At 38.8% G+C, this 116,795-nt stretch overlaps 2 protein-coding genes across 3 annotated transcripts; one reads left to right on the top strand and one right to left on the bottom strand.

Moving 5' to 3' along the window:
• Window positions 1–3,440: 3,440 nt before the first annotated feature.
• Window positions 3,441–39,764, bottom strand: ENPP3 (ectonucleotide pyrophosphatase/phosphodiesterase 3). Its single transcript, XM_063390025.1, has 25 exons — window positions 39,294–39,764; window positions 36,185–36,269; window positions 34,000–34,122; window positions 32,601–32,726; window positions 31,520–31,580; window positions 30,166–30,263; window positions 27,565–27,644; window positions 26,896–27,015; window positions 25,409–25,518; window positions 23,885–23,950; window positions 22,912–22,984; window positions 22,345–22,453; window positions 22,063–22,191; window positions 20,658–20,689; window positions 17,804–17,931; window positions 16,837–16,903; window positions 15,233–15,320; window positions 14,303–14,472; window positions 14,134–14,191; window positions 13,193–13,347; window positions 10,015–10,150; window positions 9,394–9,471; window positions 7,910–8,042; window positions 6,208–6,364; window positions 3,441–4,684 (listed from the first exon to the last, which is right to left on the bottom strand). The coding sequence occupies exons 1-25, from the start codon at window positions 39,408–39,410 to the stop codon at window positions 4,511–4,513; spliced, it is 2,673 nt and encodes an 890-aa protein (XP_063246095.1). The 5' UTR covers window positions 39,411–39,764; the 3' UTR covers window positions 3,441–4,510.
• A 7,052-nt stretch (window positions 39,765–46,816) lies between these two features.
• MED23 (mediator complex subunit 23) lies at window positions 46,817–85,910 on the top strand. 2 transcript variants are annotated; one of them, XM_063390021.1, is made up of 30 exons: window positions 46,817–46,996; window positions 49,800–49,831; window positions 49,935–50,022; window positions 50,814–50,938; window positions 51,076–51,187; window positions 51,972–52,070; window positions 52,622–52,723; window positions 53,685–53,754; window positions 55,281–55,393; window positions 56,543–56,638; window positions 57,174–57,191; window positions 63,648–63,848; window positions 65,261–65,404; window positions 66,849–66,994; window positions 67,573–67,818; window positions 67,992–68,134; window positions 68,655–68,829; window positions 70,582–70,745; window positions 71,879–72,003; window positions 72,485–72,690; window positions 73,833–74,013; window positions 76,331–76,501; window positions 77,719–77,935; window positions 78,757–78,993; window positions 80,092–80,257; window positions 81,205–81,277; window positions 82,447–82,661; window positions 83,183–83,303; window positions 83,998–84,129; window positions 84,801–85,910. In XM_063390021.1, exons 1-30 carry the CDS (start codon window positions 46,937–46,939, stop codon window positions 84,972–84,974), a joined length of 4,152 nt encoding a protein of 1,383 aa, XP_063246091.1. In that variant the 5' UTR covers window positions 46,817–46,936; the 3' UTR covers window positions 84,975–85,910. The 2 variants fall into 2 exon arrangements, with proteins under 2 accessions (XP_063246091.1, XP_063246093.1); XM_063390023.1 differs by lacking the exon at window positions 57,174–57,191 and having other exon boundaries at window positions 46,818–46,996.
• Window positions 85,911–116,795: the final 30,885 nt, after the last annotated feature.

Below are 116,795 nucleotides of genomic sequence, written 5' to 3'. Positions count from 1 at the left end.
ACTTTAATGACTAAATTCGTCACTTCTACATTAAACGTCCTGATAATCTTGAGTTGCAGAAACAGTATGATTTCCGGTCTGAGAAAGCATGGGTGGCAGTGATCACAGTCCCAAAGACTGAGTATGAAATTAGTTGGCGTAGTGGCTTTATTCCAAATTAGTTGTTTATGAAGTGTGGTTGGCACTTGAGCAGTGGAGCCATATGCGAAGGGCCAAGTTGGAGAAAGGAGCTGAGACTTCTTTCCTTGCAAGTGCCAACAGCTGGAGAAGATAAAGATCACTTTGAGACACAGATGATGGGGAGAAACACAACCAGGGCTGGGAAGAGACAAAGAAGCACACTGGAGCAAGAGAAATGATGAGCAGGAACCATGGGAAAGATGTTTAACAGCAGACACAGCCAGTAAAATGCCACACAAAAAAACCCAGGAACTTACATGGTTTCTTCTTCTACCCAATACTGTAGGTCAGCTACAAAGAGAAGTCACTGACCAGTCCTTATGCCCTCCACAGCCCATAATTTTCCTAAGGAAACATTACCAGTCCTTTTAGAAACAGGCCTCCCTGCCATCTCCCTTCCCATCAGACAGCATCCTGTTTGCTGTCACTCTGTCTTGCACCACCTTTAGGAATCAAGATTATAGGGAATTATTTGCTGCCAAACCACCATAAGCAAGTTTGATATACCAAACAGCACCTGAAAATTATTGAAAATGTTCACAAATTAAAATTTTCTCATACAAAATTAAAATTTACGGAAACAAATATGAGCTCGTATCATGTGTTTCCTCAGCCTATGCAGCTAAACTGTTTCCAAAACTTTGTACTGCTTATAAGATTGAGTTGCATACCACATAAAATGTGATCTAACTCATAACTGAGAAAAGGAAATGAGGCAAGATTTCTCATTCTGTGGAAAGAATTAGAGTAAGCAACAGCTTGAACACACCTTTCCCATGGGTCTGCAGTTAAGCTTTTAAAAACACAAAGGAACAAAATTTCAATATTCTGAGTTTTTCTGCATTCAGATAGTGCTTTTTTTTCTGACCTTCCTCCTCTTTGTAACTGAAGACACATTTGAAATGCTTAAAGGTTTTAGGGAGATATCCAGCATCTGTAATCTCAACAAAAAATTAAAAAGAATATAAACTAATGAGATTAAAAGATGCAGAAAATGTCCCTTGGGGAAGAGTGGAAAGGAGGGCTGCAAACTAACCTCTTCGGAATATGCTGCTTCTTGAAAATGTGTTTGCAGGTGCAGAAAAGGCATCCTTTTGGCTATAACGGAGAAATTCATAACGAGAAATTAAAACTTACTATCATTTTTGAATCATGTTTTGCATTCTTGGCTGATGGGGATATCTTTCAAATGTTCTAGAGATCATAGAAATGGTATTCACAGATGTAGTTTTGGTAGCTAGGCACAATTCCATCAGCTTTTCCCCTGACAACAAATAGGAATGAGGAAAAAGGTCAAAAGCACAGCTGAATAGATGGAAATTACATTCACTAGCTTGCCTGAAAAGCAAATAGATCTTTCTTTTTCAAAATGCTTTTTCTAAGCAATTCCCCATAAATCCTCCTTCTTCCCAGGAAGAGCTGGTTACTCCTGAGATTTGAGAGAGAATTCTGTGGTATGACCTGTATATGATGTGCACATAAGGATAGAAAGATTGTTAGTTCCCATGGTTGTTATAGATTTTTTTTTGGTTGATCAAATTGATTCTTTTATGTTTACAGCTGACTGACACAGCTTTCATCTGTTTTGATGAGCGTTAAGTGGCTCATACTAAAAAGTCTGACATATCTGAACTGCAGAACTACAGGAAAACTTTTATCCTGCCTACAGAATAACAGGCTTGTATTCTGCCACTAACAAAAAAATCTGAGCAAGATACAAAATGCTTCAAAAAGCATTCCTGAAAAAGCAAAAACCTTTCCCTTGGACCTTTGAGACATTCCCACTCCTGAGAGGTCACTAGAGGTCTGTACTCCCTCCACCAGTGTCCAACATATCCCATGGGTCAGAGTGTACCCTCAGCAAGCTTGGGTGGGTTTTATCAAGGTGTACAAGTACCTGAAGGGAGGGTGCAAAGAGGATGGAGTCAGGCTATTTTCGGTGGTACCCAGTGACATGACAAGAGGCAATGGACACAATGTGAAACAGGAGATTCAACTTAAATGTAAGAGAAGAGCTTTGGTGTATTAAGATCCAGTATGTTTGCAGTGGTCTATAAAATGCATCTAGACTAACCTTCAGGTTACACACGGGTCTTTTTAGGTTTTGCCTCCGTCTTACTCTATGCCTTGTAGGCATTCAGAGATCCTCCTGAATTAATGTGGATATCCTTTCTGGAGCAGGCATAGAAGAACACAGGTTACTGAAGGACAGAATGAGGGAGAAAAAAATGGGGGTTTTGATTTAAGGAATTTACAGAACTTAATTTTGGCTCATGCCCCCATCAAAATGTGGAGCCAGACCTAGAGCTCATTTTTATTTCAGACAGTCATGCAATTTTTTAATTCAGTTGCCTTTTCTGTACAAACACAATTGCACATGTTGCATGTGAAAATTCCCACCATTCTTTGTACAAACATTGCAAGACCAGTGCAGGAGGCAATTTTTAAAAACAGTCCTTTCTATATATATCCATTGACACAAATTCCCTTAAGGGAGGATATCCAAGGTAAAGGGTGTTTTCTGTGCCACTTCAAGGTCTGCACTCAGCTTTGAAGGTACTTCAGGGAGGTACTGACAAAAAGCCAGCAGTTTCTACAATAAATATTAAGTGAACAAAAAGGGTTTGTTTTATATGGTGACAGTCTCACAGAGCCAGGGTGTGGTGTTAGGGAAACAGGAGCACTTACCAAAAAAACATCAGTTAAGCTTTTCCTTGCTCTGCCTTTTCTGGAGCAGGGTAGGCTGTTTTCCTTCTTTCTTTCATTATTACTCTGCCTTGCTACAGAGAAGACTAGATATAGGTAGTGCCAAATTTGCGTAGAGGTTTGGTTCTAATACTCTAAAACTTAAAAGGACTCAAGCATAAGAGAGGGAAGCAGCAAGGTCCTCCACAGTTCAGATTTTCAATGTCTACAGGAGCACTCATTTTCTTAGCTTCAATAATGGTCTATTATGGAAAATGGAAAATCGTGTTTTACAGAATTTACATTTGTAAGTCTCACATGGAAGGTGGCTCTGAGAGCTGAGACTTGGCAACATCTGCTTTTAGAGTCAGCAGATTAATTTGTGGCTATACCACTTCAGCTTTGGGAGTTTCAGAACTGGCTGAAAAACACAGAAACAAAGGGCTTACCAGTTTGGGAAAGCTATACTCACATCCCCTAGAAAACAGAAGTCTGAAATATTCAGAAACAGCATAATTTCTTAGATCTCAGGACAAAGCAGAATGACTGAGAAAGGAGGATTATGTTTTTAAACTAAATATGGTGTTTGTTTTGTGTTGCCTATTTGTTGTTACTTTAACTTTTGAATTTCTCAGCATTTCAGAGTAAAATAAACCCAATCTATTTTATACTTTTAGTCGCTGTTCTTTTGTCTGGCTCTTCTACAGTAGATTTTCATTCCCAGCATAATCTGGGAATTTCCACTGTCTTGTCTTGCTTACCTGTCCTCAGTAATAATCTGTGCACAGCATTACAGAGTATCTGTCTACTAAGTCTCTACAGAAAGAGTGACTATTTATTTTGGATGTTACTACTATTTTGTGCACTAATCTGAAATTTAACTATTTAAAAATAGATACAAACATTTTGTTATCACCAGGCATTTGGAAACCATTGCAAATACAGGTAAATATTGAGACAAAACTCTTCCGTATAGAGCAGAGAATTCTTCCTCTTCATGTTCAGAATGTATTAAGATTTCTGAAGGGTACAAGAATATAGCTCATTCACTTCACATGTTACTAGCATAATGAATTTTTCAAGTAGAAAACACAGGAGATGATCATTTGCACTACATACAAACATTTTGTGAGTCTGAATATGTTTCCATATGAATTAAAGGGTGAGAAAGAGAAATTCAAAACATTTCAGGACACGCTTGAGTTAGAGAACCATAACCTCTCTGATAAACATGAAGGAAAAGACACACACACTCCTCCCAAACGCTTTCATTTTTCAATTCCATTGTACAAGTATTTTATATACAATTTACAATTCTGGTGTCTCTAGTATAAAGTATGTTCCTTCTGCATTTTTTTAATCATTACTACTACTATTATATATATAATATCACATATGTTATGTATTTTTATAGTAATATCATATATTCGTTTTTACATAATAAAAAATATATTCTGTATTTTGAAAGCCTGGCTCAACATGATGATTTAATTCACTTTAGATAATTTTATGTATAATTTTTATTCAAATTTTATTGGGACTTGACTGAAAAACAAAAATTTGAAAAATACTCCCACATACTTAAGCAAGGAAATAAGTGAGATCACTTAAATTTTCTTTCTTCCAGGCAATTCCTCAAAGATAATCAGTTACTTTCAGTATCAAATGTTGGCAAAAATGTCTTTAGCCTCAAGATCTCAGAGACGGATTCTTTTCTTTCCTGGTAAAAGTCAAGCCCAGTTAGCAACTCCACATCCCGAACACGCGCAGAATGAGCCTGAACTCTCTCTTCAACCCATTCAGAAAGTGTCTTATTTTCCTGTCAAAACAAACAAGAACAATGTTCAAACACATAAAAGGCCCTCTGTTATTTGGTGGCAGTGTTAGGCAATGACCAGTGTTTGACCTGGTTTGACAGACTAAAAGCCTCAGTTTGTACAACTCCTTTCAGGCTTTCCTAAGCATCTTTACAGCCTTGCTTTTAAGGATCTCATTTAAACAGAGTCAAGTGGATGTCTCTTCCACCCACCTTTCCACTTCCAAAGTGACAGAGAAGAAGAATTAGGCTGAAATGGCAATTGCGACTTTTAAGTACAAAATGCTTGAGTCACGTTTCAAGCACACACGTAAGGATAGTTTTAGTTACAGCACAAATTAGCTGCACTGCTCAGGCCAGTCAAGCAACAGGCAACTGACAACTCACAAAAAGTCCTTACAGCAGCTCAGTTTTGATTGCTGGACAGCAACAATAGTTTCTGATTAGATGGGGAAAACAATGGAATTGTAATCACTAATCAATCAAAAACGTCATTTTCTGCTCTTTTACTACAAGGGGTTTTTTTGCAAATAGATGGTAGTTTGCTTTTTCATTAACAATATCTGCTTCTGATGCAAATGACCCATTAAATTCATGTTACTGCCAAACATTATGAATATAAAGTGCGAAAATATTTGGAGTTTATTGCTAAACTGTAGAAATTATAGTCAATTTCTAAAGTATAATGACTAATTCATTCTAAGAATTAGTCAACCCTCAACAACTAAAGAAGATCTCCCTGGGAAGTTGTGGATTATCCACACTCTGCAAATGGAGAGACACAGAAGTTGTTTCCAAGTAGGGCAAGCTTGCACCTGTCTTGAGTTATGAGTTCAAAGCTATAAATAAACTAAAAACTGTCTGCGAGAACCAGTTCAAGTCTGTGCAGCTGTACTTGTGCAATATATATACACTGATTTTAGGAACCTTCTGCAACCCAGAGTTTGTGGAACAGACATTCAGCTGCCTCAACAATATATATTACACGCAGATAATGTATTTTGTTTACTCCAAGGCATAAGATTTACACTGTTAGTGGTAAGCTGAGATTTTATTTGATTCAAGTATGAATTTTAACTGCAGGACCATCCACCCAAATGCCTGCTGTCTAATTTCTCATAGAGATGGAATAAGCAACTGAAGGAATTTTCTAGCAACTGAAGGGAATAACATTCAAAGTTCTCTGGTACCTCTGGAGTAAGTCTATCCTGCAGTCTTCCATAAAGATATCTCATCTCCCTGTTGCCTGTGCTGCTGTTCTCAGCCCTTCTCAGATGACAACATTTTCCAGTCCTCATATCTTACCTTCCTATCTTATTCTTTGCTTCCTTTCGTCTCATTAGTTTCTAGCTACCTCTCCTGGAGCTCCTTGCTCTTCTGGTGATTGTTTCAACTCTCAGCTCATTCCCAGCCCATGGGGAATGAGTTAATTTCATAGACTGATAAAGATTCTCTGGATGACTAGATTCCAGTGGGAATCAGTTCACAAAGTTCATTGGCACACAGGAACCTAGAACTATACTTACAGCACAGCTTTCAGTGTTGTCAGGTCGATGGGGAATGATAAAAGACAAAACATCCAAGGACCCTGAACAGTTCAGTGGAGTATAGGATGTGTTCTTGCAGCTTGTGAGAATCACATAGTAATGGGTTGGGATAGGGATTTTTGTATTGTTTACATACCTACAAAACAAACATTAATTAAGACATTTATTGTGATATCAAATATTAACACCACTGATGCAATTAGAAATTTATAGAATTTATCTCAGCATTTATCTTTCAACACTATGACTTAAATTTCTTTTGTAAGTGAAAAAAATACCTGATGGGATAGACAGCCTCACCATTTATTTCATGAACAGCCAAACATATATGGATTACTCTGTGTGCTACAAGCAGTCCCACTGAAACAGGACTGCTTAACATGGTCAATACTCTGTTTTGCCAAAGCCAGAGATCTCTACGTCTGGGAGAGTCAGAATAGAACTTCATATATGCCCTTCATTATACCAAGAATTTCAACCACATGAATTGGAGGAGAGTGATGAGAAGATTAACTTCTGACTCCCTGCCATTGAGAAATGCCAGCACAGTGATTTGTGTCTATGTGCTGTGGAAACCAGTTTAGGACACACAGTTGAAAATGTCTTTCCTGCCCTTGTCTCACTATTCTGCAAACATGGTCACTTGTATGTATAAGGAGATGAATGTTTCCCAAGCTTTTTTGATCCGTATTGAACAAAACACTATCACGGAAATCATTATACTGCTTTGTGTGACTGCCTAACCATGCTGACTAAAACATTCTTACTCCAAACTGGAGGCAGCATTATGTGGTCAGCTGGGTATTACAGCATTCTGCTTGGAAGGAAGTTGTAGTCTCTCCTCCCTTCCACCCTCTTACTACGTGGCAGACTGATTTTCCCATTTCCAAACCATTTTTAACAGATGTGGTCAAGTCTAGCCTGAATAAAACATCTCCAGTAACAGATTCAGCTCTACAAATTTCCCAGCACCTTTCTACTCCATAAATGCTCTTACTCTCACAAGGTATTTCCCCTAATCTAAGTTGTTCTAATTCTGTTTTTATTTCCTTCTATCCTTATTCACTGACATAAATATTTGGTCTTCATAATTTATGTATAAACACGTCAGATGTTGCAGTGAGCTATGTAAGCCATAGTTATGCAAAGGTACCTCTCAGGAATGTTACATTTTACATTTCCGGTTACATTATCAGTGAAGGCAAACACACAAATCTGACCTTTGAGGAAATACATCAGTTTGAGACAATAGGAAGAAATAACAAACAGGTGAGTGAGCACAACATAAACGTCAGAAAACTATGCTTAAGCATGTCTTCTGCACATTTAAATGTCATGTATTCTCCCAGCATTTCTGATGCAGAGGCCTAAAATCTAAAATCTAGGCATAATCTCAGGAAATTAATTACTAGACTGTACCTGTGCATGTGTATATAGATACACATGTATCTGTACAGTTTTTCACTCTTTACTTGAGCTTCAACTTCTGTGGTACTGTATCTGTTTGCAAGAGCATTTCCTGTTGTATGAGTAATAGTGGATGCAGAGAGTGGATGCAATAAAGAGGATATTGCATTCGCCATGATACTTGTTTCTTGGTCTTTTTAAATAATAGTTTGCTTGTGTGGAAACCCAGTGGAAGTCACACAGAGTTTGACTTCTGACTTTTCCATGTACTTACTTCTTAATTTCATCAGGGCTATCAAAATGGCCATCATAATTGTAATCGAACACTGGTCCACTGATAACATTTACCCCATTCCTTTCTCTAGCGTACTTCTGAAGAAGCACCTCATGGAAATAGTCCCATATGTCTGTCATAACAAGAAAACAAAAGCAAAATTGATATAAATTTAAAGTAATTTCACCACTGAAGAAAAAGAGATTATTTGTGTTTTCACTGTAGATTAATAAAAAACAGGTCAGAACTAAACTGGCCATAAAATCAGCTCTTTGTTACACAGAATTTGGATTTCATCAGAAGGGACATTCTCCCACTTGCCATTGAAAGAGGTGCTGTAAATGCTATTATAGTTCTGCAAGGCATATTGCACTACTGGAGTGTATAACAATTTGATCTAAAGATAAAGCTACAAACCTACAGCTGAGAGGTCATTGATTTCTGGCTGATCTGCCTGTACCTGCAGTGTGACAAATAGTAGGAACTCATCATGGTTTTGTGAGAGGCACACGCACCACCTGAGGGCTTGTTTAGCAGTACAGAACTCATACCCAACATCACTAGACAATTTGGCTTATTTCACAGATGTCATTCGAGAAAATACATTTTGTAGGATATAAACTAGTAAGATTATTCAAATAGTTACAACTGGCATGGCAAAAAAACCCTGATGGATTTGGGGCGTTGAGGGCATCTCCTATTGATTTACCTGTTGTTATGGTCTATAGAAACTTCTTGTTGTTTTCCTTGAAAAATTGGATTTTTCACAGTCTGTGATTTACTTGGAAGATTAAAGACACTTAGGTCTTCTGGATCTCTATTTTTTTATATGAGTGAGTGAATAAATAAGGTCTGAATGTTTTAGAAAGGTAGCTACATAATCAGCTTTTTTCCAACTTTTTCTTTGCACAATTTCTCTTTTTATGCATTTCCAAGAAAATGAGCCTAGGCCTTAGAGTAAAACAGGATCGTAAGTAGTTATGGAAAATTTCTTATCAATGATTACACAAAAATGTGTGTCAGGCTGGACAAGAAGAGCTTACCACACTTGCATAATGAAAACATCTATAACAGAAATAGTATTGCAAGATTAATCTTGTTGAGATCTTCTCTTCAGATTTTGAAAAACAAAAGTGTCATTTTCATTCACCTTGAGCATTTTCCCAAGGGAATATTTTTGAGAGTTTTGTAGCTAGCATTTCATGTTAGGACAGCACAGAGGAGATGAAGAGTAAATTCAAAAGCAAGCAGATAAGCAGAGATAAGCAGAAGTCAGATGGGACTATACAAAGAAAAAAAACCCCATATAACTGTGTTATAAATTTTCAAACATCTACTTTTAAGATGTTTTAAGTATATTTTCACAACATCTGCATATAGGGCAGGCCATGCATTAATGTTTCAAATTTTTGTGATAGCTTTATCAAATCCAGAACAATAATTATAGAAAACTAATCATAAATAATCAAAATTTTGCAACCTACCTTTGAAAGCTTTATACATGGGAACAATATTGCTGGTGAGTAAGGCATCATACTGTTCAAGATCAGATGAATTGTAGTCTATATAAAAAGACCAAAATATAAGTGAATGTATATACACTATATACATTCAATACAATATACAATACTATACAAAGATCAATTGGTTCATATGTCAATATAAATAGTAGGTACATGTAATTCAATTACATTTTACATTTGAGCATGAGTGCATGATCCTACTGCAAACATATCTCCAAATTTGCTCAAAAAACCTACTCAATAAATAATAATTATCAAATTTGAAAATAGGAAATGAATATTTGTGCAGAGGAAGAGAAACAGCCTTTCCTTCCAACCCTTTACATCATACCAACCAGTTTTCATCACATTCAAGTTGTTCCATTTAAAAAAAACCCTTTAAGTGTTCTAAACCAAAAATATTCAGATACAAGTTGCAGCTGCCCTGCTTTTGGTCAGTCTGTGAACACTGGAAACCTTTTTCTGCCCAACATGCTGATCCAAAGAAGTTTGTTTTGGTGTTTGGGTGTATGTTTAAACATAAACCCACATCCAGCTGATTAAGACTTTCTAAGGTCTCTCTATAAAAAGAACCATGCTCACTGGGAGGATAGAGGAAACTGTGGGTCAAGGTCAGCCCTTCTGGGTAGTCGGAACAATTTTGGCTCCAAGCAACAGGGATTCTAACATCAGGCCGCAGACAGTCTGAAATAGTGGGAGGAAGAGGAGATGTGTTTTCCTGTGAAAAGGAAAAAAAAAGTCTTACACCCACGGCTGTGGCTAAGCCAATGCTTTGTATGGCTTTAACTTGCTAGAATGGACTTCATTGAATCTTCTCTTATTTTCATAGTGAATCAGGTCAATGCAAGTAATGGACACTAATGTTTTCTGGGTAGTGTTTTCCTTCTACTTCTGTTTTTAGGTAATTCAGGGAAATCCGTATGCACCAGGCAAAACTGTAGCAGCAAAATAAGGTTATACCTTAGGCAAAAGCAGATTTCACATTTGACTCATTCGTCACTTTTACGTATTTTTGGAAACACAAACTTGATGTCACATCCTCCTGGAAAGCAGCAGTATATAAAAATGACACTATCACCTCATCTAGGCATCTGAGGATGCAGCCTCCCTGAGAATCTGTGCTGTGGAAGAGTCACAGATAAAGAAACCCATGGTAAATTTAGCACATTTTACTGGCTTTACTGACTTCTCCAAAACAGGTTAACATGCTAAGATCTGGCCAAAAATTATTCTGATGACTAGAATTCTTTATATAGCCTTCACTTTTTTTTTCTATAATATTTTCTACACAGTTTTTCATAATTTTACAATAAAATTAAATCATCTGAATATGCTTTTTTGTGTTTAACTTTTTTTTCATCCTCATTTGCATTTAATTTATTTTTTTTTGGTAAGACTGGAATATATTTTGCATTATACCTTTATAAGCAGAAGTTAAATATCTAATTTGATTTTCATTATTTGTTTCGATCAATCAAAACCAAGCAAAAATAAAGAATTGGAATGTTCTTCTTGTGCATCTTTGCACTCCTTGACTTAATTTCTTTAGTTACTTTTATCAGAATTCAAGTACATGCCATATTATGGTCAGGTTTTATATTAATGGAAAACATATATACCACATGGAATGAACTATAAAAGACAAAAGTCTTCCTTTGACTCCTGAGCAGATCATGTGTCAAAAAAAGAACCAAAAAAATCCCAACCATTCATCACCAATTTGGCCCCTTCTATTTCAGGTCAAAGAACCATAAAAAGCAAAAACACAGCCTGTATTACCTAGTTTAATATTTAAGCCCTTCTTTATAGCTACATAATGATGAGATATACTCAGTCTTACAAATTGTGTAAAGCACTGCACAGGCTACACCCAAACACAGTTAACCTAGGGTGCAATAAAAATTCTGTAGAAAGGGCAACTTTCTGTCATTCCAAAGTATTGCAGCCAAATCTCACAATAATGGTGTTGGCTCTAACCCTCTGTCCTTCCACTGGTGTTATAATTTACAAAGCCTGTTTCCCTCGATTAGCTCACGTAATAAAAAATCATCATGTCAGCTTACTGTGCAAGGTAAGTGTGTGAGCTCTTACACTCAGAGCCTTTCACTCTTGTGTCTCTGACACTATTACAGAAGGAATTTATTATTTCTTATTCTTTCTATAGTAAACATACATCATTGGATTAGAATCTGCTGTGACCTATATCCTCCAGTACTTCAGTCTCAGTCATTCACTGCTTCCCACAATGTTGCATAAACTGTTAGAAGAAACTCCTGCAAAATATGTATTTCTCTTAATTTAGATGTTAAATTGAGCACAAACTTTCTTTATACACTTCTGATATCTGAAGGGGACCTACAGGAAAGCCAGAGAGGGTCTCTTTGTCAAGAACTGTAGTGATAAGACAAGGAGTAGTGGGTACAAATTGAAAGAGGGGAAATTTAGTTAGATGTTAGGAAGAAATTCTTTATGTGAGGGTTGTGAGACACTGGAACAGGTTGCCCAGGGAGGTCATGGATGCCCCAACCCTGGCAATATTCAAAGCCAGGTTGGATAAGGCCTTGAGCAATCTGGTCTAGTGGGAGATGTCCCTGCCCATGGGATTAAATGATCTTTAAGGTCCATTCCAACCCCCTAACCTTCCATGATTCTAATTCTCTAACTGAGAAAATTGTTTTTCAACAAAGGAAAAAATCTGAAAAGTTATTTGGGTTTTTGAGCTATCTTTAAGCTCAATATTAAGAAGACTGCAGCTCTGGTGGGACTTTTTAATCTTTTTAAAGCAAAATCAGACAAAAATATGCCCACAGTTAACTAGTTTTTATTTGGGTAATGCACTTTCATAGCAAGGTTCAAGGGCAGATTTTCAAATATGAAGTATAAACAGTCCTTGTTGAAATGGACATTTGTTTAAATGATTTTTAGCCTTCTTAGGATTGGATTGATGATCTTTCAGCTAAGGCAGTGAAGAATCAGTAAAAAGTATGGAGTGAAATTTTCTGAAATACTATCATTTTACCAGCATATATTTGAGGAAAATAATTTCCTCATATTTGTACTGATGAAATAAGGAATCACATAGACATCAATAACAGTCCTCTTCAGATAGAAGAATCAATATAGAAACTATTTCCTCAAGGCAACTTAGAAAAAGGGTCAAATTATAAGGGCAAGTAAGCTCATGAATGTCCATTAGTTTACTGACCCTAAAAACTCAAACAACTTATTCCGGATCCACATACCCTTGAACACTCAGAGGTTCATTCAACTATAATTACATTTTTCAGAAATTATATCATGTAGCAGGGAACAAAGAACATACAGAAATGTGCATCAGTGCAAATTGTCTTATAGAGTTGCATAAAGGATATTTAATAGGAAAAAGATCGTGGTGCTCTTAGGAAAGCTTAAAGCTTCTGATTTGAGAAATCACAGCCTGCTTTTTCACAGGAACTGACAGGCAAGATAGAGAACTGTCTTGACATCATATCCCTTTTACAGAACAGGCTTAATAGAACCAGTTTGCCAGCAGCTCTACTCTCCTATATCTTTTGTGTCCCTAACAAATGGCGATTCCCACTTTTCAAAACTATATTTTAAGATAGCTGAAATTTAAATGATATCAAAGACACTTTTTCAGACACAAAAGGCTTAGTCACATGACATCCACCAGCCCTTAAAGAGGGTTCCCAATGAATGGAGCACATTCTTAATCCATTAAATCCCATATTAAGAGTAGCACAGATCTTTGATAACCTACAGGCTTATTCACAGTGTATGCAGTCCACAGTGGCATCCGGATGTCGTAGCTGTATCCACTCACATATGGATGATGGGAAAGGAGGCAGTAGACCTTTTCCTTCTGAAGAACTTTGGGTCTCCCATATGGCAAATGAGATGAGTTTACCTTCTTTACTAAAATTTAAATAATAATTATTGATTTATTCTTCTATAACAATTTGGATGGTGCAGGGGGTTAGGAGAGCAGACAGAAATTTTTAATTAAAACTTTAGCAAGTACAAATAGATCCAAGAGTAAACCTGATCCTGTGGTTCTTTAGGCTTATATGTAGAATAAAAAAATGTAGAAAACAGTTTTCATATTATGTTTAATGTACAAAAGTCAATATAATATATCAGGTTTGCAAATTTGTGTTTCTTTGAAATTTCATACCAGTGCAAATATTTTGAATTTATCTTGACAGTGGAGTGAAATTTACATCTCATTTGACTAGGAGGCATTACAATGTTTCCCAAAGTTTCCAGAAACCCCATTAAAAAAAGCAGAAAGAAGTATCTATGGGAATTTTTGATCAGAGAAAGATAAAGTTATGGATACAGGGATATGGATATGGATATTGATAATACAGGGATATGGATAATAGTGTCAGAACAAGAGTTATGTCACATAGCCTGACAGTGCTCAGATTTTCTTCAAGACCATTGAAATATGTATGTTTTTTTCCCAAAATTTTAATGGGGTTCAGATTCTATTCCTATATATACATGTTGCTACAACAGAATTTTTTTTAAGAAATGCAAAGGAAAAGTAAAAAAAAAAAAAAGCTTCTGACCTGATTTTCCTACTTCACTTTCAATTTTATTAACACTGCAAAAATTCCCACTGAAAACAGTGACATAAAATATAAATCAGGTGTAGATTTAGAAATACTTCTGCCCTTTTTATTTTTTGTTACTTACTTTCTTCTGTGGTAAGATTTAACCTCTGGTTTAGCTCTTCTTGTGGCTTATCTGAAGTCTGTAAAAAATAAGAGAATCATTCAAAATGAATCCATTGTTTAGAAAGAAACAACGAAAGCAGAACACACTTGACAAAGATGATTAAAAGATGCCAGAAACCCCTATTTACTTGTGTGCAGTTGCATCCCAGGTCATCTGCAGCAGTCAGATTGGAAACTGGACATGAAGAGGGAGATGAGACTTCCTTTGGATGTAAAGGATTGTAAAAAGGTTTTTTTAGGAGGTGATTCAAGCTGCCATGTGTTCCATTGTTTTCTGCTGGTACTATATGCAGCAAATCTGTTGAAACATTTGAAATTTGTAAACATACTTTAAGACTAAAACAGGATTTTAAAAAGTTATAGTTATTCTCTTTCCAAGTATGTTAATTTCCTAGTCATTTTTAAAGGCAGAAGAAATAGTTTATGACATTATTTAAACTATTACAGTAACTACTCCCACCAACTTGCAGTTTTCTAAATCTGAAGGTTCTTTGCTATCTTCCACTGCATCAAGATTTAGTAACTATGGATTTGAGCACTGTAGGTACAGTTTTATATGTTGTCATAACACTCACAAGATTAGACAGTTTAATGCAAAGTATAAATGCTATTGCAAGAGCATCACATTGTGAAACCTAGTAACCTGTTGCATTTTTGTGTGATGCTTTAATCCATATTTTCTGAGGCACATGCTTCAATTGCACACTGCTGGGACTGCAATGGTCCATCCTAAGTTATAAGCAAGAGCAGTCACTCTCTACAAGATTCTTATCCACAAGTCCACAGACGTCAGTTTGACAGCAAACCCACGTGGCAGGTGTGGTTCCCTCTGATTCTATAGTGGAATTCTTCTACAATCAGAAAAATCCTTCAAAGCAGAGCAACTTCTGGAAGTCAATTTCTTGGCAATGTAAAGAAGGCCTGAGAGCATAGCTTCAGTGATTTGGTTTTGAATTAATTCACTCAATTTTTAGCTACGCTTCTTTTAGCTCTTTCAACACTGGTATCTGAAAATGCTAGAACTTTTTCATCTACAGTACTGGATTGTTTCTACTCACCACACATAAGGTTGTAAACCTCAATGTTTTCAAAAGCATCCACTTCTGTTTTCTCTTTAAAGCTTGGGCCATATGCTAAGAATATAGCCTAGATTGTAATGGTACAAAAAATGGGTTATCCAAAGTCAAACCAATTCAGTTGCACTTTATGAAATCTGAGACAATGGAACAAAAATAGTCTTTTCACAGTCACAGAAGTGAAAAATACAGGATTGTTCTGATATGGAAGGCAAATTTCTGCCATTGCACATAATTTGAAGAAAAATGGAAAGCAAAAATTCATTTGTAAGGATATTTTAAACTATATAATGAATCTTATTTGGTTTTGGGGTGTTCTCTTAGTACCTGTTGCACTCTGACATCTTTGGGTCACTTAAGAGTCTATGGCCATGGTTAAAGCAAGGACCAGGGAACTGCAGAGGCCATTCCAAGCTGAGCAGAGACCTGCATCTGAACCACCAATGGCACAATGCAGGGCTGGGCAGCCCTTCTGGAGCCTGCAAGCCTTGTTGCAGAACACTGATAGTATGTACAGTCTCACAGGAGTTTCTATTGCTTTATGAGCTTCCTGAGCTGCTTGCCAGGAGATACAGGAAACGTGACTAACAGGACAATGATCTGTTCTAAAATAATATTATGTGTCCATAACAGAAAAGAAATTTTCAATTTATTATAGAAAGATGACATTTTGCTCCTTTCTTAAAAAAAAAAAAAAAAAAGAAAACAAAAGGCGTCAGTTGTGGCACTTGTGTAAGGTTATCTATTATTAAGGTTTCCATGGTAACCAGAATTTACCTCTTCTTTCCTTACAAACATTCAGCATAATTCTGATCACTGACATTTGGTTTTAACGTTGTTGTAAAGATCTGGAAGGATCCAATTCTTAGGCACAGAATATGTGACTTAAAGTGGCATGATCGACCTTTGTTAAAGGTTCATCAAAGAAAGTACATAAAAACCAAAAGCTCAAGACATCAATATATTTTCACTGTAACCACAAGTGAAAGTGAAATGAAACTGCAACACAGGCTATACTAACATACAGCATAGCTAATCACGTTTTTGTTCTGGTGATATGATTAACTCCTGTAAGTTCATACAATATACAGGCTTTCAGACACCCAGGTGAACTCCCAGAACCTGTGGAGATTTTTCAGTCATTGCCTCAGGGGAAGAATGAAAGAACAAAAGAATTCAGTGTCCTGTAGCTAAACATAGCAGGCTTGGTTTACTGTAGTCTACCTGTCTCCAAGCAAGTCAGGTAAGCCCAGCCTGTTTTTCCACATCGATGAAAGGCAATACAAATATTTCGACCTGGTATGTGTTAACAGTTTACATGTCTTGTGGCCAGAAAAGAAAAAGCACACTGCAAAAACTATCACTGTTCTGTATTCTGGTGATTTACCCAGCACATCATGATTTTGAATATAAGAAAGGGCAAGAATAGAATAGAATAGAATAGAATAGAATAGAATAGAATAGAATAGAATAGAATAGAATAGAATAGAATAGAATAGAATAGAATAGAATAGAATAGAATAGAATAGAATAGAATAGAATAGAATAGAATAGAATAGAATAGAATAGAATAGAAGTCACCTTACCTCCATACTTTTAAATTCATTGTTATAGCCATGGTTACCTCCATCACAAGATGTGAAACCTTTTTCCCTAAGGAGAAACCATTACAGAGCATAAATAAAAATGGCACAAATAGAAGCACTTAATAACAGTCATGGTGGCTCACAGACTAGATTATTCCTTGAGAACTGACTCTGCCATCATATTGCAGTACTTATGATTCATCACAGTGTTCATTTCTATGAAGACCTCTTTCTCCTTTAACAGAAATTTCTATGGAGAGTAATAAATTATCCTAGCTATGCTAGTGCACAGTGAAAAATATTGTCAGAGCAAATTGAAAAAATGTCTATTTTTGAACCAAAGCCTTTACTTAGCTACAGGTTGTAGAACAAGTGTAATCTGTTGGAAGAATTCCTAGTTAAATTCTTTGGCATTTTAACAGAAAACTTGCAATGGGAGAACTCTGCTGTTGGCCTCTGTGGAATAATATAAATAAGACTGCAAGGGATTTTGCCTTACAAGACAGTGCAATTCTGAAAGGTGAAGAGACACGTAGATAATGTGGGGATGGGTTATAGAATTAACAACACAACAGAATACTCGGACATAGTGACTAACAATTATTTTTATCTACCCATTGCTAAGACACATGGAAAAATAAAGAGATAGTCTTTACCCCATACCAATTCAATACACAGTTGTCAAGTGCAGGTATCCTGTTTTCAGAGGCCCAAGAACATTTGAACACAGTTTAAAATAGGGTGATTATAAGATCTTTTTCAGTGCACATGTCTTTTTGTATGTCCTGTACAATTATTTGCTTACACCAAAACAACCATGTTTCCTTTTTACTATGGCTTTAAGTGTAACAAACATGGCAATGTAACAAGTCTAAAGCAAAACAGGAAATGAAGCATCTGTGAAGGAAATTAAAGGGATGAGTGTGGGATGAAAAAAATAGCATAACAATCACACAAATTTTGTTACCTTGCAGCCAGCCACTGTCGATCCACCAAAAGATGAACTTTGTCAATACGAATGTTGTTAGCATAGTGGAACCGCTTGGGCAGGTCAGGGGTCAGGTAGGGCTTGAAGTGCTGAGGGGATCTTCTGCACTGTTCAAGAAGAAAGAGTCCAGTCACGGGTTTTGCTCAGTTTCAAAGAACTGCCCATCATTCAGAATTGTCAGGAATATCTTAGCGATAGGAACACAAGCACAAATCCCATTATTCACAGACAGCTTCTCAGATGACCTGGAGATGTCACTTTTGGCCCCAGAAGCAATGCAAGGAAAAGCAACACTTTTTTGGAACTCTTTGAAAGTCAACTACATACAGTTTGTATATCAAGTCCACAAATACTGTGGTGAAAGTACATCTAAGTCTTAAAGACACTCAGGAGAGTTGTTTAGTCTACATCTCTGTACTAATGCCATTGGCATCTAGTTGGTAAGATTACACTTCACAAGAGAAAGTTCCCTGACCATTTATTTCTGCCACCTTCTGTCACTTTACCATGCAATAAATAACAAAGCAAGCCAAGTACACACAATAGAGCACAGTCTAGGGTTTTAGCTGCAAGCCTGAACATGTAAATGTCCATTGCTCACCTGCTAGCTAAAGGTCTTAGCTTTTATACCCACATTTAATGTGTTCTTATAACTGCTGCATTAGCAGGCGTGCCATGGAAGAGCTTGGAATTATGAGCCTAATGATAAACATATGACATACTGCAAAGTCTTAACTAAATATGGCCATTAGAAACCATTCCAGCTGGCTGCAAGCATCATGGCAAAGTTTCAGACGTGTTTTGCTTCTGATCAGGAATCCAGCACTGGGATAACCCAGAATATTTAAAATGTAAAGGGAAGAGCTGGTAGGAAGCTGGGTAGGCCACAGAAGTAGACCTGTTTTACCACACAGGCTGTGCAAGCTATGCTTGGAGTCTGACATCCCTTCTAAATACTAGAATTGTATGCTCTGCACGGGATACAGACTTTAACAAGTGGCATGCGAGTAACTGTGCTTCAGTAGTCACCAAAGAACAGAGGAATCCAGGAACGTGAAAAATAAGGATTCAATGTGTTTGCCAGCCCATAAGAAGAGGTCTAATTAAAAGGAAAAATAGAGGAAATCAGCATATGACTTATATCTATTCACTGGCAATTAATACACAACACACAACTCCCTTCTCTGCAAAAACCCCTCATTCTAATAACTTGACAGGGACAAAATACACCAACCATTTATGAAGAGAAAAGGAAAAAGGACACGTCCTGATACCAGGCTATTTCCACAAGACACAAGATGTCACATCTCTGTAACTATTAGCAGTAGCAGTTTCAGCTGAGGTTGAGAACATGTAAATTGTGATATTGCCCTCATACCAATGCTCTGTGATGTGCCAGACTCCACATCATACAGCAAGGTAGGGGATGTACCACTAAGAAAGCTCCTTCAGCTGTTTCCAGCCACTGATCCCACTCCCACATGTTCAACAGGCTATGGGGAGACCTCTGGTGGTGATTTATTGGAAACATAGCCATTTGGGAGCCCTGGAGTTTTACAAACTGAGAGTATTTCTCCTAAATGTACCACAACACCTGTCTACTGCTTAGCCCAGGACAGGCCACAGAAAACAAACTGGCAGTGAAGAAAAGAAGGGAAAGTTCTTACAGCACACTGTAAGAACAGAGAGAGCAAGCAGTCTAAGTATTTCACTCACTTTAAATTGTAAAAGGAAAGAAATACAAAAAGACAACTGTCCTACAAGTTTTTTGGTTTGTCCAGCACATTCATCCTACATGTATTTATGTATATCTTGAACACACACACACACAGAAAAAAAAAAAAAAAGGTATAAGGAAAGAACCATGTACTGTCACATCACCTTTCAGTAAAAGAAATAGGTTTGGTCTTCCTTTGGTTTGCACTCTGTTCTGCATTTCTTTCTTTGTATCCTTTAGAACTCAGCTGTCAAAATGTACCCAAAATGTACCCGGGGAGACACAGGCAAGCTCGGACCTGCCCTCAAGTGCTACATCCATTCAGCATGGCTCAGTTCCAAGCAGAACTACCAGTAAGGGGCCCTCTCATGGTGCAGCATATTTAAAAGTACTGCAACTATTTCAGTGATATGTCAAGAGATCCTAAGAGAGTCATATTGCCTGATGCCAAAGGCCCATCCTGCCTAGTACTTTGTTTCAAATCAGACCTCCAAAATTTCCAGAATCAGAAACTTAAGAGAAAGTGTGTAAGAACAAGCCAAGTATTGAACGAAGTTACTTTTCTTACCTGCTTAGTTTCGTCTAGTCTTCAGGGACTTTTTAAGTCAGATGTTCCTTGTGGATCAGGTCTAAAAGCCCTCACAGGGCTGTCCTGCATTAATGTGTCTAAAATCCCCCCCTCCTACTTATATTTCCAGCCTTTACAACCCTTTGTGGCTATGTGCTCTACAATGTCACTATCTATTGTGTGGAAAAATTACTTTAGCCTAGACTGAGTGCAACACTTGTGTTCCAGTGCTAACAGATGCCACTGTCTAAAGCACCTCTGTGCTGTATTCTCTTCTATCATGAAGATATACCCTAGTTTCTGCCCCTGAAGTCAGCCACTTCTCTTTCAAAGTGAAGCACAGAAAAATTTTCTCTGAACAGAGATCCCCTATGGCAAACCTTTGTGCATCATCTTTGAACAATGCATGCAACTGCCTCCCCTGGTGCACTGGAGTCAGTACACTATTTAAACTGGCACCATAGTCTCAGGTTTTTACAAACTGTGGTTTTTCTTCAGATTCCTATTAAGAGTAGCTATGAGTAAAAGTTATGAGAATATTTACTCACTGTGAGGTTTTTAACGATTCCTTCTGAGTCAACTGTTAAAAAGGAAAGATGAATTAATACACATTTGAACGACTGAAGGACAAAGCCTCATGAGAAAAACTTAAAACATGCGTTTTGCCAATAAAGTTGATTTTCTTTATTAGCTTGTGAAGACTGTGGCAACTATAGCCTTCCACAGGTAAGAATGTTATGTTTCCAATGGCAACTGCCAGTAGGTGTGCCTGTGGAAGTATCTAGAACACCAGAACTTTGGGTACCTCAGGACAGACTGTAGGAAACTGCCACGGTGATGACTGCCTACACCTAAAGCTAACAGATCATCAGACTCGAGGTTTTTTTCTCTTATCTAATCCCTGTTTGAAGTATAACCTTTTCACATTGAACAGGAGCTGGAGCACCTGTCTTGTATTTTGCTTCCAGCAACAGTCACAGAGGAAATTTCAGTCTATCTTGGTGTTTTCACCTTGTACATTTTGGAAGAGTGATTTAACCATTTGACATTAACTTTCTAAAAAGCAAATCTGAGCACTTCATGAAAGAAAAATTCCTATAGAAAATCTAAGACTATTAGAGGAAATGAGTCAACCATTTTATTGAGACTGAGACACAGAAAAACCATGAGTATTTTATCCTCAGCTCACTACTCTGCTTTTGTTTGACTTAAATCAATGAAAGTCTGCTTTATGTCATATAAATATCGTGCCTTTAAATATAAGTACAATTATAAAACATTAATAAAAAGTAGAATGGGATCCCAGCTCTTATTTGCGACCTGCAATAACCATGTCTTTAACAATACTTTACAAATTCTTTGAAGTCAATACATAGAGCATTTCCATGATTTTATCTCCATTCTTTTCCATGATACAGACGGTTCTGGGAATTTTTTTTTCCCCAGTCTGGTAGCATGGTATCTATTTCAAGTCAGATTTAGTTCACATGGTTTCAATTTTCTGTTCTTTTGAGATACTAGCTGAAAGGCTTAACCAAGGCTCAGATGCCACTGTGCTAAGGTTCAGATTCTGTAACTTTGTAAACATAGAAATATTCATTGCTTCAAACACACTGACTGTCATTGTTGCACAAGAAATCTGGTAAGAGCAATGCACTTAGGAAAGACCTGAATTCCAGTTAAAAAAAAGAAATTATTACCTTTACTTCATTTTTCCATGTGAAGAAAGTACAAATTAGAGTCTGCAACAATCTTTTCTAACCTTCAATTCCATCTAAAGCTATTCTTGGAAAAAAATACCCCAAAAAACATCCATGGATGTTGAAACCAAGTTAAGAGAAACAGAAAGGTGCTCACACTGCTGATTACGACTGATTATCCATTTCGTTGTTTGTTTGTTTGTTTGTTTCCCGCTATATTGATTGTTCAATCCCAGGACTGGTCCATACTTACATTTAAAATAGTCTTCTGGAACATTCTGTGCTCGAATGCGAGCTGCAGGCCCACCATACATGTAGAAATCCACCTTTTTGAAGTAATCAGTCATATATTCTAACTGCTTGCAGTAGGTCTGCTCCATCCCTAAAGGGCAACATAGAAGCAGTTCTTTTTCATACAATAAGGAAGATAATGTGGTTTATAAAATGGATTAACACTACTAAATTCACACATTTCACAGAGGAATCAAACAGTGACTTGGTAAAATTAAATTGAAAAAAGAAGTATATACATTACCATGATCAGCTAAAACAATGAGGTTTACACACTTGTGCAGGCTTCTTTGTTTAAGTCCATCCATGAGCATCCCCAGAGCTTGATCTGCTGCCTGTAAGGCTTTGATTACCTGTGAGATAAACCAGTTACATCTAAGGTCCTTAAAGGTTGAACTTTTTGCCTTCATGCAAGTAAAAATGTAGTACTTCTGGGTTACAAATTAGCAAACATTGAAATACAGTGTAGGAATAAATAAAAGACAGCTCTGAGGATTTGCCAGGCTTCTAAATATTGCATATTAATGTAATTAAAGTTCAATCTAAATATAAATATTAAATTTTTTTCTAATAGTAGGATCTGAAATTATTTTCTGCCAGTCTGTTTGGTTATGGTTCTTTTGATTCACACACAATGTGGGAATCATAACAATGGGCTCAACCACAAGCAAAAGTTCTTAATAAAAAGTCATGAAATGGTTATGGCAATTTTTCATCTACTGTCTTTTTCAGGCTTATAAATTGGTTAAGTTCATTGTGCAACACCATTTTTAGTGCAATTAAGTAGAAGAAAAATATAGAAACTACTTACACCAGCACTAACTGGTCCAAACGAATGTCCAGAAGAATCTGGTTGTTCAATATATAAAGTATATATATCAGGCCTTGAGTCAGAAATAAAAAAGAATGGAACATTGTGAGAATTTAGAGGCAGCATCTAAAAAGAACATTTTGATTAAAAAAAAAAAAAAAAAAAAAGCAATCTTAAATGACATTTTAAAAGGAATGATAAATAACCTCTGTAAACCTTGATAACAGTCCATACATATAATCATTCAACTTCCTCTGAGTTTTGTAATTAATCAACACAGGCTTTTTGAAGTTACAATTTCAGAAACAATATCTTTAACAATATATGTTAAAGACATAGGTAATCAGAAATCACTCTGGAAAAATTCAAGATCTCAGACACCAGGGCAAACAATCCGTTTCGAGATGTAAATGAAACTATCATCTGAAAGATCTTTTCCTGACTAAACAGTGAGACTCTAGAGAGAATCTTCTAACTGCAAATATATTAGGATTTTGTTAGCAAATCGTCATATAAAATATTTAATTTCTTTACACATCACAAAGTTAACACCTCGATCAGCACTGACATTTACTTTTCATCCTGAATTATTTACTGCAATTACTGGCATGTATTTAACCTTTCTTGTGCAATAACCTTCATATAAAATCTTTCATCCGTACACTTAGACTAGAAACTGAATGTTCAGTGTTTCCTACAGGCCACGCACCAAGAAAAAAGACACAACAATCAAATAAAACTCATAAAACAGTACATCCTGTTCAGATATGTGTTCACTTTTTAATCTTTTGTACCCACAGTCTTATCATAGCTATGATAAGATACAGAACAGGCTTAAGTTCAGCAAATAACCATTTGAAATGGGGAGGAAGATTCCATATTTCACAAATACCCACAGAAATTTCAATTGGTAGGCATTAAAATCTTTCTAAGCTATAGTCTCACAAAGCAGGTACATACTACAAAGTGTTACCTCTCAGGTTGGGCATTATCAAGCCATTTCAGTATTCCTGAAATTCTCTCTTCATATGGAATCGAACTGAAAAGAAAAAAAATAATAAAAAAGATATGATATTAACAAGACTTTCTGACTAGCACTTCTATTTCCTAGATACAGAGAAAGTGTCCATACTCTAGTCATATATTAAAGTCTGGAGCTAAGAATGATGCATTTTAACAAGGTATTGCAATTAATTTGATTACTCTCATTTTTAATTGAATGTAAGTCACTTTAAGTGACGAATTAGACAGACTCTGATTTTGCAAACACAAACTTGTGTTGGTGGGACTACTCATTGATTTATAAATACATGCAAAAAAATTCTGGAAATAAACCTGAAATACAAGGTAGAATAATTTTTATTCTTTCCAGCATATATAAGCTTTAGATTTTCATATTTTAAAAGTAAGTAATTATCCCATCAAAGTCTTTGTGAGATCATGCTTTGTTTCCTATGAAAGAATTCACCTATTAAATAGCTCTGCTTTCCCTCAAAGTCATGCATGAGCTGTATGTTAGTCACTTACAGTACTCAGGTGTTTTCTGAGTACCAAGCCTACACATCACTGCAAAGTCTGTTCTCTATAAAGATAGATAAAGATAGATTTGGTTCTCTGCTTGCTTTAGATTATCTTTCTAAATGTGAAGAATCATGGGAAGTACATGGGAATGCAATCATTACAATTATCAAAATCTAGAAATAATTTACTAATATTACATATATTTACACATATATTTATTTATATTTATATTTTTATTAATATGTTTACTAATTTGCCTTATATAGCAAAACAAACAAACTGCAAGAAACACAAACAGAAAAAAAAGCACAACAAAAATATTGCCACAAAAAACTGTGAAGGCAATTGGTACTTCACATGTGTAACCTTTGAATGAACTAGAAAAATCCACACAAGAACTATGATTCAACAGCTGTTTGCACATTATCAAACATGCAAGCAAGACCAGAGGAAATCTAGAGCCCCTCTTCCTTCAGTACCTTCCCTATCCAGTGGTCTCTCTTCAATGATTTGTCTCCCATAGCCTCTTGCCATGGCTGCCTAGTCTGTGTTTGTTGTCTTAGGGCATAGGTTATCTGGAAGCTTACTCTCAAGTGCAAGTATTTTTTAAGTGCTATATAATATCTGCTGATTTTATGCTTGGAAGTATGGCAATCATTGGTGCAGCTTAGCAGTGGCTACTAATCATCTCCAGGATGCTCTCCTTGTGTTTTGCAGTTGGCTAAGACTTCCAAACTGTCTAGGAGAGCAGAATATACAGCACCCTTTGATTTTTCTCATTGTGAATCCCCTGAATGGTTTTGAAAATTTCAAATATTTTTGATTATTCCATGATACAACCAGGACAATGTGACATGGCACTTATCTGTCAGTCTTGTTTAAAAATCTTGTATTTCATTTCCTTCAACGGTCAAATAGCAGTTTGGATTTTTGGAGTAACCTGAAGGAATTTAGGACAAGCCCTACCAAATCTTACCCGTTGTATATGGTGTACAAGGTGGGGTATTTTCCTCCAATTGGAACATCAGAGCCTGGCCAAAAGAAAGTGCCTGCTTTCAAATTTTGGTCCATTGCTGTCAGCCAGACCTTTGGGCAAAGACACAAACAAATGATTTTTTGTCACCACTGGAGGTTTTCAGATCACAAAAGTAGAAATATGTGCTGCAAGCATGCATTTTTCCTTCTCCTTTCACACATCACAAATCTGATCTGAAGTTTTGTTTCCTACACGCACATTCCAAAGAAAAATTAGTAGCATGAAAATCATGATGTCATTTCTTGGATATTCTCAGCATAGGAAAAAAATACAGGTATTTCCATAAATGGCAATGGGCAGTGATCCTTTTTTCCTGTGGCAAACCCCAGGATCATGAAGATGGAAGAAGCTGCCTTAAGGATATTCAGACTTGACGTTAGGAAACATTTTATTATACATACAGTGTCAAACACTGGAACAAGCTTCCTAAAAAGGTTGTTGCTGCCCTGTGCCTGTCAGTGTTTATGAGGCATTTGGAAAACACCTTTAAAAATGTGATCTAACATTTGGCCAGCCCTGAGTTGGTCAGGCAGCTGGACTAGATGATAACTGTAAGTCCCTTCCACATGAAATATTCTATTCTATTAGTTTCATTTTATTTTGTATCTATTTCTATTTCAGATATAGATTCTAATTATATGATTTTATTATAAGAGAGCATATTTCTATTAATCCTAAAAAGTGCAGCTCTGGTTGTGTTAAAAACCTGATGGAATCCTTCAGGAAAAAAACATCACCAAAATCTGGGTATTTCAGTATATTATAAACATTACTACACAGACACACAGACACACATATATAAATGTATGTTAAGTAAGTATACTACATATTTGGGGCATATATTTGGGGTTTTCTCAGCACCATTACTAGAGTTTGATATTTCTAGGAGATTAATAATATTAATCATAACCATAGGTACAATTCAGGTTTTTTATGAAGCATGCTATATATTATATACAATTGACTTTTTTTTCAGAAATTAAGCTATTTGCCACTTCTTTCCTTGCTTTTAAATGCCTGGACATTTGCAAGTAGATATGTGTAAACACCTGTAATTTGGAAACCAATTTCATTTTGTAGCAAGTTATCAAAAGACAAGAAAAAAAATACCCCAAAATAAAACCCTACTGAAAATTTACTGTGGCTCCCTGTGGCAAGAAATACATTCCAGTACTAGATGAAATATTTCAGTCTTTTTTTTTTTTTTTTACTAACTGCCACATTAAGTGAACATTTTAAGTCTCAGGATTAACTGTTTAAGAGTTTTTTACTTTCATAACAAGCGAACTATTTTGTAGGCAGCCTATAATACAAAGCCAACGGGTTATCTAGTACTTTCTGCAAATATATTGGACAGTTTTTAATTTTATTCCCTTTTTGCTTTCTTTTATGATATGACACAAACCACTCTGGACATAAATACCTACTGGTTGCCCTTTCCACCATGCAGGTTTGAATTTTTCCTCCCCTGAAAGTGAGAAATGCTTATTCAAGTGTACATCATACATGTTGTTATCAATGATACCATGAGATTCTGGATACAAGCCCTGTAAAATGAGAATAAACAAAATAAAATGCTTAGTCCTGAAATCAAATGTACCCTAAACTATGTTTCAATGCAGACTGATACATTCTTAAAGAACTGTTTTATCTTAGAACGCTCTCCTAATTCACGCAGATCATCTTCTTGCCAATGAATTCAGTGTGCCCATCAAATTCCCTGTTCCATATTTCCTTCCCAGCCCAATTAAAACATTGTGTGCTATAGATTTAGTGCCCTGTATGTCATGTGGCTGTATGTCAGCTGCCAAACCCACCCTAACAAACGCTATCATCAAAAGGCTGTGTCCTCACCCATGCTCACCCATGCCCAATTAAACTGACAAGGATCAGGAATACCTGGCTCACAGGCCAGGGACAGGCAGCACAACATGTATAGCCACAAAGGTCGTGCCTGTATGCACCATCTCAGCATCTCTAGCTCTCTCCTATATCTATAGTGTGAGCTCCCATGTCCCAGAAAAAGACAGGCACACCACAAAATCTTTTCTGTGTTATCCAGATAATGAAAAGGAAAAACAAAAATTCTCACTTACTGTGACAATAGTGTAGTGGTTTGGGAAGGTTTTTGTGGGGTAAACAGCTCTCATGTATTTTGAATGTGTGCCACATGTTTCTGCAACAGACCAGGGTATTAATAAACATTTTCTCTTTCTTTTTTTTAATTGAAAACTAACAATTTTAAAAACAAACAAAAATCGCCACAATAAGTTGCTGAGGTTTTAGATGGAGAAATGTGACTTCAAAACAAGATCCATACAATTCTGATGTCTCCTTGTGAGCTAAGCCTACTGTCCCACTGCAGTCAGTGGACCTGGATGCCCAATTCAGCTGCCTAAAGCATAGAGGTCTGAGGTCCTTTGAGAAATCTTTAATGATCCTGTCTGGTCTTCAGATGCTCCTCCTCCATCCTGTCTGCCAATCCAAGTAAATTTCTCAGATGCTTCTGAGATCCAAAATGGCCTAGTTATACATGTTTATGCAATGAGACTGAAGCCTGAGGTCAGACCAAACAAGATATTCTGCAGAGCTGATTGGTGACAAGCAGGGCAGGACTCAGTTGCTTAAGCACTGGAGCCAGGTGCCATTTGAGAAACCCTGATGTCCAAGACATCTGCATGAAAGTTGACAGTTTTGATGCAAATCACTTTGAGATCTGTGTTCTCCTGACACAACTGCTGAAGACCATGGCACTCTGAAGTATATCAAACCCACAGATTTTAGGGTAACTATTTGTCCTGTGGCATCCTCTGTCTGTTGATTGAGCTGACTTGTCCTCTAGGCTCTTGCACTGTGCCGTGCAAACTATATTAAACATAAAGGCACTCACTTCAATGAGCATATAGTCATCTCACATGCACACATCTCCAGGAATATGTCTAAATGCCTAAGGTGATCTGCCCTGGAGTGAATCCCAACCCAAGTGTCCTACCTGTATCTCCAAACATTGCATTAGTTTTCATCAATCAAAGATACTCAGCACACAATCATGTGTAATGTCTAATTCGACTGTAAAATTCAACTTTTTTACCCACAAAACAAATATATGAAGACTGGAAGATTCCTTAAAGATGTTTTTACATCTAACTCGCATGGACAAAGTTCTATATTAAGCTGCAACCAGATGATTATTTCATTCATGCTCAAACATACTTTATTAATTGATGTAGAGCATTTCAAAGAACAGAAGCTGATTTTAACTAAACAACTGAAACAACGAAAGTGTGAAATTTTTCAGCAGAACTGTTCCAATGTGATACAGAAAAAGAAAAAAAAAGCTTAAAGAGTGTTTGAAGAATGGCTGAATAATTGAACAACTGAATAATTGAAAGACATGAGGAAATCAGCAAAATTTTCTATGGATTCCTCTTGCACAATAAAGGATCTATATTCATAGTCTACATATTCTATAAGCTTGATTACCTGTACTGAAAGCTCTAGGTTAAAGGAGTTAATGGAGAGGAAAGATTTTATGCTATAAATAATATTACATTTTTTCTTCTTGCAAAGAAAGAAATTTCCCTTTCCTGTAGATTTCTGAGAAATATAAGCATGAATGTGCATAAACAATTGCTCAAACTGACCACAAATATGAGCAATGCTGAATTTGTTCAGGTCTTGTTTCAAAGGCTTTCTTGGAAACATAGACGTAGAATGGTATTCGTTGCTTTTGCCAGTTTGGCATTTCCTTTTCACCTTGTTTCGAAAGACTGGAACTGATTCCAGCATTCATGCATGACTCCTTCCCTGATTCAAGTTCCTTCCAGTCAGAATGACATCAGAGACTAAAGAATTAGCCCGAGAAGTCAGGTTTGCACCTTAGCTCAAGCTCAGGTTTCCAGATACTCTCATTATCCACAAACAAGATTGTTAACTATTCAGTAAAATACAGTACTTCATAAAATAAATGTGAAATTTTCAAATGAGCACAATAGAAATGTAATGTAATATACTCAGAACTAATACAAATACTGTCAATTTAGCCTAATGCTGCTGAGAAAAAAATACTAAATATGGAGACATTTTGTCCAGGTACACAGTGTCTGCAGATCTGAGTTCTAAAATATTCAGGAATTTTAACCAAGTGTGCACTAATGGTCTCATTTTTTTACAGCACTTTAAAGCACAAGCTAAAGATCTTCAACTTATTCTTCCTCACAATATTCAGAAATACTGGAAAATGGTTACTTGAGCAATAATATCAACTTACCAACATCTTAGATGTATCTGACTTGTAAAAAAAGAAAACTTTCCAAATAACTCAATGTATTATACTTTAATGTTCAACTCCTTATCAGCTATTTATTTCTTAAGTCAGTACTGAGAATGCAGGAAATCCTTATCTGGAACTTTTTCTCAGTTTTAAACTGTTTTAATGTATAGTTCAAATTGTGTATTTAATAAAAAGCTGCTGACCCATTTTAGAGGCCTCATTAAAAAAAAAAAGTCATGTTTGCTGTGCAAATACAAGAAGTAATGCAGAACATATAACAGTGAAAATATACAACTGATTAGAGAGACCTGATTTGTGATTTTTGATTGCTGAGCAACACATATGCATGACAGTAGCAAAAGGGTGCAGAGAGGTTGCATGCAGACTTTTAAAGGAAACAGTCAAAGCACTCTTGGTAACTTACTGAATTTTTCAATATTTGGCAGCAAAGAACTCCAAGTTTCCAAATATTCTGCTCTAAACCCATCCATTGAAAAAAGGATAACTGGTGGGAGAGTAAATCTACAAGAAAATACAAGTTTATCATCATAAAAAAATTGGGAAAGTTGGTGACTTATTAAGATTTCTAACAATATAAATTCAGCTTTCATAAGTAGGATCTAGAACATTTATGTGTGTCCCAGAATTAATAACACAGTGTGAGATAAAGAAATAGTTCAATAGTGAGAGCAAATGTACAATCCTTCTGGTAAGAAACACTGGAGGAATAAAATACAAGTAATCCTTTCAGTCGTAATATTAAAAAAAAAAAAAAAAAGTTACATATTAACATCAGGCAGTAATCACTATCCCAATTTGTTTCTTATTAACAATGATCTTTCCAAAACACAGAAGCACACTAGCATCAATAGTTTGTATAAAAACAGTCCACATAAAACAGCTTACTGATTTGAATCTGAAATTAAATGGCTCTTTATATTGCAATGCTGTTTATAGCACCTAAAGAAGCCCCCCTCCACTACTTTCCAAGCTTTAGCCTATGAAACCCTATTAACTCAGCAAGTTGTTAACCTAAAAAGTGAACTTTTATATCTATGTTGGGAGGTGCATGCAGGAACCCACAAAGAAAGTCACAATGCTAATGGTCTTACTGTTATAATAAACTACACTGGCAGTAAAATAAAATGAAATAATGGATAACACCACACATAACTGAACCAGAAATTAATTCATCTTTCTTCAAGGACAATTTTTAAATGGTGTTTCTGCCTAGCCTCTACCTATGATTCTGAAATAGTGCACAAATAGCAATTTTTTCAGCATTTGTAAATATACAGCTACTTCATATCTTTCTTTTAAATACATCTTTCTTTCTGCAAATAATTGGAGCAAAAAAACCCTCTGTTGCCTAAAGAATTGCAATCAGAGATTCTAACTGTTATTACAGACTGCGTAAGGTGACTTATCTGAATGGTCAAAGATACAGTATGGTAACATAAAATGGACTATGAACAATTTGTGATAAATGAACCTCGAGATAACTCTAACAATTTTTCCAGGTACTTGCAATCTGAATTTCAATCTGAATTTTAACTCCTGTACCCTGCTCTAAACTGTAAATGATCAATGAATGTGCAACAAGATGACAAAGGTTTTAAAAAGAACAAACATTCCTAGCCACAAACCATTTCTACAGAATATTCCTCAGGGCAGGGACTTTACTCTCTGTAAATATGAAAATCTGTTTCAGAACACCAGAGTATTTCTGACCATTACAAAGATTTTATTTGCTAAGAAGACAAATTCCTTTATCCTACCCCACTGGACACTGGGGGGTTTCAACTGGCACACAGGGTTCTTCTACCCAAGATGTTTCACCTAAAAGGAAAAAAAATATAAACTGAGTTAGCACTGAACTCTCCCTACTAGCAAAAAAACCAGCTACTTGGATGATCTTTTTAAAGCTCTTCCTGTAACATTTTCTGCTTCAACAGAAATGGAGGGCTAAAGACACCTTTACTTTAGAAACAATTTGGTGCGACCTATTAGGCCCTCAAACCTTGAAAGGACTCGTGCTCACAAATGTAAGGTAAAAACAAAGCACATATACTACACAGAATAGCAAACAAACAAAATTAAGAAGAAAACACTAAGAAAGCTTAGCCCTTTATTGGGATTTAAATTAAAAATATTCAAACTGTATCCTGTCCACACTGGGCTACTTATTCCTTTTTTTCTTTTCTGGGTACCACTGACACACTTGGAGACAAGCCCAGGGATCCCTTTAGCACTTCTTTCTGTATGTTGTTGTTTAACATCTTTTAGCTTTGATTTGAGTTTAGGTAACAAATATAATTTTGCAGGAGTTGCCCTCCACAACATAAAGGAAATTCTGATAATAGATACCATGTCACCAGCACACTCCTCAAGTGTCATTCCTGAAACTGAATTATACTTGTGCTATTCTTTATGTGTTTAGCTGGAGCCAGTATGAAACAATTAGCCATGAACAAAGATATTAAAAAATAAATAAAACATTAAAAATCCTATCTAAAACCAGATTTGTAATAAAAAGGATGGGAAATTTTAAATAAGGGATGACTACTTCAACGTATACTTCAAATTGTCTCTGTCTATTTTGGGGGGGAAAAATGTACACTTCTGCAATATCCAAATCATTGTCTTTCTCATGAATGACACAATTCACAGTGTTTTGCAGAAATAGTCTTTTTCACAGTCAAAAATACCAAAAGCTTCACCTCAACACATACTAATTTTTAAAAATGTCAGTCAGACTCTGGTACTGAGAAACAAATTCACCTACTTTTATATTTTCAATGTTTGCCCATCTATTTCATGGAATATTTTATAGATAAAACTTTTTGACTTTTGATTTACCTTTGCAAGAGCTGTAGTAATTTACACAGCAGTCTTTTTTCTGCAAGCAGTCATCAGAACAAGAACAGTGACTTCCAGGTATTCTCATCTCACCACAACGGAAATTAGTGCATTTCCAAGATCGGGCTGAAAATTCAAAGAAAAAATTATGATTCAGTTCACAGAACCTCATGTGAACTTCTTTGCATGGAAATCCTCCAAACAGGTAAAGAAAAAAAAAAAAAAAAAGATATTTATATGTTCTGTTTGAGTTGCTTTAGAAGTTTACTGTGGAAAGAAAACTCAAGATTTCATTTAACACAAAAAGCCCATTTCTTTGGCCATTGAACGGTAATACAGAGTCATAAATAACTTATTTTACAAAAGTGTCCCCAAAGTCATCTCCCTCAATGCCTTCCATCTTTCCAAAACGATCTAGGAAAAAAAAAAAAAAAAACAAAACCAACAACAACAACAAAAAAAACCACTCCATATTTTTATATTTCTTTTACAGAGGAGAAAGAGAAGCAAACTGATCTTTTTCACACTCTTGCACATGAGTTCCAGTAGTGCAAAAAAAAAAAAGAGAAGTAAGGGCTGAAGTGGGCATAAAAAGCAATAAGGACGATGAAATCTCTGAGCAGCTACTGGCAAAGCAGAGACAGTAACTGGAGAGGAGCCTGGCCTCAGTGCAGAACCAGGCTACTCCCCTGGAAGCCAAGTGGACTCTTCCAGTCCCAGGCACCCACCAAGATCTGCATGAGGCTGGAGAGCACCACTGACTGGGAAACACACCCTTATTTTTAAATGTGCAAGAGGTGCCAGCACTACAGGGTTGCTTCAAGAGCCTTGCTTAAAGATAACCCATTATTTCTGCTCATACTCATCTTCAGCTTTATATGAAATATGCATGGCAAATGCTTTGGTTATCCATAAGGGACAAAAATGCAGGGATCTGATTTGAGAAAGATGCAGGAAGATTTTGTGTCCTGCCAGGCCACCAAGTTACAGCTCTCTAGCCACCTGAATACAGAGGCAGCTTGACTGTGCCACATCCACCTGAACAGGAAGAATAACTTTACTGTGAGGGTGAGGGAGCAGTGGAAAGGTTGCCCAGAGAGGTTGTGGCATCTTCTTTCCTGGAGACATTCAAGAGCCATCTGGACACAAGCCCCAGCAGTGTGCTCTAGAATCTTGCCTGAGCAGGGAGGTTGGACTACATGACCACCTGTGGTCCATTCCAGCCTTTACTGTTCTGTGACTTTGTGATTTTTGTCACGTTTCCCTCCCTAGGAAATGTGACATGACTTCTCTGTATCTGCATAAACATGAGAATTACCCATTTTCTATTACAGTCATGTGAAGGAACAAATCCAAACTAAAATGGACACCAGTGAGCAGTGCCTGGAGGGGAACTTACTTGGCTCCACACAGGTGTCCTGATAGTCCCAGCAGCAGTCCTGACGCTCCTTGCAGCCGCTGTCGCACTGGCAGCCGGGCACACCTTTCCTGTGTGGCTCATTGCACTTGTGTCTGCAGCTGACTGTAGGGAGAAGGCAGCGAGGCTGAGTGCTCACATAACCCTGTCCCAGACAGGTCACTTAAACAGACCATGGATATGGGCTGCAGGGAGAGATGTGCTGAATAATTTCCCAAATCTGATTCCCTAGCCATTTTCCAATATGGTCACTAGCACATGGACCACCAACACGGTGGAAGCAAGGCTGTAGGGATCCCTCTGGAGCTGAAGGTCTGACAGCTTTGGGGACCATGCTGGACCACAGCCTGGAGCAGGGCTGTTTCTGCAACAGGTCTCTGCAGGACCACTGGCACACGAGGCAATGCCAGGATGTCCCACACTGCCAGCATGAGGAAGGGGAGACTGTCATCTCCCCTGCTCATTTCTCAGACTAGAATAAAAGAGGAAGAGTGATTCCCACTTTGGATGTCCTGTAATATACCTGCATGGGATGGGAGCTCCCCAGGGGCAGCTGGGCAGGGATCAGCAATCAGAACCCATCCCACCACTCCAGCCTGGAGCAGGGCAGCTGAGGCAGCTCCAGGGCAGCCCCACACCAGGCACTGGGCACTTCCCTGACAGCAGGGGCAGGTCAAGGCCAGGCTGTTGTCCTGTGGCTGGGGCTGGCTCAGCAGGATTCATGGCCGGGCAGGGCAAGGCTGTGGGGAGCTGGAGGCCATCCCTGCTGAGTCAGTGCTGGGACAGCGGCAGGATGGGGACAGCCCAGGGGAATACCCTTTCCTTCAGACATTCAAAAGCCCTCTGGACACAATCCACAAAGCTTGTTGGTGTGCTCAGAACTCTGGCAATATCTCTGCTGCCTTATAATTACAATGTCACTTAAAGATCTGTAGGTTTGGCTGTTTTTGTTAAAACAAAGAAAAGGGTCCAAATGAGGGTCCTGGCATTGGAAATTGGCTGTGCTATTCCTCAGCACAGCTCTGACACCTTCGAACAGGGTGAAGGGACAGCTCTGGGTCTCCTGATGACACTTGAAAACAACCTCAGATCTCCAAAGGTCACTCACAGTTCCACACCAGCCTCCACATGGATAAGCCTTGTATCCACATTCACTGCCCTCCAGAAATACTGTTTGAACCCTGCTGAGCTCCTGCATTTCCAGCTTTCTTCTCCAGTCACACAGTTAAACAGGAATAGGTATAACTATCTACTTAGGTTTGATAGGGCAATTCTATTGTAATTACCACAAGTTCATGCTTTTGCAGGATGCACTGCCTACAAACTCGGGCTTTAGTATCCACTTTGTAGAGCCTATGCAGAGCTAAAAATATTTTCAAATTATCAAAACCCAAGTATGGTTCCACTTCATCTTCTTTGCCAGGGCTCATGCTATTGAAAGTCTTCAGAAGGGTCTAAGACTTGATGAGCTACCAGGTAAACAAGTACAATATGTATTGATTAGCTATGAGGAAGAGACTGTGCTTCCCTGAACTCCTTCAGTGTGGGATTACTATTGTTTTGATGCTAAAGGCAGTATTTTATTTAATTCACAGTGTGTCACATTTGTTTGTTCTCACCTAGATTGACCCCCTGACATCAAACATTATTTTGTCTTTCTAACTGAAAAATACCATTGCACCAAATCAAGCCACTACCCCCTTTTTACTGTAGCTTTATAGAAACTCAGGTTTTCAAAGAATATTCATAATCAGTTTTAGCATCAGCTACCTGAACTATGCCAAATATACCCAAAGCACGAGCCCTGAAGATGATCTAATGATTTTTTTTTTCCACAAAATATTGTTCAAGTAATTGCAATAATTATATGTAATAACACATATCTCAAATTTTCTGGAAGTGTTAATGTCATAAAACATGCTGTGAACTAGGTTTCACACTTTTGAAAAGATTCAGCAGGGCATTTGGTGGTTTAGGATAGGTTTTTCAAGTACAGATTGTGAGTGTTCACTTTTTATACAATCGAAACCGAAAAATGCAAGAACTTTATTTTCACAGGTGGTGACTTTTCAGAGATCATTTACATTACACTATAAAAGGGCCTTTGCTGAAAGCCTTTACCAGATCCAGATTGTTGGCAATTATGCTGAAAGTATCCTAAACATACCTTGCTCCTGGTTTCCTGGTTTCTCCTGGAGTCCTAGTCCTAAACCTAGTCCCAGGGACACAACCACTAAAGCACACAGCAGAACCTGTCACATAAACACAGGGAAACCAATGTTTACAACGGTGATAAATTGTTATATTTATTAGAAATTAATTCTATTATTAATATTTCTATGAATGCATGATTTCTTAGGAACTAATCATTTCTCTGAAGTTCTTCATCAAAATATTGAGCCTGAAGATATGAGAGGCACAATAATTATAACCTTAGAAGCTGAGGTCCTAATGCTGCACTTTTAACCTATGGCCAGTTGTAATGTTGTAACTGGGGAAATCTTTGCTGGGGAAAAGATAGTAGGAAGTAATCGGTGTATTTATCTGTTTTGCACATGCTTTATCTGTACAAATAAAGGTAATTACTTTTATTTATCTTCTGTATTTACCTGATATGATCATAAGGATTTCTTAAGAGATTTAGCTGGATTGAAACTGGCACGTGGCTGCAAGTATTAAATTTTCAGCCACGTGCCAGTTTCTGGCACCCTGTTAGTAAGGTTAGAGGAAATTGAGAGACTAACAGCCCAAGGAAGCTCTGTAACAGACAGCAGCATAACTTTTGGGAGACTGAGACAGAGCTGAGGAAGCCTCTATCAGCTCAACAGACACCAAAGACAAATGGCAACTCATACCAGCTGAAAAGTGCAGTGAAAAGTGAGAACCCTCTCAGAGTGATGTATGCACTTTCCTCTTCGCTAAGATAATCATGGGAAAGGAAATGCATATCACAGAAAAAATCACCATGAACCAGCCCAGTTTATGCCCCACTTTGGCCTCAGAGCTTTCTTTTGTCTTTTGTTATTTACAGGAATAAGCTGACTGATTCCTGGAAATACTAAGGTTGAAAATAGAGTAGAATGAAAGAGGGATGCTCTCAAGCTCAGTGTTATTGTAATGGAGCCTCTTATCTGAAACTACAGCAATTTTAAGGAACTGAGAACTGCACGTGCATCCCCTGATCTTTAGTGCTGCCTATCCTGCCTTGCAGGTGACTGGGCAGAAGTGTGGCAGCAGGGAGGGCTGTTCTCAGGTGTGGGAATACAACTGATTTATTTCTCAGGCAACACCAAACACTAGCAACGTCATAGTTACTTCCTTCACACTTTCTCCTTCTCACCTTTATTTTCTTCCTGCTACTTAGTCACAGGTTTCTGTACAGATGTACCTCAAAAGGAGTGGAAATGGAATTGGTGAGAGAACTGGATGAGAGAGACAAGGTGGAGTGAGGATGTGTGGAAAGATTGCCCAAACAGGAAGAAATTCTTGAATAAAGACCTCAGGTGTGAAGGCAGCAGTTTAATCCTACATCCAGCCAGCAGGGTCTGAGAATAAGGGTGTTGGGGTGTTCTTTTGGGCTAGACCAGCAGCCATGCTTTCTGGGCAGGGAGGATATCACTGCCAAGTTCACCTAACAGGTAATATTTCACTGAGCACCGATAAGCCTAATCACCAGGCATGTACTTTTCACCTTAAAGACACTGTGGTTTTACCCTTCATTTTGATTAAAACCCACATTTGTAATTGAAATAAACAGATGATACTAAATTGAAGTACAAATTAAAGTACAGCTATTATAGCAAAAAACATTCCCACTTCTTCAGATAATGAGACAGATGAAGTAAACCGCAAAATCTCCTTTGAGGTATACAGATAAGATGCTGCATTTATTGTAACATTTACACAAACACCCTTGACTTTGGGACACTCATTCTTAAGGTGAAATAACATTGGTAGCAGCTTTTCAAATCCGCTGTCTTTCTACAGCCAACTTCTATGACTAAATTCAGGATTACAAGTACTTATTCATAGAAAAGTTGTTCCCAGCACATATGCTCTGTTCGCTGGAGGATTTACTGGACAGTGTGACTCCTATTTGTGAGTATACAATTCTCTTCCAGCTTTCAGGAAAAGGTTGCCAAGAAAGTATTTCATGCACTGGATTTATAAAAAACACGAATTGGGTGGAATATTAACAGTTTACACCTCCAATATGTAGATTTTGGGTTTTGTACAGGCAGGCATTTGAAAACTAGTGCATCTGAAAGAATGAATATGTTTTAGGATACTTACATTTCTCACTTTACTCTTCCAAGTGCCTCTTAAAGGTATAATTTACTTTCCTTTATAGTTATGCAATTTTTTCACATTGTTTCTCATGATGACTTTTGGAAAAATCTGCTACTTCATCTTCTTTTTTTCACCATTTCCAGTATTTCCATCATATTTTATGCAATCCTTGCACAATGCAGCATCAAATACGAAACTGTACTATGTGAAATTGTTCTGATGACATAGAGCTGGTAAGTATAATACTTGACTCTCTTTTTCATAGGACTGACTTCAAAATTAAGTTGTAAGCCTTTCTAAAATCAGTATCTGTAGTTTTCTCTAAATTTCAATTTACAAATGCAAGAGTTTGTGCAAACGTATACACATATTTAATGTTTGTTTCTATTATGATCAAAAACAGAAGACACAAAAAATATTTTAATACTTAACAGAAAGCCTACACTTTATTTTACAAGGCAGCTGCATAGCTCTTAAAGCCTCATGGAAGACGTAAAGGGTTGACACAATATCTGAGACATGGGACTGACAATACTGTACAAAATGTTACATTAGGCTTTTCCCATGCCTTGCTTCCTGAGTGCTTTTTGCCAACGACTTGCCTATAGGTTATGTTTTGTTAATGACAACTGTAAAGATACAGAAGTAAGCATAAAGAAAGTGTGGTTGCTTTGGCCACAAACACCTGTTTTAAGACAATATTTAAAATAAAATATCGAAGCAATATCTTCACTATGCAAAAGAACTGTCAGGTTAATGAAGTACAACAAAAACTGCTAGGAAAAAAAATTGCTTCATAGGTACCAGAACTTTAGAAATGTGCCAGTGAAGCTGGTGCAGTTTCGGTGACACACTCATGCAGTAAAATATTAACTACCAATTACTAAGCTACCCTGAATGATTATACTGATACAATGAAACTTCAAAAAATCCTGCAGATTTGAGAATTGTTAAACTAGCAGCCCTGAAGAGCAGCACCTACTTACAGCACAGATGACTTTGTATTTCAAGATGGTTTTTTTCTTCACATACTCTTGTGGCTGTAAAGCTATCTCCTCTGAATATCCTCTGTAATGCTTGGTTATATCATCCTCAAGCTCCATTTTATCGAGATCTGCCTCTCTTCTGCGTCTTCTGCCTTCCTCAGCGTCCCCAGCTGTGTTAGCTGTGAGTTAGATGCTGCTCCTCCTTCAAGAGTTCTAGTACTTTGCTCATAGAACTTTTTATGAGTTGCTTTCGTGTTAGGTTTGCAAGAAGCCAAAGCAAGCAGGAAAACTGCTCTGAGAGGTCAAAGGCTGAAAAACATTATCAGCTTCAGGGAATCTGACTGTTCAAGATAAGAATGGCATTAGGCAAACACTTAAGTGGAGATTAGAATTAAAATGTTGCTAAGTGATAAAATGCAAAAATACTCAAGTACTCAACTATTTGGTTAAAAGCTTGTGATCCTCCTTTGAGAATTTATCCTCAAAGAAAGTGTTAAGTATATGAAACCCATACGGAAGGAGAGGGTTTTTTACTTCTGTTCTGTGTCACGCCTATATTTTCAGATCAGTTTCCTTATTTAGCGCTAGAGGATTCCTCGCTGTTAGTTTCAATCCATCTTAGTCTCAACTTTTTTCTGCTTCTTACACGGGTTTTTTTTTCAGTAGTTATAACTGATAATTAGATACGAATTTTATACAGCCAAATCAAATTCAATTAAAAAAATGTTTTAGGTAAAATTTAAAATCTATTTGTTTTTCAGCTTGGTGGTTACTGGAACGAGTGGCTGTTATGAAAATGTACCTTCATAGCTTACTAGGACTATGAATGCGTAACCATTCAGATGTTGACCTGATTCTAAATTTGAGCATTGCATGAGCTGCAACTTATAATAACTAAACTTATAATATTTATAATTATATTTTTTAAAAAAAATCCAAACCATGATACTATACAAGCTGATATGAAGAAATTTAATTTCACTGCAACCCAAATTAGTACAATCCTTTTATTCTATACAGTTTGTGTCATGCTCAAGTCCCACATCAGCTAGTACATCCCCATTAATCAAACACACACAAACACACACACAGAAACACACACACACACTTCATCATCCTCATCCTTAAATTTCCAGATAGATATCACCCCCTTACTCTACGGGAAACCTCCGTAAAATATCCATTAAATGGCCATTGAGTTCCCTTCTTCCTTGACTGGGGTTCCATCTCTTGTGGTGATTGCTTCCCAGACAGTAACACACAACTCGAGCAATGAGTTACAGCACTTAAACGTTGTACCAATTGTACCCATTTCAATTTCCACACCTGGGCCCCTTCAACCAGACTGTAAGGTTCTTTAATTAACTCCTCTTACCATACTGGTATGGACTCTCAGGTTGCAGGCTTTCCCTTGGTTGGAAAGCTGCTCTGCAGAAAAGGACCTTAGGGTGTTGGTCAACAGCAGCTGGACATGAGCCAGCTGTGCCCAGGTGGCCAAGAAAGCCAGTGGCATCCTGGCCAGGATCAGCTATAGAGTGGCCAGCAGGAGCAGGGCAGTGATCATTGCTCTGTACCCAGCACTGCTGAGGCCACACCTCAAGTGCCATGTCCAGTTCTGGGCCCCTCACTACAAGAAAGACATGGAGGTGCCGGAGCGTGTCCAGAGAAGGGCAAGGCTCTTGTCTGGAGCACAAGTCCTATGAGAAATGGCTGAGGGAGCTGGGAGTGTTTAACCTGGAGAAAAGGAGGCTTAAGAAGGAATTTTATCACCCTCTGCAGCTGTTGATGGGAGGTTGTAGCCAGGTGGGCCTCTTCTTCCAGGTAACAAGTACCAGAACAGGAGGAAAAGGCCTCAAGTTGCTCTTAGGAAAACTTTCTTCCTCAAAAGTATTGTCAAGCATCGGAGCATGGCTGAATCACCATCCTTGCAGGTATTTAAAAGACATGTAGGTGTGGTGCTTAGGGACATGATTTAGTGGTGGACATAGCAGTCTTTTCCAACCTAAATGATTCTAGGATTCTATTATTCAGGAGTGCAACTGCTCCACTCTGGACATATCCACAGACACTTTGGGGTATTCCTGCTCCAGCCTGGTGTTATTCAGAGCTCCCAGCCCCTTCAACCTGAGTTCAGACTATGGTTGCAACATGCCTAGACAGTACAGGAACAGCAGCAATGACCAGGCCATCTGTCAGCCTGGGCACATGGTTGGTGCTGTTATCAAAATGTTCCCAAGCACAGGAAAGTGGGATAATAAACAATACAGCACATGGCAACAACGAACAATCCCTGCATTCTAATATAGAGCAAAGCAAGCAGGTCCTCAGGTGAAAGCAGCAGCCTGCCAATTAATAGCTCAAAGAGCTGCAACAACTGTAAACCCAGTGGAGTGCATTCCTATCAAATCTGTCATTATCTTCACACCCTCTGGCCCCACACTGGGTGCCAAAAAGCACACTTGCGGGTTCATATGAGCTAGCAGCTCAGCCTCACACAGCCACTCCTCTGTCCCCTGCTGCAGGAAGCAAGAAAGTACAGGAAGGGTAAACATGAGAAAACTTGTGAGTTGAGATAAAGACAGTTTAATAGGTAAAGCAAAGCCACTCACACAAACAAAGCAAAAATCACTTAACGGACACCTCACATCAGCAGGCAGGTGCTCAGCCACTTCCAGGAAGGCAGAGTTCCACCACATGTCATGATTGCTTGGAAAGACAAACACCGTCACTCTGACCGTTCCCTACGCCTTCCTTTTTTCTTCCCAAAACTTCCCTAAGTTTTATTGCTGAGTATAGCATCATATGGTGTGTGGTATCCATTTGGTCTGCTGGGGTGTGATGTCCTAGCTGTGCCCCCTCCCAGCCTCTTGTGCACCCCACGCTACTCAGAGAGAAGGTTCTTAGTCTGTTTAAGCACTGCTCAGCAACAGTTAAAATGAACAGGATGTGATCTCATATACCTGATTTTGTTACTTTTAATCACTGCTCTAACTTGACATACTTTACTGTCCACATGATGAATTATGACATTCTAGAACATTTCCCACCAATAAAATTCGATTATAAAACTTAATAAATATTGACCAAGAACCCAAACTTTTCTGTTTCAAGATCTAGTGCCTCATATGTTAGAAACACTTATTTTCATCCCTACTGGAAGGAAAATCACATTTAAAAAATCTATATGATCAAAAGATGACTAAAAATAACAACAAGGAAGAAGGAAATAATCATCCTTTCTGCTCTCAGTTACTAAATCATAACTTTGAGTGACCATTCTGCATGCAGACTGACACTATACAAATGCAGGGTGAGGGCACAAAGAAAAAAATTCCCCCATATTCTCCCACTGCAGTCCTCAGTTCATCTGACACTTTCAGGAAGAAGATGTTTTCAAAGAACACAGGCAGGACATCTCTGCCATATACCTGTTAACAAGCATGTCAGGAAAATGGGAAGAATAATTTCTGAATAGCACTGTGTTGTAGACACTTTCAATTTTCACTACTAAGAAGCCACAGGTCCCCTAAGGCCATGAAGAGGTAGACAGACCCTACAGACCATGACCTCTAAGATGCCTTTGTACTCATTTGTTATCTATCTTTTAAAATGAATGGCACTCACTCAAGAAAAAAACATTTTAAAGTTTAACCATTTTTCTCATAAATGTTTCTTGTCACACACAAACATTAAAATGGCCATTTTGATGAAGGTGGTTTTGCTAGAGTAATACGATATTTACAACAATTTTGAAAAGTGCATTGCTTTTTCTGTGTCTGGGTGAAGAGGGTCATTTCACCCTCAGGCAAATGCTGCTTTTCTGCCTTGTTTGGTGAGGTGTGTGGCTCTGTTACTCAGTACAGAGTCTTGTGGTGCATGCCTTGGCAGACACACCCGGCTGCAGTCCCTCCAGCGTTAATAGCAGTCCTGTTTCTCCTCCTGGATACATGGCTCCCTGAGGCAAAGCAGCATGACCTTTGCTTAGGCCTGACCTGCTGCTCCTAGCTCCATCCCAATAACGAGATTCTACATCAAAGTGTGACTGAGATAAGTTAGTCAGGTCCTCAAGTGTGTGTTTTCCCATACACACACCCTTCTCCTTTACAAGAGTGTCTGATGAGAAATAGGATTTGTCCTAAGATAAGAAACCAAGTGAGAATGGTGCTAAGATAAGAACACCCAGTGAACATTCCAGAAGGAACTGTCTGGATGTTCCCAATAATGACGCATTTGCATTTCAGAGACAGGGAACTGTAATGATTTTGACTGACTCTGCCACACATCAGCCTGCAAGAGTGTTTAAAATACTGGCTGGAGACTGGGCCAACAGGGCCAACTGGTCTCCCAGGCTGCAGGCAGCTTCCAGGCAGATCCCTGTGTCCTGGAAGGGGTGCCTGCAGGGTACAATGAGCCCAAAGATAAGGAACACTCACTTTTGTGCAGGTGAGTAAAAGCACCAAAATCCAGTTATACAAAGAGATAAAATCTAAAGCAGTTCCACAGGTACTTTGATGCTTTGCCATTGTGCATTCTGTAAGGCCAAAACCAGTAAACTTCTACATTTCTAGCTTATTTTAATACAAGCTGGTTATAATATGTTTATATTTAGATACTGTATTAGCAATCATTCTAATCATAATCATCTACATAATGTCTCATACTTCTTGTGCCTGACCAAGAGCCTTCTTTCTACTACTCTTCTACACAAAGGTAGGACCATAGGTAGTTCAGTTTTGTTAAAATGAGATCTGGTTAGACAAGGTGTTAATTCAGGATAGAAATCACCATTTGAACCTCTTTGGAGTTCAAGGCTATTACATGGTTGAGGGGTTCAGTTTTAAAATTCAAACTTTGGTGTAGTATTTGGGACAAGTTGTGAACCAGGACCCTAACTAGGATTAGACCAAGTCTGTCTATTAAATATGACCAGGTAGGTTTAGGCTTGCATGCTAAGTTCTGTTTAGAATGTATGTTGGCTAACGACTTAAAATCAAGGTAAAGTTGCATTAGGCACAAAGTAGTGGGCAGATTGTATGTTGGTATTTATTAGGGTTCGATAGGAATGGCTGTATAAGCCTAGGATTATGATAGAGCAGTAAGGCAGAAAACAAGTAAGAATGGTAGACTGGTCCTCAAAATAATGATAAAATTTGTGATGAGTAGAACAACTTATTTTGGGTTCAGTTTCCAGTCCTCTTATGGGGCACTGTGGGAATGGATTAGGAGCTTGGCAGAGAATTTGAGTTGACACTTACCCTCTGTATTATCATTTTAATAAAATATGAGGTGGTCTGTTCAGGATGGACAAGCACTGACACTGGATGTTGATGGGACACGCATGGGCATGTCAGACTGTTGTGCAACACTCTTTAAATAAGCATACCATGAAGAGTATAAAGAACAATTCTTACACCATAAATAACTTCATGCTAAGACTGAGGGCAACCCAATTGTAAGAGCAAGACAAGCAACCCAATTCTAAGAGCAAGACAAGCAAGCACAAGCAGACCTTCAGTTGCACCCCCTCTGTTTTCAATGGTTATCAGGTATATGTGTATGTGTATGTGTATGTATATGTATATGTATATGTGTATGTATATGTATATGTATATGTATATGTATATGTATATGTATATGTATATGTATATGTATATGTATATGTATGTAAATAACACACATGTAAGCATTATTTGTTTCCTAACCAGGTATTTGCCATTGCTGAAAGCAAGCACTGGTTTCAAAGAATCCTGTGCCTGTTGCCTACAACACACACCTCTGGTGGCTGTGCAGGCACTAATGCCCCATGTATCACTGTCTTCTCTGGTACTTCTTAAATTTACTTATAACGTTTCTCATTGCTTACGTTATGTATTCTTACAGGCCTATTTACACAAAAGCTGTTTACATTTAAAACAAGTAATTGTCTATCCAATTCCATGTGAGCATTTCCCCCATGAGTACACTCTGCTATTTTGTGCTCAACTCCTTGCCTGATGATGTTGATTTTTCACTGCTCTGAGGCCTCTAGTTATCAGCTTGATAGTTGATCAGACAGGGAGGTGATCAGCTTTATTTTTCTGCTGAAGATATGAGTTTGTACCTGTTTACCAGCACTAGCTGGATGTTTGCAGGCAAACATCCACAGAGAGCTCAGAAAACACAGTGTTAGCATCAAACACACACAAAATTTTAGAACTGTCTTGATTTGGCATTTTACATTTCTTTTTAGTATAAAAACCTCTGCGCATGTATATATACACATATATATACACATATATATACGTATAATGCTTTCTGCCAGATAGGAGGTTGTGGACAGGTGGAGGTCAGCCACATCTCCCAAGGTAGCAAGTTATAGGACAAAAGGAAATGGCCTCAAGTAGCACCAGGGGAGGTTTAGATTGGATATTGGGAAAAAATTCTGCACTGAAAGGGTGGTTAGGCATTGAAACAGACTGTTCAGGGAAGTGGTGGAATAATTATCCCTGGAAGTGTTCAAAAAATGTGTAGATGTAGCCCTTGAAGACATGGTTTGGTGATGGGCTTGGCAGTTGGACTCAATGTTCTTAGAGGTATTTTCCCACCTTAATGATTCCATTATTTGTATTACATTCCTTGTAATGCTATTGTATATAATTTTTAAATGTAATACTATTGCATTTTACTGTGTCCAGTTCTGGCAAGAGCAACATGGAGCTCCTAGAGGGTCCAGTGGAGGCCTAAGAGGATGACTGTGGGAGTGGAGCACCTTACGAGGAAAGGATGAGGGAGCCTTTCCAGCTTCAAGAAGAGATGACTGAGAAGGGACCTCACCAATGTCTGTCAGTGTCTGAGGGGAGGGTGCCAAGAAGATGGAGCCAGGCTCTTCTCAGTGGTGCCAAGCAATAGGACAAGAGGCAACAGGCAGAAACCAAAGCACAGGGAATTCCAGCTGAACATGAGGAAGAACTTTGTCACTGTGCAGGTGACCAAGTACCAGAATAGACTGTCCAGAAAGGTTGTGGAGTCGCCCTCACTGGAGACACTCAAGACCTGTCTGGATACAATCCTGTGCCATGTGCTCTGGGATGACCCTGCTTGAGCAGGGAGGCTGCAGCACATGATCCACTGTGGTTCCTCCCAACCTGACCCATTCTGCAATTCTGTGATTCTGTATTCCTGGATGTCTTCGGATAAACGCATTTTCAGATTGTTCTACGATTTATTACAGGAATTAATAACTCCACAGTAATTGCACCAACAGGCAGAATTTGGGAGAGTGGTGGCTGGCGATCAGCCCTGCAGAGAGGGATCTCGTAACAACCTAAGGGATCCTTGCCCTAAGAACCAGAACCAGCACTTCGTCAAAATAGCCCCGGCTAGGAAAAGATTATTCAAATAAAAGATTATTCAAAAGCCAAAGAAGGCTAAGCGAATATTTTCGTAAAAGAATAACAAAACCGAGTCACTGCAAGGTTTTAGGGCGCTGTTGCCTTCCCCCCGTTGCGGGCAGGCGGGGCCGGGCGCCGCCCGGAACGGCCGTGCCGAGCAGGCGCTTCCCGAGGAGCGGGATCCGGCACGGAGCTTCCGGCGCGGCGGGGAAGGAGGCGCGGGCGCCGCCGCCTGCGCCTGACGAAGGGCCCGGCGGGGCCCGGCCCGGCGCCATGGCGATCCCCATGGTGCCCATGGAGACGCAGCTGCAGAGCATCTTCGAGGAGGTGGTGGTGAGTCCGTCCCCGGAGCGCCGCCGCTGCCGGGGCAGCGTTGTGGGCAGGGCCGCCGCACGTCCGGGTCCCTGCGGCCCGCCGTGCTCCCTCGGGGAGGGGGGAGCGGGGGTTGGGGCCGCCCTGGAGGAGATGGGAAGCTGCTGGGAGAGGGGCTTTTGGCTTTCGTGGCGCAGTTGGTGCGGTGGAGCCCCGCCCCGTCCCCGGCCGTGTTTGCCGCGGTTCCCGGCGGCGGGGGAGCCATGAGGGAAGGTGATTCTTCAGGGCTGCCATTTACCTCCGCTGGGCTTCCTAGGAAAGCTGGGACAGAGTAGGACGGGGCGTGCAACAGCTTGCTTAGCCAATGCCGACTTACAGAGCGCCGAGTTTGCTGTAAAATAAGCAGTTTAAGGAGTTTTGAAGGAGACCAGGAGAAGATGGATACCCCGAGTAGGCGAGCCAGCATAATGGCACGATCACATTGTGGAAATACACACGCTTCATGCTGCCTGCAAAACGAAGCGTTTAGCTCAAGGGCTCCTCCATTTTCCTTTGGACATTCCTTCCAACACTTTACCCAGCTTTGCTGCCTATCCATGGATGCATTCAAGGCCCCAGAACTGCTCACAGTACTCGAGGTGTGGCCATACCAAAGCTGAGTGCAGCAGGATAATCACCTCTTTTGTCCGGATGGTTGAACACAGGGTTTGCTGCACCCCAGGATGGGATTTGCCCTCCTGGCTGCCTGGGCTCTCCCTGCTGGCTCACACTGAGCTGCTGCTGACCAGCACCCACAGATCCATTTCGGCAGGGCTGGTCTCCAGCCACTCCTCTCCCAGTTTATACTTGTGCCCAGCATTACTCTGTCTCGGGTACAGAATCTGGCATTTGCTAAATTTCATGGCACTGATGGCTCAGTGCTCCAGTCTATCCACATCCTTTTGTAACGCCTCTCATCCCTCAAGAGAGTTGACAGCACCTGTGAGTTTAGTATCATACAGATTTGCTAATGGTGCATTCAACTCCTGCGCCATTATATAAATATATTGAACTCTAGAACTGAGCCCAGAGGAACACCACTGGTGACCCATTATCTTTCCCTTATATAGAAACACCTGTTTGGGTGTAAGAATGCACTGCTATAACCCATCACCAGCTAGATGCAGCCCCACTGACTGCACCCCTTTGAGCTCTGCCCTCCAGCCAGTTCTTCACCCAGCACAAACCTGCTTATCCCACAGTTCAACAACTTGGCCAGAAGGATGCTGTGAGGGATAGTGTTAAAAGTATTATCCAGGAAAAGTATTTTGACTGCCTTCTCTTTGTCTTCTCTAGGTGGGTGACCTTATGATAGAAAGGTAGTAAGTTAGTTCAGCAGGACTTCCTCTTGGTGAATCCAAGTCATTGGGTCATTAGTCACTTGTTGGAGCACAGATGAATGAGCTTCTTGGTAGATCTGAGACGTTCACAGCTGGAAACACTGGGTGACAGGAGCTGATCCTGAACAGGAGCCTGACTGACATGTCAAACAAAAAGAAGCTGACTGACATGTCAGAAGCTGATTGACATATGTAGGTCTCAGAGCAATTGAGATTATTTCCATATCATGAATTTCAGTAGAGGAAAAAAAAAGCCCAACCTTTCTGTTTAAGCTGGCATTTTAAAATGTACTTTTCTTTGTGTGGTGTTAAGTTGCTTGTAGCATATTAATTGCCTAAATGTGACTGATTCCTCATTTTGCCACTGCCATTCAGATTGTTTTTGCATTTTTAACTTTGTCATTTGGCTGTGTTGTCACACTACTTGTTTTTATTCACTGTTATTTGCCTAAGATTGATAAGAAACAACAACAAAATAGTTCCTGAGAAAATGTGTCTGTATTTTTGGAGTCATAACTGATAAAATAGCAATTTACTGCTTTCCCTGCTGCTGGTACCAGCTCTGTGGACAGCAGCAAACCTTACGTTGCTTTCTGTGCAGAGCAGATGAGTGTCAGCTTCTCCTTTACTTCTTGAATAGCAGTGTCAGGCAATTCCGGGCCAAATGACGGAAAAGGAGCACCAGAAAGTTAATTTTGTTACATGCTCTTGTGTCTGTAATATAAAAATGAAAATAGATAGTGGTCAGTGATAGATCACACCTAAGTATAATACAAAATTTTTACAAAAGGTAGGAAAAGCTTTAGGATACTATTTCCCAGAACCTATTTGCTGAAGTTTTAGAATACTGATGTAGGAGCCTTTGGGCAAAAATGGAGTTGAAAAAGAAAAGGGGGAGTGGTGGTGGGGCGGGGCAAAGAAAGGTCTTAGAGGAAATAAATTTGATGTACATATTTAGTTTTTTACCTAGTACAAGACTAGTACATCATTCAATCAAATTTCAAAAGCAATGGATCTAAAATTGGATGAGAAAGTAATTGTATTTAATTGATTTGTGTAACTGAGTGTCATGGTACATAAGAGGGGTAAAACCGTAATGGATTCAAACATACTAATTTTTCAAATTATGAGGAGAGAGCTGTGATAATACAATCAAACAATTTCTCCAGCGTTGGGAAGTGAATTAATCTCTAGGTGTTTAGAAGACAAAAAAGTAACAACCCAAACAAAGAAACAGAGTGTTAATCTGGTTCTACAACCTTTATATGTCTATATGAAACCAAAGCAATCTCATTGTTGCAATAGTGTGATTTAGCAGAACACACCTATCGTTCTCTGCTACAGTCCTATAGCAATGTGACGTTACTTTTTGTCCTTCATCCTGGGGCCCTGATAGTCATAGAAAACCTTCTAGCAGTAGCTCACCTGGGATTTTTCTCTTACAGAAAACAGAAGTAATTGAAGAAGCTTTTCCTGGGTAAGTGTAATACTGCTTTATTTGTGCAAGGTTTTATGTATAAGTGCATTTTCTACTTGATTCATTGGGTACTGCTAATAATTAATGTTCTTATTTGCATTAGGATGTTTATGGACACTCCTGAGGATGAGAGAACCAAACTGATCAGCTGCCTGGGGGCTTTTAGACAGTTCTGGAGCAGTCTTTCCCAGGTTGACATTTGATTTGTTGGTTACATCTTTGTACTTTATGTATTTTTATATACTTTTATATAATATAAAGATACATTTTCTAGTAGACAAACACTTAAGCAGTTAGGGCTGTGTCCAGTCATTCAGAATCTGATTTCAGACATGGCATAGTAAAGAATATAGGAAGACTTTGCAAGAAAAAAAGGTAATTTGGAGATTTGCAAGGTTGTATAGTTGTTCAGCAGAGGTTGGTGTGCAGTGCAAATAAAGACAAGCAGATAGAAGCGTAACAGTAAACACAGAAACAATAAAAGGTAGTTTGTTGCAGAATTTTTGGTAGAACTGAAAAAGTCGGTAAAGGAGAAAAAGTAAGATGGTTAAGTTAAAAAATCACCTTTCAAAAGCTAGATACCTCCAGACACTGCTCCATAATTTGGGGCCTGTTCATCTTTATTTTCACTGAATTTTATTATAATTGTGAAAGGGAAAAAATAATGTAGAACAGTTCTATTTTACTTAAGTCTTTGCAAACTTGTGAAAACCAAAGTTGACTGTAGAAATCAGTGGTTAAGCTAGGAAATGTTTCCTGTACTGGACAACCAACCAATTTCTGCTGGACAAGTGAGCTTCTTCAAAATAAGATCAAAAGACTTGTAGGAAAAACTATAGGTTGGGCAACTGGATCCCTTCTATAGATTTATAGTCCTGTCCTTTTGTTAGTTTCATTTTTTCATAGTAGGATACTATGTGAACTTTATAGTTCGTTTTACTACCTGTAAATACATTCTTTCTTCTCTCTATTTTTTTTTCAGGACTCCCATGAGCAGTGTGTCCAGTGGATTGTAAGATTCATCCATAGCCAACATAGTCCCAAAAGAATTTCTTTTCTTTATGACTGCCTAGCAATGGCAGTAGAAACTGGACTTTTGCCACCCAGGTGAGCCATGTTGGAATAATTGATTAGATACATGGAAGATGTTATATTGGAGGTATTTTTGCAATGACATTGTAGAGTTACTGCTGGAAAACATGTGCTTATTATTTGACATTCATTCTTACATTGTCTTCTGCTAGGATGGTTTGTGAATCTCTGATAAATTCCGATACACTGGAGTGGGAAAGGACTCAGCTGTGGGCATTAACGTTTAAATTGGTTCGGAAGATTATTGGAGGTGTAGACTACAAGGTATCTTCCACTCATTCCTTTCTCTTTGCAAAGACCTTTATTTGTTACCTTTGTTTTTATGATTTTATCTCAGAGACATCCAATTTTTCATAGTCTGCTTTTCTTAGAAAATAAAATTCGGTGAGCACATTTAATGCTTTTTGAACTTTACCCTAACAGATAATTTTGTATTTACAATGTAACTCTTCATAGTCTTTTTTCTGTTACAGTCCCTTTCCTGTATTTTCATTTACAAGCTAAATACTCCTAATGCAGTTGCAGAAGTGGTAAATACTGGAAAATAAAAACTGTCAAGCATTAAGGCTGGAATTCTGTCATCTGCTTTAACCTCTGTTGCCAGATAGCAAAAAAGCTCCTAAAAGCTGAGCCTTTGGCTTGGTACAGCTCCAACAGAAGGAGTAGGAAACCATGCATGTCTTGCAGAGAATCACCTTGCTGCACTGTTGATCATGTTAGAGCAGAAAACAAAGTACAGCACTGTGCTCTGGTCAGGCTGCAAAAGGCTTTGTAGGTTGGATGTCTCTGGATGCACATCAAAGTACCAACAGTTACTTTCTCTTCTGGAACATCTTAAGACTAAGAAGTTCCATAAGGAATTTAATGTAATTACTGTTGAATTTTAATGTAATCACTATTAACATTCTCAGGAGCAGTTTGTCTTCTGGTACTTAGCAGCCAGAACAAATCTTTCTGTCAAAATATTGTCTGACCATATTGATTGTGTAATCTTTCTGCCAGAAATAAGGACTATCTAGGAATGTTAATTTCATGTGCTTGCTTTCAGGGTGTGCGTGATCTGCTGAAAGTGATCCTAGAGAAAATCCTAACAATCCCAAACACCGTGAGCTCAGCTGTTGTACAGCAGCTTTTGGCAGCAAGAGAGGTAACTGTATGGATTTTATACCACTGTAGAGGAAGACAGGCCTCATTGTCTTGTTACTAGTGAGTTTCTGATGGTTGGGATAGCTCTGATTGTTGGTATAGTTCAACAGGAAAGTCTTACTCTTTGTGTTTTAATTGTTTACTGTAATTACAGTCTGTGCAGTAAACAAAGTGCTTTTGTGGCATATTGTAAGTAAGTGTTAAAATCTCTGGTAAGAGAATCAGGCCCGGTACTTGACATGCCTAGGGTAAGACGTGTAGGATGTAATAACAGTTAGTAGTTGTTTCCTAGTGTATAAAAATAGTAATTGTTTGCAGTACTTTGTGGGTAGACATGGAGACGTGCTCTTAATTAGGCTCAAACAGTCTAACTTACGATTGCACAATTAAAAACAGATTTGAGAATGAAGTATTACTATCAGAATACAACTTACGAAAAAGTATTTTAATTCTTGTATCTGTTTTAGTGGGCTATCTCAGACTAGGAGACAGATTACACATTCATTTACCCTATTCAGGGTCTTTTACACTGATGTATTTTTTTATTTACAGGTGGTAGCCTACATCTTGGAAAGAAATGCTTGTTTGCTGCCTGCCTACTTTGCAGTTACAGAAATCAGAAAACTGTATCCTGAAGGAAAACTTCCCCACTGGGTAAGTATCTGATATAAAATTTTGGAATTTTGAAAATTTTGGAATTTTGTTGCATGCAACACCTATGTTTTAAAACAAAGTGTATGTGAAAATTTAAAATCGGCTCACCCGTAGGCTCTATGTTTAGTCACATAAATGAAGATACAGTTCTGATGTGATTGGAGCAGCAGCTCCATGTCTTCTTTTATGAAACTGATGACATAATTTTGATCTATGGTCTGATGTTCAAAACTCTTGAAGCACTGAGTTGATTTTGTTGAAAATGTTTGGAAATGCAGGTCGTGCTTGCCTGCCACTTTGTGCTTTCTCTATGGCTTCAGGATAAGAAAAATCACTTAAAATAGCTGACTAGTGTTTTCTGTGTTTAAATTCAGTTATGCAAAGATATCTGGGGCTCTGGTGGGATGAAAATTGTTATTGTTTCCAAAAAATAACATATTATTGGTTCAGTTTTTAATTTTGCATTCTGTTAAAATAACTAGGTGTTAGTAAAAGGGTAAAGTCCCACCTCTCTTGTATTAATGGGAAAACTGTTACTGTCTTTTGAGAGAAAATTTAAGATACATTGTACTAATGTGGGTAATTTTTCTATGTGGAATTGTTTTTCAGCAGCAGAGATTTGTCATGAACAGAAATTACAGCTTATTTTAAATAATCTGTTTCGAAGTGTTAGGCATTCAAATAACATTGTTTGCATGGGTAACAGTTCTTATATAAACTCCTACTTGAGTGCAAATGGGGAAGAGTGCTTCCTGCACATCTTTTCTAATGCCACATTTTTCATTTTGTGGTTTTATATTCCAGATGATTTTTCCAACTTTTTGAAATAGGAAGCTAGTTATTTTAGTAGATTTCTGCATATTCTATTAAAATGCATACACGTATATATTTTTAAGTCTTAAATATTCCTTGTCAATGTCTGGAACTTAAACCCTAATTTTTTTCTCCTCTTCTCGCCCAGTTACTAGGTAATTTAGTATCAGATTTTGTGGATACATTCAGACCTACAGCAAGAATAAATTCTATTTGTGGTAAGAGAATGACTTAATGAATGGCATTAAAATAAATTTATTTATTTTGAGCTATTTTTTTCTTAGAACCTTTTGGGATCTGTATCATCTAAGCAAAATAATTCAGATGTTATGCTTCATCTAGGACCTCTGCCTTTGTCAGTTTGTTCTCAGAGTTGCTTCCCTTCAGGTTTTGTTCTGAAGGGGAAAATTCATTGCTGAGATCAAAATAATTTTTTGCTGCCTGCTGGTAGTGGAAGTGTGCTAGTTGTTATATGGTCATAGGATTTGTAACTACAGGTCACTTAGAAGAGTAGGGAAACTGTAGGTTTTCTGTGCCCAAGGATTATGAGTTAATAAATATCCACTGGGATGTTAGTCTTGGAGTGTTTTGACTTCAGTTTCCATTGGAGCTTTTGTAGCTGCTCAGCCTCTTCGTTGTTGCAGGCTTCTGGGTGAACATTTCCTAGCTCAGATGGATACTCATTCTACTTTTTGTAAAGAAAATGTTCTTTACAGAAAGAAATGATCATCTTCATTTATTGTTAGAAATATGATGATCAAAATTTTGCTGTTTTAATGTGATGCCTGCTGCGATTTTCTTCAGAAGATAAAATGTCTTCTATTTGCTTTGAGTAGTTTAATAAAAGCTGCATTCACTCTGAGCAAGGTGTATTGTGGCAGAGCTTCTTTAGTGCAGAGACTAAAAAATGTAAATTCAGCTGTAATGCTCCCAAAGCATTTTGTTTCAGAAGCATCTAGTTATTCTTCTATTGCAAGTGTGGCATAGCTCTTATTTATATGACTGACAGGGATCACATTTTATTTTTTCCAAGTGTTGTATGTATAAATGACCTGTATAGATATGATTGAAGGGAAGGAATAAATATTTATTTACTTCTTGTTTTATCTGATAATGATATGGATCCAGTTTGGATAATAGTCATGGAATTTGAACTGAGAGAGATCAAAATTGAGGCACCTAAATTTACGTGCTGATCTACAGGTTTGCTTGGGCCTCAGTTCAGATGCTTATGTTTAAGCAACTAAAACAAAGGTTAGTTGTCTAATCTGCACTGACTAACAAATGTAAATTGAGCCTACCAAACACACTTCATGTGTTTTGGTCTCACTGGGCTACGCTGACTGAATTGACTGGATCTTCATTGACTTTAATTGGAATACACATGCTTGCATTTGACCACTTTACTGAACACAATCTTGCCCACAGGGTCAATGAAAGGAAATTGGAAGACAGTATTCTGGTAATCTGTAAGGGTACTTTTAGACTTTTAGACTGACAGTTGCAAATACTTTCGTTTTTGGGGTACCCAGTATGAATAAATGGTGATTTTATTGCTTAGATATTTTATTAGCTGAAAATTGTTTAGAAAAATAAAATCAATTTGAAGGAATCCTGTGGTAAAAAACCTTTAAACAGTGGAAATTTAAGGAGAGTATGAAAGTGCCTGAGGCCAGTTTTTGCATCAAAATGATTAGGCAATGGGCCAGTTTCACTGTTTGAGAATTTGTTTCATTGCATGTAGGTCGCTGTAGTCTCCTTCCTGTGGTAAATAACTCGGGTGCCATGTGTAACTCATGGAAGCTGGATCCCACAACCCTTCGTTTTCCTTTGAAAGGTCTCTTACCATATGATAAGGTATGCCTTATTAAACTTCTTAAACCTGTTATATTCAGTAAAACAAAAGCTTTTATATCATTAAAGCAGGGAAGAAATGAATATCCATCTGTTGCAGTTAGGCTAACTTCGAAGGTGTAGATGTTTTGTATTTCAGTGATTTCAAGCTATATACAGAGGACCTGGAAAGTAGTGTTCGGTATAACTGCTGTCCAGGATGCTGAAGAACATGAGATGTAATTCAATGTGTTTAGTGGTTGTGTGCATGGGAGAGAGCAAGTGAGAGCAGAGAATTGATTGGAAAATCGGCCAGATGGAAAAGGATGGGAAAGTAATTTCTTTTCTGTGCTCTTCATTATTCCACAGGAAGGATAGTTTACAATTCAAACTTAAAGTTTGTGTATTTAGACTTAAAACTCTGAATGTGAAGTAGTGGTGTACTGAAAGAGTTTAAAGGATAAGGACAAAAATCCATGTTGTCCTGCATCCCCACCCTAGATGTGTAAGAAAGGAAATACAGTATGTCTAGTGACAAGTACAGTCCTCACTATGTACAGCCATTTTAATTTTGTGTTTCCTGACACAGATGTGGTTTCTTTGTATTTAGTAAACCTTCATCTCCCAAGTACTTGTTTAGACTCTTCTTGAGTCCCTGTAATCTTTTAGTATTCTCAACATTCCTTTGACATGGAGTGCCACATTTTAGCTTCATGTTGCATGAGGAAACAGCTCCTTCAGTTTGTTTTGCACCCAGCTCCTGATAACATTTTTATTTGAAGTGATTCAGGCTGTTGGAAGATGCAGTGAACAGTTGTTTCATGTCTGATTTCTTCACATCAGTCCTGATTTTTATGCATTTTGGTGCATTTCCTCAGTTGTCTTACCTTGTTTCCTTTGAGTTCAAGGCTGTTCCAAGAAGTGTACCATCCTTTTATTGGATGAAAAATGTTCTTCTACTTGGGCCTCATAAAATCTGCCACTTCTTAAGAGCTATGATTATCTCCTCATTTCTTTTAGTTACCAGAGAGCAAGAGGATTTCCCAGATAGTGCATACCTGCATAAATTAGACATTCATTCTTACATTGTTTATTCAATTAAATGTAAGCTCAGTATTAAACATAATCCTGAGCAATATATGTTTGTGTGTGATTGCTTGTTTCTTTTTCAAGGATCTCTTTGAGCCACAGACTGCTTTGTTGAGATATGTGCTGGAGCAACCGTATTCAAGGGATATGGTCTGCAATATGCTAGGTCTGAATAAGCAGGTACTGTACTGTGCTGTAACACGTGATTTAATTCTGCATAGAATCTGCACTATTCTTTTTCTCTTTTCTTTGCTATAGCTAACTAAGCAAAACAGTTTAGGTACAGAGTGATTTTTTTTTTTATGAGATCATATTAGGTTAATTGGACACTGTTATTCCTATCATTTATATATTGCTTTACGAATGTTAAATTGAAAAGTAGAGATTTAAAATATGATTTTTTTTTTGCATTGCTTTTTTTTCCTATAAGGCCAGCCTCAAGTACACCTTTGACAGACAGTAGGAGACTGGTTATTGTTCGTTGGTTTTTCAAGCATTGTTGTACTCTGTTATATTGGAATGTTACAGTACTAGAATAGTTGAAAGCTGGGGTTTGTTTTGTTACATTTTTTCTTTTGAAACTTTAGAATGGGGGGCTTAGTCTGACTTGGGGATCCTTGAGGCTGGCCTCATAGTCACTGTTTTGTCTTTTCTTTTTTTCTTCCTTTATTTTTGTTCTGTCCTGTCTTGTCCTGCCCATCCTCCAATGCTCTAGACCTTGAACATTGCTCAGGTATGTTCACAACCTTACTGTTGTATTGTGACTAACGATACGCTGGCCGCTTTGTAGCCACTGATTCCAGGTAGAGAATACATGTACAGTCAGGGCTTGAAATTGGCAGGACCATTAGTCAGGGGAAAATTCTCACCACAATTCTCTAGACATATGAGAGAAATATATAAGAGCATATAAAGCTGACAGTCAGTGGTCCTTTAATACTAATTTTTTTGCCGGAATGGACTGCTACCATTTCTGCTACCAGTCATAACTTTTACTTTGCTGGAATTTTCAGATGAGGAGAGATTTTTAGTTCAACATTTCTGTCCTTAAGCTGATGGAAGAAGCATCCACTGGACTTAATTGTAAAAATATAAGGCTGTAAATATATAATTTTAAAAAAGAAAGGTTTACTAGTGGAATATTCTTATCATTAGAATGCCTCTGTAAAGAACTTCCCAACAGGCAATTATAATATTCTCCAATGAGAGAAGAGTAATGCAGAATACCACACAAAAAGTAGTTCCTTAAAATTTTGACTGCTTGTTGAAGTAAATAAACAATTGAGCAAGTCAACCAAGTGAACTTCGGCTTGAAATTTGAAATTATGGGTGTTATATTTATAGTTTATCCCTCACTACATTAATAATTGCCACACCTACTTTAAAAAAACAGTGTTTAAGATTTATAAAATAGCGTTGCTGTTTGCAATACTATAGTGAAGGTTGTGTCAGTGTTTCCATTTAAGAAACTTTTTTTAGGTTTGTAACTTGACTATAAAATTTACATGATCCTGAAACCTTGTGTACATTTCCCAATGTAACGGAATACACCAGTGCATTTTCTGAACTGGGATAATGTTTTTGAATGCACAGATTCCTACATCTTGGCTGACAGTACTCTGTGTTGTATATGATGATCTTTTGTACCTAAGACTTAAAGCAGCTGAAATGTTAAACCTTGGAATTGAGCTGCTAGGTTTACTGTTTAAATGAGTAGTTTTTGTGTGTCTTTCTGTGTCTGCATTGAGTTGACAAACTGAACTATTCCTTTATCCATCTTGTAGCTGGTAAATAAAACAAGATACAGACAAAAAATACGTTGAACCCATTTTATTCTTCTAACTGTGGATGGTCTGTCCTTTCATGTAAAAAAAAAAGTTATGTTAAAAATGCTGGGTTTTAACTCCTACTTCACCATCCTCTAAAAGTAATTGACGAAATAAAATGTTTTAAATTATAGTTTTTAAAATTTGTTTGCTAGTATAGGAATTCCTACACAAAGTTTCATCCTGATGTGAACTTTTATGGCCAAGGAACAAACGTGAAGAATGTGGCTTATAAAGGAAATGCTGACAGAACATGAACTATAGCTGTGCTACTACAGTTACACCAGTATAAAGATGTTGAAAATTTGTGAGTTGAAAATATGTGAGTTGAAAATACAGATATCGGGGCGGGTGTTACAGTGGTATAGAAAAGGAAATACGTTCCATTTAAACATTAATATACTCTGCATAAAACTGTGGAAAACATTAAAATTTTACTTGTTTTCAGGTACAAATTGCCGTTATGTTATATTTCAATTTGTTAATGTAGTCACCTGAAAAAAATAGTAGCATGCTTTTCAGAAGTTGTGTAACTGTATCAATGCTTTCAGTAAAATGGCTGATAATCTTGTATTTTATTATTAGAGAAATAACCTGCAAAATTGAACAGTTACTTTAATAAAAGACACTTAGAAATGCAAATAGTGCCGAGTTTGTTTCAGAATAAATACAGAAACACCTCAATGCAATGATCATTACTTATTTATGATCATTTATTATTTATGTGGAGTTGCTTGTATGCCCTGTCAACTATTTACACAGATCCAGTTGCAGGATTGGAGCCTTCATTTGAATCTTTTGGCATCACAATCTAGGTATGGTTCAGCCAGATTTGTCCTAGTTCTCAAATATTCTTGAAGATGAACAACGAATTTTGTGGTTCAGTCTTAACTAAGCCAGATCTGTGTTAGAAAACCATGCACTCAAGCCATCTCTGAGTTGTGTAAAAATAAACAAATCCAGCTGTCCTGTTAACCTTGCAGGGAGAAAAATCAAGGTAAAATTTCATGTGTTTATAGATTCATATGTTCCTTTCAGGATTCTAAGTTTCCTTGTGGGATGAGGTTTTTCAATACCCTTATCAAGTATATGATTTTAAGTCCAGATGTAATGTATGGACTTTGAAATATTTCTTTTGTATGTGTCTGGGGACTCTGAGATTTTGCTATGGTGTATTTCTGTGTGGAACAGTACATACTCTTGCATATTTGTTTGAATTGGTCTATAGGAAGCAGAGATTTAAATTGTATTTTGTTCTGTATATTACCATGAAGCAATTGAGATCTTACCTTAAGGGTGTTTTCCAACCTAAATGACTGAAGAATTCTATGTCAATTTACATTCTTCTGCTAACTGAGATGTCAATTTCAATTCTTAGTTATTTTTTAAAATAATTTTTTGAACTATATAACAATCTGGTTTTTTGAAAATGATAAACTTTTCGGAGTGTCTTAGTACACTGATTAAGATTTGGTTTAGGGGGTCTCACAGTTGTTTCTTAAAACACAACTAAAGTAATGTCTTAAGGACATGAACTCACTTTGGAGGTTTGGGTTTATATCTTTACCTTCTCTGTATGTGCCATTTTTGCTTGCATAGTTGCAGTTAGGATTTGTTGCAGTCAAATCAAAAATGGTTATTTTGAGTACTCTGCTTTGGGGAGTATTCGAGACAGGTGGTAATTTTCAGGTGTCTTGTTTCTGTAATGTAAAAATGTTTAATTAGCAGCTATTGTATTAATGATTTTGCTCTTTAAATACTGTATTTGGCTGGTCACCTTTTAAACTAGCAGTGGTGATCTGCAGCTTATCTTGTTAGTTATGCCTTTCTCTGTGCAGGTGAATGTGTGGTTGTGTTCTCTGCTAGCTGCAAACCAGGATAGTTAGTATGGGGAAGCTGTTGTAAGCAGAACAGTTAAGTGAAAGGAATGACAATGCAATATTTAAAAATTGACTTCCACTTTCATTTTTAAAATTTCAGTTGATGCTGGGATCTTACTATCCAATTTTACTGGTGATAAGGTGGCAAAGTACTCTGTTTAAGGGGTGTCATTATATTTTTATGTTTCTGATTGTAAGGGCGTGTGTTGAGAACACTCAAGTATATGTTCCTTGTTGAAACTTACTCATTTTTTTAATGGGGGAAACTTGAGAATGGCCAACCTTGGAAGAGATGATAGAATCAGGTATAATACAAGCAATAGGCTTTATGGTTTTGTGTCCTCGTAGCAGACAGTTTTGAAAAATGGAAGTGTGGGAGTAGGTCTGTAATGTTTTAACTACTTCAGGCATTTTGAATCGGACTTTTGGAGACACCACTTACTCATGTAGGGATCTTGGCCTCTGTGATTTGGTCTTCTGAGTCCATTCCTTAAGAGTAGATATTTACTAAATGTTGTTTGTTTAAAATACTCAAAAGCTGTCATAGCCATCAGCCAGCTTTACTGACTTCTTGAAATATTTTTCTTTTAGGAAATTTTAATGCTAGCCATGCCCCTGCCTCACCCTTTGATACTCACCCTGTTTCGACAGCTCAAAAAAAGAAGGAATTAAAAATTCAAACCCAAATAAGAAAAACAAGCTACCATTCAACTGAAGCTCTGATCCCTTTAAAGAAATACCACTAGTCCATTAGAGGCCTGGTCTTGAGAAATTTAATGTCAAGTTGTCATGGAAGCAATTTTTTCCCCCGGTATTTCTTCTTGATTTAATAATGTTTTTGATGAAATTATGTATTTTCAGATCTTTAAATGTTATTTTCAGAACAAAATGGAGAATGTGTTTGTACAACCAAATTGTAAAAATTAGTCATGTTTACTTTAGGGGAAAAGCACAGTGATTTTCACTGCTACATTTTTTCATACATAATCCAGAACAGCATTTGGAGTTTTTTTGTTGCTCATTTTTGTTTTACTTAAGCTATGCCAAAACACAAATTCCTACTTATTTGTGAGGGTAATCAGCTGTCACCTATAATTTTATTCATCTCAGTTTATACTGAGATTTTCTTTCACTTTTGAGCAATTAATAAAACAAGAGCCCAATCCTGCAAATTCCTGTGCAGCACAGTATTTTATTTCTAAGAGTTCCAAAACGATACATACAAAATCTTTGCAAAAATACATATTCACTGAAAAGACAGAAAAAAAAACGTTGCCAGAAAATTAAATTAATTAGGATAGAATGTGGTGTAGTGCTATTTTTCTGATGGAAAATTGTTTTTAAAGCAATGAAAGTGTGGTTTCCAGAATAAAAGCTTGAATTAATTTTTTTAATTTCCTGGCTCTTAAACTTTTCCCAGTCTTAGAGTTTTTCAGAATAGCAAAAATTCCTGCTGGAAATTCTGGCTCTCTTTTTAACAGTAATATTTTTCCTGTTGTGTTCTTTAAATAACTTCACTCCAAATTAATATAGCCTCACATGATCAGCCTTTTGGACATTAACCCAGTGCTTAGCAAACTATTAAATTTCAAGCCCTGTACATAATAGTTTTGCATGCTGGATTATAAACTAGTCTGTAGTGTTGTCTGTTGCACCCTGCTCTGCTTCATAATTAGTTGCTTTGGGAGGGGGAGAAAAACGAGCCACGAAAAACCCAGATTGTTCTGAACTGATGGTGCCAATACTGCTCTCTGTAAACCTGTACCGTGGTTGCTCTGTGATAATGACATTGCGTACTGGGAGAAAAGGTATCATGCTTTCTGTCTTAGCCAGAGGTTTGTGTTAAGCATGCTTCAAGAAAGCACAGCTGGAATTGTAGCTTTCTGCAGTTTTGAGCTGGCAAAGAGCATGCAACAGGGGATGCTGTTCACTGTATTTTGTCAACTTTTCCAATTCTTGCATTCTGTTTTTAATTGAAGAGAATCTCTTTTCTTTTCGTAGCAAAAGACTACCATCAATGAAGGTAGAACAAGCATCTCCTTTCAGCATCTCTCTTTACTTTTATTATATCTTTATATTAGCCTTTTTGTAGGCTGCCTGGCTAGTAAGTCAAAGAATTCATCTAAGGCATCCCTAAAATGTTTTATGAGTATTGGGGTGATCTTTTAAAACTTTTTTACATACACCTTTTTGCCTCTAGAAAGGGATAATGCATTTTCATGATTAGTGTTTGGGCAGCTCAGTTCCTTTTCTTTTGTATCATAAAATAATAATTTTTTCTTTAAGGCTGCATTATGTTACAGGCATCAGGCCAAATAAAAAATTAATAAATGTGACCATTCCTGACTATAGATTACATTGAAACAAACAGGTTAGATTATTTCCAAAGTGCTAGCACTTTCTGAGATAAGGTAAATTCTCTGTGTTTTTCTTCTTTAGTTATAGTACATTATATGAGTGTAACAATACAAATGCAGGATAATAACAAAAAGTTGTTGCACTGAAGATCTTGTAACATGTGACATTATACTTAGTAGTCTTGAACTGTATACTTATGAGTTCTAAATTAGTGGTAGTGGACCTATTTTTCATAAATCTGTACTAACAGAATGTATCTGAATATATAATGTATTCCTCACTTGATCATTATTAAAAATCATTAGAGGTGGTGTGTATTTTAAATGATTTCTGGGTTTGCATAGCTCACTGTGAAGACTGTTGCAGTCTAACATCCGAGGGGCTCCTCACTGATCTGTAATTTCTGTTCTATTTACAGTATGTAGAGCACACCACTGATTAATTTTCAGGTCTTTTTGATGTTGTAACCTGTGGTGCTGTGTCAGTAGGACAGCATCTAATTATAGGGGTATTAATCAGGTGTTAATTATGCTTCTAGTTGCAGGTGGTGGGTGAAGCCAATATAAGAGTGAAAAAGAGAATATATATCAAATATCTTCATCATGTATTTGGATGTTTCCTCTGAATCTGATAGTATTATTGGTATAATTTTCTTTATGGTGATCCCTACTTCTGAAAAGGACTTAACGGAGAAAAAAAACCAGCAAAAAAACCCCAAACCAAATAAAAGAACCCCCACCTGTGTGTTTAAAGCATGGGCTTTGTTTTCTGCGAGTGTGAGACTAGAGAAATAACATTTTGCCTGAATTTGCTATAAAACAGCAACCCCCTCCCCCCTCCAGATGTTATCTCTGTGTTCATGAGCTGATGTTTGGAATGATGATAGCTGATGAGCTGTTGATGTTTTGGAACTGAGTAGGGATAACTACATGAAAAAATGTAAAAATCATTGTGACCTGTAACATAGTGCAGCTTTAATATACTGGCTTATCCTTAACTTAAGTTCAGACTTCATCTCATGCTTCCCAGCCTTCTGTCAAAGTACTGTACTGTAACTGCAACTGTGCAAGTTCTGGAGTTAATGGCAAGGCTTTTGGAATACTGTATCTGATCTCTGCCTTACAGCACAAGCAACGTTGCCCTGTGCTGGAGGACCAGCTGGTGGACCTTGTGGTGTATGCCATGGAACGGTCTGAGACTGAAGAGAAGTTTGATGATGGTGGAACCAGTCAGCTTCTGTGGCAGCATCTCTCCAGCCAGCTCATTTTCTTTGTGCTCTTTCAGTTTGCAAGTTTTCCTCATATGGTCCTGTCACTCCATCAAAAGGTAAATTGTTTGTATCGCTCCCACACGGTAAGAGGGATTTAAAAAACAAAACCAGTATTTTTTTAAAAAAAGTGTTACTTACCCCTGCAAGAAGTACTTTATATGTAAAAATTAAGTAGTTTTTTAATCACTGTTCTCTTTAGAAGTCAAATTCTCAAGTTAGGGTGCTGTGAGCTAGGTGTGTTTTTAGTGTATTCAGTTACAGGATGTTGCTTTTTATTTGGAGGCAAAGTGTGCTAATAACTAGAATAAAGAGAGAAATTGCCATAATTCAGAAGATCTAAGTACTGTGCTGTTGCATCCAGTTTACAAATGAGTTTTTAACAGAGTGAATGCCCTGTTCTGTTTGTGGACTAAAAAAAACATGCCATGCAAATGGATGTAGGAACTTGCTGGTTGTGTAATCAATCTACTCAAGCAATCAAAGGTAATTTGCTCAATTATGGTGATACTGGCAATCACAGTCTCAAGTTATTATTACTTCCTAGTAATAATTCCATTAAAACTGATGCTAGTATTTGCCCTTTTCTCTGGTGCTCAGGGTTATAGTTCTAAGGGTGGTGATGCCAGTCCTCCATAAGAAGGGAAAGGAAGGGTTGTAGCCAGCAGCATCCTGAGCTCTTTGCTGAGAGAGCTGTATGCTGTTGATGGTAGGGTAGGAATGTTCTTTCTCCTCGCTGTAGGATCAGCTTGTGGCTATTTAGATGCAGTTTCCAACGTTGTTCCATCTTCATTTGTCCACAGTTCCATGTTACATAAAAATTTACTATGTATGTTGTGTTCCACTTGTGATGGATTGTAGTTCTCTGCTCTCTTTGTTTTCACTGAAATTAGTTTTAGCAGGCCTGTATTCCTGTAATAAACATTTGAACCAGTTGGCATTCTACAACACAATTGCACAAATCTAGTATAAAACTACAGCAAGCAAGATAAGAGTAGAGTATTCATTATTAGCGAGTAGCTGTTGCAGATAAAGAAGTTAATTAACGAAAAAACAAACCCAGGTGAGTCCAGATGAAGCAAACTGAAGTTGTTCTGGCTCAGGGACTTCCTTTGTAGGAGTTTATAAAGCCTGTGGTCTGATGCTAGCAATGGAAATACTACAGGGCTACAATATGACAATTTAAGACAAATATTTAAGTGTTGCTAGTTTTTCAAAGCAGTGATCCTCAGGAGTTAAATGCATTTTAAATCTTACCGTTAATTGTTGTGGCCATCACAGAGTCCATTCATGTGTTACAACAATGTACCTATTTCCCTTCTTTCTGAAAACAATGTATGTTTCTGCCTAAGTCCTGCTATAAAATTGTCTGCTAAAACTGTTTTAGTCTATCCTTCTACTTTTATAAGAATCTTTGCAGTCGTTTTTCTTCTGCATGTGGTATTTGTCTGTTACTGAGTGTTCTTGACAGTTGGCAGGCCGTGGTCTCATTAAGGGGAGAGACCACCTGATGTGGGTGCTACTCCAGTTCATCTCTGGCAGCATCCAGAAGAATGCACTGGCTGACTTCCTCCCAGTTATGAAGCTGTTTGATCTCCTGTATCCTGAGAAAGAAGTAAGTCTCTGATATTAAAAGTTTTATTTTTAATTCAACTTGGGACCTTCATGTGTCGCTATTACTATCCTTCTCAAGTCACTCTTGGAACAGTGTGCTGCATAGTTGGAGGGAGATGTTTCATAAGTTTCTTCAAAGATTTCATATCTATGTAAACACATTTGTTTTTAGGGACAAGAAAGGCTTGTGTTAACTCCTCGCTTCCTTAGCTTTGGTTTGATTAAGGCTTTGAGGAGTTCATAAAAACACGGAGGAAACTCTAAAGGAATAATGTGTAATTCTGTTGTTATATCTGGGCTGTAACTTTAAATCATACTTAAAATTCATTCTGCAGGGGCAAATCAAATATCCATGTTTTGTACATTCTCTAGGGTTAAGGTTGCTGAGGAAGGGACACTTAGCCGAAGTTCTTAAACTTTAATTCTGGCAGCACTGTCAGTGTGAAGTCCTGATTGCTTACTCTTTCTGTGGTGCTTTTTACAGTACAAGTGTGTGATGTCTCAAGTTCATGTAACGGTTTTCCCCCCTGCTACATTACTTTTGAAATTCTTCAGTGCAGTTTGTGTCAGGAGATTTCAATTGCTTTTGCCAGCATCAAATATGGGAAGAACAGTAGGACTGTTTACTTCAGCTGTAATGATGGCTCGAAGTTACACTTACTGAAAGTCTTTGTTTGACTGGTGCTTTTTAAGTGCTACATCTTAAGTGTTTGTGAAACTGAATCCTAGGAAGAATTTTTTTTAAGATTCAATTTCACAAGCACTTAAAATGTTATCTTTGGCTGTTGCTCTTAAGAGGATCTGCCTTGCTATCCTGTTGAAGTATTGGTGCTGTCTCACTTGCATTGTCAGTGGTGTTTGTGCAGGGGTAACTGTATCAAAGGGAAAGAAATGTGGATGTTGGTAAAAGGGGAGAGACAGAGTTCCTTTTCCAATGGCAGTACTGTAGCTAAGTCTGGAGTCAAAACTTTTTATTTTTTGATTTTTATAAGTGTATTAATGTTTAGGGATTAGCTGTGACACTGAACAATTGAGTTTTCAGAAGGTACTGTTGAACCACTGAATACCTACTATGGAAGCAGATACCATAACTAGTTTCTGAGTAATGTGTAAGTGTGAGGCTGAGAGAAAAAAGCATATGCTTTGTAACTCTGTATGTCTGGAAACTGTATACTCTTAAGCATGAATTTCCTTTTGCCAAGGTCTTAGATCATTTATTTGCTTTGGGTGTTTTTCAGAATAATTACTGAGGTGAGGGTCTCTTCCATAGCTATTGATTTAAAATTACAAACACTGATGAGGGTAGAATCTATTCTTTTAAAATGTTCCTTATGGTGTAGCAAGTCAGAAAAAAGAAAAACCTGATTTTGTGATACTGGCTATCTAAGTTGTTTTTCTGCACATTAATCTGTGTGGTATGTCACATTCATGTGTTTTTCCCTTAGTATATTCCTGTACCTGATATTAACAAACCACAGTCAACTCACGCTTTTGCAATGACCTGCATTTGGATTCACCTGAACCGGAAGGCCCATAGTGACAACTCCAAGTTGCAGATTCCCATTCCTCATTCTCTTAAACTTCACCATGAGTGAGTGTGGAGGTTTTGTTTATGTTTAGGTGTAATGAAATCAGCCTAAATGAATACAAGTCTGTATTCAGAATGTATTGCGTGATGGGATGCTGTATAAAGGTTATCAATAGTGACTTCAAAGTCATTCAAAAAGACAGAGTTCAAACTCAAAATATTTCATAAAAAGTGAAATGCTGTTATCCAGCTAGTGAAAATGATATATTTTATCTCTGAATACTGTCTTTATTACTGATAAAGAATCTGAAAATAAATGGACAATTTTGTTTTGTTACTCTCTGATTTGGAAAATGTGGGTAAGCAGTACAAAGGGTTAAGTTTTTGTCTGGAAAGGTGATTTTTAGCTGTGTTTTTTTTCCTGAGGTGTTTCTCCAATGTAGAAAAACTGTAACACAGTGAAACTGTGGCATAAGAAGTAGTTGTTTTGATACGGTGCAATTAATAACTATTTTGATTTTTTCTACTATTTTATAATAATATAATTTTATAGTGGGTTTTTTGACTGAGATTGTTGTAGCTGTATTCCTGGAATGCATGTGTATTCTTTCTGCTTAATGTTTAATCTTTTTGGCACACAGGTTTTTGCAACAGAGCTTAAGGAATAAAAGCTTACCGATGAATGACTACAAAATTGCCTTGTTGTGCAATGCTTACTCAACCAATTCAGAGTGTTTCACTTTGCCAATGGGTGTTCTAGTAGAGACTATTTATGGAAATGGCAACATGAGGACACCTCTTCCAGGGACTAATTGCATGGCATCAGGGTCTATCACCCCACTGCCAATGAACCTCTTGGACTCGCTCACAGTTCATGCCAAAATGAGGTACAGTATATGCTGCTTTTTTTTTAACCTGTAAACCTGTGTGTAGCTAGTTATCATCAGAAAGGCTTATTGTGGCCAGACATGTCATATGTAGATCTATTCATTTACTTTAAAAATGTGTTAAATTTCAAGTTCATGTTTTTGTTTCAAAAACACTTTCTCTCTTTCCTCAGTCTGATTCACAGCATAGCTACAAGAGTAATTAAGCTGGCTCATGCAAAATCTAGTGTGGCCTTGGCTCCTGCTCTGGTGGAAACCTATAGTCGCCTGTTGGTTTATATGGAAATAGAATCCTTGGGCATCAAAGGCTTTATCAGTAAGGAAAAAAACCGTTTTTATTTTTCCCTCTTTCTTTCTGTTAAGCAGTATTTTTGTTTAATAGCAACTGGAGACCATAGTAAAACTGAAAATATAATGATGCAGTATATATAAATTAGTTTAATGTAAAATAAATTGTGAAAGTTGTTCTAGTGCTGCAGTAAATTCCAGATGAGTTATTATCCCTTTATGCCATCATTTGTATGGCCAGGACCTTTCCAGTTGTGCTGTGTTGTGTAAAAACATGCAAAATGTTACAAAAAATGTTACATTACAAAAACAAACAGAAAAGTGTAAGCAAAGTTACTTTGAGATATACAGGATACTTAATTGCTCTTGTTAAAATAATTTACATGTCTGCTGTATTCAGATAGCACTTGCACATAGGCTTTTTTGGAGGTAATACACTTTTCCAATGAAATGTCTGACATACAGCCTAACAAAACGTGTGTACTCTGTAGTTGTATTTCAAGGTGTGATCAGTTGTAAAATTTATTTTACAAACTCTTTTTCATAAGGTCAGCTCCTGCCAACAGTGTTCAAATCTCATGCGTGGGGAATTTTGCATACTCTGCTGGAGATGTTTAGCTATCGGATGCATCACATCCAGCCCCATTACAGAGTCCAGCTCCTCAGCCATCTTCATTCCTTGGCTGCTGTGCCACAGACTAATCAGAACCAGCTTCATCTCTGGTGAGTGACGTTTGCCATATTCGTCCACAATCTCAGATTCCTTCTTGTTGAAAGTTGTGTGAGAAGTGGCTAAAGGGCACTTGCAGTCTTGCTTCTGTGACTAACTTGTTTTGGGGTGTCTCAGCAGGGTGTGTTTCAGCAGTACAGTTGGATGTTAGCAGTAGTGCTGTGCAGAGGTGCATGAGGCAGTGTCCTGCACACACATGGCAGCAGTATCATGAGTCAGCTGCACAGGATGTGCAGCAGAACTGCCATGGCCAGAACTGCTTCTTGTATGGTAGATAAAGGGCAGTGCCTGCTACTTGTAATCAGTGCTTGGCTTGTCTGCCAGTGAGGCTGTGCTTGCGTCCTTCTGTAGAGGATGTTTAATTCTGTTACAAGAGTTATGTTGGTTCCACTTCATTCTTATGTGAGGTTAATTTTCTGTCAGATCAGAGAATTCAGTCAGAGAATTAATCTGGTCAGAGAATTATTCTGGTTCACCCTGCAGCTGAAAAGGAGTTTGTGCAAAGCTGCAGTGACTGTACGTGAACCTGAGTGGAGTCCCTCATAGGGTGTGTGTCATGACAGCCTAAACATTAGCCTGGTGGCTAATTTAAATACAAGAAAGGTGACAAAGCTGGATAGAGAAGGTCTAGAGAGGCTATGCAGGTAATTCCAGGCAAAAGCTTTGAGTTTACCTCACTGTTACCGAAGTTGAAAAGCGTGAGATTCGGTTTCTGTAAAGAATCTGGGGCTTGTTGTCAGAAAGTTGGGGAAAATAGTGTCCACTCTTAGAGCACAATAAATCTTGTGGGAGTATGTGAGACAGAGTAACTTCATTATTACCAGTTTATATAGACAAAGTCTAATAATACAGTAAATTCATAGATTCATAGAATGGTTTGGTTTGGAAGGGACCTTAAAAGTCATCTAGTTCCAACTCTTTTGCCGTGGGCAGGGAAACCTTTCCACTGAGTCAGGCTTCTCAGTTTCATAGTCCAAATTCAAATTGCCTAGTTGCTTATCCTTTACAAAACATAAAGAAAACAGGTTAAGACAAGTTTCTCCTTAAATTCAAGGCCTTGATCTCTTTATTGACCTCAGTCTTGTTTTGTCATTTTAGTCTGTAAAATACAGATGTTAGTCAATTTAAATGAGCATTGACATGCAACTAGAATAAACTGAACTATGACTCTGGCATTTCAAAGACACAATGTTATAAAAATCTTTCCAATTATTTCAAACTACATGGTGTGAAAAGTGCTTCCAACTAAAGCACTGGAAATTGAAGTGCTTTTAATCAAAAGTTATACTTCCTGAGCTTCCTAATTTCTTTAATAAGGGCAATTTGGTGCTCTCTCCTTGAAGATGGTAGTTAGCATTGAAGCTTCCTATGTATTATTCATGCCTTTTTATTTTTGTTTTGCATATATTTATTTATATTATCTTTTTTAGATGCAGATGTACAAAAAATAATAATGAGGGGCTCTAATTTAGAGAGACTTGAGGCTCTTCAGGGTCTTTGCACTTGAAATTTTTGCTAAACCTACTTATGAGTGTTTTATTTGAAAATAAGATACTGAAAGAGTTGATAAATTTATTAAACAGTAGAAAAAGTAAACTTTCTCAAAAGGTTAAGACCATAATTTTTAAAACAAAATATTTCTGTATTATTTGAAGTAGTAAATGGAGGAAAAAATAGGTATTTTTGGAATCTTATAAGCATCAGCATAAGTACTGCTTGCTAACTGGACTGTTTCCCTCTTTCAGTGTTGAGAGTACTGCTCTAAGGCTAATCACAGCTTTGGGCAGCTCGGAAGTCCAGCCGCAGTTCACACGGTTCCTCAATGATCCCAAAACAGTTCTTTCAGCAGAATCAGAAGAACTCAACAGGGCTTTGATCTTAACTCTGGCAAGGGCAACACATGTGACAGGTAATAGCAGTGTATCCCAGGAAAAGCTGTGGTCAAACCATTTCTATAAAGTACTGTTCAAAAGAGTGTCACAGACATGACCTAGTCATAAAGCATATCCCATGCACTTCTGGTTTTGAAAAAAGTGTGATTTTAATTTCCAACTACTTGTATTTAGGCAAAGACCTATTATTGAAGCAGTAGTAAAATGAGTAAAATGAGATAGTCTTTAAAATTTTATTCAGAGGTACACTGTGACTAGAGTTTAGAGTTTTTTAGCGTCTTATTTTGCGTTTCATTATTTTAAATCTAAATATTTGGATTGATTACTGATACATGCTATTTAAATAGCATGAAATACTCACAACAACTGTGCTGTTCATGTGGAAGCCACCCCCTCTATAGCTTGCATTTAAGAAAAAGTAGTCTGACTTTTGGGTGGGTTTTTTTTGGGAAGGAAAAAAAGGAAGCTTTCATTGTGTCTTTTAATGTTTTAACAGTGTGTAGTGACATGGATCAGGTTTTTGTTAGCTTTGAGGGAGATGTTTTCTCTCTCCTTTTTATGGTTCTAGTCTGCAGACTCACTGGAGAGTTAGAACAGCTGATTCACAAAGACTGGTGGAGCTGATTTGAAAGAGAAAGGACTTTTATGTGTTCATTTCTTTTTTATTTTTTAACCATTTCTCAACCTTTGATGAAATCAGCCCAGGGGCTGGGAGAATGAGGCATTCATTGCTACAGCTTAATTGGGGTGGGTTCTTCTGAACAGCCTTTTTGAAGCAATATAAAATGGCATCTGGCAATTTTATCATCACTTTCTTCCTCAGGATTTTTTTCTAAAAGTCTAATCAGTTAATCAGCAGAAGCTTGTTTTAGTGACATTACGGGAAATTAAATATAAAATGTTAAAATCATGATTGCTTTATTTCTAGCTCAAACCTTATAAATAATCTTCTTATTGTTAAAAGCATAAAAAAGGTAATATCCAGCATCTTCTATAGAGCAAATAAAGTCAAAGAAAGGGGCTGGGAGAAGTCGGACAAAAAACGGAAACTGTGCTGGACTAGAAAAGCCTAGATGTGTATGATGAGAAAAGGAGTACCAATAAGAAATGGTTTTGTGTGAAATTGTAATACCATCAATCCATTTTCTAGACTTTTTCACAGGCTCAGATTCAATTCAGGGAACTTGGTGCAAGGACATACTGCAGACTATCATGAGTTTCACTCCACATAACTGGGCATCTCATACACTAAGCTGTTTTCCAGCTCCTCTGCAGGTAATAGTTTAAACATGAGTACTTTACAGTTGGAAATATGGTGAATTTATTCTCTTAACAAGATCCTTTGCCTTTTGTGGGTTGGTGAGATTCTTCCCCTGTCTAGACTGCATTAATCTCAAGTCCCTAAAGAATGCTGCATGATTGTAAAATTGCTGTTTCTTCAGAAATGTGTTCGCCACATTCCTCTCGAGTATTCTAAGGTCACATTTGGTCAACTGATATTTGTGGTGCAAGGTTGATCAGATGGTTTAAAAATTAAAAAATAGAATCAAAAGTTGGAAAAAACTTTTTTTCTTGTGGCAGTTTGTCATATAGCTTTGCTAGTGACAAAGCAGTCACTGTGGTGAAATAACAACCCTCCTAGTAGGCTGTGTGGTACAAGGAAGTAGGAACCCATACAGTGCAAAATCAGGCAAAATTATCTTGTTTAAATGTTTCATTGTAGACTCTCAATCACAGCAAAGCCTACTTCTTTCAGGTGTTCTTCAAGCAGAACAACGTGCCTCAGGAGAGCCGTTTTAATCTGAAGAAGAATGTGGAAGAGGAATACCGGAAGTGGAAGTCGATGACCAGTGAGAATGAAATAATCACACACTTCTCTGCTCAAGGTTCATCCCCGCTTTTCCTTTGTCTCCTGTGGAAGATGTTGTTAGACACTGATCACATTAATCAAATTGGTTACAGGTGAGCTTTAAAAGGTGCTATTTCAAAGTTATTAAGCAACATTCGCAGTTCTGAGGACATAGGCCTTGTGCATTAACAGCTTGTTCTTGAAATTAATTTGGAGCATGCATAGCATGGAAAAAGAGAGTGGAGCTAGGCAGTAGCCAGCATGCCATAATAATTGTGCAGTGTTTAAGATTGGTTCCACTGTGGAGTGGTCTGCAATGCACATTTTTCCTGGTGAGAAACAGGGATGTGAGGTGTTCAAATTAAGCAGTTTAATTGTAATAGCAGTGTTTCAGGCAATCTGAAAGAATAAACAGAAAATCTAAAGCATTCATTTGCTTAGCCTTTTATACATGAATAAAGGCCAAATATTTCTTAAAAAAACAAATGTTGGATTAAGATGAAAATTCATTACAGGAGTAATAATCAGCTGGGTTTTTTAAATTTGTTTCTGGTAGATATAGCATCAATTCCAGCTGTGAAAAGTAGATTTTTTTTTCAGTCCTTCCTAGGTATGCTGAAACAGTATTTATAATAGCATGTGTTACTCTTGTATGCAATGAGGAAATTGTTTATAATGCTGAGGCTGTATTAAAGTGCATGGTGTAGGAAAATAAAATTGAGTTGCAGAAGGTTGTCCTCAGAGCTAAAATTGCAGAAGTAAAGCATGGGTTCTGGGCAGAATACTGCAAATTAAATTGGTGAACCTGAAGCGTTTCTCCTGATTGGTATTTGGATTGTGGAATTCTCTTGCTCTTAAGTTGGGGTGTTTTGCTTTGCTTTGGCATTTCCTTCAGTTGATAAGAGGGAGGGAAATGTGTTGTTGTTGTGGTTGTGGTTTTTTGGGTGGGTGTTTTTTTGTGGGTTTGTTTTTTTGTTTTTTTGTTTTTTGGGGGTTTTTTTTGTGGGTTTTTGTGTGTGTGGGTTATTTTGGTTTTGTTTGTTTGTTTTGGTTTTTGGTTTTTTGGTGGTTTTGTTTGTTTGTGGGTTTTTTGTGGGGTTTTTTTGTTTGTTTGGTGGTTGTTGTTGTTGTTGTTGTTGTTTTCCCAAGACAATTGTGTTAAAACCTGCTTACTCATATCAAATAGATATGCACTAGAAATGCATTAGGAACTGTAACAATTTCTTGTTGCTTTTTTTTTTTCCTTCCGTGCTAGAGTGTTAGAAAGAATTGGAGCCAGAGCTCTGGTGGCACATGTCAGGACATTTGCAGATTTCTTGGTGTATGAATTCTCTACATCTGCAGGAGGACAGCAGCTCAATAAATGTATTGAGATTCTCAATGACATGGTGTGGAAATACAATATTGTAACACTGGATAGGTTGATACTCTGTTTGGTAAGTGTATCTTCAGAAGATAAGATGACAATTCATGCAGTGTTGCTTTCTTTTAAAAGCGATCTTTTAAAAATGGATTGGTCTTAAATAGTGACTATTTGCTAAGTCAATAACAAGTAAATTACTTCTTTAAGCAACATAAAATCCCAACTCTTAAGAGTTATGAGTCTTCAGGGAGGCATTTGGCTATTTATTGGCAACCACCATTGAGCTGGTGTTATTAAATGTTGTGATTGGTGGTTTGGGTCTCTGCCCTCAGAGCCGTGCAGTTGTTTAGGCTCTGCAGAGGTCTCAGGGTTATTGATTCCCTGAGATTCTCCTTGGGGTTGCTGTTCCCCAAGGTACTAAGGGTTCCCCCAGGGTTGCTGTTCCCTGGGAGTTTCCTCTGGGTTGCTGTTCCCAGAGGTACTAAGGTTTTTCGTCTTCTCTTTGCCCTAAGTGTTTCACACCAGAGGTAGAGATGACAAGCTGAGTCCGCCAGTGCACATTTCCAAGGTTGTTTATTCTTCATTATCTCAGTCCTTTCTCAGCTCTGCCAGGCCTCCCTGGCAGGGTACCTTATCTTAGTTCTTTCTCAGCTCTGTGAGGCATCCCCAGCAGAGCAGGACACGCAGCGGACTGGGCGGATCAGAGAGCCCCACACCTTATGTACAGTACCCCTGACCCAACCACCGTCCACAATGTACCTTTTATTTACAAAATTGTACCAATACCTACTACCTATGCTAACATGTCTGTTCTACTCTAAACCAAGCTCTAAAATCCAACTCAGCAGAAAATGGGGGACGAGAGCAAAAACAAGGAGCACAGGGGCCACTCCCCAATTCCTCCATCTTGCCTCTTCACCCCCATATACTGAGAATCCTAGATTCTACATTTACATTCTATGATAAACTAACTACTACTTATTTTGAATTTTCTCAGCTTGTGATTCTTCATACAATGTGGGCATTCACTGCCATGGCCAGGGATCAGAGGCAGTGTCCTCCTTGTACAGATCCCAGACCCCCCTGTCCTGTCTCCAGACCCTCCAGGGTGGCCAGAGGGATGTTCTAGACTCCAACACAGAGGGACCTGGCCAGGCCGGATCGGTGGCTGAGGCCAGTTGTCTGAAGTTCAGCAAGGCCAGGTGCTGGGTCCTGCGCTTGGGTCACAGCCCCATGCAGTGCTACAGGCTGGGCAGTTCTGGGCCCCTCACTGCAAGACAGACATTGAGCATGTCCAGAGAGGGGCAGCAGAGCTGGTGAAGGGTCTGGAGCACAAATCTTGATGAGCAGCTGAGGGAGCTGGGGGTGTTTAACCTGGAAAAAAGGAGGCTCAGGAAAGACCTTATTGCTCTCTACAACTGCCTGAAAGGAGGATGTAGCCAGGTGGGGGTTGGCCTCTTCTCCTGTAGAATTGAAAGGCAATAGGACAATAGGAAACAGCATCAAGTTGTGCTGGATTAGATATTAAGAAAAATATTTCCACTGAACAAGTTGTCAAGAGTTGGGACAGGCTGCCCAGGGATGTGGTTGAGTCACCATCCCTGGAGATAGTTAAAAGATGTGTAGATGTGGCACTTCAGGACATGGTTTAGTGGCACTGCTCAATTAATGGTTGGACTCCATGATCTTCAAGGTCTTTACAATGATCTTAAAGGTCTTTTCTACCCTAAAAGATTCTATGGTTGTGTGATTCCTGCAGCCTTAAAAGGTAGGTAGGATATGGCATGCTATTGATTCATTCACAAGCATATGGAAAATCTTGTACTCATTAAAGTATCCTTTCTTTCCTTAGAAATCAGCCTCTTTCATCATAATAGAAAGACAGAAATGGCATTCTCTTGCTTTTCATGTTATCCTATAAAATAAAGCAGTATTCTCCTAGAGAGAACTACATTTGCATTCAGTAATTGTCCTTTATATTTAGTTTTGAATCTCATCTTAATGTGAAGCTGGTTGTTTGAATTCTAATTTGGTTTTCAGACTAAAGTCTAATCATGGCAGAGTTGCCAGAGGTTAAAAGCAATCTTAACTTCATTGTCACTTAATTGGTTATTTTCAATAAGACAACTGACAGATAAAAGAGAATTCTTGGAGAAGGTGCTATCACTGGGGAGTTTATAAGACCTTTTGCCCATGCAACGAAAAATGGGATAGGGATTGAACATGCCTCTTTTATGTCTTCACTTGAAAAATAGAGTTGAAAAGACCATATATTCAGTGTGAATTTGTGTGCAGATGTAGCAAATTTAGTTGCTACAGTTGTTTTGGGGCTTTAGAGCAGACAGCAATGCCAACTGTAATTTCATGTTATCTGATCTGTTTCATTTAAGGCTATGCGTAGTCATGAAGGAAATGAAGCTCAAGTTTGCTACTTCATAATCCAATTACTCTTACTGAAGCCTAATGATTTCAGGAACAGAGTGAGTGATTTTGTGAAGGAGAATTCTCCTGAACACTGGCTGCAGAATGACTGGCATACAAAGCATATGAGTTACCACAAGGTATCACAGATAATAATATTCTTTCATTGTAATAATTTCTGCGGAAATAATATCAGCCATCATTTACAGGACAGCTTTATCATTTTTGGACTTGCCTAATAAGCCATAATTTGTTTAGGCTAGTATGAAAATAATAAATCCCTGTATGTAATGACTTTAAAATTATATTGCAATAATATTCAAAGATGGAAGTACCTTAAGAATTGGCTGGATGTTCATTCTTGCTCATCTAAATCAAATAACTTTAAAATCTTGGTTATATTGAAATTCACTTAGAACAGAGCTGTTGTGCATCAGGGAGAAGGTATTTTGTCTGGTGTTTTATGACTATACCAATAGTTAAACCTACATTTTCTTCTAATTATTAAAACTTCTTCCATCCTCTGTGTGACAAAAACATGCTAGCCTGGTATGTTAGGGAAGAAAATTGCTGAGATTTTAATGCTCTTGTAAACATACTGGTTTCTACTGGCTAGAGAAGGATGTGCCAATGTTCTGTTCTGTCAAAAGATAAACACTGAGATGGAACAGATACACACAAACTGTTATGTAGCTCAGTACATGCCATCTAGTTTGATGCAGGAGCTGTTTGGTCTATATTAGCCCATTGGCTTAGCTGTACAGTGTTTTGACAGTGCCCAGAAGTGTAAGAGTAGCAGGGAAGCAAATGAGCCTGGGAAATGCTCTGACATGGCTGCACAGTCACTGCACCCAACCTGGCATGTAGAAATTTTTAGTCACAGGTAAAACATGAGTTCAGCCCTTAGCAGTACCCATCTGTTATTTCAGCACACTGTAGTTCTTTCCCAGGGCATTATTTCATTCATGCTGTTTCTAGTGTTCTAATTCAGTATATGATGCAGAAACTTCCAGCAGTGCTGATTTCCCCTAGGTTTTCTCTTCAAGTACACGACAAAGGACACTTTAGTGCTGACTGCTTTCAGCTTTGCTTTGGGATTGTTGAATGTTCTTTTATGCTCATTTTGAGTGGTGGTGAAACTTTGTTCTGGGGTTTTTTTTTGAAGATACTATCCACTATTCTAATAGACAGTTTAAGTCAGAGTTCAGTTTTCTTCAGTAAGCTTACAGTAAGCTGCACTGAATTCAAATGTGGCAAAAAGGGTTCTGAAGTGCCTTTTTAAAGCAATGTAGATGGTGAAAGTTTAATCCATCACAAAGAAAGAGATTTTGATTTTGGTGGATTTCTTTCCTTGCAGAAATACCCTGAAAAGCTGTATTTTGAAGGCTTGGCAGAGCAAGTGAATCCACCAGTTCAGATCCAGCCCCAGTACTTACCGATTTATTTTGGAAATGTATGCCTGCGCTTTCTGCCAGTGTTTGACATTGTAATTCATAGATTTCTGGAATTGCTTCCAGTGTCCAAATCACTAGAAACTTTATTGGATCATTTGGGAGGTTTATACAAATTCCATGGTAAGTTATCCATGAATGCAGTTGGATATATTCCTGTTGTGATCGTTATGTCCACCTCTTTCATTCATAATGTTCATGTGTTAGCACAGCATTGCCTTATTCCTTTCCTGTTCTCTACAGCCTGTGTACATTTACACAGAGAAGTGCATTTCCTATTTAGTGAATTTCAGCTTACTAACAGTGAACTTGTTTTAAATCTCTTGCTGATTCATGCTGCCTTCACAACTTTCCCTTCGATTCCCTTCTAGTAGTAAATACTTGGACCTGTGTCCTAACAAACTTCCTCTTACCAAGACTGAAATAGTTGGAAAGGAGTTCCTTTCTCTACCCCAACTTAAGAGTGAAATAACTTGACCTGATACTTGAATACTTTTAGAAATGCACTTCTTTAATAATTTTTTATAGGTGTCATTGCTATGTTATGCTCAGACAATTTACAATACTTGTTTATTTACTGTCATTTCATACCTGGATTCTTCTTACCTAATGCCTTACCTAATATCTCAGTTAATCAGTTTGTCAGTTAATCAGTTTACTTACAAATATATTAATATTACCATTAAGTTATGAACTGTTTAGTAATACTGACCTTCTTTGTTCCACTTCTTTTGTTCTGCACAAACACTGAGGTATGTACAAAACAAAGGAAAACTGGGTTTGTAGAGTATATTGAAATAAAGAACACAAATCAATTCCTGATATGCTGTTTTTAAATAACGCAACTTAGTCTTGCAGAGCTCTTAATTTTAGTTTCATTTGCCACAAATAGTGATGCTGGAAGTAATTTCTGGCTTTTATTGTTTTCCCTTTCTCCTTGGCAGACCGACCAGTGACCTACCTGTACAACACTCTTCATTATTACGAGGGGCATCTGAGAGAGCGCACAAACCTCAAGAGAAAACTCGTTCATGCCATAATTGGCTCTCTCAAAGATAATCGTCCACTGGGCTGGTGTCTGAGTGATACTTACCTCAAATGTGCCATGAACCCCCGAGAAGAGAACCCATGGGTTCCTGATGATGCTTACTATTGCAAGCTCATTGGAAGACTAGTAGACAATATCCTTCTAAAAGTTTGCTTTAAGTAAGCTGTGACAGTGTCTTACAGCTTCATTTCATCAAAATACAGGGTTCAATTTCTTTATTATTCTAAACAGGGATGTGCTGCCCTAGTAGACATCTTAAAAGATATGGTGAAAGTGAAGTGCAGTATGGCTGTACAAATATTTCACTGTTTAAGCATCACTGACAAATACAATTATGCTTATTCAAAAATGCTTTCTGGATTGAATTTTGATTGTCAAAAAAATAAGCTTGATGCAAAGTGTGAGTATTTAAAGAATTTTTCAAAAATGAGATTACTATTACTGTTTTCTAATGCTATTTATTAGTATTATGGAGTATAAAATATTGAGAGCATTGCCACATTTAAGATGTGGAAATAGCTGGCAAATTAGAGAATAGGAATCTTCTTGGACCTTGGTTTCTTTCTGGAGCAGCTTTACAAGACTTGACCAATTTTCAGGATGTTACAAGTTCTTTCCCTCCTTCTCCTGAACTTCCCTTTCTTAAATGTGTAACTTAAAAGAATTCTCTTTGGTGTCTCCAAAGAAAGCTAAAATTGTATAAACCACTGCTTTTATGCAAATGTTAACTCTGGAGAACTTTTCTGTATGTATTTCAAGTAAGTAAGTCTTGTTTGGGAAAGTGGAATATTTTTGGAGACGAAGCCAGGTGCACCTTTTGCATAAACTATCGCCCTAGAAGTCTGCTAGAAGATCTTACAGAGAAGCAAATTAATGGTTTCTGAATATGGGAGTAGAAAATTCCTCTTATTTATATTTTCTCCTCTTGGAAGCAGGCAGTGAGTGAGATGGCTGGTGTTACTTTTTCCACCTCTTAATCAGTGAAGTTTATCCTTTGCGTGGCTTTGTGTGTCTAATATATTTATAGCTGTGTATTCATGCAGTCCTTCAATGATTATCAGCATCTTATATTCATACATCTGTATGTCTCTTTTTTAATGAAATGTTGTTCTACTTGTTTTCAGTGATTTTCAGTTCAGTTTAGTATGTGGTATGTGCATCAGTTTTTAATCACTGTGTTGCTTATACTTGTCTCTGTTGGGGCAGCATTTTTTTCCTTAACCATTGCCACCTATGGCAGGCAAGTCGCCTGGCCCATTTCCAAATTGTGACTGGAGATTCAATGAGTTTCCTAACCCAGCTGCCCATGCTCTGCATGTTACCTGTGTTGAGCTCATGGCTCTGGCTGTTCCAGGGAAGGAGGTGGGCAATGCTCTGCTGAATGTTGTGCTCAAGAGGTATGCTGGCTTTCTGAAATGGTTTTCTGCAATATATCGTAATTAGAGATTGCTAAGGTAGTGGGTGATACTAATTTTCTTTTAAAAAAAAATTTAGGTGTACATAGATAACATTTTATATATAAAGTATTTTTGGATGACAAACAAGGTGACAGGGATCAAACAGAAAAAGCACGTGTAAGATTCCTGTGGTATAGTGATTGTGTGCTTCAGAAATGGTTGATGTGGCATGATGCCCATAGGAGTTTGAGGTAAAACCTCACACAGACAGAAATCTTACCCATGGGGTTCAGCAAGAAAGCCTGGAGAAAGTCTGTTCTATCAGCTAGGCTGAGAAGAGGACATCTCATCAGCTGATATCACAGCTTTTTTGAGTGCACAGAAGGGGACTGGAATCATTGGCAGGACTCTGAATCTTCCTGATGCTGATGTAGATCCAGAGGTACTTTGAAACAATAGTGTGCCAAGGCTGACCTTTTGTCATGATGCATTAAATTTGACCCATAGCTGCTTCTTGGGAACCACTGAAATAAACAGCAGTGAGAGACGGGACCTGGTATTCTTGTAGCTATTCACTGAGCAGTGACAAACTGAAATCATTCAGCTTAGTAATATATTATTGTTAGCTCTGTGTGGGGCATATGGAAGGAAGGAGTCAATAAAGGGTCAAACAACCCTTAGGCACTAAAGCTTAAGGAAAAAAGTTTGAAGCTTTTGAAGGAAACCTGCTACTAATGCAAAACACACCCAAATAAAGTTTTGCACACAACATCCCAATATTATTTATACCATCTTTTGGCTCTTGTAAATACCTGAGTGTATTTCTGTAGTTCTCTCAACTTGACAAACGTTCTTGGTGTAAGTACACATGGTCTCTTAGATTCACAAGAAGCATGAATTGCAGTTGTGTACTTGGGAGCTTTAGTTTTCTTTTTCTTTGTCTCTAGTCAGCCCCTGGTGCCAAGAGAGAACATAACAGCTTGGATGAATGCGATTGGACTGATCATCACAGCCTTACCAGTGAGTCAATATGTTGTATTTTAAAATAAAAAAAATTATTCTTCCGTGAAACATTTATTATCTTTCTCGAGTACATTGTAAGCACTTACAGCCAACATCTGTAGATTCCACAGCAAGCTATTCAGAAGGCTGTGTGCATGTTTGAGGAAAATCTACTTCTCCAGCATAGAAAAATTGACCAGGTGTCTTGTGTTTCTATTATGTTTTGAGGCTAGGATGAAAAGAAGTAAATCACCCCAGTTTAAATGCATTGTTAAACGCCATGTGTGTGTTATTGAGAACTGGAGCTATGTAATAGGCAGATCTATAAAGATTTTCATGTGAAGTTATTTTTTGATTAATGCTTGCATTTTCACATCCTGTAGTTCTTAAACCATGTAAATGAGATGCGGCTAAGATTGCAGAAGAAAATGTCTGCAGTACTGCAGTTTGTGTATCAGTAGAAACTTTGATCTTGTGAATATTGACAAATATTGACAAAAATATGACTCTTGGTACTTGACAAAGACTGCCTGAGTAATTTTGATCTTGCCATGTGTGTTGTTTGTATGTGTCACAGCTGTCCTTCCCTTGTGACCTCTCTTCCCCAATAAAATAGTTCCTCTTCTTGGAGGGAAGCCAACATGAATTTAATCCTTATTATTTTTGTAATGCTTCTTATTCTTCCTGTTCCCTCTCCTTGCATTTTCGTCTGTATTCTGTTGTCTTTTGTACTGCGTTTTATTTCCCGTTTCCATTTTCATTTTTTGATCTGTTTGTGCCTGCACTCAGAAGACTAGAAAATTCTCAGACCTCTTCCACTAAGGCTTTTTGCCTTGTCTTGGCTTCTTTTAGAGATCTTTATATCAGGTGATTATATAATTAAATTCATGGGATATGTCTTGCAAATGCCACACCCTTGAGTGTGCCATACCCCATTAACACGGATGCTTTCTGTATCTCACGTCTTAAATTTTCATCTTCATCAGACGTGGTTATCAACTACCATTTATATACCATATGTCATTTAAAACTGCCTTGTATATACATAGACATATATATTTATACATGCACATTTTAGAAATGCAATAATAGTAGAAGGAGCTGAGCAAGCATTGTCTTAGGTGATGTTCCTTCTATAATTCTGAAATTTTGGGTTTGTTCTGTTGTTTTGATTTTTTTTTCCCCAGGAGCCATACTGGATTGTTCTCCATGACTGCATTGTGAATGTCATCAACAGTCCCAGTTTGACATCGGAGACAGAGTGGGTTGGTTACCCATTCCAGCTGTTTGACTTCACAGCATGTCACCAGTCTTACTCTGAGATGAGTTGTAGCTACACTTTGGCTTTGGCACATGCAGTTTGGCACCATTCCAGCATTGGACAACTTTCTCTCATTCCTAAGTAGGTGTAGTGATATTTGATAATGTAATTAATCTTTTAAATTCCACACATAATGTAGATATCAAAGCTCCATCTGTAGCACTTACACTGGCATAGTAGTATGTACATCGGAGCTCCAAGACTTGCCAGATGGATCACAAGTCTTCCATTGACATAACTCTGGTTGTCTGTAGGCTTTAGGGCTGTCCTGTGGTGTGACTGCCTTTAATAAGCCCTTTTAAATCTAATTAGCTTTTATGCTTTTACTAATTTAAATTTTTCTTAAAGCATGGACGGTAGCACGTTCCTAAAGCATCAACTGAAACAGTAAATATTATTCTTAATTCTAGAGCTGCCCTGAAATAATATTTGGAATAGCTCATATTTGCAGAGGCACACTGTTTTTTCTAAAATAAAGGTCTAAATCTGTGAGAGACGCTGTGATGTCTTGGCTAGAATTTGGTACAGGTGGAAGAAATAAAGAAGCCCAAATAACCAATGTAGTACATGATTGATGTAGTACATGTCTTGACATACTGCAGGTTCCTCACGGAAGCGTTGATACCCATTGTGAAAACAGAGTTCCAGTTGCTCTATGTTTACCACCTCGTTGGTCCTTTCCTGCAACGCTTCCAGCAGGAGAGGACACGGTGCATGATAGAGGTAATGTCTGGCTCATGGTTTGCTTTATACTGTATTATTTTACTTTTGCAACTAACTCATGAATCAGAATGGGATAGAAGTCTTTAATAAGTATTCAGAATTAAATTCTGTACAAATTAAACAGTGATTGCAAGGGTTTGAATTGCTGAGTTGGTATTCACCTTATCTCATTAACTGAAATCTTGTTGGATAAAACATCTAGTACATTTCTTTTTAAGCAAGAAAAGAAATAAACCTCCAGAAATATCAAGCAATAGATGCTTTCTTTCTTTTCTTTTTCTACTACAATTTTGAGTAGTAGCTCTCAAACTACTTTCAAAATGTACGTCAGACATACTGCCTGGAAGGGAGTATGTAAGAGGTGAATTGTGAGGATGGAGGAACATGCACTGTTTCTTACATTCATGTCAGTGTGGATAAGGTTAAGGGAGGAAAAAAGAGATGGAGCTCACCAGTAGGCAGATGAGCTGAAAAATGTCATATATCAGAGACCCTGCTAGAAAGAGGAGCTTAACTTGGGAATCATTTAATGAAGCATAGTGGCATGACCTAGACCTGTCTATTCGTCTCTCTAAGAAAGTAAATTGTTAGGAATCATAGCTACTTCAAAAGACTACATACTTATTATATTGTTAATCTAAAGCATCATAAAACCTGTTTTCATTTGGGCTGCTCTTTGTTTCCGTGGAAATAGATTGGAGTGGCATTTTATGAAATGCTCCTGAATGCAGATCGGTACAGCTCCCACCTGAACTACATGGATCCCATTTGTGATTTCTTGTATCATATGAAATACATGTTTACAGGAGACAGTGTGAAAGACCAAGTAAGTAAACAGTAGATATTAATACTTCAGTTATCTTTCTTCCTATATAGTAACTTAGTCTTTTTGTGGACTATTTTCCATAGGTAGCAGTACAACAACTTGTTTTAACAGTTGATTAGTCTCTATACAAAGTAGGAAGTTGGTGCAGGAAAAGCTTCAGATGGAGTAGATTAGGTATCTCAGATTGCAAGATTAATTTATGTAGTCTGAAATTTAAGATACAGCTTCAGAGTGCTTTAAATACTAATATTAGAGGTATCACTAGAAGTAAAGTGATTGGATATTTCATAACTTTTATTCATTTAAATCTATTTCTTCAAAGTTTAACTTGACGTATGACAAAAGGAAGATTTCCTTCATGTTCAGTGAAAAATCATTCACTCAATTTATCTCTGGTTTATAACTGTATGCATCTTTAAAATGTCAGTTGTGTGACTTGTTTACAAGGTTTTGGTGCATAACTCTTACAACAGGAAGGGATTTTTAAGATTGGTTATCAGTAGAGGTCCAAAATAAATAAATAAATTTAAATAAAATATTCATGTAAATACCTCTGTTTACTATATCTTCTTCCATTTTCTGTTGTGCTAATGTGATGTTTGTGTACAGTAGTGGCATGTAAAACTACTCCTGTTTTTTACTGAATGCATTTTCTTCTTTTTTTAAAACAGGTAGAGAAGATAATTTGTAATCTAAGGCCAGCTTTGAAACTTCGGCTGCGCTTCATAACGCACATCAGCAAAATGGAGCCAGCTGCTGTTCCCCAGCAGCCTCTCAGCAATGGGTCCCCAGCACAGCAGCCCAGCCAGGTGCCCGTCAACGTGGCTTTGCCAGTAACCCAGTGAAAGGAGGTGCTGGGCTGGCCGTGGTGTGAGGGCTTCCTCCTCTTACTGAGCACAGTGAAGCAGCATCTGATCTGAAATCTGGCATGCTTCATAAAAGGACAGAGAACCACGTACAGACTTCTGCTTTGATTTCTTTTGCATCATGAAGCTGCCTAGCTCTGCATGCCGGTCTTTTTAGCTGTTTACGCTAGACACTAGATAAGGGATGTGTTGCCTTTTTCTGAAAGCACTGAGTAAAGATCCTCTGCAAGCAAATGCATGGATTTTTGAAGAGTTTACCATATTCTGCTCCCTGTCCTGGGTTGAGTTATCTGGATTTTTCCTTTTTTCTGCCTGTGATATGAAAGGACTCCGAGTGTGTAAAACAGCCTTTTAAAATCTGGGTTCTGCCTTATTAAAAATTTCTATTTTTTCATCCAACAGAGGAGTTTTAATCCTTTTTGTCTTTTGGGCAGACAGTTTAAGCCCTTATACAGAAACGCTCCTAGACAGAGAGACTGCATCAATTTTATTGAATTAATTATGGCATCTTTCCAAAGACTAAGAATGAACCTTTGAAAATATTTGTAAATTTTGTGTGTACAGATTTCATTAAACACACCTCAATGGGTTTGATGTAGTGTCAGTTACTAGACTGTTGGATTACACCCCAGAGGCTGTCTCCAATGAATCTGTTGAAAGTCTGCATGTTCACTTCAAGCTGTGCTGGTTCATATTTGATCTTTCCTATTTGGGAAATGGTGTAGTTTTTATTAAGTCAATCACATCAATTTTACTGATCTTACTTTATTTTGGATTTGTATAATATTCTGCTTTAGGATTTATGTGTATTGGCCTCAGCAGGTTTTGATAATAGAATTGAAAGTCTCAATGTTTTGTAAATACTCACCTTTTTGGACAAATTTTTAATTAAAAAAAATCCACAGTTTAAAAGTCTGTATTAGTATTGTTAAGTTTATTTCTTTTCCATACTTATTACCTTAAAAATAAGGATTGACCATAGCAAGGATAATTCCATGTCCTAAGTTCTCTATCAGCTTATTAACTATTAATGACAGTTTTAACATGTTACAAATAGAGCCCAGATTAATAAACTCAGGTCCGATCTGATTTATATCTCTCTAAAACAGTATGGAAAGAAGTTGCTGACTCAGTGGGTGGAAGTTCTTAAGTCTGTTTTTTTGCTATTCTTGTACTTGGATCCTAAATTCTGCCAAGTGTAATTCGAGTAACAACTGTGAGTGCTCTTTAATGAACTTGTATTCTGCCAGAAAACCACATTTGCATATTTATGCTGTACCCTGGTAGCCGGTCACAAGTGGCATTCAGAGCTCAGAGTTGGGGGCAGTCCTGCTTAATGTCTGTATCAAATCTGGACAAAGGGATCAAGGTCACCCTGAGGCAGGTCACAGGTGACACCAAGTTAGGGAGGAAGGTTGTCCTTCTGGAGGGCACGAAGGCTCTGCAGGGGGGTCTGGAAAGGCTGGATCCATGGTCTGAAGCCAACTGTCCGAGGTTCAGGAAGGCCAAGTGCCACGTCCTGCACTTGGGTCACATCCGCCCTTGCTGTGCTGCAGGCTGGGGCAGAGGGGCTGGAAAGCTGCTCTGCAGAAAAGCACCTGGGGTGCTGGTGACAGCAACTGAACACAAGCCAGCTGTGCCCAGGTGCCCAAGGAGGCCAATGGCATCCTGGCATGAATCAGGAGTAGTGTATCCTGCCCAGGACTCAGCAGGATACTGCGATACTACAGTGCCCGTAGTACTCAGCACGGGGGAGGCCACACCTCAAATCCTGTGTTTGGTTCTCAGCCCCTCACTACAAGACATTGAGGAGCTGGAGCATCCAGAGAAGAGCAACGGAGCCGTGAATGGTCTGGAGTCTTGCAAAGAGCAGCTGAGGGAGCTGGGGTTGATAACTTGGACAAGAGGAGGCTCAGGGGCTGTAGAGACCTCATGGCTCTCTACAGCTGCCTGAAAGGAGGCTGTAGTGTGGTGGGGGTTGGTCTCTTCTCCTGAGTAGCAAGTGACAAGACAAGAGGAAATAGTGTCAAGTTGTGCCAGGAGAGGTTTCGAGTTTGAGATTTGATATTAGGAAAAATTCCTTCACTGGAGGGTTGCTCATGCACTGAAATGCACTGCTGAATGGAATCACCATCACTGAGGTTCAATAAGCTCATGGGTGTGGCACTTGGAAATGTGGTTTAGTGGCGAATGCAGAGGTGCTTGGTCGACTTGATGATCTTAAAGTTCTTTTCACCCCTTAATTTTATGATTCTGTGTTTGTTTTTAAACATCTTGTATTCCATTCCAGAGTCAAGTCACTCTAGTGCCATTTGGCTCCATTTTGATAACAAAACTAACAAATAATAATTGGTCAAACAGTTGGTCTCCAAAAATCCAGTGAGCTGTTCTGTGCAGGCCTTCCCATAGGCTTTCTGAGCAGACCCAAGAAGCAAAATTCTGTGCGTTTGCAGACTTCTTGGCAGTAAGATTTCTCTTCCTAAGCACTTTTTGCAGCAAGTGAATAGAAAAGCTTGTAGAAAGAGTGTGTTCTGTTGCTATTCTGCGTTCTAACTGTTCTTCTGAGCATCTTTCTGAATTATTTCATATTGAAATAGTGTAGGCACTTCATGTGTCAGCCGTTTTAATGTTTAAACTAGCACCTGTTTTCAGTCACAGGGATTTCAGAGGGTGTACTGAGAAGCTGGATTGCCACTGTCATCAGTAGCAAATCCTGAAAGCTGATGGAATTCTTTAAAGCTCCCTCATTGTGCTCTCTGTCTTTGCCACATGTGCAGTTATGTTAAGCTGACTTTGGAACCCTGGACTGGCATTATGGGGGTGAGATTTGCCTTAACTGGACTGGCACTGGCAAATCAATGAAAAACTTAGGTTTCATCACTGGACTAGATTTGAACTTTTGTCCCAGAGCTTAAAGGCTGTGCATCCCACTAATGGTGCTATGAATTGGGACCCTTGCTCACCTAGTAGGATTAGGGATTTACATTTTCTATATGTTGCAAAATGCAAAGGAAGACCATCTGTTCTTCCCAGCATGCACACTCTTTCTCTGCAAAGAAACTCACCAAGTTTCTGAAGGTGTTTAACCCTCACTGGTTGGAATAAGGTATCTCTTCTGCAATGAATCTACATTTGCATTTTCAGCAGCAGTACTGGTCTAAAAATCAATTTTATTGATGCTTGCTTTGAGTTTAACACCTTGCCCTTTAAAATCCAGCTAACCAAATTCACTTTCTAAAATGCTAGCACAGCAAGACAAAATAATACTGTAATTTCAGGCATTATTATTGATTATGGCTGTCATATGGCTGGGGTTTAAAATTCAAAATATGTCAGTCAAAATTTGTCCGTCTGCTGGAACCGATCAAAGTAATTGAGAGTAGTGAGGTTTGGGGTTTGACTTTTAGTTTTTGTTTTGTATTTCAGATTGCAGGTAGCCAGTATGGAAGAGACACAATAGTGCCAGACTTCCTTCATCCCATTTGACTCTCACAGAGAGTATTGATTAAGTAAGACTTGAAAGTCTATTAGAATGTGATCGGCTGAGTCAACAGACTCCTAACCTAAAAAAAAAAAAAAAAAAAAAAAAAAAAAAAAAAAGGTCAGGAAAAGTTTGAATTCCCTTTTTAGCCACCAGAGGGAGATTTCTTCAAAAAATATAATCGGGTCTTCAACTGTTTCTGAGTATAATGCAATATTCTGAACACTCAGATCTTCCTTGGATCTACCAATATTTTTATCCAATATTTGACAACATAGGGGTGGCATTACATTGTTGTCCTTGATGTTTGAAATATGTTTTATTTATCTTCCTCAAAAGCTTGCTTTAGGACCCCAGAGAGCTATGGGATTTGCAAAATCTTCCCAATAGATACAGAGATTTTTAGTCTTTCAGAATTGTCTCAGATTATTTTTTTATAAAAGCCAATCACTTGATTCATGCAACAGCTACCAGATTTGATGACAGAATTTTGTACCTGATCACCTAAAAAAAAAAAAAAAAAAAAAAAAAAAAAAAAGGCAGTAGGTAAGAAGCACATATTAGAGTTTGATTTTTAGCACAAAGGCTTTTTAGGAGATAAATGGATACCTGTGGCTTGGCCAGCTGCACCTGAAACCATGCAGGCTTTTCTGAAGGTGAACCAAACAGGGGTAATATCTCTGCAGTTCTAAAAGGTGGTGAATATTTTTGGCTTTCTCTATGCCTTTGTTCCTTCAGCCAATACAAGCACTCTAAGCATTCTTTTTCTGGTTCAGGATCCAGAAATCCAACATGGAGAGGTTTCCATCCAACCCCTCTATTTATTCACTTGTGCAGCTGCTGTTAGCCATAATCAGAGACATCATCCATTCTTACAATCATTTCAATTAAAAGAAACCTTTGTTTGAAGGGGTGAGGGTGGTCTTCTTTTTCTTGGTTTCTTTTCCTTATTTTTTCCTTTTTCATTCCCTCCCCCATATATCTGTTCTGTATAAGCTTCTCATGAGCTGTGTTGCTGTTCAGGTCTGGTCCTTCACTTCTTTAGTGTTTCACAAAGAGAGCACTCTATGACTTGGTGGAGTGCATCTGATGTCAGATTCAATAGGAGTGAGTAAGTGGGCACCTTCTAATATTTTTCTCCTGAAATGTGAGGGAATCCTGTGTCCTGGTGTGAGGAAAGCAGTTGGTTCCTCTCAGCCATCAAATGCAGAGGATCTATAGCTCTGTCCCAACCCTGCTTCAGGCCTGAGCATGGCCAGGCTGCTTTACAGTTTAATCTTTAATTCAAAAGCTGAATAGCCCCTGCAATTAATTGCCCCCACATCAGTGCTACATGGGAAATTCTTAAGCAACCCAGATACTTTTGAAGCAAAAGGCTTCAAAGTGATGCACGAATTAGGAGAGACAGAGGGAGGCCATGCAGGCAAAGGAAAAAACCCCAACATTAATAAATAGATCCTAGATATATAATTTACATGTTGTGTGAGGCTCTGAACATATTGTCGTTCTAAAAATAAATTGAAAGTTCGATGTTCCAGATTTAAGGCAGGATTCCGTTATTGATTTAGCTCAGCCTACAGTGAAACCAGCCTGCACATCCAGAGGAGCCATTGTCACAGTTACTGTCTCTCAGGCACAATTTCCTCATCACATGTACGAAACCACTTTCATATGCTTCACATTTCTGTGGTCCTGCTGATGGGATATAATATCTGGTGACCTCTAGGGCATGTTAAATACTGCAAAACAAGCAAGGGGAGGACATGCAAGTGTCAGTGAGTTGTGTCTCACATCATTATAAACAGATGACAGGTGGCTACAAACGATGAAAAATGAGCAGACAAAACACAGTCTGACCGTCCTGTGTAACACTGGTACTGAGATGGCCTGTTCCACGCTGATTTGAAGACTCTATCTGTCATGACATCAACAGCAGATATGTTTAAAATTAGTAAAGTTCTACTGAAAGTTGTATAAAATACAATTAGCATGTTCTGTGGGAAATGACAGCATAGCATTATCTGTACGATTTGAGAGGAGTTGAGAATTTCAGTGTCAATTTCCACTGCAGCTATAACTCAAGGCATGCAATTATTTAGTAAATATGTCAAAGTCAAGAGCACAAAACAAGGTCCTGAATGAGCAAGTCCTGAGTGAGCCAGTCCCTGCCCTGGAGAACTTTCAACCTATAAATGGCAGTGTACAGAAAGAGAAAAATCACATAGTTGAGGAAGAAAAAAATTGTTGGGTTTTCTTACCAGAATATCAATTTTCCTGTGAGTACTGCAAAAGCAGGATCTATGTGTGATACTTTTGAATGAATTTATGGAGATGTTTGGCAAATGAAGAAAGCCCTTAAGATGTGAGGATGAGATGAACGTGGGAATGGAAAACTGTTAATGTTCTTTGAAGGGTTGTGAGGTTGAATTCTTTAAGAAAAAAATCCTCATAGATTCTTTCCTTCCTTGATGCTGTTTCTGCTAAGATGTAATTTAGAAGAAATTGAGGAGTCCTTGCTGGAGCTTATCACATCAGTATCTTTTTCATTGTGTGTTCACATTATCAAGCCCCAGCTGAACCAGCCTTTAAGAGCCCCTACAGGAGTAATTCCCCCTTTTTTCATTGTCTTTCTTTTCAGGGTTAGATAAGGTGATGGGAGGAGTGTAGATTGACTCCATGCATGACAGTAGGGCAGATTGTCATCTGCCTTCAGCAGGCACTGAGCCTGTTCAGCAGCAGCAGTGCTCTGACCACGGATAGAAAGAGGAACCTCAGAGAATATATCTTCTCTACCACTGCAGAGCTAGCATTGTTCTGTGAGTGAAACCATGTTAAACTACCTGATAAAAAGAGTTCAGCAGCAGCAGTATCTTCTGCTTCTCCCTTCCCACCTATTCTGTTTGTGCCCCCAGTGACTCCTCCCTAATTGCAGAACTACTCTGTGAAAATTAAGATTGCTTTGTTCTTTTGGGATTGGATCCTGTTTGGGATCCGCTGTGGGAGAGGCTGGATGAGCACCAGGGCCTGGGGGAAGAACAACATCACGAGCATCTCCCAGCCTCATGAGCATCTCCCAGGCTCTGTGCTGCAGGAGGCACAGCATGTGGTGAAGGCGCTGCTGAAGGACTACATCCTGAGTGTGGACCAGCAATGTTTGGGCTACTTAGGAGCTTTAGAAGGGATAGGGGAAGCCCTGTGAGGTTGGAAAAGAAGTGTGGGTGCAGTCATGTTCTAACCAGGCCACAGCACAGACTGGTGCTGGTGGAATTGCAGAAGACCAAGCCCACACTGGTAATGGGTCCCTCAGCCCGCATGCACCCACGCTTTGGAAGTGCAGGTCACACATCAGCCATGTCACCTCCTCTTCTTTGATGGCTTTGTGCCTGTTTTCCTTACGAGAGCTTGCCTGGTGAATCAGATTTTTCTAGAGAAATTCTAGGAGAAGCTGAAAACAGAGTCTTTATAGCCTCTTTCCTATGTATGATCTCAGATTGAAACTTGTGATGCCTTGGAAGTATCATGGCCTTCCCAAGTACAGGACAGGATGGATTTCACCTCTGCTACCTCCTGGCTGTCGGCCCATGGCCTGCTTGTCCCTCAGAGGAGCCTGGCTGCAGGTGCAAGGAAGAGGGTGCTGAGGGCTCACATGTTGCAGGTCAAGCTGACTTTTGACAGTGCACTACAAGGCCTTTCTGAGCCTTCCACCTCTAGAATTAAAGGAACAACTGAGGGAAGCCTAAAAAGCACCCAGATGTTGTCTGGAGTCCTGTAGGCCTCCAATTTAATATGTCAGAAGCACTGTATGAGCTGTACCTAGCTGAAGAAGCAGCCTCAAATAAGATAATTTTGTTATGGCACACAGCTCTCTATCTCTACTCTTCAAGTGGAGAATGTTAAACTCTTTATTCATTAGGATGAGTAAAACTCCTAGATGTGAGAGAAAAGTAATTTCATCTTAACTTCCCTTTTTTCTTAATAAAAATGCATTCTATAATATTTAGAGTCAGTTTTACATATTTTAAGAGCTGATTTTGACCCCTTTTTTTTGTTTGCAGTTTGGAGAAACAAGCCAAAAGAGAGGAGTGAGATGAGGTACTGCTGCGGGGCCCAATTGTCCTGAACACTGAGCAAAACTAACTCCTCATTTTCCCCAGTCAACCCTTGTGTTAAGTTGAAAGCAAAGACAATCCTGAAAGTTCAAAAATATGTCAATCCTGAAAGAAATATTTACAAAATCTCCTTCTCCTCCCACTATAAAAATATGTGGCTGATAGTTTTCTATATTTTCCATGATGCTCTGGGGGTTTTTTGTGCAAAAGAAATGAACTGCCTTGAAGAAAGGTCACAGCCAGTGGGAACTCAACCATTTGCAGCCTCACATACTCTGAGCAAAAGTGTTTCTAGATTGATCTGACAAAAGCTGGAGATGCTGTTTGTCTGTCCCTAGGAAAGAAGAGTTCCAATTACTCCAGCTCACTGCTTTAACTTGACACTCATTATGACACCTGCAACAGAGGTGAAGTTGCTGTAAGAAGCAATGTGTTTTTCTTTCCATCCACAGGAAAAACAAAAGCACAAACCCAGCAGCAGCTGTTACTGCTTTCTTGTCCTTGAGCTTTTTTGCAGGGCAGCAATTGTTCTACTGTTTCTGTAGTCTGTCATATGACTGAATTGTCACTTTAGCAGATTTTAAGAAATATGTATTTCCATGACATACAATGCTGGGCAGCACCTCTTGAGTATCTTTGAAGGAAAAATGCATTCAAGATTATGATTCATGTTGCTATTTATAATTTAGGTCAAATTTTTTCTCTCATTTCTTTTTTTCTTTTCCCCCGTCAACAGCTTCATTTTACAGTAGATTTAGGCATTTGCTTTAATAAGATGGATAACCCTTGACAGATAACAACTCTGTCAACTCTGCACTCTGGCAACTATTTCAGATTCTCTTTGAGATTTCCTTGGGGTTTTTCCTATCTTTTTTTTCACTCAGCATTTTCTCTAGGAAAAGACTCACAAAATCAAGGCCAGAGGACTTTCTTGATTCCCCACAGCATTGCTACATATCAGAGAAAAATTCCTGTGCTTCAGTATTAGCGAGAAGCTCTGCCCCAGACAGACGTGGGGCACAACTGGGCAAGCACACAGGGAGGGCTCTGCGGAGCAGGGACATGTGGCACCTTTCCATGCCTGCCTTCCCAGGCTCCCCTGCATTTGGATCTTTAACCCCTGAGCTTTCTCCTCTCTCACCCAGTGAGCAACTGGAGAGACTCCAGACCAGCCAGTGAAGGGTGGCCCTGTCATGCATGAGCCACTGCAATGCAGTCTCTTGGTTTTCCACAGCCTCCATGCTGGCATTATCCCATTTCTTTCACTTTTCCATGCTCCCACTCTCACTGCTGTCATCACAGCTTTCCTCTGCAGAACCTCAGCGGCCAGCAACCACAACTTCCACTGGATTCAACCTCCCCCAGCTCTGAGCTGCTCACCCCTGTGAGCATGGGAAGCAGCCAAGAGCTGAGCATACATGTTTCAAATAGTAGTAAACCTTTGGTGAAGACTTGGGACTATCTGTCTTTAAAAGAGGGCAAGAGTAATTATAAAAATCAAGAAAATAATAAGTGTATTAACTATAATTTCTCATTATTATTTTCAGAGAAAATATAAAAATCCCTTGAGAATTCTGGAGAAATGCAATGGCCCATATTTCCCATGCAACTTTAGCAGAAATTATTTATTTATTTGGATTTTTCCTCTCTCAGTCACTGTAACATGTGAGTAGGATAAGGATATTTCCACCTGCAAAGGAATAACACGATTTAATTTTATTTTCCATAGCTTTCTGAAGGATGTGCCATCACATGAGCTCTGGCAGCAGTCCAACCTCCTAGCCTGCCAAGACTTTTACTGAGCATGTTGATGATGCTCTCACCTCTCTCAGAGGCAGTTTGGGCCACCTCTTTCTCCTCTTCAAAATGAGTGCTCTTCACCAAAATGAAAATAACAGAGTGCTATAATTATACAACCTTTTCCTCTCAGTGTGCGGAATTAACACTGGAGAAGGTGTTGGCTTGAGCGCACTTGCAGCCAGTGTGCAAGCAGAAGCTGCAGCACTGCAAATTTATATATGAACATTCCTGGTCTGGGCCTTACACTGGAAACTGTATGTAGGGTGTTCAAGTTGTCCTGCACAGGAGGCTTTTCTAGTGTTGTGTCCCAAAATACCAATACAGCCCTTAGGATAGTCCTTGCCCTAGGCACCTCCCCAAAGTTTGGGCTCATGAAAGAAAGTCTTGAAGTGAAGAGATTGATCAGATATGTGTTCCCTTGGGTCCTCTGTCAAACTTTGGTGAAGCCCAGGAAAACCTTCTCATCAGTTCACCGGGATCTGGATGTGGGATTTGCCCTTCTCGGACTGGCACACACAGCTCTGTCCCCAGGTTTGCCTGCTGGGGTTGCTCGGCAGCTACCTGCAACTGAGTGAGGGCCCAAAGCAGGTTATGTGGCATAAATGGCTGATTTAGAGCTTTCCAAGTGTGCGTTACATCAGCCTTAAATATTCAACCTGTGTTTGTATATACCTGTTTTTCCAGATTAAGGTGTTGGAATATACAGTGTTCAGCTAACTCAAGGAAAATGCAGGATGGGTTGTTGTATGAATTAAAAACAGAGATGATCCCCTAGAGCACAGGCAATGCTTCTGAAGTAGCATCCTGTGACAACCCTGTCAGAGAAAAGAAAACCCTTTGAAGTGTATAGGGAACCATAAAAATCCAATTTCTGTGATCTGTCAGCAAAGTATTTCCTCTACTCCAGTAGATGACATGCTAACAAAGTTTGTTTTAGCAAACATTTCAGCTTGCTTAATAAATTATAAAAGGCAGCTTGAAAATGGCACATTTCATTCACAGTGACATAAATCCCAAACAGATTTTTCAGTAGTGTTGCAAATTATATAAAGTGATTTATAGGTTTCCTTGGCATCAGTTGTCTATACTTCCCCCTGAAATTAGACAAACTAAAAGACAGAAAAGTAGGACAGCATTAAAAAAGCATTAGGATGAAACACTATGGAGTGGGAGTATTTGAGAAATTAAAGTTTAAAATGCTGACAACCAAGGCTCATGGATGAGGTATGCAGGTTTGTTCTCCTTCTCTGACACAGTTTTCCCAAATGATCTTAGACAAAGCTTTGGAATTCACTATTAAAACTTGACAAACTATCCTTCCCTACTTCCTGGTTGGGCCACAGAGGCTGTAAAGTACTCATGTACATAGCAGTAATTAGGGCCATGTGATGGCCATAGGGAAATAACAGGAAAAATCATGAAATAACTGATAAGTGTACCCTTCCCCTGGAGCCTGGTACTGTCCTCCTTGGCTTCTGCAGAGGTTCTCAAGCTTGTGCTTCTGTGCTGTCCCCACTGTCACTGTCAGCTGTTGCCCTGGTTTCTGCCTGTTACAGAACATTTTCAGTTGTCTGTAGTATCTGGAATCATCCTTAAGTGCCCCACACTAAATCTACCACAATTCAGGTAGGTCAAAATCTAAAATGACCACCAAGATGGAGGTGGGTTTTGTTTTCTCCTGAGGAAGAAGGGTAGAAAAAGAAGTTTCAGATAGGGACATAAGCATTCAAAGGACAGGATCATATTTCTTCTACGTATTTTTCACACACCACTTGTTCACAAAGTGAGGGACATTTCCTACTGAAATCACTGTCCACAGTCCTATTTATCACCCCCAGGACATGTCTGTCTTAGGCTGCAATGCAAGATGTATTCTATTCCCATCTGTTAAAACTGTTTGAAGAGGTGTTTTTCCTTATCTCATAACTCCAGGGGGGAAGGGGAAAGGTGCTTTCTGGTAATTATCCACCTGCTAAAACCAGGTAGGGCAGTGTTCTTTATCTCTTCTAGGACCCAACCTCCCTCCAGGGGGATATCTGCTGTTAATGAGCCATTAAGTCTTACTGCATGACTGATACAATTACATCATCCCATTGTGAGATGCTCCACTCAGTAGGAGGAGCTAAGCATTCCTACCTGGATAAAACCTGGGACTCAGAACACCAAGCTGCCTGTTTCCACTGGATTCCTAGAGGAGGACTGGACCCATCTCCCCACCACTGGACCCTTCTACAGGATCATCTCTGCTCTAACAGAACCACATCTGTCACTCCAGGAGGACTTAATTGGACTGCTACCAACACTCTGACCAACAGGGTGTCAGGTCGTGTTCTGACTCTGTTAGTGTTTCTCTTTTTTTGTTTATTTGCTTTTTTGTGCTATTACATTTTTAATATTCCTAGTAAAGAACTGTTAATCCTATTCCCATATCTTTGCCTGAAGGCCCCTTAATTGCAAAATTATAATAATTTGGAGGAAGAAGGTTTACATTTTGCATTCCAAGGGAAGTTCCAGCTTTTCCCAGAGAGACACCTGTCTTTTCAAACTAAGACACTGTCCCACCCTCTCCAGCCTTAGGCCATGACAAGGAACCCCACTCAGCCAGAGATGCATGATGGCTCCTTCATTCTTGAGGTTTTCATCCTGCAGCCAGGTGACAGAGAGAAGACAAAAAAAATTAATGACAGTATGTAATGGGAAGACTGTTGACAACCTCTCTACAACCAAACAATTAAATTCATCCCTGTATTAGCTTAGTCAAGCCCCTCCATTTGAAACTGTCAGAAAGAATTTGTCCAGAACAGAGCCAAGAAGTTGTTTCCAGCAGAGCTTGTGCTGCTTAGCCAGGCTGGTGTCTTGGAGTGGTGCAACTCCCTAGCTCATGTAGTGGATGACACATGATGGCTGTTGTTAAACTCTTCCACCTTGCAGCAAGGTTGATGCCCTTTTCCTTCCACTGTCCTTGTCTTTCCATGTGCTGTGCCAAAGTACTTTTAAGCTTCTTTAACCTCCTTGTTTACAAAGTGCTAAAGCAATAGCACAGCTACAAATGAGGAAAAATTGGACTCTCATAATTTGCTCGGCTCTGTATTGAGCTTTTTCTCCTGTGAACAGCACTTCTGTGTAGCTACTAGGAGTCCACTGAAAAGGATGAACAAGCAGACAGATATGAACTGGGAACATGATCAGACTGTGACTTAACACCACTCTGTAGTCCCTGCCTGGTGTCAGGCGGGGGACAGTGTGATGGCCCTGGCTGCTGCCAAACTGTAGGAGAAGGGAATACAGGTGACCTTGCCCCTGATAAGTTACAGCTGTGTTAATTACCCAATACAGCCTTGCCCCTGATGAGTCACAGCTATATCCAGTAAAGATAAATGTGATAAAAGGGAGTGGGTTGGCTAGTGTGGGGAGGATCATGAAGGAGGAGGAACCTTGAGGAAGATGGAATGAGAGGATCATGAAGGAGAAGCACCCTGAGGAGAGAGAATCAGTGTTGTGAGGTCAGTCAGGGTCTGCAGTTAAAGCCTGTTATTAGAACCTGCAGTCACAGTCTAGCCAGGTAAAAGCCTGCAGTCAGAGTTTAGCAGGAAATAACCAGCAGTCAAAGGTTGCATGGGAAACCTACAGTAGGAGTTTGCTGCAGCCAGAGTTAGTGAATAGTTGGAGTCAAGATGGCTGAGCTGTTCAGAGGAATAAACCCAGGACCATTTTCATGCTGTAATAAACCAGAAGTCTGTGTTTCAGCTCATCTCTACCCTCTAACAAGAGGGCTGCTGTGACAGCAAATAAGTCATGACTAGACAACATGGATACCTACTATTCCTTCAACACAATAACTGGATTTTTTCATGGTTAATAATAGTCCTTCTTGTTTTCTCATCATGCATGATGGTGAAGAAGCAATTCAGGGCAGGATTTCTCCACCTGAGCCTAAGAGGTAGTAGGGATCATGCTTTAGGTTGCACTGCCCTGTTTTTCGAACCAGTGTTTTTCCTGGGCAAGTATTTCCTAGCTGAGCCCTGGGGGGAAAAAAGTCAAACCTAATGCTTAATTACCCCTTCAAGTGAAAGGTGGGATGAAGACACCTATCTTCCCCTTTTCCCTTCTTTTTCTCCTCTTCCTTCCCCTTACACAGCTAGAGCTCATGTTTTTTCCCACAGGCAGATATACAAGACTAAAGTGACTTGAAAAGCATAACTTCTGATCTCAGGAAGAGCTGAGACTTGATTTCTCCAGTCTGTAATCTCACTGTTATCATTTGTTTAGAAACAGGTATCAGTGGGAATTTGTTGTCTCTGGTGCAGAGAAACTTTCTAATCTGTCAGCTCTCCTCCTCTTCTTTTGTAACAAGGACATCTTCATTACTTTTCTGAATATTCAGAAGAAGAGTTCATTTGTGGAGTACTGTAGCGCCTTGCCGAAGCTGCAGCTTCCAAAACGGGAGCTGCTCATATCAGCAGGTAGTGGAGGGAAAAAAGTTTTGATAGGTGTCATATGAACATTGTGTGGAGGTTCAGGAGTGTGTGAAGGAAGACTGATAACATACTGATGCTTTAGGAGTCCCAGGAGTCACATGGAATATTATGATCAGCTTTGCTATTCCCCTTAGTTTACAAGGGAGATATTAAACTATCTTTCAAGTGCAACTGATGCTCATATAAATGATCATTTTACATTGGCCAAATTCCCTACATATTTAGTTTGTCCATTGTGTCTCATCATGTACAAGGTCTAAAGTTCCCTGGGACAGATATTTTCTTTCTTATTGCATCTGTTCTCAGTAACTTGTAAAGCAGAGCTTTAATTCCCCTCAGCAGGGCTTTTAGGCACAGCTATGCTGTAGCATTAGGTGCTTGAAAATCCCAGACCTTCAAAGATGTAGAAATATGCAGATTCTGACATTTCCCTTTCCTTGAGATGTTTGCACAGCAGCTCTCAAAAGCTTTGTTTGTCTTACTGAGAATGCTATGGAATAGTCCTCTGCTGTTCACACTTTTGGCTAAGAGCCTTGAAACCAAGTCAATAAATTGTAGTTTAGAAGGATCTTTTATAGCTTTCTGAAGAGGGGGGACTAAATCCAGGTATTTATGCTGGCATAGCAACCTTTATAATAATGATAATGCTGCCACTTCAATAAAAATCCTGATTTCCAGGGGAACTGAATTTTGCCTCACTAAGAATACTTTAGGAGACTGAAACTGGGTACATGCTCCATTTCAGAAAGCATGCTCCTTCAAGGTGTTATATCCTTGTCATATAAATTCCCAGCAAATTATAGGTGTCAATTTAGTCATGTTTTCATTTTATGTGTTCCAAAAATCACTCCTCCAGTCTTGGGTGTTCACCTTTACATCAAGCAGTGCTGTGGGCATAAAAGATCTTGATGCCATGCTGCTTCAAAACCATGTGGAATTGGTTTTAGCAAAGTAGAAATGTTGCAAGTATTCAGTAATATGCAGAATTGCAAATTTGTGCATTACAGTAAATTTTTAAAAACTCACAAAAGTTGCAATTGAAAACCTGGAGTTCATTCAAACAACACAGTTCTCACAGAAAGGAGGAAAGTCAGACACGTGTGTTGAACAGCAGTCAAATTGTGGCACAAATGCAAATCCTGCATTAAGGTAAGGCAAGGTTTTATATTCATCAGTTTCTTTTCTTGGGTTTATTTTAGCAATAAAGATCAAAGATGTTCCTTCATTATTTGTCAGCTAGGGAAAGACTATTACAATTTTTCCAACTCATAAAAACTGTGATAGCACAGTGGGGAATTAATGAGTGCTTTGATTAGGACTTAGAATTGCAAGGAAATTAAAAGTAAAGCATAAGGTGATTCTCTGTCAGTGTGATTTAAAACGAAACAGAAAGGAAGATAAGATGTACTGCTGTGTTTTCTTGCTCAGCAGTTTCCCTGTGGTAGCTGGGGGCCAAGAGAGCAAGGTGAGTAGAGCAAACCTAACAGCACTGGAGAGTCTCTGGGATGGTCTGTTGTCACCTGAAGGCCGGTCTGCCTACAGGATTTCTCAGGCTGAGTGGGCTGTCAGTGGGCAGGACCTTGTCCCTGAGTAGCACAGATAGAGGGACAGGCAGTGCCCACCAGTCTCCCCAGGCTATCACAAGCATGGTGAGATAGCTCCAGGAGAGCTGGGATGAGAGGCCAAGAAAGAGCCAGGACTGGTGCTGGTGGCCCAGGCTGCTGCTCCTTGCAGCCTAAACTTGGTGACACAAGCAGCAGAGCAGGGAGGGCAAACCTGCATTGCAGCAAACACTGTGGCCATGTCTGGTCACATCCCTGTGACCTGCCACACTTCAGGCTGGTCAGAGACCACAGGGCACATTGCCCAGTGCTGCCCAGGGGTGAGGTCACAGCGCCAAGCTCAGCAGGGTCAAACTGTGTGAGCTCAACCAGCACACCTTACATCTTCCTCATGTGAACGAGGAACATTTACCTTCTGCCCTACAAATAAGATGTGGCTTTACCAGGAGCCTTTTCTGCTACACTGACACTGCACATTTCCCACTTCTGTAAACACTTCATTTCCCTCGTCAATAAAAAAGCTGTGGAAGGCAGATTATGGAAAAGCTAGTGCAGGGTAAGAGAAATTTCTGGACCATGTGGTAATATAGCAGGTCACAAGCCAGTGCCAGAATTGCAAAAGTCATTTCTGGAAGGATTTTTTTTTTCTCTACCAACAGATAGACCAAAGTCAGAGGTTTTTAATGTTGGATGATATCAGACTGGGAGAAAAAATCATGATCTTAGTAGAACTGAAATCCTTATAAAATATTTTGTATTTGTATTTAAATATTTCAATAATTGCATGTTTAATATGCTCTATTTAATACCTCAATGCATGTAATAATTTAACAAATCTATAAAAACATAATCTGCAATTTAAGAATTTGCTGTCGAAAATGAGGTTTATAGGGTCCTGAACAGTAATGATTTATGAATTTTTGTCTAATTCCTCTAAATCTATTTGTATGTCACAGGTATAAAATTTTATATATCCCTCAGTGTTATAGCATACTGGTACCCCAGAAAGCTCATGTATATATCTGTATGTATACACATAGGTCAGTTCTGCTTGTACTTGCTCTACTCACAACACAGACCTGTAAAATCTCTCAACATAAAAAAAGGAGACATGCAAACAAATATTGGTATGAAAATGTCAGAGCTTTTCATGTTAATGCTGTTAGACTACAATGGTTTGATGTTTCATTCAAAGCAACAGTTTTTGATATAGAAAGGAAGCAAAATCAAAAAACAAAATTGAAAGGAGTTTAATTGTGCACAACATATTTTGGTTTTTCTGAATGAATTGTCAACATGTTTAGGTTGTTCTCATCTGAGAGAGAAACACTTCTTTTGGTGTATTTAAAGATGTTTGTTCCAAAGAGCAGTGGAGGACAGCAGCCTCTACTGTTCACATGTGGACCTAAACCCTTGAATTTATACACCTGACCCACCCTCACTCCTTGTCCTTTCTGAAAAATTAAAAAAAGCTTGGTTTGGGTCTCTTTGTCCTCTGGATCTTCATGCCTCCCTGTGGCTCATCCTTGAGCTTTGACTCTGCCCCACTTCCCCATGAGCCTTTTGTCTCACCAGCCCTAACTAATGGACCATTAAAATGGATCAAGTGTCCTTGGACTAATCAATGGATACTATCAATGCAGCTTGAGAGCATGCTGAAGAGTTTGTTTGAACACATTTGTTTGCACAAACTCATTGTTTAACAGTGGTTCATTTCCCCTCATCAGGATCAGCCCTTCCAAAACCTACCTAATGAGGTCATTTTACCAAACAACATCCTCTATGATGAAATATTTTTTCAGTAGAGGCCTTTATTTGGCTTTTGACATGAAGAAGTACAACAGCAGCACTGCTGCCAATCCCACTTTAAAAATATTTATAAATTAGAACTGCCTTATTTTTATCCTTAAATAATTTTGATCACAAATAGAGCAAATTATGTAACAAGCAGCTACCAAATGTGTTAGTTAGCTGTGAATTTTCTAGTTTGTATTCATCAGCAGTACACCAGAATATATAATATATCACCAGAATCCAAAGTCAGGAATAAACCTTTTATGTTATTGTTCTAATACTCACAGCTTGTGCTTTGAGAGAGAGAGATTGCCTGACTGACCACCTGACTGTACCACAGTCTGATGGTGGAGGGAAGCTACGAGGCTTTCATGGCTGCTTGGGAGATGAGGACAGATGCTCTGATGGTGTAATTCCTGTTTGAGCTGGAACATGCAATCATTTCATGCAAAGAGAGGCAGAATTCCACTTATTTGTTTGTAAGGTCCAGCAGAGGCAGATGGTGTTGAAAGTGTCATTGTGAAAACATAACACATGTAAGGGAGATAAAGCTTGCATGACCCAAATGCTCCTGTAGATACTGCATCTGAATAAAGAAAAAGGAATAGATGACAAATGTGTCCCACACAGTCTTCATAATAGCTCTTCTTTCTGAATAGATACTTCCAACTGTTCTAAAGGGACCCAATGATTTATAAGACTCTCTTTGTTCCAAGGAGCATGTATGTATTTTTAAAGACCATTCAAAAGGCTCTGCTTGTTCAAGTGGATGCTCTGTCAAAAATCCCCTTGGTCGCTTTTTTTTTTATTTTGCAAGTTTCAATAAGAACAAAGGCTAGTTGTGAAAAAGACTTTCTGTGGAAATTCAGACAGAACTGAGTAATAAATAATGTTTTCTTACAAACAATATCTACAAATATATTTGTTTATTCAGTACCCTTGAGATTGGTGAAATCAGTTGTAAAATGCCTTCTTTACTGAGGAACTTTAGTTCTCTGCTGCTCCTGGTTCACGGGAGTTTTTCCACTGGTTCTGGTAGGAGATAATGATTGGAATTAAAAACATCCTCAAGTACTCTCTAGTCTAGTCCTTGCTCATGGGCAATCTGCCTGGCTGCCTCAGCCTGGGGTTAGAGAAGGGGATCTTAATGGAAGAAGATATGTGTGAGAAGTCCAGCACCGAGTGTCCAAATTACAGCAAAATAGAGGGTAAAATCTAAAATAAAATCTGAAATAAGCAACCACTAATGAACAGTACTCAGAATGGCAAATTCATGGGGGGAAAGTAAAAGAGACTGAAATTTATCCAGATAAATTGGATACAGATATAAGATACAAGGTTGACTTTTCATGCTAAAAATATTTTTTTAATTTTAGGGTTCAACTTTAAATTACTCAGAAAACATAAGAAAAGGAAAACACCACCAGTCAGCATTTATGGTGTGTTTTGTGAGCACCCTGGAAAAACACTTGTCTGAAATTCTTGTGCATGTCTTTCTTATAAGAGCAAAAGCTCATTTTGTGTATTGTGAGTGTATGTATATATGGGTGTGTTTCTCAAACTGTGTTTATGCCCTCCTTCCAGAGGAACAGCAACTCAGAGTCCTTCCTCTGAGGCACCTCTGAGGTCTGGGGTTGCAAAAGAATGATCCCTGCCCTGAACCTCCCAACACCCCTCTTCCTTCCCCTCCAGTTAATCCTTTCCCTTGAAAGGCACAGCACAGAGCTTGGGGAAGACTAGAGCAGCATTATGCACCTAATTTCATTTTCTCCCCGATGCAGGTTGTGTCTGTACTTTCAGCATTGAATGTGAGTCCTGCCATCAATAATTTCTTGTTGATCTACCTATAGAAGTACTAACAAGAAAACAAAATGGTAAAATTCAGTCCATTCTTTAATGATTCATGTTTTTGTTTCATATTCTCTGTCTACCTTGATAGTGAAAAAAGGGGTCAGTACTGCCAGTTGTCCTCACCATATTCTGCCAGTGTTACCCTAGCATTTTGTAATCTGAAACCAGTATTCTTCTCATCTCTATAAAAGATAAATTATTGTAAAAATGGATACCTAAACTATAATAAAAAACTGAGAGTATCAAGCAGATGGTGTCAGGGAAGAGAATGGTCCCCTTTTATCCAGGAGGAGGCAGTCAGAGGACTGCTGATCCACCTGGATGTTCATAAATCTATGGGCAGGGTGATGAGGGAGCTGGCAGATGAACTTGTGAAGCCATTCTCCATCATTTACCGACAGTCCTGGCTCACTGGTGAGGTTCCAGGTGACTGGAAGCTGGTCAATGTGACACCCACTCACAAGACAGGTGGGAAGGAGGATCCAGGTAATTACAGGCCAATCAGCCTGACCTCAGTTCCCTGTAAGGTAATGGAGCAGTTTATTCTGAGTGTCATCACCCAGCACTCACAGGATGGCCAGGGTATCAGACCCAGCCCTCATGGCTTTAGGAGGGGCAGGTCGTGTTTGACCAACCTGGTCTCCTTTTATGGCCAGCTGACCCGCCTGGTGGATGCAGGGAAGGCTGTGGATGTTTTCTATTTGGACTTCAGCAGGGCCTTTGGCACTGTCTCCCACAGCACACTCAGGAAAAGCTGGCAGCCCACGGCTGGGACAGGAGCTCTCTTTGCTGGGTCAGGAACTGGCTGCATGGCAGGACCAGAGAGTGGAGGTGAAGGGTGCTGCATCCAGCTGGGGCCAAGCACCAGTGGTGTCCCTCAGGGGGCTGTGCTGGGGCCAGCTCTGTTCAATATCTTTACTGATGACATGGATGAGGGGGTTGAGTCTTTCATGAGTAAATTTGCAGACAACACTGAGCTGGGAGCGTGTGTGGATCTGTTGGAAGGGAGGAGGGCTCTGCAGAGAGACCTGGAATGGTTGGATGGATGGGCAGAGTTCAGTGGGATGAAGTTTAATAAGTCCAAGTGCCAAGTCCTGCATTTTGGCCACAATAACCCCTGCACTGCTATAGGCTGGGCACGGTGTGGCTGGACAGTGCCCAGGCAGAAAGGGACCTGGGGCTGCTGGTGACAGCAGCTGAACAGGAGCCAGCAGTGTGCCCTGGAGGCCAAGGAGGCCAAGGGCATCCTGGCCTGGATCAGGAATGGCGTGGCCAGCAGGAGCAGGGAGGTCAGGATTCTTCTCCTGTCCTGGGCACTGGTGAGGCCACACCTCGAGTGCTGTGTCCAGCTCTGGCCCCTCGGTTCAGGAAGGACCTTGAGATGCTTGAGCACATCCAGAGGAGGCAACGAGGCTGGAGAGGGGCTGGGAACACAAACCCTGTGAGGAACGGCTGAGGGAGCTGGGGGTGTTTAGCCTGGAGAAAAGAAGACTCAGAGGTGACCTTATCACTCTGTACAACTTCCTGAAAGGTGGATGCAGTCAGCTGGGGGTTGGACTCTTTCTCCAGGCAGCAGCTGAGAGAATGAGAGAACACACTCTTAAGGTGCACTAAGGGAAAAACAGATTGGGTGTTAGGAAAAAGTTTTTTATGGAAAGAGTGATAAAGTACTGGAATGGTCTGCCCAGGGAGGTGGTAGAGTCACCATCCCTGGAAATTTTTAAAAAAAGATTGGATGTGGCTCTTGGTGCCATGGTTTAGTTGAGGTGTTAGGGCATGGGTTAGACTTGATGATCTTAAAGGTCTTTTCCAACCCAGTGATTCTGTGAAGTTCTCTATCCCTAGTTCCAGCTGTCAAAGTTTGACAATACTGATAGGTAAATGCGTATTTTTTCAAAAGTTTCTACTTTTGCCTGTTTCCTTGCATGCATTTAATAATCTTTATATAAATTATTCAACAGAAAACTTTTTATTTCCATTTTATAGAGGGGTTGACTCCTTTCTATTTGTGTAAATGTTTCCCCATACAGATGAGAAGAAAATGCAGAGGAATTTATTCTTACTGAGAAAAAATATTAATAATCAGAATGACTTTGGTGGGATGGTTGCAACAGAAAAGTATTTGGTAAAAACTACCTTACAACACACCTTCTGTTGTGGATGTTTTCACAGCTTAACATTCACAGTGTGATTATACTCAATGGGAGACGGGGAGGTTGGTCTCCTTTTGACACCGTGGTGACAGCTAATGCGCTGATTAACTAAAAGCAATGGCATGGTTGCTGAGTGAGTCATTAGCCTCGTCAGTGAAAAGCATTAATGAGGAGGGGGAAAAAACCCAATTGCTTAGAAAAAAGCACAAAGCACATGATGGAGTATTTTAATTTGTTCAAAAATAGTTTCTGTTCCTCTGCTGGTATAATTAAGGCTTTATTAATTTAGAATGGGAACAGATGAGAGCATGAAGCTTTGTGTGTCTGCATCAGCTCAGGCATAGCTCATAAGCTTGAAGAGAGACCACCAGGAACCACAACCTTTCAGGGGCAAAGGTTCCTTCATGGTACAGGCCGTGGGAGAAATGAATATCAGACCCCTCTGAACTGATGTCCACCTCTGTATCAGATTTTTGCAGCGTGCCTGTATGGACAATGGGCAGACTTCAGAAGAGTGACTGTTTAATCATGTTCAGTATAATTTATTTTCTGTGGGCTTTCAATAAGAACCTACAAGTAACATGTAAAAGAGGCAAAATCCTATGCCTCTGCATGTAAATGGCAGTGGGCTTTGGAGTATAACCAGTTCATCCATAATGTACTAATGTTCCAACAAGAAATTTAGTATATCTATGTGGAAATTACCTCCAGAAATTCCTCAGATAAAAAGCCATTGAAAATTACCATAAACTCATGTTTTGGAATTACTGAGGTCTCTGACAGGATCTAAGTCTGCATCTTGGAAATCCAGACTTAGAATCTAATTTTATTTTTTTAAACTTTAAAAAGTCTGGATCAACATTCCAGTGTTATCTGCAGAAGTAGTGTGCAGAAGTTCAGAATTTTTTTTTTTTCTTATTGATTCCACCGAATATATTCAAAGAAAATAAAGCATGACCATGTCTAGTGTGTCCACTGGTATGTGTGGACACTGAAAGTGACTTGTGTGTTCCACATATCAAGGAATCATAGAATCATAGAATGGTTTGGATTGGATAGGATCTTGAAGATCACCTAGTTTCAACTCCTCTGGCATGGGCAGGGACATCGATTAGACCAGGTTACTCAGAAAGGGATCAAAACAATTCATGACCAAAGAATGAAGGTTTATCCCTGACAGACTCTGTGTGTCTTGAAACACAGATTCAGAAAAATCAGATTAATTTAGGTGGAAAGGGATCTCCTAAGGTCCCTTCTACTCTGACCTTCTGCTGGAGGTCTAGTCAGATTACCTTTTCCAAGGGTTGTGACCAGTCAGGCCATCCAAGGATGGAGGATCTCCAACCTCCCTGGGCCCTGTTTTAATATTGGACCACCCTCATGCCAAAAAATATTTTACTGATATCTAACAGGAATTTTCTCATGTTCTCTCTTCTCAGATCAGGCAGTGGCAGACAGCCAGAACATCTCCCTTGAGCCTTCTCTTCTGCATGGGCTCTTAAAGGAGTACAGTACACTTGACTCCTACAGATCTGCACTGCCTCCTAATATCAGGCAGAGTTCCTTGTTGTGGGTAGCCAGACTGTGGCATTACTCATTTCTACCCACTTTTCCCCTGTGTTTGTACCAGGTACCCTGTGTCTCTCAAAAATGCTATTTTAAGGGAATCATGACTTTTAATCTAGTTGCTGGCATACCTCACTCCACCCACAGGAAAGCACAGCAGCCATTGAGACAGGCACAGAAAAGCTGTGCCTGCCATTCTCACCCTGTATCCACCTGTGTGATGGTGTTCCTCTCCTGTGCACACAGGGTTGACCTCTGCAGAGAGGCCCATGTGAACAAAAGTGGGATTTGAGCCCAGCACTAGGTCCAGATCTAAGAAGCCAAAAATCTCTGTATATTAACTACCCTACTATGTGAATCCAGATGTGTTGAAATCTCAGCACCGAGATATTACAATATTATTTGAGGATACAATAGAAAACAAAAATGAGAGAAAAATGTGAACAACAAAGTGTAGATGGAGGCTTGCATCTGTGGAACTCATTCTTTATTTTGCATTTCTTTACTAAACAGCAGCTGGAAATAAGAGGTTGGATATCCCAACTATTTCCCCATTGATCTTCAACAGAAATACATTTCTTTATTCGCTATTATAGATTCATAGAATCTAAGGCTGGAAAAGACCTACAAGGTCATCAAGTTCAAGCTTTGACCTAAGTTTAACACTTTAATACTGACTTCGAGGAGATTTGCAGTTGAGTCCAGGCAGAGGTCTTTTTAGGGCCTGTGTAGGCTTGGTTTTCAATGGTAGTAGGGTACCATGGCAAAGAGGATTCATGCCGACTCCCAGGTGGGGCCTTTGAGCAGCATTGCTGATGCTAGAATGGCAGATATCCCAAGCATCTGCTTGATGCTTCAGCTCTGGGCCCACACAGCTGAACTGGATGTCTGGTCCACCTGAGTATGGAAGCCACTGGGAAACCTCAAGACTTCACTGCATAGGATAACTTTGCCTTAGGATCTTGTTCTCAGTGAAGGTGTTGCAGTTTACATGACAAGTAGCTAAATTTACTGTAGGAGATTGGACTAGGTGACCTCCACCCTAAATTTTACTGTGATTCTGTGAATTGCCAGATTAAATGTTAAGGCTTTTCCCTTCCCTCTGAGGACTTCCATAACTTGGTATTGCAAAGGCCAATAATTCAAGGATGTTGAAGGAATGTTTTATGTCTAACCTTCCCTGAAGTTCTTGCAGCTTTCATGTCTGATCCAACATTCAGGTCCACGTGGCCCTCATGGGGCCTTTTGGAAAGCAGCAGTATCATGTTTTCAGGAACAGCTCTGTGTAAGAACCCAGGTGGAAGTTGGCACCTACAGTATTCCTGGACAACAGGACACTGCCATATCTAATTTTTAGTCATGTTTCTCTCTAGGCCATTAAAGTACTGATCGAATTCACTGGGCTGATTAAATATCTAAGACCTAGTTCAAGATAATACAGCAAGGAAGATGTAAAATAGCTAATAGTGATATTTGCAATTCCTCTCTGCATGCAAAATGGTGTAGATTAAACGGGAAGGCTCGAGGAGCTCTCTGGTAAATTGCAGAGTATCTCACGACTGTCATCCGCAACTACATAGGAGATGTGGGTCTCACATGATGCAAACAACAGAGAGAATAATCTTATTCTTCCTGTCTCAGGTGAGACTTCTAATAAGTGATTAAGGTAGAAAATAGGACAGGATCCCACTGTGCAATATGAAACTCTTGTTCACCAGATGTGACAGAGTGATTGTAGAAACCCCAGCAGGCGCCACAGCAGGAGCAAGGAGAGAAGGGATCTGCCTGAGAAGGGGAATTTGTGGGGCTTTGATTCCCCAGGCAGGAATCCAAGGAGTTTTTTAGAAGGAGTGTCAAAAACCAGGAAAGGGTGATGCTTGGAGGGTTGTAGCGATCAAGGTTTTGAAGATCATATATATTTTAGGAGGCAGTTAATACATCTATGAAATCAGTCTCCTTGTTTTAAATTGACCCTGTTTATTATATAAATTCATAGATAAATAAACAGAATATTTTTATTAAATTATACATGGCACATAGGGCTTCAGGGAAGAAAATAATCTATTTCAGAGTCTTTAAATCTTGCATAATTTTAGTTAAATCATATTTAAAATCTATTAATCATTTCATTGCAAGCTTGTATTTTAAACTGATGGATATATTCCAAAATGTAGTAGTTTCTTAATATTCTTATACCAAACCTCTCAATTTCAAATACTAAAAGCAGTGATTTAAGAGAGTGAAAGAAAAAGAAACATCATCATTTCTCTGCCTGAACAGGAGAGTACTTCTTTTTGATTAACATTTTTTCTGAAAGTATTGCAGACTTCTGGTTACCAGGAACCCTGGAAACCCTGTGCATTTGCACTTTCTAGCAAACAGAAGCTTTGCTGTTCCCTTTGTTTAGAAAGGTTTAAATCAGCATTAGCAAGCTGGTAATACTTTGCTCTGAATTTTTAGAAGAGTCTACAATAGGTCACATTGCTATGTTGTCATGGTGATGAGAAGTGGGGATGTCAAATGGAAACTAGAAAGTGGTGGCATATATGATTGTTTGACTCTTAAAAGGCTTGATTAAAGCAGCTTTCAGAGGGCTCAGATGTTCACTCTTCCAACAGATTACTCAGACTTCAGTAGCTGGAGGTCCAATCCAGAGACCACCACACCCAGCGAGCCTCAGGCTTTTGGTTTCAGTGGACTGTGGATATGGCCATTAGTAAGGTATTGATGTGAAACAAATGCATTCATTTCCTATTTGCACAGAGACAAAACTTTCCTGCAGCTGCTCAAAATACCTGCAAATGTAATGAGGGCTATTTTTAGATGGTCGTGTTTGGTATAGGGTAAATGGAGTGTTATTCTTGGTAAAGCTGCTAAAGCTATTTCAGAATTAAATTAGAATTAAAATTATAATTTACTTAACCAAAATGTTGAGGAAAAATATATAAGTTCGCATACAAATTGCCAACATATAGTACAAAATAGGGTGAGTGGTAATTTAAAAAGCAGCCTTGACTCCACTGAAGGTAACGGATACCTGCTGCAGGGGAGTAGTGGCAGTGATCGATGTCCTTAACACAGATGAATACACTGAAGCCATTCTTCTCTTTCTGTTCTGCCTTTGTTCACATTTTAAGTATATCTTCTTGATATTGTCTTTGTGCTCACACTGCAGAGAGATGCTCTCACACATGAGCTTGATACATGTTCTTGGTTTGGAACAGGAATATTTAGGTTTTGGTTAGGAACACACAAGCTTGTGACATAGGGGGAGAGGCTGAGAGGGATGGGCTTGTTCAGCCAGGAGAAGAGGGAGCTGTGTCCTCAACCAGCCACAGTGTGGGAAGTGTTGGGAACCTCGCAGCCATACTTCTCTTAGAGGTGCACACTGAAAGGACAGGAGACAACCAACACAGGATGCAACAAGAAAATTAATGATTGAACATAGGGAGAAAGAAGTCTGACAGCAAGTTTGGTCAGGTCTGGGAAAGATGCCAGTGAGGCTGTGCATCCTCAGAGGTACTGAAGCTCAGATATACTCTAACTTTGAAGATAGCTTTTCTCTGGTGGAAATTAGGAACAAATTGCTTCCAAATTAAGTTATTTTATGATTCTGTGGTTTTCTGATTTAAATTAGAGATAAAATCAGTGTTGTGATAAGAGAACCCAATCTTCTATGCAATGAAAATGCCCAACAAGCATCCTGTTATGTTTTTCTGTTTAGATTTAGTGACATTTTTAACCTTTTTATGTTGACTGGTCAATAACTCCAAGATCACACTTCACATGTCAGTGCATTTAGCTTTAAGTATTACAACCTGTTCTCCTCTTTATGTCTGTGAAGCTGTTGTTGCTCAGCCAGAGACCCCTGAAATCTGCAACACAGACATTTCTCCTATAGATAAGGCCAGGGACTTCTGTGAGGGATCACTAGCTTAATGATAAATTCCTTTGCACAGCTCAAAACCAGCAGTGAGGAAATGGTGAAAAAGACACTCCTCGTTCCTATCTCTTTTCCTTCTCCTCAGCCAATGCCTCTCTTGGCTACTTTCTTTTCCCAATGGGATCCATCTTGCCAAAAGGCCAAAACCTAGAGACACCTCCAAAAACAGCAGCAGGTAGATTTATCTACATGGCACAAAGCTGTGATGATCCTTCAAGGAAGGGTGCCTGTCTCCCCCACCCAGCAGCCTGTATTCCCTGCCCAAACAAACCATGTTTTCATCCCTTGGCATCAGCTGAAACTTCTCCTATCCCTGTTTCTGACTGCAGCAATCATGAACATTCTCACATTTTACATCACCCTTTCTGACTCTTGGATGGTAATTTTCTAGGTACAAAAAAAAAAAAATCCTGGCATCATCTGTTTCAAGTACAGTCAGGATTTAGGGCTACTCTCACTGCAGCAAAGATGTCACTCATAGACATCTTACAGGCAAAGAGAGGGAGGTGTGGAGTCACATCAGCATGAGCTGCACTTTTGAGCTCCAATCTATGGAGAGTTCATTGGGGTATTTTTTGTCCTGCTCAAGAGAAGTGTCTCCAGATGTGACACAAGTAAATCTGCATGGCTGGTCGTGTGAACAATGATCCCATCATCAGATAAAATGTATTGATGGACAACCAATCAAGTGTAGTGGCAAGAGAAAGAGGAGTTAAAACAAGAGGGATTTAGTTGAAGTACAAGTTAATGTCTAAGTGTCTAATTAATTTTCTTATCCTACAGTCCTCAAGGCTTCCCTTGGGTTTTAAGAGTTTTAAGGCCCAGGGCTCTTTGGCTGAGAATGCATTCAATTAGATGTCAGCTCAAAAGGGTGTGTTCTGGAGGTGGACATTTCCTTCTCCTAACAGGGACACTATTTTACGTGGGCTGTGTTGCCCTGCCGCAGCACACAGCATGGAGACCTGAGCTTCTCCTGAGCTGTGTTTCCAAAAATAGTGATGATCACCAAGAATGGAAGAGAGGAAACGTATTTCTCACCAGAAATCTTGGAGGTGAAGAGTGGGGTCAAAAAGCTCTTACAACAGACTGCATGAGACAGAGGAACATGTTCTGCATTAGTCTGTGCAGCTGTGAAAAAACAAGCAGCCTGACCCTTCCTAGAAGCCCACAGAGATACCTGCAGGGACAGCCCAAATCCAGCCAGGCTGATGTTTGGACAAAAACTCAGTGACTGAAAATAATCTGATTGGGCAGGTGCACCGAAAGGAACTGAAAAGGGCTTCAGAGGTCAGAAGCAATAAGTGAAAATCTCATACATTAATTCAAGTATGTTGACCTCTGCCACGTTATTTCCAGGTAAGTAGAAATCTGACTCATTTCCAAGATGCAAAATTCATTTGATAGAATAGCAAATGGAGTTTTCAAAAAGCAGGTTGACCCTAAGTGCTCTGAGGACATTATTTAAAATGTAGTTAGCTGACAATCTGAATGAACTCCTCTGTATATACAATGACATTTTGCTTCATTCAAATGCTACCTTTGGTAACCAGGATTTTTGCCTAGCCCTTTCAGATGACATTTGTTCAAAAGCCTGAAATGAAACAATGATCGCAGAGATTTCAGTTTAAATCATTTCACTGTGTGAGGAATAGTAGTAAAGCTGTAATTATTCATTGGGTGATGCTCAGCTTCTGAAATGAAGGGAAACCTCCAGCTGAGGGTACAGACACTGCAGTGGAATTAGCAATGATGCATTGTGACCTCTATTTTCTGTAATTGTCACAGCTGCTATCACAATTAGAATCATTATTCCATCAGGAGGTAATGCTCCCAATATAGAAGGAAAGGAAGAATGTTTGTCTAATCACTTGGTGGTGACTTGCTCAGAGGTCACAAGTTCTGTTGCAGCTTTGATGCTTCTGCTGCTGGGTGAAGACTCGTCCGTATTCAATCACTCGTCCCTTAATGGTTTGTATGAAAGAGCTGCTGTTCACAATCTGTTCTACAATAGATTTTTGGATCCATATTTTAGGATTCAACACCTTAGTTAGAGGGATTGGCAGAAAGGAAAACCAACACCTGCTGAGGGCTGTACAATGGAAGGTGCAAAAGACTTTCACTCATGTCAATGGACATTTAAAGGAGCAAATCCTTCATTTTATTAAGACTTTTGTTCTTAAAAAACAGCTTGAGTTTTACACTCAATGAAACACAAGAAGAAATCAGTACTTTAGAGCAAGTATTCTACACTGAAAGTAGCATCCAGTTCACCCATAATGATGTGTTTCATGAACAACAAAAGATAGACCTCAATACTGCACTAGAAAACAGATTAATGTCAAGTTACTGGGTGACTGATCTACCTACTTCAGTTGTACACAATCTCATTTTGAAATGTATATTTCTATTTTTTTTTCAGCTGACCATGTCACAAGAGGAGGATGCTAAAGCAAAATATCTGTTGTACCTATTAAATACCATCCTCTCAGTGGTAATAGAGCCTCTTACATTTTTTTTCTCACCTAGTACACGCTTCTTCCCAAATAAATTAATTTCTGCCTCTTCCACAGAGCTACAATGGTGAAGGCATTCCCTCATTTTCCAGCCTTTGGCTCCAAAGGTGTTAATTTTCTTTATACACTAACCAATTTATTAACTTCACTGACTTGTTTTGGCAATCATCTTTAAGAAGTGTGGTAATATTACTAGTTAGGTGCCAGATGTGTCTGTGTCTGGCCGGTCTTTGGATGCAGGTTTAGCAAAATCTGCACTGGCAGTGCACAGTAGGAACATCTTCCTGTAAGATATTTTTTGCTATGATGTAGTTTCACCACGTAACATAGTGAAGGGCAGCATTAACTTCTCAGAAACAGCTGACTATTTGCTTCAGCTTCATGATCAATCTTTCAGTGCACCTGCCAGTGGAATGGATAGGAAGTAATCTTGCAGAAGAAATTTCAACAGAGGCCTTCTGTGCCTGTAAATAAGGGCACACAGTGTAGGTATGAGTGAAAAATATTAACATATAAATTTCAGAGCTTCACCATTCTCCTCTGATGTTTTAATGTTGATCTTTTGTCTCCTTGAGACAGTTTACTACTTGCCTTCTCTGTAGTGAATGTTGTGAGCAAATTACTGCTTTTCTCTTAGCATGACTTGTGTCAGATCATTTCTGCATCTTTTATTATCTAGGACAAACAATTTGCATTGCTTCCAACTTTCTTTGTAGCTCATGCTTTCTAGACTGTTTGTAATTCCTGTTGCTCTTTGGCTGACTTTTTTTCCATTGATCAGTTGCTTCCCTGAAGTACCAACACTGGGATTGGTTCTACAGTCAGGTCTCACTAATACTGAGTAAACCAAAGGAATTATGTTTTACTATAGGTAACAAATACTCCCTTTTTTACATTCTGAGGTGAGGTTCCTTTTTTTTTTTTTTTTTTTTTCCTGAGGATGATGACTATTTTTTAACTTGCTCTCAGGCTGTGATCAACTTTAGGATGTTGGGGTTTTTTTGCAGGGCACCTGCTAACCATTGTCTTGTGTATAATTTTTCATTTGTTAAATTGCAGTTGGCTCTGTTTTTCTGGATATTATCTTAAATTTATAGAGCTCTTTTCTGTTCTCCTCTTGTAGACCAGAGTGTTTCAGCTCTCCCTGTGCTGGGGTTGCTACCTCTATCCAGTCACAGATTCAGGATTTCTATTCACCTGAGGTTTCCTGTGAGGGTGGAGAGCATGTGAGCACCTTGTAAGTATCTGGAAGATACAGATGCAGCTGAGTCTTCTGGGAAGAGGTCTGCTTAGCTTTCCAGAAGAGGTCTGCTTAGCTTTCCACAACTGAAGAAAACTGGTGCAGATACCTGCACATAAAGGTCAGCTTCAACAGCACAAAGCTTTTCACCCTTCCTTCCCATGCTGCGCAAACCAGGATACCACAAGGGTTTGTCTTTGTGCTCTGTAACTATCTTGAAACCACCAAGGCCATTGGCCATTACCTGAGGGGGAACTGAGCCACTTGCCAAGTCCCAAACTGGGAGCTGGGTGTCATTTCTAGCCATGAGTGTCACCAGTAACACCAGCAAGAGTTCAGTGTGGTTAAATGTAGTGACTCGGAGGCCTTACCACAGGAAGAATGCAATGCTCTTCTAGCATCATAGGTTACAAAGCACAGATTATGCATTCTTCTGCCTCTACATATCATTACTGAAAAACAGCAAACTGCCACATTAGATGCTTGGAGAACTGCTGGTCTTAATGCAGCTCATCAATTTTACAGGAGGCCATGTCTATATCTGCATCATGGCCTTCTGCAGATCATAGTCCATAAGAATCACTCAATTTCCTTTCAAGCAATTCAGAAGCCTGACCTGATACTTCTGTCTTTCAAAAATAAAATAGTCTGTGCTAAGCTGGGAGCCAGAAACAGCAGATGGTGCAAGTGCCCAAAGGCACCTACAGCTGCAGAGGTTTGCTGTGTCCAGAGATCCTGCAGACAGAGTGCCATGCTGCAGAGGCTGTGTCAGTCCAACATAGAGAAAAATGTGACACTGGAGCCACTGGGTAAGGACAGGTTTTGTGCATCGAGTCCACACAAAGGCTTTCCCTAATAGTCAGTGCATGTTTGCTGTCAGCTTGACAGTAGGATTGCTGTGTGTGAGAAACACGTCTTACCCAGCAGGACATGAGCTGGGAGATCAGAGGCAATTGCAGTCAGATGGCTCTGAAGGAGGTCGCTTCTCTGTCAGAAGTCAATAATTTCTTGAAAGTATCTTGCACTGCACTGAACAGAAAGAATAAAAATTATTCATCATAATTTTTTTTCCCTTTCTAAATGAGGTTTTGGTATAGTGTTTAAAATGTTGCATACTTGCTAGACAAATTAAAATTGGAATACTTTGTTTAAAACAAAACAAAATCACTTATAAACTGTATGGGTTTTTTTAATTAATGATTTTGCTAAATTTTTATGGTTTGAAGTTTCTTTTTAGCTTGGGTCAGAGTTGTGTTCTGATTTTGTGGCAATCTTTTGGAAATGGGAAATTAATTTACAATACGTCATTG

The sequence above is a fragment of the Prinia subflava genome, chromosome 2 (assembly GCF_021018805.1).
Source record: "Prinia subflava isolate CZ2003 ecotype Zambia chromosome 2, Cam_Psub_1.2, whole genome shotgun sequence".
In the NCBI taxonomy this organism is placed as follows: domain Eukaryota; kingdom Metazoa; phylum Chordata; class Aves; order Passeriformes; family Cisticolidae; genus Prinia; species Prinia subflava.
Note: the sequence above shows the minus strand (reverse complement) of the source record. Positions and strands in the feature narration are given on the sequence as shown.

What these genes read in the sequence shown, in the direction of transcription:
- ENPP3 (XM_063390025.1), bottom strand. Translation starts at nt 39,410, where the DNA reads ATGGAGCTTGAGGATGATATAACCAAGCATTACAGAGGATATTCAGAG. An exon ending in TTGTACACCATATACAACGG is followed by an intron (nt 23,951 to 25,408) that starts GTAAGATTTGGT and finishes TTTTCTTTTCAG; the next exon opens with TTCGATTCCATATGAAGAGA. An exon ending in ATGAATTTAAAAGTATGGAG is followed by an intron (nt 15,321 to 16,836) that starts GTAAGGTGACTT and finishes ATTACAATCTAG; the next exon opens with GCTATATTCTTAGCATATGG.
- MED23 (XM_063390021.1), top strand. Translation starts at nt 46,937, where the DNA reads ATGGCGATCCCCATGGTGCCCATGGAGACGCAGCTGCAGAGCATCTTC. An exon ending in GTTTTCCAGCTCCTCTGCAG is followed by an intron (nt 72,004 to 72,484) that starts GTAATAGTTTAA and finishes TACTTCTTTCAG; the next exon opens with GTGTTCTTCAAGCAGAACAA. An exon ending in CATTGGAAGACTAGTAGACA is followed by an intron (nt 78,994 to 80,091) that starts ATATCCTTCTAA and finishes AACCATTGCCAC; the next exon opens with CTATGGCAGGCAAGTCGCCT.